Here is a 121,896-nt window from a genome sequence, read left to right on the forward strand (position 1 = left end):
TCGTATATGACTTAGCAGAATGGTCCTCTGTAAACAGTGAGGTGAGGAAAGCTAACAGTGACGAAAAGAAGTTTTAAGTCAAAAAGTTGTGTGATGAATATAGCAACATTTCTCTTGTAGAATCCAGTAAGGTAACAAGACAATATACACGGCAGAATATGTATCTGAATGTTTGTGGGAAAGAGGAGTGACTCTCTGAACAAATCTGTGAAGCTATAGATAACCTAGTCTACTCAAGGTTGGAACCAACGACTCCTTGTACTAAACACAGCCATCTACAGGTATTACCAGAGTAGTGAATCACACAGACTTAGGAAATGTGACTGCTACTAGAAAAGAAGAACCAACTTAAACAATATTAAAGCTTTCAAGGAAGAAATAGTATTAACAAAAATAAAAACGTAAAATCTCAAATAGTATATGTGAGTTAGATTTTAAAAGTAAAATAAACAATAAACAGCTTAATTGAATCATTCAGTCAACAGGAAAACATGTAGAGATACTTAGAATTTATATTGAACTTGATTGTAGTGTAATTTGTCTGAATGAGCACTGGCTTGAATTAGGTGAAACATGTATTATTTCCCTAAAAAGAAGAGAACAATTTCAAGGCTGGTTGCTCTGGATTTATTAAGGTAGGGTAAGATTTTGAAATATTAAATTTTTTGTTTTAGTTCTGTTAGTGCCTTTGACGTAGTTACTGTTATTTTAAAGTTATGGTTCAATTTTAGTTAGTATATATCAAACTCCCCAATCTGACAAACTTTTTTAATTATATTTTTATGATTTATTACTAGAAAGTTCATGCCTTAATATAACTTGAGAGGAGATTTTAGTATAAATATACATAAAAACTCCCAATAATCAAATTTTTTTAAATCTTTTGAGATCATATAATTTATATTGCTTAAAGAAAAGTCCTACTAGAAGATTAGCTTGTAGCGATAATAGTACACGTATACAATACAGTGTAACTAAGTGCCAAGTTTTTAGACCACACATCTCTGATCATGATGGCCTATTTTGTCAGATAATTAGGGAAAATGTAATAAGTAGTGAGAAAGAAATACCGTCTTATATTTAAAGGGATTTGTCTGTAGAGGCTATTATTAGTTTTAAAGCGTTAAGTAAGACCGACTGTAGCTGTATGCTTTCAGAAAATAATGTAGAACTGATGTTTTCTAAGGTATTAAGTTTTCTTAGAGATTCTTCTGAGAAATGTTGTCCTCTAAAACAAAAGAAGCAGAGAGATAGTAAACCAAAATAAACAAACAAATGGTGCAATGAAGAATTGGAAAATGTTAAAGAAAGAGTTACTGTGTGTTATAATAAGTATGTTCAACGTAGCGATGATCATAAATATAGGGGAAAACAATTAAAATAACTGTAACAAAAAAATTACAAATGTAAAATAATTCAGGCAAAACATTATTTAATAGTAAAATTATTGAAAATTATAAAAATAGATGCAAAGCAGATGGAAGGTTATTAGGGAAAAATCTGGAAAAAAGAGTAGAGGATTCAACTCGTCCTCAATTGAGTTGAATGAAAGCTGTTTAACAGCTAATGTACTTTGTTAATGTAACAGAAAAGTAATATAAATATAACTGAATTACATGGGAGCAATGCAAATGTAAATAGAGACATAAATGTAAATATCGCACAAATAAATGTGTTTTTTTTTCAACTATAATAGAACAGCTTCAGGAAAAGATTGTCTGTAGTTATAGCACAGTTAATAGTGACGATTATTACGGGTTGTCAAATAGAATAATCAAATAAATAATTTACTTAATAATGAAACCTTTAGTGTTCAAGAAGGATTTCATTGTTCATTGTTTTAAGGATTTCTCCAGATGCACTCCAGGGCGCTCCGACCCACCCAGATTTTTAAGAACATGGCGTAATCAACAGGAAGTATTATCGAAAAACGGGTTTTGTTTTTTTTTATATTCAGAGCAACTCGAAAAAAAGAAGTTATAATCTATACAGGTTATATGCAATTTATTTTATATTATAAGTATCTTGTGAATTGCTAAGTTTTCATTGTGGCTAAAGATAAACTAAACATTAAAGTGTTATTGTTACGAAGAGCCTAAATTGTAAATAATACAAAATGAGTAAATCACTGAGAACTTACAAGTAGTGTTAGTGAAAGTGGACATTTTTAGGAGGTCTGAATTGTATAATTTATTTATTTATGTGCCGCAACCAATTAATATGGATAAAAATTTGCTTATAAGAACAAAAATACTTTAATAATTATAATTCATCAGTTCAGACAGTCATAGAATCTGACAATGGCAGGCCTCAACTGAGTAGCATTTCTGAAACATTTGAGCAACAAAGGAGTACAAAAATAAAATTGCATCTGTCTAGTACCTCTAAAAAACAAATGGTAGATAGTCAAGTTGTCTTTCTTGATTTGAGTTTAAGTTGTGGCAATGGGCCCAAACAGCCCAGTAGTAACGATTCCACGACGAAACATTAGTTGGAAACAAAGATCGTGGTTCGAAAGGTGCTCTTGGATAGATTGTACAATTAAAAATGATTATGTGTTTTCTTTGTTTGTTGACATTTTACGGCACAGGACCAATTACTTGAAGACGTGTTACTTAAAACTGATTACAATTATTGGAAACATTTAGGAAGTATAGTAACAAGACATGAAAGTTCCAATGTCCACAAAGTATGTTTATCTAAATACCACGGGTGGAAGTCTTCCAAAACGAGTGGGTGTGGTGAGTACAAAAATTAACTATCGACTCACAAAAGAAATACAAAAACAAATAGAGACATCTTTAAGTCAGTTATTAGAAGCACTATATTTTGCGGAAGACAAAACATTGCTTTGCGCGGGCACCGCGAAACTGAGATAAAAGATGTGGCAGAAAATAGTGACTCTAGTGAGTCACACAGAGAAGCTGATTACGAAAGTAATATTACAACCAAAAGGTCTAACAAAGGAAGTAACAAACTAAACAAAGGCAATTTCAAAAAACTGCTAAGCCTAATCTGCATTGAAAATAAAACGTTAGACAAAAATATTAAAAGCTTGCCATAAATGCAACATATTCATCACATATGATATTATACTAGCTACTAGCAATGTAATTACTGATCTAATTATTTCTGAAACTAAAGCAGGTAGCAATGTTTACAGTATAATAATTGATGAGGCTCGTGATTTGGATCGCTGCGAACAGATGAGTGTCTGTTGCAGATATATTCACGATTCTAAAGTAAAAGAACGACTTCTTGGGTTTGTTCAAGTGCACGAACTAAATGCACAGTACTTGGCAAAATTAGAGGGCTTTTAATATATATGCAGCTTAACATTGAAAACTGTGCTAGCCAATCATAATGAACCAGTGTCATGTCTGGTGAATTTAATGGCATACAAGCTCTGACTCGATAGCTAACAAAAACCCATGCTCATACATCCAATGCCATGCCCACAGGCTGAACTTGGCCCTTGTAGATGTTGCTAAAAATTCGTTCGTACAATCTATGAAACGATTGGGCTCCTTGAAGCTGTTTTTTTTCAATCGTCATGTGTTTTACGGCAGGAAATATTGTATATCAAGATGAAGACAGCAACTGGTAATAAACACTTACAAGTACTCCAGAAATGTGACACAAGATGGGCTTTCAAATAAGAGAGTTAATTTTTTTAAACTGAATACACCTCTGATGTAAGTTCTTTACAAATACTGTGTAGCAAGCGACAAGGGAAGTGTTTTCTTCCTACCTATGTAGTACAATTTTTATTTTTACTTATGTTTTTTCATTGAATGTTTTTCTTTTGATCCAAATGGAACTACCGCATTGAGAATATGACGTGAAAATATTAATATGAATAATATAAAAGTAATGAACAAATCCTTGTTTTTCAAAAATGTTTTAAATTAACAGTTTTTCTAAAACATCGGGAAAAAAATTTGATCTCAGCAAGGCCTTAAAACTCAGTACTTTGAGTACAAAATTTGCAAATTTTTCAATACCCGAACCCATATATATATATATATATATATATATATATATATATATATATATATATATATATATATATATTGTTATACATATACTACACATGGGCCCACCTAAAATAAAATTCCTGGAGCCGCCCCTGTATTTAAGACAGAATTATTGTAATTGTATTTTAAAACAAGAGTTCTTTTACTGATCGTACCTTTTCCGTCAAACTTTATAGAGTACACTGCCAACATTAATAATCCGAACAAAACACCGACCTGATATTTCTAAAGGGTCGATACTGAAGAACATGCTTTTAAATATTTTCCTGTCTGATATACCATATCTTCAAACTACTCTCGCTTTCTATGCTGATGACACGGTAATCACAACTCAACACTATTACACATAAAGCAGGAACATTATTACAAACTGGTGTTACAACCGTGACAAATTGGTTTGACAGTTAGACATTCGCTCTAAAACCAACAAAATATGAGACTAAGATATTTTATTTAAGAACGTACGTTACGCCCACGGAAATTGTGACGATTTAATCTTATATCATGCTGATGATCGAGGCGTCAAGTATTGGTTTGTGCCTTGTTAAGAGATTAACATTGAACTTGCATAGTTTCCCGTTACTTAAAAGTAATTATACTTTAAATCCGGCCTGCAAACAAATGATCTATAAAACTATGTTTAAACTCCTAATTCACATTTTTTTTTAAATAATACTATTGAGAATTTGCAGGTAATTGCCCATGGTATATTTAAAATGTCTACCTCCATGAAGATTTTGAGCTTGATTCTATTGGGTATTGTATTGAGAGAATATGTAGGAAATGTTTGGTTAATTTATACCTTGTTCCCTGAACAGTTACATTTCATTTCATACCGAAGATTTAACTTTATGATGACGTCTGAAACCAAGGCTTCCTTAATAAATGCTAGACCTATTGGAGGATATATCTGAAGAATGGTCTATTTTACTTACATTTACAATGAAAGTATGGTGTTTACATCTTATACGTTATGGAGTGTCTTTGGAGCTTGTAGAGTATATATATATATATATATATATATATATATATATATATATATATATATATATATATATAATGTTGGGAGAGTTCAGAAAAATAAGTTAGGGGTAATTTAAGTTGCGTTGAACGACGGTTTACTGTTGGCTATTCTGGCCGGCAAGAAAAAAGAAATAGTAGATTAAGTGTGATAAGATAAGTGAGAGGACTTTCTTGACGTTGTCTTCTGCATTTAGGTAAAAGATTTGAAAGTAATGAAATTCTCAAGAAGCTTTAATTTAGCATGACGTTGACAGATAATAAGAAGCAATAAACATTATTGTAGACTAGGGCTAGAATTTTAACCTGGCATACGTGGAATCTGGTGGACCAGCTTAGTATAATCATCAGTCATGTTAGCAGTTGACTAGGACATAATCCCTAGTGCTTGCTGTATTGTGAAAATACTTGTCACTCTGTACAGACCAGCAATAAAGGTATTAACTAGATGTATTACTAGATAGTTATTGTACAGTTGTTTAACACGTCGAGTGTGACAGGAGACGGACATCCGAGTGCATTGCTGTGTTTCGAAAATGCTTATTAAGAATCTTTATTGTCGTCCAAAATTACGAAGTTTTAAGGTTATGTTATATGTATACACAGTTTAAAATTACTTATTAAAACAATACATGCTTGTCAGCTATGGTGAGAAGTAGTCTGTAATGACCAGCAATAAAGGTATTGGGTCCACTTTAATAAGAGGCCTACACTCCTTATTGGGTTGTTTTTATTGGACAATTCGATATGTACAAAACTTACACAATAAGTTTTAATAAAATACAGGAACAAGAAGAACCTCGTACATAACAATTTTTAAAACATAAAATTTAACACTAACTTACAAAACCAGTCTAGGTCATAGTAATGGCCACTTTTGTGAAATGGAGGAAGAATTCTCCTCTTGGGTTACCAGGAGCCAAACCCACATGTTGAACTAATCTCGTCACTTGTGACAAATATCTCACACATTTTTCTAATTCATTGCCATTTCCATAGTCTCAAAATATTAGTTACTTATTGCTGTTTATTGTTTACATTAAAATTAATATAACTAATAAGTTGACACCATATGCTAAGTTAAATAAATTGGTACTTTGGGATTATACCGACCACACCCACATGAAGAACACAAGGGTACGGTCCAATAAGCGGACCCGGTTTTTTATATCGAAATTGGCAAACGATATTACTTAATCATAACCATCGATATAATCAATCGATACTGATGAATTATTTTTAACAACTTAAATAATCTATATGAACAGCTGTAAACACTTTCAAATAATACAAGGTAATATTTTAAATTTCACGTAACATTGTGTATTGAAATGGCCGTCAATCTTAGGAAGCTTCACGAAATTGCTTTAAAAGACGATAAAATATGTTTTTTATGGCTTCAGGATGTTGGGTTAGTACCTAAGAATCCATTATGTGATATTTGTGGAAAGGTAACAAATGTAACTGTCAGAGGAGCTAACATGGTCGTCTTCAGATGCAAAAAAAGAAGGTAATGGTGGACACAACTTTAGTAAAAACGTTTTCGTTCTGTTTCATTTAGTTAAAGTTATGAGTTTCCCTGATTTTGGTTATGTTCATTTATTATTTGTTATCATTAAATTCACATTTTAATTTAAACACATGATTGTTATTACTTTTATATCGATTGATAGTCTATGATTCGATATGCGAATATTAGGTATCGATGATTATATTCTTCGATATAAAAAACCGGGTCCGCTTATTGGACCCTACCCGAACACAAAAATATAAATTTATAGAAACAAACATGATACAACGAAAAAACAACTCTTTAATTACAAACTTACAAGCATTTCCAGGTATTGTGATTGTTATTGTTGTCGCTGTTATCTTATCTTTCTCGAGAATCCCGATTACGGCAGGCCTCACGGCATCACATGATTATTTAAGTTTTTTGCACGGTACATAATTGCCTTTTCATTACAATTTAATTTATATTTCTGATCAGCCCCTCTAGAATTTGATATTTTACTGATAGGTACTATCTCGAGGGATGTTTTTCTTTCGTTGACATCAGCGCGGGGCGCGGGACAGCACCATAGGTGCTGCCGAAGCCCGCGCTGATGGCCAGAGTCACTCGCATTTTGGGTGGCGGAGTGTAATCAAGAAAAAAACAAGTTTTGAGTGTTTTTTCAATAAAGAGTTTAGTTTTTGTTTGGAATGTTTGTTTTTGTTGAATTTTTGTATTTGGAGAAATGTACGGGTAAAACACGGAAGTACAAAGCGACGTACCAGCTGAACGGGCGGTGAGACTGCAATCACGTTATCTACTAGACCGCTCGACTTTGACCTCTGTCTTAGGACGGGGAGGGGTTTGCGATAAGACAATTCCTGTTTTATATTGACGAAATATTGTTCTACGCTAATATAGTAATCAGTAGAAGCAAAATGTCAAATAACGATTCATGTCTGGATGTGGTCGGTATAATCCCAAACTACCTTGTATACTAATATAGAATTATTTCCTTGGATAAAAACATCGAACCATTCGATAAAAACAACCGAATAATGAGTGTAGGCCGCTTATTGAAGTCTACCCACTTGGTATTAACTAGTTCTATTATTAGATTCTTATTGTACAGTCCTTTAACATGTCGAGTGTGACAGGAGACAAACACACGAGTGCATTGCTGTGTTTCGAAAATGCTTATCAAGAATCTTTATTGTCGTCCAAAAATTACGAAGTTCTAAGGTCAAAAGGGTTTTGTTATACGTATACACAATCTAAAATGACTTATTAAAACAATACATGCTTGTCAGCTATGGTGAGAAGTACAAATTACAAAATTAATTAACATTGAAATATATCTTTAAAGTAAAATTGTTATACTAGACTGTAGCATTTCCTCCAAAAAAAGGCTTTTGTTTTAGCCATGTCATCATAATATTCTTGATTTTTATAGTTAGCATGTTAAAAATTTGCAGGCATTTTGTTAAACGGTTTATACCATTGAGTATGTATGCTAAGTTTTAGTTAGCTTAGTTTAAGGCAATAAGGACTCCATGTCTAGTGCCCTGATCATGATTAAAGCCTCTTAGGTTTAAACAATTTACTCAGTATAAACCAGTAGTGGTGTTATATGGTGTAAATATAACCTTTTATGACAGGTTAAGCTATAATATTCACTGTAACAAGATTAACCAGTGAGTCATAGTTTACTTTCAGTTGAGATCCCTAACGGATTTCATCAAACCTACTCTATTTTTTGGAGTGGCGAGAAGTATACAGCCTACTTTCTATTTATTACAATAGAATGTATTTCATATGATTCACGGGTGGTTCATGTCGCACTTGACTCATTTTACTAAGCCTATAGGCCTATAGTTATTTCTCATGTGTCTTGAGTTACCAGTGACTCATAATGATCACTTGACCGGGAATAAGCCGATAATTAAAGACACTGGGAATAAACCGGGAATGTCCTTGTAATGGGGAAAATCTTTAAAACAATTTTTCCACCTCTAAGAAATTACAAAAACAAGATATAATATAAACAACATTATTCGTGACACTATGAAATGAAATCAATGACGTGCAAGTCTGTAGGCAGTGGTTACTATAGGTTACTACAATATGTTTGATTGATGATGTGTTCACGAGCTCCACCTGATGCTGTTTAAGCCAAGATTACCTCCATTAGTGTAGTGAAGTTTAAAAACAAAGAAAATGAGCTTATGTTTTGATTTCATAGTCACACCCAAACCTCGATTGAACTAATGTTGTCACCAGACTGCAAATGTCCGGTCCGTCAAATTCACTGCACACGTCAGTCTTTGTTGTTATAGGTTCAGTGGTTGAATGGCTGCAACACCTGGTGGAAATCCGATCAGTTCTCTGATCAACTATTTGTCTAGTTGTCAATACATGTGGCAATTGTTTGAACAATTAAAACCGTGATCAGACCAAATAGTTTAAACTATCATTACGTGTATGATGAACCTTAGGTTGTGTTGTTTTATATTTCATGTCTCCGATCTAACTAACACGATCAGACTTGAATCACAGCCTTTCGTGTATTGATTTACTTTGTAATTGTGTAGTCGTGATTCTATTCTTATATTATCTTGAGGCAAACAAAATATTTAAGAACCACTAATTGATTGTGTAGTTTATGCTCATATTCTGTGAGCAACTAAGGAAGGTTCGGTGGTGTACTGTAATTTTCGTACCAGATAACTTTCTGATACATTCTTTACATATCGGTCGGAAGTGCAATATGTTCGGAGCCACGATACTTTCGCCGGTGTAACCAGGGCTTCAACTGACAATAAACACACAAAAATATAAGATTTATTACTGAATTTCTGGCTTTGGGAAAAGTGTGTGAATTATGATAAATTGTTATAATTTACTTTTGAATAATACTAGGGATTTTTTTAGTCAGATACTCGATAAAACGTCTCTTTTCACTTGATTTTGATGCCAAAATAAGCTTTAAATATTCTAGGAAAGAAATGATTTCATAATATTTACGACTTAGTGATGTGTCAGAATATTCCAGTCATAGACACAGCTGATTGGCAGTACACAAATTACCAATTGCTGATATGTGTTTTTAAATCGGAATCGTCCTGTTTACTCATAAAGTCTTCCACTAGTTCATTGTCGTCCTCCATATTGCCTAAATACAATAATAAACACACATGTACATTCACCTTACACCATACGCTACACACAATAAACAATGCAGCACATCCAGTGAAAGAAAATTGCGAATCACGAACAGATTGCGAATAACAATGTATGAAACAGGCACAATGTTCCACGGCAACTGCTAGGCTCACACTGAAGCAATGGCGACCAAAAGAGTAGATGTCTGCTATTGTTGTCATCCGCATGGCGCGCCAGTATTTCATAATAACAATTGTCAGCGAATGTGTTAACCTGTTGAGGAGTAGCTGAAAGTTGTTCCAAAAGAGTACAGACGGTTATAGCCGTTTGATCCCCAAAGAGGATTGACGGTTTGTGACCGTCCATGACGGGGTTGCTAAAACAATCAATATTGCAACTGTTTATGCACTCTAGTGGCGTTCTTACATACTATTTCGACTGAAATGTTTAAAGTAATTATTGCTGTACGGTGCTGGCTCCTAGTGACGGAATATATAATCACAGATTTGCCGCCAAATATTCTGTCATTTTCTCGCGCCACGTCCATTTATAGGCTATACATGGAATCAAAAAACCCAAATGCTAAGGTCCACATCATGGACTTCCGAATTAACGTTATCAGACACAGATACTGGAAGCACATATTGCACCAAGAGAAGAGGCCGCAGCTGTGACGCGTCCATTGGGCGGAGCCCAGCAGCCGCTACGCTTATCAGGTCGCCATTTCCCCCGCCCATTACCAGTAAGGGAAAATGGCCGAAGGAAGCTAAAACGCTGCATTGTGTGTTCAAATACAACACGAGGTGAGCGTAAAAGGAAAGAAACTGCTTATGAGTGCACAAAATGTGAAGTAGCACTTTGTATGTACCCGTGTTTTGAACACTATCATACATTTGTAAAATTCTTAAAAAAAAAACAAAATGTATGAATTTATCAAGTTGTAGATCCAAAAAATGCATTATTATGATATTTTGTAAGGTTTCAATATATTTTGAATGAAAACAAAAAAAAATTTTCTTTACTCCCTGGAGTTCATTAAGGATAATTTTGCTCACTCTAGTATACACTAGGTAGGATGACGGTTATAGCCGTCAGTACTCCCCAACAGGTTAATAAAAATATAAACTACTCTTTTAATTGAGAAAAAATAAATTGATTTCTCTTACATTTATTCCGATTCATAATCTTACTTAAACATTATGTACTAAAAATGTGTAAACATAAATGTTATTAATATTAAAATACTTGGGATGTAAGAAAGAAAGTAATGCATAGCCTACATGAATAATTAATCATCAACTTTTAGCCCCATTTTTTGTTTTTATAAATATTTGTTGTTTTAAAATTTACCTTATTACAGTTTTAGTAGTGGGATTACGATTAATAAGTACGACTGTGTTCTTTAATAAAAGTCTATTTAAAATCATCTGACTAATGTGTCATTTTTTTGATTAAATTTTTCAGCAAAGATGAGTTTTGCAGCTTTAGCCAGGGATATACCAGCTGCTGGCAGAGTGTATGTGAAAGGAGGTATGACTCAGGGCCATGTAGAGAAGTCCAAGGAAAATATCATTGTTGAAAAGTACAAACCGTCTGTGGGGAAAGGTTCAGAGTATGCTGCAAAATTCAAAGCTGAAGCTGATAAAGCTTACTTTGAGGTAATGATGCTTAAATTCATTGAATCAAATCTTATTTTTATACTAATTGTATTGGTACTAAATAACTAGTATTGTAGGAATACTTATCGGCTGAGAAATTCATAAAATTGTAAATGAATATTAGATGTAAATAGATTGTTGAAGGTCTGAAAAAGAATCAATAACAGTTCCAGTCTTGTACGACTAATAAGCAAAAATCTTATTTAGCTGACAAAATCTCTCTTGTTAACCTTTAAATAGTAATACTGAGACTTAATGTAGCATTGTGTTATGTGCCAACATTGATCCCATTTTCCTTGATTAATTTTGCCATCAAGATTATAACAAAATGCTCACCTTGTTGTATGTAGGTTTACTGGGTTCATTATCTAAGTTATATCTGATATTATTGCTCTTGCACTTTTGTCATTATTCAAGTGGAGTTGATTGAAAAAAGTTTTCCATTTGAAGGGTTACAGTGTAGCCATGCTGAAAGGATCCATAAGAACTCTTATAATGTGTTATTTATGTTGTAGATGTTGTAAAAAAGTTATATAAAAGGTTTTTTGCAGTTTTTTTATGAGTTTGCTATCTAATCTCTCCACTAATTTATGAGAGCTCGTTCGATTACCACAAAATTGTCTCTGTGCTTTTAGTAATAGCTGGTCCTGCGAGTGAGTGACAAGCACAGCTTGATGATACTATTTAATTTTACTGTCAAAAAGTTTTTGAAAATCTTTATCACCTTTTTTGAGAAAGCATTCAGTTTTTAAATTTTCATGTAGGCCTAGCCTTATTTAAAACTCAAAACACTAAGAAAACAGTATAAATCATCTTATATTGAAAGATCTAAAACAAATGAAAAGTCATGTGGAAAATGATTAATAATGAAAGAAGGGATAAACTCAGCTGGAATGCTTGAAAATAAAACATAAAGTCTACAACACTATCAGATACATTAGAACCAAACCACATACCCAAAATATCAAAACTAATTTTCTACAAAATAAATTAACAAAAAATTTAAAAAATGGACGCATTAAAACAGAAAATATCAACAGGTATGGATGAAGTCAATTCTAAATTGATCAGTGCAAACATGAAATCATCACTCCACTAAAAAGTATTGTAAGCAAATTGCTAATACAAGAAACTTTTCCCATCTGGCTGAAACTTTCAAAAATTTACAATAAATATAAAAATGAAGCACCTGATGAAGTGTCCAGTTATTGGTCTATCTCTTTCATTTCTACATGTTCCAAAATTCTAGAGCAAGTAGGATTAACCAGATTGCTGGACCACCTCAAACAGTTACCATCTTCTGACTCCAAGACAACATGGTTTTATAAAAGAAAGATCGACGACAACTTAAATAGTCCAACTAATTGAATCCATCATTGACTATCTGGAAGAAGGATACGAGGTTAGGATACCGGATTAGTATTGTTGTAGCCACACAAGGAGTGGAACAAGACTGAATATGGTATAGACAGTCACGTGACCCTCCCTCCACTCGCTGGTCAAGTTGAGTGTGGCTTCCACACTTATTCTGCCTTTAGCGCCTATTATAAGCAGTTAATGTTTTCAACTCAACAGGACCCTTTATGCAGAAAATAAACAGACTAACACGTTCTAGAGCTCCATTTACCTGACTTGGTTATCTTAACTGAGCATGGGCTGAAAGAGTCACAGCTATCAAGTACTAGACTTCCAGGCTTCAACTTAATAGGAGATTTCTGTCGTCAAAATTGCAGAAAAGGAGGAGTAGTAATTTTTGCTAGTGAAGGGCTGAGAAACGAAATATAAAATTTTACAACTGACCTTGCGAGTGAACTTACGTGTGAAACTCACGTAGTAAACATGAAGATTGGCAAAACGACAATCTACATAATTGGTGTCTACAGACCTGCCCTTGGGGGAAATCTTGACAATGCCCTTGAAATCCTGTCTAGCACATTAGACCTCATCCCTATCTGGAAGTGCCCCACAATTATCATGGGTGATATCAACGTTGATGGGCTAAATCATGACTACAAAAACAGAAAGCTAAAAGACATGTTGGCCAGTCATAACATCAACAGGATAGATCTTCCACCAACTAGAGTCACTCCACACACCAAATCATCAATTGACTTTGTTTGTTTGAACCTTGACGAGCGTAAAATTGACACTGACTTAATTGTCACTGGCCTATCAGACCACATAGCTCAGCTCTGTACTGTAATTACTACAAATAAAAAATTACCTCTGCTCATTTTATCTAATAGACACTTCTCAAGGGAAAACATGGATTATTTTAAATACCTAATTAATTTAGAGACATGGGAAAATGTCTACGATACCCCTTCCGCAGAAAAATCGTATGACCATTTTCATGAAATCCTTTTACAAATCCTCAATCTAACATGCCCTCATAAAAAATTCCGTCTAAAAAGAAACTCAAGATTTAAGGCAACCAATGAAGAATCTGAGAGATTAAGAAAATGCTTCCTCAGAGCTCTGGAAATGGAAAGGACAACTGGTTTTGAAGAACATAAAATAGAAACTGCTGCCAGAAAGAGGGACTATGACTTCTATCTGAAAAAATTAAGAAAACAGTCAACTTCAGATTTCATTGACAACTCAAACAACAAACAAAGGGCTATTTGGCAGGTCATTAACTATGAAAGATGCAAAGATATTAGAAAGGACGAATCACTAAAACTTGAAATTAATGGAAAACAAACTGACAATCCCAACAAAATAGCAGAGCATTTCAACCATTATTTTACAAAAATAGCTGACATAACTCTCTACAATGCTGGCCAAGCCATAAACAATCACTTACCATCATACAAAGACTATGGCGAAATACCTGACTTCATCCTTCATCCAACCACACCAGAAGAAGTATCCCACACACTCACATCTTTGAAATCAAAACCGTCAGCAGGAGTCGATGAACTCAACTCCACACTACTGAAACACTGCAAGGATGAAATAGCGAGTCCTTTATGTCACATAATCAACCTCTCGTTTTCACAAGGCATTTTTCCAACGAAACTCAAACTTGCAAAAGTTTTTCCTAAACACAAAAAAGGTAGTGTAACATCAGTGGAAAACTATAGACCAATATCAATTCTCCCAACATTATCCAAAGTAGTGGAAAAGATTGTACTAAGCCAACTTATAACACACCTGACTACTCACAACATCTTGACGACCCAGCAGCATGGCTTCCTCCGTGGTAAATCCACAACTACGGCAATAGTACAACTGTCAGAATTCATCATTGACCAACTTGAAGAAGGTGCGACTGTGACTGCCATGCTGTTGTATTTCAGTAAGGCCTTTGATTGATTGCCTAAACCACTCTCTACTTCTCCAAAAAGTAGAGAACATGGGCATTAGGGCAGCATCACAAAACTGGCTTGCTAGCTACCTGAAGGATCGACAACTAGTTGAAGTGACTTATACGACCAATAATAACACATCCCATAAAGCAAATTCGACCCTACTCCCAATCACTAGAGGTGTCCCTCAGGGATCGATATTGGGACCAGTGCTTTTTATTCTAATGACAAATGATCTTCCAAGCTATCTTCTTGACTGGGCCCAAGCAGTGCTTTATGCAGATGACACAGCCCTTCTTATTGCAAAAAAAGACTCAATATCCCTTGAACTGGACTCTTTTATAGCTCTAAATATGACAAAACAATATTGCCAACACAATAATCTTGTCCTTAATGAGAGCAAAACTCAGCAACTTATATGGAAAGGCCGAAGAACAAATGACTACTATGGTCTACCAGAAATAACTCAAGATAATGAAGCAAAGTATCTTGGTATTACAATAGATGACAAGCTATCTTGGAATCCACATATTGACAATCTCTGTAGTAAGCTTAACTCTAGTATTTATGCTCTTAAAAGAGTAAAAAGTTCTTGTAACCATGAAACTACAAGAACAGCTTACTTCTCTCTAGTTGAGTCCCATCTGAGGTATGGATTACTAGCATGGGGCAACTCCTCAGCAAGAAACAGGGACCGTGTTCTAGTTCTACAAAAAAAAGCTATCCGAATACTAGCAGGACTGACTTCTCTCGAGTCATGCCGTCAAGCTTTTGGAGAACTTAAAATCTTGACAGTGGTCTCACTATACATCTGCGAGGCCATCTGCTACACAATAACTCAGAAACCTGAACACCTAGGTAACAATCACAACTATAACACTAGAAACGCCTATGACTATGCCCTACCTACACATCACCTTACCCTGTTTGAAAAGAAACCTACCTACATGGGAAGCAAAGTTTTCAACCAACTCCCGGAAGAACTGAAGAGAAATAGAGAAGAAAAGAACTTCAAGAGATCACTCAAGACCTGGCTGCTACAGAAATCATTTTATACTCTAGAGGAATTTTTCAATGCATGACCTTTCTGACTACATCAAATATCCTATGTAACTTAACTACTTTATCTCATTGACTCTGTATCTTTTTGTAACCTTTTGATTGTATAATGTATGATTTTTTTGACGCCAAAACTGTCTCTTACAAAACTCAAACTATATGTTAATAAAGAATTTTTGATTTGATTTGATTTATGCAGTAAACATAATGGCAAAAATTAGCTGCACTGAAGAATTACATCGTGCAGTACTCTTTGAGATATGGCTTACTAGTCTGGGGTAGGATTATGATCTCAAATCTTTAAGGGGTGCTCGTTACAAAAGGGGGTTGTCTTAATACAAAAGAGGACAATTAGAGCTCTAAAAGGACTAGGTGAGGGGACAAAATGAGACTTTTTATAATGATTAAAAACTGTTCATGATTTTCTTTGCAAATAGGTTCATCTGACTAATTAATATAACTTTGATAATTTTTAACCCAGTCTATCTTTTTTGATTATTGGATTGAAATGTTATTAGAGAATGGTATTAATCCTCAATTTGAAATGGCCTATTTGAAGTCTTGATTAATTTCCTTTTAAAGAAATTAGGTTCTCAGTGTATTATATTGGTTTCACAGTTAATACAATGATCTTTGGATGTACAATCCCAACAAGGATGTGCAGTTTTTTACTCTTCTGTTAGGCCCTTTCTCGTGTTTTATGTTTTCTTTGATCCTATTATATAATGGTGACTTTCATTACCATTTTGTATTTCCATAAATACCATTAATAATTAAAGGAGGTATCCAAAACATCTTGTAGATAAACAAATTAATGCAATTAAATCAATTCCAATATCATTAATCGTACTGATCTAAATTTATTACGTTGTATTTTGCTGTCGTTCATAAGATCAATAAAATTCTGAAGGTGTCTTTTCTCATTTTCAAATCTTTGAGACTCGAAATTTATGTCCTAAACTTCCTTAAGTAATCTTAAAAAAAAAACTCCCAATTTACCTAAACATCTTTCTAGGCTGAAATTAAACTATGAAGGTAGTAAACAAGAAGAAATTACATAAAATGTAATGTGTGCAATCCCTGTAACAAGCCAAGATGCAGCATTTGTAAGTTGTGAATTAATTCTAAATCTTGTATAAGTAGTACAACAGAAAAGGAATACCCCATTACAGGTAAAATTGATTGCACACAAAAAAAAAACATAATCTATCAACTAAGCTGCAAATTCTGTTGCAAAGAGTATATTGGCAAACAATCATCAATCCATTAAGAATAAGAATGACAGATCATCGGTTTGATGTTGTTTATAAATTCTGAGAGGCCATTTGCACATACCATTCAACATAATCAAAATAACCTTGAAAATTGCTTCAATCTAAAAGGAATTTATTATATAGAGAAAAATCCAAATCTTGGTACTAATATGATTAATTTAAGAAATGTTAAAATCACACATTAGTTAATTTTTAAATCAAGGCAACCAGACATGTTAAACGTAAGATAATTCTCTTTCTCTATTTTAAATTTTATTTTATTTGTCTCAAACTTTACAAATATTATACACATTGGCTGATTGGGAACTTGTTGTTTATAGTATTTTTATGTTTATAATTATTGTTAGGTTGTATTATTAATGGTTTTAGTCCAGTTTAATCAGTTAAGGGTTCTGTGAACCCAAAAATTAAACAACATGTAAACTGATTTTCCTGTAAACCTCATTACAAGTGTGTGTGAGTGTGTGCACGTGCGCATGTGTGTGTTTATCTATTTTCAATAACAGTATTGCTATACCTTAAAAATGTTTTAAAAATTAGTCTCGATCTTCTTTAAAATGTACTTAAATGCGAATAATTTGTTTATTTTAAATGGTTTATGTACAGTCAATCACATCACTGAGCCACGATGTAAAGCGGATTGATGTAACTGAGGGCGAGAGCAGTGCCAGTCATATGTTTCAACCTGAGGAGCTGACGTCCATTGGCACTTTGCCAAATCTGCGAGAACTCAATAGAGAAGAGCTCACTCAGGTGTACCAACGTTACACATTCTCACCGTCCGAGCCTTCTGAGCAACTGCAGCCTATCCACAGAGAAAGAGAAAAGGTAGTTATAATCTCTAGGCTATGAGAAATTAATGTATTTCCACTGTGTAATTTAGTGGTGATAGTGGTAGTAGCGGTAATGGCAAGTGGTCTGCTTGCAAATATAGTCCTCTACAACGGTTAAAGAGTTTATAAATTAACAAACACCACAGTTGAAGAAAAATTATATAACACAATAAGATTCAAATTAAATGAGGGGGTCCTGGAAACGAAAGAGCTGATGCCTTGGCCAACCTGGGCTCAATGTCCAACATGAAAGGGCCTCAGGTGTTCTGTTATATTTTAAGCTGTGAATCCTTTAGGGCTATCTCGAAGTGGGTTCACACTGAACATGAGAGGAGTTGAAGACTGCATCTGGGTCTGAGGATGAGTGATACAGTGAGTGACATACACAATGTTGCAGACATCTTTAAGGAGCACTTTATCAATATCACTGACTAGATTTTAAGAATAAATAACTTCCAATCAAATAATACATCACAATTAAAATTTCCAAATAATACATTGTCACTTATCGCATTTTCACATAACATCTTCAGAGGAAGTCCTCAAGACCATTCAACAGTTAAAACCTTATAATTTAGCTGGAATTGATGAAATATCATCTAAAATACTCCCATAAATCATGCCACCTTTTAGCTGATATAATCACTAAATCACTGGCTCAAGGTATCTTTCCATCAAAGCTGAAAATATGTAAGGTTTACCCTCTCTATAAGCAAGGAAGCAGACATGGAAGTGCAAAACTTTAGAGCAATCTGTTTGGTAACCTCTAACTCCAAAATAATTGAGAATGTAGTACTTTCTAGGCTGCTACATAACCTTGCCAGTAATAATCTACTTCCAGAAAGACAGCATGGCTTCCTGACTGGAAGATCAACAATGACTGCTTTGACTTACTTGGTTGATTGGACAATTGACATTATTGATGCCGAAATAGAGTCACAAGTGTTTTTCTCGACCTAAGCAAATCTTTTAACTGCTTAGAACATAGATTATTTGTGACAAAACTGAGTTCTTTAGGGATAAAGAATGTAGCACTAAATTGGTTTGATAGTTATTTAAGTGAACGTCAAAATATTTCTGTATTAAATATCTAAATGGACTATCACAGGAAGAGAAATCAGCTTCACTGACAATAAGAAGAAGAGCTTCCAGGGATCAGTGATGGGCTCGGTGTTGTTGTTTACAGCATGTCTTTCACCTCAAATAGAACCACATAGCTATCCAATTGTGTACACTGATGATACAGTGCTGATGACTGCTAATAAGTCTTTTGAACAACTTGAAATCAACACATTCATCTCAGTCAGCATGTGTTCAGAATGACCTTGTATTCATGAAAATAAAACTAAATTTCTTGTGCTGGAAAGGCACAAGGTGGACTTCAGTAACCCTCCAAATATACAAGTGGTGAAGTGTACAAAACACCTTGGGAGTATTACTGGAAGATCACTTGTCATGGAATTTCCATGTTGACGAACTAAGTATTTAACTCAGCACAGCCATTTTTGCCTTAAAAAGAGAGAAGACCAGTAGCACTGACGAAGCAACTAAAACAACTTATGCTCTGTTTGAGTCATGTGTGAGATATGGGATAAACTGTGGGGGGGCTCATCATGTGACAACCTGCAACAGATTAAGATCCTTAAAAAAAGCTGTTAAGATTATGGCCAATTTGAAGCCACGTTACAGCTGTTGAGAGGCTATCAAGAATTTAACATCATGACATTGGCTTCTCTATACATCCTGAAAATGATTCTGCATGTTTCAAGACTTAGCTTGCAAAAAGATAAGGACATCTACGAATGAAACACCAGACAAGATAATGACTTCTACCTACAAACTCACAGGACAACTCTATTTGAGAAGAAGCCTGGATATGCTGGTGCAAGACTTCAATGCACTTCCTATAGAGCTAAAAATACAAAACTCCAAGAAGCTGAAAACATCTCTTCAACGCTGGTTCACATACAAATCCATCTACTGCATCAGCGAGTTCCTCGCCTGTGGAAGTGGTCAAGCGCACTATTAAATAAATTAAATTTACTTTCACTAAAATTTCGTAGGTTTTACAAACACTAACACTTTCACATACTTTTATAACACAGACATTCTTTTGACATTTGTTTTATTCTCCAAGAATATGTTCAATAAAGAATCTGAATCTGTACCTGTAAAGTTATCATCTTCACCATTGTGGATAACACAAGCGTGCAGTATCTGAGATTACTACATATGACACTACACCGCTCGATTGTCAGTCTTTCCGTGCTTGCAACAGTTGTCGGAATAAACAGTCAAAGAAATAAACAATTAAACTCAGATTTGGAAACCTGTAAATATTTGTCTTGTACATATTGTTAAGTTACTCTTATTTAAGGGACTTCGAATTAATTGTTTTTCAAAGTTGATAGTATACGCTAGCTTAAGGCCTTGAATTAAATAATGTATCCACTAATTCATTGCAGATAGCTTGGATGTCTTAAAACTAAATCGTTTGATTTTGTTTTAATTTCTGCTTTTGTCATGCATCTAAACACTAAAAGGATTGAGGATCTTAAGAATTTCCTCAAGTAATTGAAACTTCGGATTCAGACCCATTATTATCTAGTCTAAAATGTCGTAGAAACCATTTCTTTTAAATGTTTTTGCATAATCTTGTGTGTTTTTGTCAGGTACTGTCTTCATAACCCATTATTTTATGTTCATCCTCTTAAATTGTTCGGTTAGGACGTGATCCTTTCAGCCATTATCTTTTACTAAAACTGTAACTTTACATCACATTTCTTTTCATCCTTCATCCCTAATGCTCTGAAGTTCACTAACTAAACCCTTTAGGTTCCTACTACCATGTTAATAATCACACAATGATTCTGAATTACTTTGTTCACCAAGTCAATAGATTTTAAGACTTTAAACAAGATGGATGTTAAAACTGAAAATTCAAACACTGTTGTATATTTTATAATAGTAAAATGTAACGGTACTATATCACATGATGCTGATCTTTCCTTAAGTGTAACATCAATGTGGGGCCATCAAATAGGATTGTTGTGGGTGCTGCGGTGGAGCCCTGCCGACTATAGCACTGCAAATAACTATAATTGGTCATTTATAGACATTTATTCATACACCTTAGAACCTTCTTTATCAAGTAATATATTTATTCTTGCAAATTTTCACTTGATATTTTGGTATAATCTATATAGATTTCTCTTTACATGCTTAATTAGTTTATTTATAATGTATGCCAAAAAATAATTTTCTTGGTGATAAAAGTTTCTGGTGAAAATGAAGTTTGTAGTGATTTATACTTCATTAGGTTGGCTGTTAGCAAATGTGGATTTACCGTTCTCTTTGTCCCATCAGCTAATGTTACATGTGTGTACTGCCAGTCATTAGAATAATATTTGGGTTTAACTCTATTATAAATTGTCATTAGATTCTTGTAGAATATAACTCTTGTAGTTAGTTATCTACGCAAAAAATGGTCTATAAATACTTCAACACCACTTAAGGGATCTTTAGTTAAAGAGACTTTAAAATTTAGAACTATAAAAAGGTTACTGTCACTCACCTGGTCTTGTTGATTTGTTTGAGTACGTAGCGTAATAAACTTTGAAGATAGTGTAATTATTAATTGACCTAGTGGGATTCCACATAAGTTTAATTCTCTGTTAAAATTGGTGCAGTGTTCTTCTGTACCAAATTTATTGTATATATTTCTTTGAAAAAGATTAATTACATTTTTAAAACAATGATAAATATTTTTTATAGATACTGTCCATGATCGAACTGAACCAAGTTTGCATCATCAAGGGACCGACTGGTTGTGGTAAGAGCACTCAGATCCCACAGTTTATCCTGGACTCTCACGTAGAGCGCGGCAGTCACTGCAACATTATTGTGACACAGCCCCGGCGTATAGCAGCCATCGCCATTGCTCAACATGTCTGTGAGGAACGCAAGTGGGAGGTCGGCGGCTTGGTCGGATATCAGGTCATAGTTTGTTGTGGTATCACATTTAATAAATATTAGTGAATGTTAATTTATTAAATTCACTATATTGAATATTAATATATGAATTATATCATATATTGTTTATCGTGCATATATTTAAAGAACAATGAATTTATGAATAATTTTTGTATTGAATACAATTCAGTTCTACAAATTTTGGTACAAAAAGTAGCTTTCTATTTTTATTAGAGTTCTAGCTACATGGTTTTTTCACAAATCTCAGAAAAATGCTACATAATAATAATTGCAGCTCCAGGTCATATCCCCAAAATGCCAGTGTGTAATTTCGGGTCTTAGTATTTTTTTGGTCTTGGACCCAAAAGGGTTAATTTGGTTAAAATCAGTGCATTTTGTAGTCATCAATAAAACTTACACAGTCACGCACATGCATATACACACTTCAAAAATGTTTATTTGTAGCCCGGTAATATTGAGTACAAGAGTTTAAGAGTACTGGCTTTTAAAAACTGATTGGTGGTAAAATATTTAAAATTTTGCCTGCAGCAGATGTCTTAGTGTGCTTGCTGTCTTATGTGACCTAAAGTAGTTACATGGATTTAGTACTCAAAGAGTTAATTGTTTTGTTGTGACAACAGGTCGGATTGGATCGAACAGTCAGTGATGACACCCGCCTGCTGTACTGCACCACTGGTGTTCTTTTGGAAAAGATCATCAGTGCCAAACACCTAAATGATTACACTCATATCTTATTAGATGAAGTTCATGAGAGGGAAGAAGACATGGATTTTGCCCTATTGATCGTCAAGAGATTGCTGCGAATTAATTCACCAAATGTTAAGGTACGTTTATAGTAATGGTAATGGTTTAAACAAATATGATCTAAAGATTGACAAAGAAATATTGACAAAACCTTCTGACCTTTAAAATTGGGAAAATAAGAACTGTGGATTTTCAGTGTGCACAGGTTTTAATGTGTCAACTATACAGAAATTCTATGATAAAGACACCAAACTTATTGCGATAGTGTGTATGTCTTCAACCAATGGTGAACTCTGCTATATACCACTCCATACACAATATACACAAGAGCACACTATACTTCTACAAATACTACACAGAAAATAAATAATTAATACAGGCAAACTTCACATTTAACAAACAAACTACCTTTCCCCGATAAAACTCCCACTTCTGCTAGATCAACAGAAATTGACTTGAGACTTACAACTGCCAAAATAACTGGCATCAACAGAACCCTTTTACTGCTGGAACTTCCTTCCACAGCTAGCAAAACACATGTAACTAGCTAAATTTGTGTGACTAACATAATAGCTGTGACCAGCAAATCACCTGAGACAGGGACTGTGACTGTGACTGGTGACACGAAACATCATCCTGGCAAATCATCTGCCAGCGACCAAATATATGTAGCTGGTGGTAAAATAGCATACATAAACCAGATCAACACATCCATCAATAGACTTATGTAGTCTGTACTCACAGGAAAGTAGTCAAATTCAAAACATGTCTACCAATAATGTAATGTAAGTAAAACAAATAGACAGAAAAGAAACTAATTTGTTGAATTTTCTTGAAAATTTTCCATAATCATCATCAATTCATTAATACTTAATCTGAGAATGGTCGCAGCTATATTGTACCCGAAACTGGTGAATCAAGATGACCATAATATTAATAAATTTAAAACATTGCAAATTATTGTACTTATTTAATTATTAAATACATAGATATTTATTTATTTTGGTGCTATACAGTAGAATTAAACTCACTATGAATAAACATTTTATTTATTTACTGTTTATTTTGAGATATCGAAAATTATGTTACAAATCCTGGTGCATTATGTTATCTATTTTTCATATGTCTCTATGCAAATTCTGTTATAAAATACTTCAGTTGCAATTTTATGTTTTTTTTTTTTAGATATAAAGTACATTAATGATATGAAAAAACAAGCATTGGGGAATATATTTAGTTCAATATCACTATCTTAGAGAATTCATATCATACATTTTTCAGATATATTCGTAAGCACTTTTGTTTTGTTCTTGATCCATTTCATTTTGTTGATAAACTATACAATAACATTACACATAATATCAATTAAAAAACCATAAATTTTTTTAATCAAAATAGTTACTTGATATGTAACTTCCCAATGAAAACGGTCGCTGCGGGTCTGGGTGTTTTTTCCTGGAGAATAGCTCCGCTCAAACTATACAAAAACTATGCAAGGCTGTAGGGAGTGAAGAACGTATTAGGAAGACCATGACCGATCAATACTTAGTACTGTCAGGGCCAATTAAAAAAGACGTGTGCGGGTCACTATGCCTCACAGCGACTACAGCTGGGTTAATTTTATACATTTTTAAAACTAAGACTCATTGTTTCAGGTTGTCCTCATGTCTGCAACCATGGATGTATCACGTTTTGCTAAATACTTTGAAGTTATATTACGCAATGAGAGGCAGTTAGCACCATTCTATGAGATAAAACGTGAAAGTAAGTTCACAGTTCAAGTGAATTACCTCGATGCATTACGCAATTTGGGAGAGGTAAGATTGTGTTATTCAATATGTTAAAAAATTTAATTAATTAGCACTTCATATTTAACCTTTTATTGTCACAGTACATATTTTTAGTATAAGTTTTATATGTAACTAAAAAGGTTTGGTGGCAATTCATAATTACCATCACTTTTTAACCCTCAAGTGCTACTATCGCACTGTGCGATATGTTCGTTTTTATTAAATTGCCGTAAAATGGTTTATTTAATTATTCCGTAATTTTCATAGTACAACGTAGGAAATATTTCTCTATGCACTGGCTCTATTTTGTAAGCCTTTGAGTAAAATGAAAAATAACAGTCAGCTGATTTTGTCAGCTGTTGCCGTGCTGTACTTTGTTGTAGATTTCATCTAGGTTAGTTATCGTTCGGGCTGCGATGTATTGTTTTGATTTGTGTTATTATTCACTGTGCGATAGATTCTTGCTTCTTGTTTATGTATTTTCTATTTTATTATGAGTTGCTACAGTGCCTTAGAGCACTTCAGGAGGCCTGTAGGGGGAGGCAGAAGAAAGAGGGTAGCATAGCAATCAGAATCTGACTCTGATTAAGTTTCTTTAGCAAATGTAAAAAATGTATAAACATATACATTACATATGTTTATATACATATGTATATAAACAGAAGGACCATAATAAGATTTTTTTAACTATTCATAATTATTATAACAGACATTTAGCTTTTGTGAGGTTATATGTACATCCAAAACCAATATTGTTTGAGAAGTGTTTACTTTGAATATGTCCATTGTGCAAATTTTGGTGTGCGGAACATTTTTTTTAATTGTTTTATTTTGTGTGTGTAGTTTTTGTTCAAAATGCTTTGAAGTAACATTTTTCTTGTTCACAGTGAAATTTGAAACAATTTGTATTTTTTGAAATATTTATAACCATGTTTTAAAACGCATTTACAACCTCACAATTTAAAAAAAAAAACAAAAAGAAAAAAATTATCTACTATTCATCAAGACTTTTTTTAGAGAAAAGTGGTAATTGTTTTAAATTATCTTTATTTCCTAAAGCATGTTTTTCTGAAAAGAATTATATAATTATATATATATATATATATATATATATATATATATATATATATATATATATATATAAAACACATGATCTTTGAATCTATATTTGTATCTAAAAAGTGGCTTTTAAGAAACCATGTATTTTGCTTCAAAACAGCCCAGCACTTTAAAGTGATTTAATTACCACTTGGAGGTTTAAAATTTGTAATCCACTTATTTTAAAATTTAATCGACCACCAATTATACAGCAATGGGAAATCCTCTTTCATGTTTCATTGTAAACATTTTTATGAGTCATTTTGAAACTACGGCTAAAACTAAAATGAAATATTTCCCAAGAAAGTGGATTCAATATGTTGATGTCTTTGCAATATTTAATAAAAATGAAAAAATACAAGACTTTATCCTGACCCTAAATTTATATTACTCTTACCATTAAGTTTACATATGAAGTTGAGCAAAACAGTATTTTTAGATGTTTTAGTAATTAGAAACCAATCAAAATTTGAATTTGACATTTACAGGAAACCAACGCATATAAATAGATTTATTGTCAACGAATCTAGCCACCCACCTCAACAAAATGAGCTAGTTTTAATTTAATGATTTACAGACTTTTAAATACACTCTATATCAACAACTACAACAAAGAATTAAACTACATAAAAGATATTGCTATTTTTAACGGTTACTCCACACAACTTATTGACAACAAACTTCACAAATCAATCAAAAGAAAATCTAGAACATTACTACCCCTTCAAGATAACAAACAAGAATTCATTTGTATAACATACAGTTATATTTCAAATCAATTACAGAAAACCTTTAAAAAGCATACAAACAAATCTGTCACTTACAAAACAAACAACAAATCATCACAAATATTAGGAAATCCCAAGGACAAAAACATGTTCGAAAACAAATCAGGAATTTATGAAATTAAATGCAACGAATTTGATAAATTTGTATATTGGCCAAACAAAAAGAAATATCAAGACACGATTTAAAGAACACTTTGCACATATAAAATATAGAAGAAATGAAAAATCTGCTTTGCGAATCACTGTATTGAATCTGGACACATAATCTCTAATACAAATTTACGATTATTGAAAGAAGTTACTAACACAATACACTTATATGCTTGGGAAACATTTTACATTAACACAAATCAAGAAAAAATTATCAATAATGAAGACGGATCTATTCAAAATTCAATTCTACTCTCATCTCAATTTATAAGAAAATTAAAATGTAATTCTGTTTAAATATTTTATACTGACTAATCATATTTCCAAATCTTTTACCATATGTTAATATAATATCTATTATTTAAAAAAATTTAATGTATTTGTATTTGTTCATTTGTGAAGTGCCTGATGATGGAATCACTGATTCCGAAAGGCCTTGCGGAATAAAAAATAATATTGGAAAATGTTGTATTCATTTACTAGTAATAATAAATTAAACTTCTTTCCAATGATCCTAGATTTTTTTCTTTACTGATTTTTAGCAACATATATTGAATCTTACTATCAGTAACAAAATAATAAGATGTTGTCAATGTGATAGCGGTTGTGGTGGGAGGGGGGGGGGCAAGGCGGTGTGATGGGTGCGCGGTGGCAGGATATGGGCCCATGATAGGACCTAGCCAAATATCTTTTCCGGGGCTCACCAAAGCTTAGTACGGCCCTAACTCTGAGCACTGCTCACTGAGCAATTTCTCTGTTTGCTTTCCAATAAATGGTAAAGAGGGTCATTACCGAAACCTTCATGTTTTACTGAAGTGGGATCGCCGTGCCATTCTTCATTATTGCTTCTATAATATAAATTTTGAAAGCTAGTCTTGAAATGTCCATTTTTGGGCCTGTCTGTGTCCATTTTATAAAGAATATGAAACACTCCTTTTTCCAATAGCGCAGAGTATGCCTTTCATCCAAATAACATTAGAGCATTTGGTCTGCCAAATCTACTTATGAATGTAGTGGCTTATCATTTTAGGCCTACTGGTTATAAAGACTTTATTCCCCTTTTTTGATTCCAATTGATCAATAACCATTACTGTATGTTGAAAGAAGTAATACTTGTTTTCTTTTGTGAAGCTTTTTGCTGACTACCTAGAGTGAACAGCTGGTGACAGACTTGTGGTGATTTGAGTCATGTGACTTTTGTGAAACAGTGGTACTGACGAATAAATATTAAATATGTTAGTTTGATCTTTTGAGATGGCAAATCACGAAACAAGGCCTCGCTATTTGTTTAAATACCAAAAATATAGTGATACTACAAAACGTCCTCATACTAGGATGTCGGCGGTTCTCTACAACCTGCCGATCGGTCAAAGGGTTAAACTACTGAGGTAGTAGTAATATTTTTCTCTTATTATGTAATATTTTAAATTCAAACCTGTTGAAATAAAAAAAAAAACTGTTAATACAATAGAAACAAACTTTCAGTTACTCAGCAACTGCTAACGCTAAATACAATGTAAAAATATGTTTAAAATGTATACAAATAAAAGTAAGAGAAGTTCACTTGAGTATGATAGACCTCAAAACAAGTACTTAAACTTTGCAAAACTATTACAGAACTATAAAAATATATGGTTGTAAATAAAGAAATAAATAAATTAAGTATTTATTGTTATTACATAGTTAATACTAAGTGATTAAATAAATAATAGATCAAAGGCATTCTCATGGCAGCTGCAGTGGCAGATAAAATGAAAACTTTACTTATCTAATCTTGAAAATAGATAACATATTTGTACACTATCTCACCTAACCAAATAAAACAGTTAGATTAAGTTGTGAGATTTTAGGAAGGTTTAATCAAAACCATACATAACTTATTGGTTTTTTTCCACAGGTTTGTTTAAAATACTTCTTTTATGTTTACAGTTTCCTCGATCCAACAGAGATGAACCGAATATTTCTAAAGAGCTATACGAACTGATCCCATTCATGATTCAAGCTTTCAACAAAATTGATCAAGTTGAATATGAAAAGAAAAGGATCAATGATGAAAAAGGAGCAGTTCTAATTTTCTTGCCAGGCCTTTACCAGATCGAGACTTTGTTTGACCTGCTTGCGTGTGAAGATAAGAAAAATCCGTAAGTTGAGTTTCAACTCTGGACGTGGCGAAAGGTCCATGACAGGCCCTTAAGTGCTTTTCTAGTGGCATAAGGCCCATCACGGATCTTTCGTACAAGGGTTTTGTAAAATGCATTTTTAACTTAGTACATGTTATTATATATGACATGGAAAGATGCACTGATTAAAATGGTTCAGTATAATTTTTATAATCTCAGATTCGAGCTGTAAGGGTGAAGGGCGTTCTGCAAACTTAAGCTGAAAGTTGCTTGTGAGTGGAGACTTGTTATCAAAGGAAGAAAATGTCATTAACTATTAACAATTTTTATAATCTTAGATTCGAGCTGTAAGGTTAAGGACGTTCTGCAAACTTAAGGTCAAAGTCGCGTGTGAGTGGAGACTTGTCATCAAAGGAAGACAATGTCATTAACTATTAACAATTTTTATAATCTTAGATTTGAGCTGTAAGGGTAAAGGACGTTCTGCAAACTTAAGGTCAAAGTCGCGTGTGAGTGGAGACTTGTCATCAAAGGAAGACAATGTCATTAACTATTAACAATTTTTATTAGGGATGGATACTCTACACCGTGGCTCTTCACTTGATTCCAATACCAAGAGAACTTTTTAAATTAAGCCTGGATAGTACGATTTCACTTTTACAACTACTAAGGTGTAGAAGCTGAATCAAGAATCCAAGTAAGTCTACTTGTAGATGACAGTTGATCAGCAGTACACAAATTACTGATGGTTAGCTAACACATTTTTTTATATTAGGTATACACAATGTTGTTACATTAACCCTTTAAGGACCAACCGTCTGATTTATCGCTGGCGGCGTACTATGCGAAAAGGACCAGTCGTCTGATTTATCGCCGGCGGCGTACTATGCGAAAAGGACCAGCCGTCTGATTTATCGCTGGCGGACTTTTCATATTTTTTAAGAGATATTTTAATCTTCTATATGGAATAAATATACTATTTTTCTATTCCCTGTATGTTTCTTACTGTGATATCAAATTTTAAACGTCTTTGGAATCATCAGCTTGGTGAAAAAAAATATTTTACGGCCATGTTGCATCGTAATGTTGTCAGGGTACTTTGGGATTATACTGACCACATCCAGACATGAATCGTTATTTTACATTTGCTTCTAATGATTACTAGATTAGTATCAATATAAAACAGGAATTCTTATCGCAAACCCCTCCCCATCCTCAGACAGAGGTCAAAGTCGAACGGTCTAGTAGATAACGTGATTGCAGAGTCTCGCCGCCTGTTCAGCTGGTGTGTCGCTTCCGTGTTTTACCCCTACATTTCTACAAACACAAAAACTAAACTCTTTATTGAAAAAAAACACACAAAACTTGTTTTTATGTACCGTGCAAAAAACTTAAATAATCATGTGATGCCGCGCGGCCTGCCGTAATCGGGATTCTCGAGAAAGATAAGATAACAGCGACCACAATACCGATCACAATACCTGGAAATGCTTGTTGATTGGTGGAATGTTAGTTCTGTTACTCAACTACATCGTTTTATAACATTCTAAGTTCATTGAAAAAAGTTTTAGCATTGGGGGCATATAACGGAATCTGACCCCATTAACAATTAATTGATAATCGTTGTAAGTTTGTAATTTTGTAATTAAAGAGTTATCTTTTCGTTCTATCATGTTTGTTTCTATAAATGTATATTTTTGTGTTCTTCGTAATGGTGTGGTCGGTATAATCCCAAAGTACCGAATAATATCCTCAGTAGCCTGTAAGGTTTTGTATGTTAGGCTAATGCTGAAAAGTGTGTTTTAACCAGTGTTACAGAAAAATTTAATTCATTTACAAACTTTTGATTTTTTATTCCAGGGCTTTCAAATTTTGTACAGTTATAGAGAATTATATGTAGAACTAATAAATACCATTTCCCACACATCATTTATTCTTATTTTTGGTAGTTATTGAAGATCAAACTTAATTTTTTAAATTTTTTTTTCTTTTTTTTATTTGATAAACAGATAAATCAAATTGTTTTTTGCTATTTAATTACTTAAATTTATTTTTTCACAATGAACAATTTAATTATAAACGTTTTAAGCCTAAAAACAAATCTGTACAGTAATTAGTTCTGAAGATATGATATTTCTCTCAAACGCTTGAAAAATCGCACATTTTTAATATGCACAGTTTTTGGAGCATGGCCAGAAAAACGCAAAAATTTTCTTTGCACATGTCAAATTTTGGTCTGGTCCTAAAAGGGTTAAAAGACAGAGATAAAAACTAAGGAGCTTAAAATAGGTGTTAGCGATGAATCTTTACCAAGTTTCTTTCATATAGCTAAGAAAGAAATTTTCTAAGCCACCGCAGCTTCATGGCATTTCCTGCAAATTCAGCTGGTGCTTATGAACTGTCATTGTTACACTCGACAGGATTAAATATAGTATTTTAGTTTATATGGTTTGAAAATGAATTAGAAAATCTGAAATTATTTACTGGAAAAAACTGGGAAAAAAAACCGGAAATTTGAAAAATGGTTTTTATTGGCCACCCTGGAAACGCAATACAAGCACATGAAATAATACAAAACGGAGCTCTGTGACTCACTGCCTGGGTGGAGCAGCGTATCTAGCCGCAGTCTCAGAAGAGCCCCAGTCTACTCCATATCCAGACTGAGACGGTCAGTCACATAACGATTGACCAGCAAATCAACTGCTACATAGACAGCTTGTAGCGTTTTTAGTACTTTTCAAGTCTTTTTTTAACTCACTAATAATATATAACTTACCAAAATAATGTATTATTATGTATACTTTTTTTCATAAACTGATTGTTTTTGTTTTGAGGACTATGCATCAATATGAAGGCATTAAGATTGAGTTCTAGCAGTTTAATTCTCTGGATTATGTTGACAACCTATTGTTGAGTCAGTGTTACATCTTTAGAGATTAACAGGGATCAGGTGGAGGAGGTGGTGGCAATTGTGGATGTGGTCTCCTTTAATACTGCTAAGTACATAGTTTTGCCTCTTTCTTCTCCCAGTTGGCAAACATTCCCAAGTAATTCTAACTCCTACTTCCATCTTAGACCTGCCTCTGGGAAGAGTGTTATAGAAGTCAAGGTCGAGTTGAGATCAAACTATGTCAGCCAGAGCATGACTCATATCTGGTATCTGTATATCATCAATAACTGGTATTTGTCTTTGGTTGTAAACTGTTTTCTCTTCAAAATAAGGCAACATAATACTCGTGAGAACAAACCATTCGAGGTACCTTGGGTTAGTTTGGAAGCTGCAAAAAATGGATTCTCACACTTTAAGTATTAAAATTACTGTTTTGTAATACCATGCGTTGGCTTATGCTCAATTTAAAAGAGCTCTAAGAGGTTGCCAAATAAAATATGTTTGTTTACAATTAATACCTGACTTTTATATCATAATTATTATTATTATTATTATTAGTTTTTGAGTCAATTTCTTAAGCAACTGTGTGGTAAAATTTGCTCATGAAATAATAACATTGTTATTATAATTTTAATAAGTATAATGAAGGTTCTTTTAATGTCTCAGCAGCACATGATTTTGTGCTTATTTATTCTACCTTGTCTTTTTATAATTTTGCTTGATTAAAAGTATATATACTAATAATTTTATATAAAATTTGTTGGTGAAAGTGATTATATTTATGTTCTAGACAAGTTTTTAATCTGTGGCTTTGCCCCCTACACTCCTCGATCACAAAAGATGAACAAGAAAAAGTTCGGCAATATGCACCCCAAGGGAAGCGGAAGATTATACTGTCAACAAATATTGCAGAAAGTTCTATAACAATCCCAGATGTCAAATATGGTAAAAAAGTGTTCTTTGTTCCTTTTTGCAAAACATATTGCAAAATAAATTCTGTTCATTCAGTTCATAATTCTGTTGCAATATTTACATCATAAGGTACATTTTTATATGCTTTGTTTGCATACTTCTTTCACTAGAGTTTCTTTAGTTAGTTTGAATTTACTACTTGAATTAAAGAGTCCCTCTAAAAGTGAGTTAAAATAAAACAAGTCAAAGCATTAATTTAGTAATGTTATATTTTTGAATGTTAAACTTTTCTGATAATCTAATTGATTATCAGAAAAGTAATCATTATCATAATCTCTTACAGATGGCTGAATAGCAGGTTTTAATGTGTTTTATAAATTCAATTTTTATTAAACTGTTATATCAATAAATAGTTTTGAGAGTGAAAAGTGATCAATATATATTGGATAAGTATTAGTGATATTATAAAACATTAAATATCATGTTTATATAATGCTTATTGGATAAAACTTATTCTTAACACATTCGCTGTGAGAAAAAGAGAACCCAAAAAGAACGGAAAAATAAAAATTTATAAAAACTTACCATGTGGTTTCTGAAGATCAGAACATTGCCCCATTTTGAATTTGAAGTGGTTTTTCTATTTATACCGGATGTTTTGGTTTGTTAACCTCTGGAGTGTAACCCGCATAGTTTGACATTTCCCGTCATGCTCCACTACCTTGTCATAGTTTTGTTGCTTCTTATTAAAAACTGCCTTTTTCAATCTTCAACGTTTATTTTACACATTTATTACAAATACTACATATTAAACATTTATATTTACAACCTCCCTCTACCACCCATATCTCAGCAAAATTTACAAATTGTCATGGTATTGGAAACACTTCCCAACACACATACCAGGTTGGTCAGGGCAGGTATGACAGTAGTACAGTGTAATTATCCTTTTCCCATCTTTCCAGTATATGCGAATTTTCCTAAGTTGTCCTTATTAGCCGATTTCTGTTGTCTCGATCAGTGTTTTTCTTATCTTATGCGCAGATTGACGTAGTCTTTTATGTTCTGGAGATTCTACGAGTTCTACTTGCACCTGCACTAATGATCTAATGACTTCAAATCAAAAATCATATAATATCTTCTTCGGTCTGTACATGTTGTGTAAGCCATGGGCATTCAACAACATTTGTGTAATATGGATAACAATTGTTTTGGACCATCCCATCGACTTTCTGTCACAGAGGTAGTAACTGAGCATTTGATCAGCTCTATTAACTCCACTCATAAATGCATTATATTTTATAATGGAGAGAGGCTTTAGTTTTTTTTACCTGTCTTGTTCACGAAATATACCATCTTGTCTTCGTGCTCTGTAGAGATTTACGTCACATTCCGCTGGTCCTTCCATTTGCCAATCATAATGTTATTCCCATATCTGGCGATTGTTTCTCCAGTTCTTAGTGCTGCTGATTTTACGTCAGTTAGGACAAGTTTATAGTCTTGCCGCAAAGTTCCTGTGGAATAGTGTCCGAGGAGCCCAGAGGACAAATTATGGCTGCTATACAAATTGTCCATATAGACAGAGTTCCCGTTACCTAATTTCTCCTTCAACAAATGCATGACTACTTTTTCTGTATGTCCCTTCTCACCAACAATTTCATTATCAAAATCAGTAGAGACCAAAAATTTCAAAATTAGTCCTTGATGCTCAATCAATGTATAAAGTTTGACACCATATTTATGGCATTTACCTTTAATATGTTAGTGAAAAAACAACCTGCCACGTCACAGGACCATCGCTTCATCAGGAGATAATTCTTTTTGAGGGTAATACCTGATTCATTTTATTGTTAAAATAATTCACTACCCGTTTGTTGATTGAGTTCTCCCTTTGCCCCTTGTTTGACACTTTGCTACAGTGAAGACAACACAAAATGTTTAAAAACCTATTTCTTAACATACTTTTTCTGAAGAACTGTAGACCAAATAGTGGACCAAACTTGGATTCTGTTTAGGCGAATCGTGCCTATATGCAGTACTAAAGCAATAAAAACTTTGAGTTCTGCCACTGTCAAGTTTTCCACAAATAATAAATTGACTTGGGTGTCAGAGTAGGTTTGAAATAAACCTGAAGAGCATATTCATGTGTTTACTTACAAATTTCTCCAGGGAAAACAATGTCAACTGAAAGGTTAAACCAATCAATTGGTTTCCTCTCATCTGATATGGGCACTAATAATGTGTCAGTTCTCATGAACTCGATTGATCTCATGCCTGTTGTTGTTATGACCATTGAGGAGTAGTGTAATAAATGTGTGGATCTTCATCAGGTTCATTGATTTCTCCATATTCATCATCAGTGTCATCAGATTCACCATCCATAACCGGTTGAAGATCATTGTCTTCATTCAGATCAGTCTAAATGTTCAACATTATGCATTATTTCACCGGCGTGCAAACCAGATGGTCCAGGTAGGGCAGGGTCCATTGTGTTGTATTAAACTGGTCAATAAACACAAATACACTAAAATAAGGTACTATCACTTCTACAAAGCACAGTGTAAACACACAACAAAAATGGAACAACTATAGTAGCAGTCTAGCGGAGTTATTCGAAACTAAGGCCTACTACACCTGTTCTGTTAGTTCCCCTCCGTTCCCCCACCATGTAGCGCACCACTTGTCAGACCCAGTCTGATTATTGTGTACGGACCGTGAATAAGCCGGGAGAACTCAGGAAAATTTCAAAAATACTCTTCCCATCTCTAAGAACTTATAAATCAAGACATAATTTGACAGCTTCTTGAATCAAGAACTGATTAATCTCGAAACATTGTATTTTACACAATATGGTTCGTGAAATTGTGAATGAAGATCGACATATGTTCGTGAGCTACATCTTACACCGGGTGATCTAAGGTTACCTCTGCTAGTGTTGTGAGTTTTTCTTGGTTAGTTCTACTCCTGTGCTGCGGCAAGCCTTTGCCCCTTTCCCCCCAAAAATACGTAGTAATGCATTCAACAATTAAAATCGGGCCGACCAATCGTTTCGGACTATGGCACTAAACGAGTGGTACGCTTTAAGCGGTAAAGCGGCAGAACTGTAGTAACCGCGATACAAACAGGTTTTTCGTACTTTAGTATTATTCAGTCGTTGAAGTGGAATCTCCGGATGAAGTTTTCCAAATCTTATTCTTGAGTGAAAATAGTGTTTTGAAAAGACATGTGTTAGATAGATAGCACAGGCCTAAAATTTACAGTATTATAAACAGGCTTAAGAGTTCGGTTCGTTGAATAATATAATGTCTACGGTTTGATAAGATGTGTAGCCTGGTGTTTTGAGTACACCATAATGTCAGTTGGATTTTTGCAAAGTTTGATAAGATACGTTTTGGAGAAGAAAGTAGTGGGTTAGTTATAACTATTAATGTCGAGAAGGGAACGTTTGCGTCCTGTTGCACAGCAATGACAGAATGAGCTGAGGGGTGAGCGGCAGGAGAAACATCTAATGTCTTGAATTGGCAGCGGTTATGCGCCATAGTGTGGTATTGCCCTGCCGCTTACGTCTGCCATGACTAGTGTCGAGTGTTCCCTATATATACAACACAAACATTACACTTTACGTTGCTCATTGATCCAGTGCTCACAGTTTACCGCTCGTATCGCGGCTGAGGCCTCTGTTGGTCTATGAACGATTGCTCCTCACACATTCCGATTGTCATCAAATTACGTAGTTTAGAACAAAGAAAGTGATGTTATGTTTTGATATCACAGTCACATCTAAATCTCGTCCGAACTGCGTTTACACCAGCAAAAAATGGCACAACTGTGGTGTCCGACTGTAGGACACAAGAGATCTCGTGAGCGCTGCTACAGCCAGTGTCGGACAGTTGGTTACAAGAACTGGAGAACAATGAAAAGAGGTTTGGAGTGGCCACCCTGATGTTTCCAAAACAAAACCCTTACAAAATCATGTTTTACATTTAAAAGTTACCTGTAAACCCAAAAGTTCCCAAAAATTAATACTAACATAACCCTATATGAATACAGACTTTGAAAACTATGCGGGAACAATCCCAATTGACTTCGGTTCACCAAAATTGAAAAGTCTTAATTGAGTCATCAGAATGCATAGTTGAAATTTTATGTTAGTTTATTTTTTAACTATGGAATTCAATAAAGCTTATAATTTAAAGAATATAACTTTACATTTTTGTTTGGTTTTTAATGTGACAGGAAGTAAAGCAAGCACTAGATTTCATTGACAGGAAATAAGGTTAAATACTTGGTCAATAGTGTTTAGACCTGATCAACTTTATTACCAATGGTTGTACTATCACTAGACTACCAGTATAATCATGAAACTGATATAAGCGATTTCAAGCTTGATAAAATACTGAATTTACAACCCATTCTTCTCTGACAAATTAAAACTACTTTTTATCAGATAATTTTCTTCTTAACTTTAAATACAAAAATCAAAATTTGTAATAAAAGTGTACTTAAAGGATGGAAAAAAGGAAATAATCAGAAAGAAGGGAGTGAAGGGAGTGAGCAAGGGGAATGTTAATTTTTATATTATGTTCACTCTAAAATGAACATATAAAGAATATATTCGCTTTTGTAGTACATAAATGAAAAAAAATTAAAATTAAATATTGAGGGCTTTGATTTAAAAAAATATTGTATTATAATGGAAGATAAAATAATATGAAATAATTGAAACGAGAATAGCATAAAACATTGCGAGTTGCAAAGATTGCAGATGGACACAACCATCAGTTCTGGCCCTCATAATAGTTACTCAAAAATTTGTCATTTTTTAGAGGCATTAGATACAAATTAGATAACTCAGCTTTTTAAACAGTAGCAGCTTTTCAGAGCAGCCTACCTATAATAAATTGGAAAATCTTCAAAAAAATATTACAAACAGTAGAGAGGCATGTACTCTATCTGACTTGCACATGGCTGTCTTGTGCAGCTCTGCTGGGAATGACTGGTTGTTGAATGATACAATTAAATTATATTTTAATCTTATTAAAATATGTAAATTAGTCAACGTTACATGTTTGATAGATCCTGTAGTAAGTTCTGCAATCAAGAATTCAAACCATGTTGATTTTATTGTGAAATCTCTTGACTTAAGTAACAAACCTTATTTATTTATTCCAATAAGTAATATGGGTGCAGAATATAAAGTTAGTGGCTTGCATTGGAGTCTCTTATTTTATAAGCAAAGTGACTAAACATTTTATTATTTTGATTCTATTGATAAATATAACCTCACTTATGCAAGAATAATGTTCTCCAACTGGCTAATTACTTAAGATCTTCTAAACTCTTCAATTTGTTGCTGTCATTAACTGTCCACAACAGGAAAACAACATTGTGTTATATACTTAATAATGTTTATTGAACGGCTACTAAAGTGTATATCATCCAATAATGTAGTATAAAACTATTACATTGTCCATCCAGGACTACATGAGCAGTTTTTAAATTATGCATGCTGATGTGTTTCAGAAACGTGCAATATTGGCTTATTTTAACATACAGGGTGCGGCAAAATAAACTCCCTATTTTTAAATGCTAATAAAAGCCACATTTTTTTCCAAAAAACAACTTTACTCATTTTAACTTATTCTATGACATGGGAAGTTTTTCTACTTTCTTTTAAAAAGAATATCAGATAAGTAGTAGCCTTGGTTATCAATACACTGTTGCAAGTGAATTCTGAAACTGTCGTGGACTCTCTCGGGCATGGCTTGAGGTATGCGCAGAACTTCCTCCCGTATAGCTTGCTTCAGATCTTGCAGGTTTCTGGGGCGATGTTTGAACACCTCGGCCTTTAAGTAACCCCACAGAAAAATGTCAGATGGTGTTAAATCGGGTGATCGCGCTGGCCACACAATGTCCCCTTCCCGAGAAATCAATTGGCCAGGAAACATTTGCCTCAAAATGTTCATTGCTATTCGGGCAGTATGTGCTGTGGCACCGTCCTGCTGGAACCACACATTCACGAAAGCCCTCTGTTGTAGGGCAGGTTAAAAAAATTCTGCTAGCATGGTGGCATACCTGTTTGAATTCACAGTAACAACATTGCCATCCTCTTCAAACAGTCACACGTTTACTATGAAGAGGCCTCTCAGGGATTTCCTTCGGGTTGTTTTCACTCCAGTAGCGAAAATTCTGTTTATTCACACTTCCAGGCAGATGGAAATGCCTGGAAAGTTTTGTCACTGAAAAAATACAACAGCGGTGGGAGACTTTCCAAGATTATTTGACACGCTTCCATACGAATCTGCCAATCACGTTGATACAGCTCTTGAACAACAACCATCTTGTAAGGATGGAAATGAAGATCCATGTGTAGGATTCGATGAACACTACGGTCGGACATTCAAAGGGCGGCTTCATGTTAGCGAGCTGATCGTTGAGGAGACTGCAAAACTGATTGCCTAACCTCATTAATGTTTTCTGGTGTACGAGCACTACGAGGTCTTACACCTCGTTGTTTCACAACAGAACCAGTTTCTCTGAAGTTTTTCACCCACAGCACAATAGACTTGCGGTCCGGTACTGAATCACGAGGAGGAATTTGAAACCGCGTTCGGAATTCGCGTTGAGCCATGATAACTGATTCATTGCTACGTATGAACACTTCGATCACAAAAGCTCTCTATGCACTCGTCCACACCATGATGGCGACTGACGACTGGTGCTTACAGGCGGAGCGTCACTTAAACTTCCCCCTCTCCTGCGTCGATTGCGGCTATCTTCACCATTCTGAGTGCCTCCCTCTACTCACAATAAAGCAATGAAAATTGGGAGGTTATTTTGCCCGCACCCTGTATAATAATCAACATATAGAAATTGAAACTGACATTATTAAGGATTTGCTCTTTAAATATAATAAAATATTAAGCCAATGCTGTATACAGCAAAATGAAGAGCACGAGCTAAATCAGAGTTATAAAAATAAGCTGAAAACAAAGAAGTTATAAGACAATTCACTGACAAAATTTCTATCAAAGGATACAATAAAAGTCACTAAACAGTACAATTAATGTAAAATTACTGCCAGTAGTAGATTTGAGCCACTATACCCTCTTAACAATGATCCTCCCTCAGATGGTGAGTCAAATAAATCAAAAGGAACTTGAACATAATTTTAAATAAAAAATATTCAAGTGTTTGCAGATAGCTATGGGAAAAATCTATTTTACCATCTGACTGTGAATGCAACTTCGGGTGCAGCCATGGATTATATTGTCAGGAATGCAGAAGAGACTCTAGGGCACTTAAAAAGCATTGATGTAGCTATATTAATTGTTGGTGCAAACAACATTGAGGATATGATATAAAACAATGCAAATCCATCTGAATTGATTCCTAAAACTTTGCACCTACTGAGAAGAAATAGATCCAAACAAACTTCATAGATTCGTTTACCACTTAATCATCCAATAAATTCTGCAATTTTTAAAGTTAATTACTGTCTTGATGACCTTCTAACCTGTAAATAAAATTGGAAAACGTCTGTTATGTCATGAAACAAAAAAGGCAATGATAAATATTGCCAACAAGTGAAATATATGATATGACATTTGAAGAGTTAACTGAAGATTTTAGTAGTAAAGAATCAAAGCACTATACGTTCTCCAATGGGTTGTGTGAGGAACGGTGTTCTGCCTGAGCATTTTTCAGCTAACATAACAAACTTTCAGAGAAAAACAGGTGCTTCCGTTACCGTAGTCACCTACAAAGAAAATTCAAGAATGGACTCTTAAGAATTTCTGAATGGACTCTCACATTTTGACTTTCTGAGGCGATTGAAGCAAGTCATGTGGGGACAGAGTATTGAATCTTGTCATGACACAGCTATATCAGATCTTGGTCCTCTCATTCAGCTCATACCAAAACGGTCCAATCACAAGAAGAAACAACTTTGATTACTGATTCCTATTTCCATAAGCCCTCCATGATTAATGATGCTAACCCTGTGAAAGATCCTATAACAGTGAATAACTCCACTGTTTATGCTTTTGAGCGCCATCCAGCAAACAATCGTATCATGAGTGGAGATCAAGATGTGTCTGGTGTAAATGAATCTTACAAAGATCGGACACTTAGTGAAAGTGCAGTGTCACATGAAGTTAAGACAAACTTTTTTAAATATTGTGAGTAAGTTTTTAGTTTTAACTATGTTCAATCAACATAAAAAAATTTAAATAACAGTCCCAATAATTCTCTGAAATCAAGAATTTCTGAAAATAATAGTTGTCTTGACATAAATATAAATCATACGTGTAGTTACATTAAGCCTAAACAAACCAAACAGTCTAGTAATTTTAAAATCTTGCATCAAAATATTTAAGATGTGAAATCATGAGTAGAACCACTTGAAATTATCTCAGCAGAGATAAATCCCAATATATTAGTTCTCACAGAACATAATATGAACAGACTTAAACTAGCAAGGTTTAACTCAAATAATTATTATATTGTTTCAAATTATTCATGTACAACTGCTATAGGAAGGAGAGTATTAATTCTGACAAGAGAAGGTTTAAAAGGCAAAAACGTATATTCTGCACCAATAAACTAGCTTTGTGAAGATAAACAATTTGGATGTTGTGTTTCAAAATGTAAAATTGGTTGCAGAAATATTTTACTGGCAGGCATATACAGAACATCCAATTTCAATAATTAGGAGTTTTTAAAATAGACTAGGATGAAGATATCTAGGTGAAAATATCTTAACTCGTCATAGGATGCAACACTTAATAGATTTGGTAACAAGAGTTTCAGCAAATTCTGCATCGTGTTTGGACAACTATTTAAGCAAGCATATTGTAAATGTTTCTGGGATAATTACAGCATTGTCTGACCATGATGGTCAAATTTTTGAATTGGGTACGGAACACAACTTAAAAAAATAGTGGTTTGTCTTTCATTGGAAGGAAGTTCTCAACATAGTAGTATGATAATGTTTAGGAATTTATTGCAATGTTAGGATCGAAACTCTGTCTATGATGCCTCTGAAAACTATGAAAATTTTATTAATATTTTTATGTACTATTTTAATTTGGTATTTCCAAGTATTTCAAAAAGAAAAGAAACATATTTATTTATAGTTGGGTAACCAATGAACTAAAATCTGAGAAAAATCAAACTTTAAATTTAAGAAGATTGGCATAACAAACTCACCAAGATTATTGTAAGTAGGTACAGAATAAAAATAAACAATATAAAGGTTTGCTAATCAATGCGGAAAAAGAGTTCTTTCTAAATAAAATAAAAAATTCAACCATTGTATGTAAAACAACATGTGATATTATAAATAAGGAAACAGGAAAAAAGAAGGATAATATAGAAAATAACATATCTATTAATGTAGGTAATGGACAGATCTCCAACCAGACACGTCAGTAATGCTTTAATGATTACTTTGTGGGTGTTATTTATAACTTGCTTCAAGAACAATCTGAACAAAACGAAGTAATAATGCAAGGAGGCTGATTTACATGGTTGTGGCAAAATAACATTTAGGTACCCTCCAGTGACTAAAACAGAATTGTGTATGATTTCATAAAACTTATGATGTGCTAGAAAAAGCTTGCATCAGTGAGTATGGACTTTTTCACCCAGTCTATTTGTCTAATTGCTCTGGCACCTAAAGATTTTCCCCCCTCATACCATTAAATCGTTAGAAAAAGCCATTGATACTTTCATATTCTTCTCTCCAACTTTTTTAACTATCCCAGTAGGCTATTTGTTCCCCCTAACACGAAGTTTAGTTATCAGAAAATTTAAGGTATGTGTAGTTAACCCTCCGGCTGGCAACGTCGTAAATTACGACTCATTTTTCCCGCCGTGAACTGGCAGAGTCGTAATATACGACTCATTAAACATCGTCTACTAATTACGTCATAGTTCCGATAATTACCGCTCGAATCGCATAAAAGTTATATCACTTTAATCACAAGATCCCAAGCCTTCAAATAATGTATTCACTTTTATATATATATGAATATTTGTTATTTTACTGGCCGCTAAAAGCTCCCGACTACTTCCGCGTGACGTGACTCGGCAACTGTTAGTGCTTGTATATAGTCTTGTTTTTTTCAATTGTAATTTCATTTGTAAATAAAAGTGTTTATAACTATGTATTTTCTTTTTGTGCATATTTAAGTGAACATTATGCATATTTTAGATTTTTAAATAAAATTAATTTTGAGTTTTTTTTTAATAGCTTAATATAAAAAAGTGTTTTTTGAAAAAAAAGTTTTGAGTTCTGACCATCAAACATCCACCATTATTTAGGCAAGTCAAATTATAATTATGTCTATATTGTACAACATATTCTGCAGAGTAATTTGACGTATAAAGATTTTTTGTTTTCTCAAATAATTAATTGTACAGGATAAAAAATTAAAAACTCTGCACGAAGCTTCAAAACAGGGTGCCAGTCAAGGCTCAAATGCGCGCCAGCCGGAGGGTTAAACATTGACACCATATTATTTTGATATTGGTCTAATAGTAATGATTAGTTGCAACATTTACTAACTCTGGCTGATATTCAACAGCCAGTATATTGTCGGAATTTTCAAGTAGTGCATGGTGTTAATTGGAATTTGTGTTATGTAACAGTGATAGACTTCTGTCTAACCAAACACTTGGTGGCTGACCCCATCACGGGGTTCACCAGTCTCCAGCTGGCGTGGGCCTCGCACACCAACTGTATACAGCGAGAGGGTCGTGCTGGACGAGTACAGGACGGCCGAGTGTACAGACTTGTAGATAAAGATTTCTACCTGGTAAGTTGTTCTTATTGTTGTCACATTGTTTCTAGATGCTGTTACACGTGCTCCTAACTATAGGTTACATTAAGGTTACATTAAGTGTCATACATTATTGTGTGACACTTTTGGTTTATTTATCTTCAACGCGTACTTGGAACTGTGCTACTAGGCAACAGTTGCTCAATTTTTGCTATGTAATTTCACCCTTGGCGGAAAGTAAGTTCCTGGATATACATTACATATAAAATATTATATAAATGGGTAGTGTTATTATTTTCAACATTAAATTTATACAACTTAATTGTCATTGCAAATTTTGTCAATAAACATATTCTCATTCAATCAATCTCTTTTTTGCCAAGAACACACTACATGTACTGATTCCAAAAAGTCCACCCTATCAGACAAGTTTAAATTGATTTAAAATAATCATGATGCCATACTAAATGTTTTAAAATTTAACATGGATAAAATAATTTAATAGATCTAAAAATATAGGTGAATGTTACAAAAATAACAGTAAAATCTAATAGTAAACACAGATAAAAAAAGTTTAAGTGCAACATAACAAATAACTACGAACACAAAGTAAAAATAGTTTCACAGTTTTAATAAGCAAAATTAATGTAATACAAATCTTCAATTGCACATAAACCATGCTTATTATAAACTTACTTACTATTATGATCTTAAATTGTTTTAGAGGGAGATATTTAATTTTATAGGGCAGAAAGTGTAACAGCTTAGCACTAATCACATAGATGTTCTTAAAATGTTTTGCTCTAAAAGCTAAATTACAAATAATATTATTTCTTTTAAACGTCAAATAAAATTGTATTGTGCATACATTAACCCTATAAGTGGCGGTCATTTGTGGTCTCAGTGGCAGGCCGTTTTTGGGTAAATTGCCGTGATCGTTAAACTTATTTTTAGAAAATATTATCTAAGTGATAACCTAGCAACATTATATATTTTTGTTTTTCTTATGAACTATAGAATAAGAATAAATATAATATTTTGTGCCTTACCATTATTTTCAGATTAATATCATTGTAGATGTGTAAAAAAATTTTTTTTAGAAAAAATAATTTTTAAGTTCTACTGTCCGTCACTTTGAAACTACTGGAGCTACAAAATAATGTCAAATTCACAGAATATACACAATTTTATTCTAAACAAATTACTTCTTATACATTTTTTTTATTTACAAGAACAAAAAAGTTATATGGGAAAAATTAAATCTATGTATAAACTGGTTTTTTTACTCCCGAGTCACTAGAAGGGGCTTGTCTTTTCCTCCCAGTAGTGTAGGGCCTATAATAGTATAATAGTGGCTTAGTTTGTCATAGCACAGTATATTTCGTAAATATAAAACAGGGATTGTCTTATCGCAAACCCCTCCCCATCCTTAGACAGAGGTCAAAGTCGAGCGATCTAGTAGATAACGTGACTACAGATTCTCGCCGCCCGTTCAGCTTGTGCGCCGCATTCTTATACTTTTCGTGCCGAAGTGTCTGTCGCTTTGTTGTACTTCCGTGTTTTACTGTGTGTGTAATAGATTGGTGATGGATGACACTATGAGAATTTGGGATTTACCCATTCGTTTTTTACAAGACCATGACTAGTTGCCTACATCTAAAATATGCGTTGCGGTCGGCAGTTGCTGCTGAAGGCGGAAATCCACTAGACTCACTCATCCTTGATATTGCTGCTTTCTGGGCGTCACAGGAAACCCATTAACAATTAATAATCATTGTAAGTTTGTAATTGAAGAGTTGCTTTTTCGTTCTATAATGTTGTTTTTTATAAATTTATTTGTTTGTATTCCTCATACTGGTGTAATCGGTATAATCCCAAAGTACCCCAACATTTCCCATGACGAATGAATAACCTAAACATTTACCGGTAACTCGAACAACGCGATAAACAATAATATACTGACAATAACAGTACGCAAAGTCGCCAAACAAAACAGTGACGAGACGAGTAGACAGCTGTCTCTCGTCTGCCGCCTGGTCATACGAAAACCGTCGGAATCATTTAAGCCAGCAAACATTAGTAACATGAATACACACTATACTATATGATATGTATAGGAAATTTCATGGAGAATACGATAGTTCAAACTAGGCCTAAAAATAATGGACGGTTGCGGAGCAACGGCCTTAAATGTGAAGCGACGGCTGTGACGGCGCTTGCCACTTAGCGGCGGCGTGAATCATACGTCTCAGATGGCGCTTGCCACTTAGAGAGTTAAAAAATTATACAGTGTGAGTTAAAAGTATGGATACACTCTGTTTATAGTGTTTGATGGAGGGATGGAACTCAGGACACCTTTCTAGGAAATAGAAGTGAATTTTTTAGTCACTGTTACAACTTTTCCTATTTCCCAAAAATCTCATTTTGGGTGGTGGCTAAAAATTTTAAATGTAAAGATATTGAAGTGACACTCATTTGAAAGGTCTTGATAAAAGAAGAAGAACAGTGGAAACTAGAGCTTTCTATCTCAACCCAATAGTACAAAATGGCAGCTCATTGAAATTAATTAAAAATAAATTGAGGCAAAACATGAACATCCACATTCAGAAGGTAAATAACTTAAATAGACAACCAATATCCTTACAAACTCAAACCTATTTTACAGTTATTACCTGCTGCAGGGCAGGCTTCCCTTATCTTATCAGTTTTGAGGAAGTCCAGTATAATGTTCAGTTTCTGGTTGGAATTAACAAAGTTAAGACGTGTTTTTGTGATACTTTACGTTGAAGTGGAGTGTTTAAGTGAACAAGAGTGTATTTTGATCCTGATGATGGGAGGCTAAGGAGACCGAGTGAGATCTTATGATGAGATCAGGAATTTATTTAATGACACTTACTCCAATCGAAAGCCTGTATCTAAACCAGGAGTTCAAAGAGATGATCCAACATTTCGAGGAAACAAGCAGCATTAAAGACCGCCCCAAACTGTGACGACCGAAATCAGCTACAAATGAAGCATTGTCACTTGACGTTTTACAGTCTGTTGTAGAAACTCCTTATGCCTCAACAAGAAATGTTTCTCAATATTAGATATATCTCAAACATCAGTTTGTAAAGTTTTATATGACAGTGGTTATAAAGCATACAAACTTCTATTAGTTCATGAGCTAAGTGAGTACAATTTTGATCGTCAAGTACAATTGTGTGAAATAATGATGCAGAAAGTTGATGATAATATGATTAGATTAAACAACATTGCTTTCTCAGGTGAAGCAACTTTCATGTTAAACGGTAACATTAACAGACACAATCATCGTTATTGGGCTGATGTTAACCCTCATTGGATGAGAGTTATATGTGTATGATTGTGAATAAGTGTGTAAAAATACGTACATCAACAGTTAACCTGCCATACAATATCCTCAACATAAATACCTCTTTAGATTGTATAAACATGGTTTCCCCAATTTAGACCGATTTATGACTTAATACCAATAAATGTGACTGTGGAAAAATCATGTTTATATTTGAAAGAAAAATTAATATATTTCATTGACTTATAGTCCGTTTACTGATGCAAAAAAAACTCCACAAATGCATAATTTCTCCTTTTCCTCAAGCAATATTGCACCATTCTAGGTCATCCCAGATGGACTTGTGGAATTTCTCCCATGCAATGAGGAAACAAAACTCCAGAAAATTGTATGGGTTGCACAGTAGGACATCTTGAACGTAAGAATTGTGTCCATCATAACACAGTCTTGCCATATCTTTGCATTATGCATGCATAGTTAAAAATCTATTGTAAGCCATTGGGGTTAATTTTTTTTCAATTATGCATACAGAAATTTCTTATATTTAACCAGAGCCTTAAGCTCAGAGCGAAACCAGGGAGGGTAAGATGAGCCAATTCTTCTAAGTGGAGTGTTCTTGAGAATAGTCCCCCTAACTGAATTGACGAAGCAAGAAAACTTCATATTTACATCATTGTTTGAGAATTTTACTGAGAAGTTAGTTGCCACCAACTGACAAAAAAAAAAAAAAACTAATAGTGTTGGAATGCTTGAAATTTGGAATATGCCTAAGCGCAACAAGGAGAAGGGTATACCAGTTTCAATGGCAGGATTATGATAATGCTCTGAAATCCAGGGGGAGGAAATCCAGGAAACGAGTGTTGAGGATTTGGAAAAAACAGGATGTAGAATTACTCCACGAGAATTTCTGATGTTGGATTGAGATAACTCAAAAGTTCAATCAGCTAGGGGATGAGAGGCAAAATTGGTAATTGGTAATTTTGCTCGAAACATCCTCCCAATGGGCACATGGAAGATTAAAATCCTCAATAATAAGTATATCAGAGAAAGAATCAGATACTGTTACTTTCATGAGAATCAGCATAGAGGTGATAGGAATTTGGAGGAAAGTAGACTCCACAAAGTAACAATTTTAAATCAGGGTGAATTCGACAAGATATTAAAAGACATTTGATGTTATGTATTGAGTTTTGGATCTTAATTGCAGAGAATGTATTATTGACAGCAAGAGAATATCACTCCCATTAGGGGTAGCTGGTATCAGATGAGCCATCTTCTAGAAAAACCACAAAGCTATGAGCTCCCAACTCAGAATCACCAATGTCAGGGTGTTAGATTAGTCTTGGTGAATACAGCTGCATTATGTTCACACAACGTAAAAGCTAATTGGATTTCTTTAAGTTTAGTGCGAATTCCATTCACATTTTGATAGGACACTGAGAAATTGCAGGGTTTTAAACTAACTAGTTTTTTTGGTCCTTCTTTCTGATGGTATACCATACAAATATTTTATGGTGAGGTACTTCTCTCTCCTCCCCATCCTCTCAGCAAGTGATGCACTGCACGAAGGGCCTCAAGACGCTCACACCTACTAGCAGTTTTGTATTACATGCAGGTTTGGTTGTAATCAGTTAGAAATTATGTTTCTAAATATATTTATAATTTTGTTACTTAAGTTATTTTGTATAATTCTCAAAACTATAATTAGATTATTTTAAAACCATACACAATATCACAAAAATTTTAAGAACAACTGTGTAAATGACTTGTGAAATTTCTAAAACCCTTCTTCGTTGGAGTACTCCAAAAGTATGATACCTAATAGGTGAGAGATACTTTTAGCCTATTGAAACTTTGAACAGCCACTGCCAAATCGAGATGTACAAAATAGTTTTGTAATTTTAAAGATTGTGTAAGGTTTTTAAAAAGGTTTCATTGTTGGTCACTATGTTTAAATGGTTGAGATAAAAGTTTTTACACAAATGTGAATAGCCACTATCTTAAAAATCCATTATTCATTGATAAGGATTACAAATGTATTCAAGGCAAGTGCATAGTGTAAGTACTAAATCTGCACCAAATTTAGTGTCAGTTATGTAGAAATTTTTATAGTTATCATGTTTACTTGCTAATTTTACTTTTCAAAACCTTTTTCAACCACTATTTTGAAACCTTATGGAATGTCAATAATTTGTAAGAAATGTCTTTTTGAATTATATAAGCTATCCAAACAAAACAAGCAATAAAATATAAACAGAGTAACTTGCAATAAACTATATAAATAAACAAGCAATCAAATGTAAATTGAATATCAACCCATAAACAATTGTACAAGGTAAGTACAGAAAGTAAGTCCCTTTTGGGAATACAAGTAAAGTGTGTACACATACAGAAAAATTACTTATTGCACAAAATTCTACAACTCTTCAACTACTTTTCCAGATAACCGTCAAAATTTTGCAGGCATTTGTCATAGTGTGGCACAAGTTTTTATATACCTGCTTCATAAAAGTTTGCCGCCTGTGTCTTCAACCAGTTGGAAACATTTTGTCAGCTCTTCGTTATTGTTGAAGTGTTGACCGCCAAGGAACGAATTGAGATGTAAGAGCAGATGAAAGTCGCTAGGAGCGTGGTCAGGGCTGTACAGAGGATGGTCAAACACGTACCAACCAAATCCTTGTAGGAGGTGTTTCATCACATTTGCAGTGTGTGGTTGTGCGTTGTCATGAAGAAAAACAACACCTTTGGACAGCAAGTGTTGTGGGTACAATTCCCTAAGTGTTTCACAATAAACATCTGCTCTAATTGTTTGACCACATGGTAAGAAATCAATGAGTAAGATGCCTTTCCAGTCCCAGAACACTGTGCACATCAGTTTTCAAGGTGTCAAGATTTGTTTCACCCTAACCTTTGCTGGGGATGAAGTGTGCCTCCATTCCATTGATTGCCGCTTACTTTCAGAGGTGTTGTAAGAAACCCAAGTTTCATCTCCCGAGACTATCTGTGTCAGAAATTCTTCGCCACCTTCATCATAACGGGTCAAAAACTTAAGTGTACTACCCATCCGTTTTGTTTTGTGTTGCTCAGTAAGAATCTTTGGTACCCAACGTGAGCAAAATTACGAAATTTCAGTTTTCAGTGAATTAGTGATCATGAGATTTGAGGAAATTCCATAGAGAGAACACTAATTTTTGGTTTTCCTGGATCTTGTCATCACTGGCGTGAACCTGTTCTTTTGTAACCAAAGGTGAACGCCCACTTCGTTCTTCATCGTGCACTTCACTACGTCCTTCATTGAACTGTCGGACCCATCTTCTCACCATTGAATCACTCATCATATTTTGTCCGTAAACTTTGCAAATTTGCCAATAAATTTCAATTGTTTTCACTTTCCTAGCATTTAGAAAACGAGTCACAGATCTTATTTCACAAGCGGCAGGACTTTTAATCAACACCGACACTGTAAACTAGCACAACAAAGCGTACATGGCTGACAGTGATCTCACAATGGCGCACGTTTCTTCACCTTGATACAGAGCATTTACCGTGCATGTGCGGAACTGCGATCACAGCGCTGCAGCGGCGATAAATAGAAACGGAACTTACTTTCTGGATCTACTTCGTATATAAATATAACAGGAATCAACAATAAATAATGTATAATTTACCAGACACTCCAAATAAATATATAATAAATACTGTACGCAAATAAATTAAACTCTCAGGTAATATGCACTTCTGGTTTGAATCTTCACTGTGTGTGTGTGCGTGTGTGCATTTCAGATGTAATACTCATATTTTGTATTGTATTTTAGATGTAATTAGCTAAATAAAGCCTACACAACACCACATAATCTCTTTATGATTTTTCTGGTTTATTTCTAGTTTTCAATGGCAAAAGAGAGTGTTCCGGAAATGCAGAGGTGCCCTCTAGATATCATTGTCTTGAAGAGCAAAAGATTGGAGGAAAACATCTGTCCCTTAAACTTGATAGCTTGCGCTATGGACCCCCCAGACCTCAGCAACTATGAGAAAACAATCCTCAAATTAAAGGAGGTTGGTAAAATAAATTGAAAGTTCCTTTACTATAGGTTCTCACAATGTTATAAGGCCATAGGTAATAACAGGATTCAGATTATTTATTTTAATCCATGTACATTACAGTAGTCTTGTGTACTGTATAATATTTGTACAGTGCAACTGGAGAACATTTCTAAATTTCAAGTACTCAGTTTAGAATACAAATAATGTGAATTACACGAATTGTATGTTTGTATAGTTTACAAGTTGATCTACATATGACCAATATCACAGCTGCCTAAGAATGTGTCACACAACAAAATTTCTGGTTGAACTCTATAAATATTTCCTGCAGAATATTTTGAGCTCTTGTATAAGATCAGACCTTTACTAGAGAAATATAAGAGCAATTTAATTTCCTGTTACAAATTTTAAAAATACCAGGAAAACTATAAGGAAGTATTTTAAGGGAAATGGCTAAAACCCCGTAAAATGTTACGAGTAAGACCTATAGGATTTTAACAATGAATATTGCCATTTTTAAGCATCCTGTTTATGTGTAGCAACAACTGAAAAGTTTGAGGATAACTCATTAATAGGTGTTTCAACCTGCCAAGTAAAATTCATTTCAAGATGTCTATCCAAATATCAACATAGCATGACAAAACGGTCTTTCCATCCCAGCCACAAACTGCGCATTTGGGAACAGTTTTCAATGTTTCATGAGAGTGAAAAACTATTGTTTAATTTCTTTTCAATGTTAAATGAAAAGAAATGAAATAACTAGAAATTATAATAATATATATATATTTAATTAAATTTGTATAAATGGCAATAGCCGAATTTAATTTTTTCAATAAACACTGAATCACAAAAAGTACTTGCTCCGCCGGGACTCGAACCCGGATCTCTCACTTGCCGGGTGAATGTGCTACCATTACATGTTTATTGAAAAAATTATATATATATATATATATATATATATACAGGGTGACCATTATGTCTTAGGACGACTTTATAACTTTAAAACGACAAGAGATATCATAACCAAATTTTGTATACCGTTACTGGAAATTGTAAGCTACTTTTTTGTGTACATGGTGGTCGTATTTCACCTTTGGGGGACGGCCCGTCGGGGGTTATAAGAAAATCTTTAATGACAGCCTATGTTGAGTTGTACATCATTTTAAAGGTCTAGTTGAACTGAAAACAATGCCGCAAACCGGACTTCAAAAGGTTGATCCAGTCGGAAGAAATCGCTGTTCAAAGTTTAAAAAATGTTTAATACCATTATTACATAAGAAATATCTAATACTGTAGCTGTTAGAAGTTAAGGGGAATACTTAGTGAACTCATTTAAAAGTAGATGTTCAAAATGTTTCCTTTTGGCCGTCTGACAATGTGCTACGTTTAATCAGAAAAACCTGCTGCATTAAGAAGTACAATGAAAAGTGAAAGCAGTACCTCTAGGTCAAGGTTTCCCATCCACTGGACTTCCCCATAATGGCTGTTATCTGTCTATCAGTTCTCTTATCGGTTTCACTTAAGCTACAGTACTTTTTGCAGCCATATCCTGTTACTGCAAGTTATAAGTTTTAAGAGATGTTGCTTAGTGAGCGTGAAAGAATTACACTTTTAATGATACGCGACTGGGGTGATAATGTAAGACCTTTTGCAGAATTAACACATTTATTCAATGCTACTTTTCCTGATAGAGCTCCTATTTCTAAATCCACACCACAGTACACGGTTCTTCGCTTTGTAGACACTGGTAGTGTTAAGGATCGAGCCAGATCTGGACGACCAAGTACTGTGACAGACGAAGACGGCTCATTAGACAGTCTTTCATTGAAAATCTAACTAAGCGAAGGTGTTTTTGATCGCCGGATGGAATTCAGTGAAATTATGATGAATAAAATTGACCAAAACCCAATACTTTTAGACGGTATTGTATTGAGTCGACTTTTATGTTGCATGGCCATGTTAACAGGCATAACTGCCGGTATTGGGATAATGTTATAACCCACACTGGATGAGTGAGTGTCAAACACAAAATCCCCAAAAATTAAACGTATGGGCAGGTATCGTACGTAATTCAATTATAGGACCATTTTTCATCGATGGAAATTTAAATGCCAACAAGTATCATGATACGCTCCAAAATGAGATTGTTCCTGCTTAACAAGCTACTCTGGGCGCTGACTTCCAAACATGATTTTTTCAACAAGACGGAGCACCGCCACACTATGGTGTTCAGGTAAGGCAATACTTAGATTCCCACACCGGTGGATTGGAAGACGTGGTGCGATTGAGTGGCCGGCTCGTTCCCCTGACCTAACTCCGCTTGACTACTTCCTATTGGGCTACATTAAGGACAAAGTGTATCGAACTTAGCCTACAGATCTGAACGAACTCAGACATAGGATATCACATGAAGCTCAACCTATTCCACGAGAATACATACAAAATGCAGTAGCCGGCTTTTATAACCGGTTAGCACATTGTCAGACGGCCAAAAGGAAACATTTTGAACATCCACTTTTAAATGAGTTCACTAAGTATTCCCATTAACTTCTAACAGCTACAGTATTAGATATTTCTTATGTAATAATGGTATTAAACATTTTTTAAACTTTGAACAGCGATTTCTTCCGACTGGATCAACCTTTTGAAGTCCGGATTGCGGCATTGTTTTCAGTTCAACTAGACCTTTAAAATGATGTACAACTCAACATAGGCTGTCATTAAAGATTTTCTTATAACCCCCGACGGGCCGTCCCCCAAAGGTGAAATACGACCACCATGTACACAGAAAAGTAGCTTACAATTTCCAGTAACGGTATACAAAATTTGGTTATGACATCTCTTGTCGTTTAAAAGTTATAAAGTCGTCCTAAGACTTAATGGTCACCCTGTATATTATTTTTAGTAAATTACTGTACAATTAAAACAAAGTGTTTTTAAAACATTGGCACTATATTTCGGTGAAAACCATCTTCAGGTGCAAAAATTGTATAAAATATAAAAGAAAAAGAAAACAGTACAAACAAAAGTAAATAAACAGTGAATAAATAATAATAATAAATACAGATGACATGAACTAAACAATTGTTCCATATATTGATTTCAAATTTAGAGGTTTTTGGCTAAGTTATCTGATGTTGAGTCCATGTGGAATTTTGCTCTTTAAAACCAATTAAGTAATGTGCTTGTTCTAATGTTCTGAGGTAAATTGGGTTTGAATTTGTATGTACTTGCCGAATAGGTTTGACTGAATATGTATCTTCAAAAGTTTCATTGTGATTTATACCATGAGTCACGACAGTTTTCTTTAAATCTTGGTGTCTATAATCAAATCGGTGTCCTGTCATTCTTGTCCTCAAGGTATTTTTTGCTGAGCCAATATAATATATATAGAGTTTCGAGTTGCTGTGAATATAGTAGATTACAAGACAATGATAGTAGAGTTTCACAAAAAGGCTTAGTTTTCAACATCAACAAAAGTCTACTAATTTCTATTATAGTGAGCAACTTAAAATTTTAAATACAAACATGGCTTTAATTGATAAAAACTGATATATAACCAAAATTAAAACAAAACTTTGAAAATGCTGTCTGTGGCGTCTATTCCACTCCTGTTTCTAAAAAAATATGAAACCAAATGAACACATCCAAGAGGGCACTTGACCCATCCATAGTAAAATATTATTAGCCTATGTCAAAAAATCCAGCATGTTTGATGAAATGGTACAAAAACACCTTGGTGAAGATACATGTTTATGGGCTACCATTGTTTTCATTCTCTATTGCTTCCCCCTCCCCAACGTCTGTGTTTATGTGTAACTTGTGTATGTGCTGGAGGTGGGGGGAAGGACAGCAAATCCTAGTATGGCATGAAGCTAAATATGGCCCTGATCACAAATAATACAAAAATATGAAAATGGACTAAATAATTGAAAATTAAGAAAGAAAATGTTGTGTACGTGTTACGGGGAATCGGAATAAAAGACTGAATTAGTTTACATCATCGACTGTGCTCGGTTAAGGTTGGAGGGTAACTGAGAGAGAGACAAGGGCAGGACACTGGAAGTGGTAGTGGTGGTATGATCTGGTGGCGTGATGAGAACAGCCAATGGCATTTATTCAAACTGATCACCCCATATGACGTCACAGCATCATACGATCATACAGTTGGTCTTTGGCTGTGGCTTTAACTTGCCAGTAACAATTTATAATATGTATAATAATTATTATTATAATTATTATTGTAATTCAATACATTACAGAAAATATAACCACTTATATAAGCTTCACTTGAACTGAAATTTCAAACAAGCCTACACCATAATTCATAGTATTTTCTACTTTGAGAAACGACGAATTCTTGGAACTGTCTTTTGATAATAATTTAGGAAATGAACAAAAAACTTGACAAGATTCAACAGAGTGTGTCTCAAGAAATAACAACAAACTACACAATTGGGCAAAGGAAATACAAAAGGAAAAATGCTATGTTGTTACTTGGTTATAAACAAAGAAAGTCTCAAAAAAATCCTGAAATATTGTTATTAACTGCATATAAAGCTGGAGAACAACAAAAATCAAGGAAAAGAGGAAATAAAGTATACATTACTACCAAACATAAAATAATAAGAGAATACAATAACTTTATGGGCGATGTGGATTGTGGATGGCCATCACCAAATGTTACACCAATACATGGGTGACTGCAGGTCGGCAAAATTTTAGGAAAAGATTACTTTTAATTTGTTATCTAGGATGATTTTGAATTCATATATTTTGTACAAACAAAATACCACCAATCCTATTACTAAACTAAACTTTTTAGTGACTTTATTTAACAGTTTATCAGCTGAATGGTTTGATGTAAGAGAACAGAGACACCCCATTCCAGTTACCGATGTCAGTTATGATGAAAATCAAGGTGGAGGCGACGCTGGAAGAGTGCCCTCTTCTTTTTAAAAAACTTCCTAACTTAAAGGAAAGAAGTTGCTGTGAATATAGTGCAATCAGTACCAGAGTGGGTGGTAAGAGGAAGAAATTTGGCTACAGTTCTAATAAATGTAAAAAATGACTACACACAAAGTGTTTTCCTCTGCACAAGTGTTAGTATAAATACCATAATAACCTTTTTTTGTGACAGTCAGATATAGAAACATTTAATGAAATCGAAAATGGAGTTATTTGTATTTCTTTTATTATAATTTGAAATTTTACAACTTATTTTTATTTGTATACATTTCCATGTGTTTTTGCAATGTTGTGCCTGTAAAACTAAATGCGCATTTTTTAGTTATAAATTTATATCACAGTTATTTGTAGATAGATATACACAGCGAATGTATATACTTGGCCAATGTTTATGTGAAAATTTGGTGTAAAATTTGTATATGTACAACGATGAGATGCTTTTATTTTGGAATTGATTTTTTATTTTATGCACTCTATATAAAATGGAAACAGAAAATGTTTGGAAATTTTGTTGTAAGTAACAATTTTCTCATAAACATTTTTTGTGCATATTTATTATAATTCAAGGTAAGTGTATATTATAGTAGAGTTTTATAGAAGTTTATTAATAAAAGAATCATGGTAATCTATTGATAAATAAAAAATTGGTGTAATTTTTGCCAAAACACTACACTTTCAATAAATTATAGCCGGGCCTGGGTCAGATCCCCAGCGCTAGACACCGGGACTCAGGCAGATACCCATGCAAAACATTCTGGGATCAAAAAGGTTAACAAAACATGGATGGAATGTCGGGGCTGCAGGCCCAAATAAAACAAGCATCACAAAAATTGGAAAACCAATTGGAAAATTCCAAATGTAATGGGTTAAAGCTAGGGAACAAATGAAGAACAAGACTGAAACATTTGGATTCTAACCATATTATCTAGAATACTGAAAAATAAATAGAAACAAATGTGCTATAGTAAGTTTTTAGCATCATTGTCAGCGGCTCCAGCACTTATAACACTAGTGCAGACCATCGCTCACTGCTATGTTTGACATGAAAAGGGCTCAGGTTTGAAGAGCATTATTCCTTTGTCTAACATCAAAATCGGGCACTTAAGTTTGAATAAAGAAAAGCGCTTTTCTAATATCACTTTATAATATTCCTGAATTATTTCTAATGATACTATTCTCTCCGAATTATACAACCCTGAATATTCACAACTGTACATGAGAACACAATAACTAAATACAATTTTTCTGTTTAGGTTGGGGCACTGTTGACTACCTGCAAAGGAGTGAATACAACTACGGATGGAGACTTGACGTTCTTTGGTAAAGTGATGTCATCTCTCCCCTTGGACATCCACATCACCAAACTGATCTTGCTCGGACACATCTTTGATGTGCTAGAAGAAGCCATCATCATGGGTAAAGAATAGCTTAGCACAAACATATCAAATCAACCGTACATGGCGATGAACTCATACTTTTGTCTGTCATCAAAAGTTTGACTTTGGCAAATTATTGTCACATATTGTTCATTTAATTGCAGTACTCAAAACGTGGTGTTTAATTTTTTTAAACATAGAATTATGGTAAATTGAGAAGGGGTACTGGCTCAGATGATGCCAGAGAGTTGTAAAATGGGTTAACGCATTGTTGTAAATATAAATTAGTAGTACAGTACTAAAATGAGATCAAGTTAGCTTCAAAATAAATGTTGAAATTTTGGAGATATGCTTGGCTAAGAGATTAGTTTCAAGAACCTCTCATAATGCAAATATTATACTTTTTTAATGTGTGCAAAATTATTATTAATGAAAATGAGAAAATATTTATTATTTTTACAGAGGGAATTAATTCTCTTCTTTGTTAAGATTACATATGAAAATAGAGATACTTTGTATACAAAGAATACTAATTCAGTTTATTGATATTTCAACTAAATATATATATATAACTTCACAGTCCAAGTTAAATCAATTAATATACTAAAATTTGAATTACTTTTCTATTCAAGATTATTGAAGTATATACAAGTTTATTTGTACAACATCAAGGGCTATTTTAAATTGACAAAATTTCCAACAGATTAAAAAGAACATGCAGATTTTTCTAAAATTTTAAAAATTATAGAAAGAATTTTAACTCCCGTAGTGTTAAACGACAACATTTTGTCAATCAAACATTCCCTCACACAATCACTTCATATAATATACTCTGGAAAAGTATCGATTTGATTCATACACCATTGGATTTAAGAAGAAAAATGCTAACGAAAACTAAAGTTCTATTTGTCTTTATTATTATGGTTGTGACATAGCAAGTTGATTCTTTCAAACGTTAAAAGAAAATGTCGTCTGCTTGTTGTGAACACCATCTTGCCGGTATTGTTTACTTATACTTCTGTGCTAAGCAGTGTATAATTGTAAGTTTTAGTAGTTTTGCTCATGTTTTATTGTCATATTTTATAATAAAGAAATAACTTTTTACTGAAATCTGTTTGATAGATGACCGGCTCTGAGTAGTCTATTGTAAAATAAATTGGCTAAACTTCATTTCACTTACTAAATGTTATTTCCGGCACTCTTTTAGTTCTGAAGTAAGAATTTAGTCTTGGTAATTAGATAGTTTTCACAACCAAATATATACTGTAATTTCTTTGGTTATATATGATCATTGTTTGTCACGTATATACAGTTATTTTAGTAACCGTATATATACAATACATAAATGGTTATTTGTTTGAAGTTGTGGAATAAAAATTTATTCTTGGTAAAATTTCAGTAATAAGAAATATGTTTTTTCCAAAATATTGTGGATAAAAAAGAGGTTTATAATCGGCTAAGTGATGGATCGTACTCTAACCTCAAGTGATCTGAGGGAACTGGTGGAGCAGGTCTCAGAAAGTGAATCTAGAGATGGGTCAGATATAGACTATATCTTAGTGAAATCATATTATATTGATATAACTGTTTGTTTAACTTATTATTTATTCTAATTCAGCAATGTCAGGCTGATGTAAATAAAGATTAGCTAATTTAGTAACACTGCATTTGTTATTGTGGATTTGAATTTTTTTCTAACTGGTGTGTATTATATTTTTTGTGTAAATTTGTTATTATTCCATATATTTAGACATAGTTTTTGGTTTTCTAAATCTACATAACATTTTCTGTCAGTTATAAACCATAAACTTATAAATTTTTATATAATACTAACTTTGAAAATCATACTAAACTATGCTGTATAACAATTATTTGTTAAGTTTTTGAAAAATGAAAAAATTAAATTTTTTATACTTTTCAAAAAAATGAGCTATGGAATTTATTTTATTGCTGCTGTAGTATTTAGTTCATTTTATTATGAGTAAGAAAATATGCAATACAACATATATTCACGTACAATTGTATTAGCAAAACTTGAATTAATAAACTCGTATACACCCAATTTTAATAATTTATGTGCATAACTGCTTTTTGTTTTGTAGCTTTATTACGGTTTCATATAAGTGTACTAAGTTTGTTTATCTGAAACTTGATAAAAATGTTATACAGTATGACTAACTTACAATTACATTTAGCCCACAATAACTTGATTTAATTGGCATGGCCTCCTCCAAATTTTAGAAATGTTTTGCACAATTTGCATTTTATTACAAAAATTTGTTTATGGCCAACTTCAAATGCAAGTATAATTATATGTTTAATTCTGAATAAAACAATATATATAAAGGGTGATTTTTTATTGGTGTGGTTTTTAAGTTGGCACCACTATTAAACACAACAATAAAATTTGAATAAAACAGCTGATCTTTGTTTATTATCTTATATCATTTCGATATTTGTATTGTCTAGTACGTATTATTGTATAGTAACCATGAACAGACTTACAAAAGAAGAGCGTTTGCGAATAGTGCAAATTTATTTTGAAAACCGCAGTTCAGTTCGGGCAACTTACCGAGCTCTTCGTCTGATTTACGGACCTCATAATCGTCCATCAGAGTCAGGTATTCGAGCTTTGGTTAATCGTTTTCGTAATACCCACACTCTTGTTGACAAGCATCGGCAGAGACGCCGCACAGTAAGGACCGAAGAGGCTGTTGATGCTGTTGCTCATAGTGTTGAAGAGGATCCAAGTGTGTTGATTCGTGATCGTGCGCAGCAATTAGCGATGTGCTACTCAACTCTATGGAATATTTTACGGAAGGATCTACGCCTATATCCATACAAGATTCAGTTGGTGCAAGAACTGAAACGATTAGACTATCGCAAGCGTCTTGATTTCGTTGAATGGGCTCAACATAAGATAACACGTGACCCAGCTTTCGCAGGCAAGATTTTTTTCAGTGATGAGGCTCATTTCTGGTTATGCGGCTTTGTCAACAAACAGAATTGTCGGATTTGGAGTGATGAAAACCCAAAAGAATTTGTTAGTATGCCCCTTCATCCACAAAAACTTACCGTTTGGTGCGCCATTTGGGCAGGTGGTGTTATTGGCCCTTATTTTTTTAAAGACAATGCTGGCCAGACTGTTACGGTAAATGGTCAACGCTATCGGGCAATGTTACGGGACTTTTTCTTTCCTCAGCTAAACGAACTTGAAGTGGATTTAGAAAATGTCTGGTTCCAACAAGACGGCGCGACGTGCCACACGGCAAACGACACAATTGGCCTCTTGGCAGAAACATTTGGTTAACGTATCATCTCATTTAGAGGTAGTGTCAACTGGCCCCCACGGTCGTGTGATATCACGCCAACAGACTACTTTCTGTGTGGATATGTTAAGTCTCAAGTATACGCTGACAAGCCACAAACTTTAAATGACTTGGAAGCTAACATTCGTCGAGTTATTAGCGGAATTCAACCACAGCTGCTGGAAAGAGTATTCGAAAATTGGACTTCTCGATTGGGCTTTCTACGTAAACGAAATGGAGCCCATATGCCAGAAATCATTTTTAAATGTTAATGTCATGACACTGTAGTTCAAATAAATGCATTTTTATGTCAATGCAGGTTGTTTTTCATTTAGTTTTAAAAACCGCACCAATAAAAAAATCACCCTTTATATTATATTCCAAATTTAAATTTTTAATACATACAAAAAACCTAATGAAGCTCTAAAACAGCCTGACACCACAGGATGAAATGACCACCAGTTGTAGGGTTAAATATGAGGAACGTTTTTAAAGTAAGAGCCTTTTCTCTCTATAGAACAGTAGTTTGCATGATTGCTGCAATAAGTGTTTATGTTGTCTCCCAGCATTCATTGTGAACACACGTCAGTTGCAGTTCTGTAGCTTACCTAAAAGTGTTACTTGCGTTTTTGACATCTTTAAGATTATTGAATTTCACACTATCTGTGAAATTCAATCAGTGACATGTTTTTGGACCTCAAGAAACATGCAAAGTTTCTTTCTTCAGCTTCATTCATTCAAAAGGGATAGTCCCAAAACCTAGGCATGTCAGCCAAAACTTTGTCTTTTTGTATTCCCCATCGAGTAATAAGAGAAGTTCAGTATATTCCAGCATATACAAAAACCTTAACAAACTGCTGTAACTTAACATTTCCTCACTGTGCGGTATCACCTGTCCTTTGACTATCTGCTTAGCCATCTCCTACTGCTGCCCACACATCCTATACACAGGTTCTCTGTCGAAGATACCCATCCTGTGATGCTTTCTCAGATGACAGGGTCCTGTTATGCGTCGCAAAACTCCTCTCTCGAACTTTAATGTTTGTAGGACAACCTCTCTGGAAGGAGAGAGCAAAACAAGCTTCCTCATTCTAAGCTCAGGATGCAGTGACATACATTTTAAGAAGCAGAGCGTCAACCCATCCAAAGAAAATTTCATCCATTGGCTGCCAGAGTAATGGATGTGATACAAGTGTTTTCAAAAGCCCCCTAAATGACCAGGAGGAGCCAAGAGCCACCTGTTGTCAACCACGTTTTCAATTCTATTCACCAACTGATGTAGAGCAGATCACAGGATTTACCTGATGTGTAGGCATGCTGGTTTTCCTGCAAGGGGTGAGCCTTCAAGGCTCCCTCTCAGGTATGCCTAAGCAATATCTTCTCCAGAGATTTCAGGAGGAAGGACGACAGGGGAATTGGTCGAAATGAAATGAGATCCATGTATCTTGCCTTACCAAGCTTAGGAACAAACACCACTTTTCACAGTCTCCACAAAACAATTATATAAGTTTACAAAAATGTACAACAATGTATTTTTATCTTTATTATTTTCAATGTCAGTACAGGCACAATTCACTAGACAATAGTTCACCCAAGTCAGATAAAACTTATCCATATCTACTAAACTAATATTGTCTTCTGACTCACTACCCAGTACATTCCCAATCCCACTACTGTTCAAATTTACACCCATTGTGAAATGTATGATAAAGTATTCCCTCAACAATACAAATATTGACCCTATATAAACATAGGTCAATCTGCAATTGCAAGTAAAACCTTAGATAAACTTCGTTTTTCACATCAATAATTTATAAAACACTGTCACTACTCACACATTTATTTATAGACACTAAACAATTAAAAACCTCAAAGACACTGATATGATGTTATTATATCATATGACACTAGTATTGTCATATGATATAATAACAATTGAGAAATCACTATGGCAACCACACAATGCGTAGATCTTACCTACTAAGTGAGTCGTTGATTGTGCAACAAAAATAAAATAATCGTCTTGTCAATGATATTGCTTAGAGAAGTTCTTCTCTGTTTTGGTATGATTTTCACTACTTTCAGAAAACAATAGAGTACAAAAAATAATAACATTGAGTTAAACTCTTTTCTTGATAGAGTGCATTAGGTGTTTTGGAATTTTACAAAATAACCTTATCAAGCAACTACTGTATAAACATTTATTTGCTTACAGGCTATTGAAACAGATGTTTCTGAAAGGCAAGAATACACTTTCCAATAACGGCACTTACGATCGTGTAGAACGTAAACTCTCAACAGGGAATTTTAACAAACATATAGTAATTTTTGGTGTCCATCAAATACATGAACAAACCGCAATCGGAAATGTGAACGTCCACGTTTTAAATTTTCTAATGACAAATTAATGGAACTATAGAATGTTTTATGGTATAATATGAAACTTTGGATTTTTATCTTTAAATTTATGTATGTATTAGCTCAAACAAAGTAAAAATAGACTTGCTTTGAGAAAACATTGTTAATGTGTTGAAAATAGCTTAGTGCCTTCTGAAAATGTATGAGGGACATCCGGAAAAAGGTACCCGTTTGTGCAATAAAGGCACAGGGGTAAATATAAACATTGTTATTGAAAACAATATACTTTACACTACTTCTCCACATAATCTTAAAGGAATTAGCAAGCAAATTTAGGCATTTGTCATAACGTGTGATGAGTTTTTGTATTCCAGCATCATAGTCCAGTATTGAGATTGTAGTCATGCCTCATTTAACATGTTCAATGCGGATGCCACGTAAGTGCGTCATCTAGGTTCCTCGCCATATGCTGATGACGCGTAAGTGCGTCATCTAGGTTCCTCGCCATATGCTGATGACGCGTAAGTGTGGCATTGCACACACACCATTGTATGGTGAAATCTTCAGTGCTACGTTTAGTTTGATGAAAGTAATGGTTAATGTCAGTGTTGTATTGAGGTTATAGTATCAAAAATTGCCCTTCGTTTCTTATTTAGTTGTTTTTGTGGTTTTAAACATGAGTGATAAGAAACCATTAGATTTTCATAATCCTGATTGCCTAATTCTTAGTGAAATAGATAGGTATGCAAACTATGAATCAGATTTCGATGAGTACAGTAGTGGTGATTATAAACCTGTTGAGTCTAGTGATAGTGATATCAGTAAATGACCTGGATAATAACCTTAATAAGTAATTAAGTATAAGTAATGTCTTATCCTGCCTAGGTGAAAATGACTTAACCGGTCCTAGTGGACTTCAATCCGTGACAAAGTCCACACCTCCCCTATGCCCACCAAGTCCCCTACCCTCACCAACTCCCCTACCCCCACCAACTCAACTGGCAACACAACATGGGAAAAAACATATTGAGATGCATCTGAAGACCAAGATGACCGATTGAAAAAAGTTAAACCATGGCCATGGATTATTTTAACAACAAAATGTCTTGTATTTATCCCCCTTGCTAAGATTTATTTGTAGATGGATCCATGGTTTTATGGAGGGGTCGGTTAGTGTTCAAACAGTACATCAAAAACAAGATACATAAATATGGCATAAAGCTGTATGTTCTCTGTGAACCGAATGGCCTGGTGATAAAATTTGCCGTATATGCTGGTGCTATGGACATACTTTCTGGTGAAGGGCACTCAAAGAAAGTACTTTATTTGGTGGATGAATGAATTAACAAAGGTCACTCAATATATGTGGATAACTGTAAAAGTATCGAATTGACAAAAGCTCTTATTTAAAAGGGAATGTACATAACATGAACTCTTCGAGTAGACAGAGTTGATGTTCCGAAAGAAGTAGTAAAAAAAAAAACTGAAGACAAGTGAGACAGCAGCAAAGTATCACAATGGATTAATGGTAGAAAAATGAAAAGACAATAAGAATGTTTTGTACATTGGTAGCCAATTTGAAAATGTTATGGAAGAAGTGGCTAATAAGAGAGGAATTGAAATGGTTAAGCCTCTACCTGTAATTGAATTAACACTTCTATGGGTGGTATTGATAGGAAAGCCTAACTTATGAGCTATTATCCGTGTGAACAGAAAATAATTTGTTGTTATAAGAAGCTCCTAATACACCTTTTTGCAAATCAGCATACCTTTTTTAAATGCTTTTATATTGTACAACACGCATAATGGTGACAAGAAAATGACAATGTTAGATTTTAGAGTGGCTGTGACCAAAAGTCTTCTTTCACCTAAACCCAGCGATGAAAATAATGACAATGAAGTCGTGTAAGAAAAAAATATGAGGCATTTACCTACAAAACTAGCTTTACAACCGAATGGAAAGAGAGGTAGAAAACTATTTCAAGTTTGCTATAAACATGGTAAGAGGAAAGACACAAATTAATTCTGTGATTCTTATCCAGAAAAACCAGCTCTGTGCCTCGAAAGATGTTTTGAAGAATATCATAACAGATCAAAAACTTTTTGTGTAAATAGTGTATATATTTATAGAAAGAACATTGAAAATAATAATAATAATAATTTATTCCATCAATAATTTACAAAGTATAATTCACAATAACTTTTTCGGAATTTACTGGCCACTATTACCAGTTGTGTGGCCAGTGATATAATTTAATAATAATATTAATACACTTAATCTAGAGTCCAGCAACTTAAATAGTTATTTAAAATGAGCCTCAAATTGTAGTGTTTTCTTTTTAATTTATTTATTTTTTAATACTTCTGACGTGAACCAGAGCTGATAGGTTTCTATGAATATCCAAATATTATTGAATAACGCCGGCCAACAGTGATTTTATTTTTATTGGTTGTCCAACCTGTTCAGAGAGCAAAGTTCAGTTTTGCTCTCCGACAGAGGTTTGTCCAAATTGTGCCTGACTCAGTCATGCATTAGCCGGCATCATTCTGGATATTCAGTGACTCAATTCATCAGAAATAAATACTAAACTATCCATTTACAATTTACTATCCTATCCACATTGTGTTTTCCTATATTTTGTTAAAACTGTCACAAGTGGCTGTGTTGTGAAAATTAATAATTGTGATTGTGTGGTAATTAATACAAGTGATACAAGTATTGTGTTGTGTGTAACTAACCTCTATCTAGGTAAGCTAATCCAATTCTAACTTTTCCTTCCTTCTTGTTACTGAGTGCACTAACTTATTTTACTGTAGAACATATACAATATATATGATGGTATTCATTATATTAATAACTCAACACTGAACAACAGCAATTAAACTACAAGTAACACATCAATAATAATAATAAAATCTTAACAATAACAGTAACATTTTAGCAATAACAATAACATTTTAACAATAAACGTACCAAATCAACAATATATCACTCAACACATGTAACAAATAAATAATGAAATAACAAATATATAACTTTTCCTTCCTTCTTGTTACTGAGTGCATTAACTCATTTTACTGTAGATCATATACAATATATATATATATCGGTATTCATTACATTAATAACTCAACACAGAATAACAACAATTAAACTAATAGTAATACACCAATAACAATAATAAAATCTTAACGATAACAATAACATTTAAACAATAACCGTACCAAATCAACAATATATCATTTAACACATGTAACAAATAAATAATTAAATAACAAATATATAAATATAATAATATGTAAATATACAAATTCAATTTCATGTTAAACTAACTGAACTACATATTTTTTATCTGAGGACATAATTTAAAAACTTAACATCTTCCTGCAATAAAAGCCAATTGAACAATTTAGCACAATTTATTTTAAATGAATTACAAGTCCTAAAAGAAATTGGTATTTGATTAAAATATTTAGGACCAAGGTATTGGAAGGAATGCCTAAACATTTCTTTGTTCACTTTAGGAATTCTTATTGTACCATGTTGTACATTACGGGTAGAGTAAAATAAATTTTGGTTCCCATTATTCTCGCTTCTAATAAAGAAGGTTCTTAACACCTTGTATACAAACAGATGTTGAATCGGTAATATTTTTAAATCAACGTAAAGTGGAAATGAACTGTCAGTTTTTCGTTTATTTAAAATTATTCTAAGGAAGTAGTTTTGCGTAACTCTTATTTTTTTAATTAGATATTTAAACGTCCCACCCCAAACATTTATTCCATACTGCATCCGTGAATGGATTAGTGCATAATATAATGTTCTTAATAGTTCTTTATCACAACAGTTTTAAAAAAAATATAACTTTCTTATTGACATGCGTAATTTCTTATGAAGGTCGCTTATATGGTTTTCCCATGTTAACCTACTATCAAAGATTATACCTAAATATTTAATGTTATTGACCTTTTCTATATGTTGACAGTTGCAATCAATATAACTACAATTATAATCATGAAATTTTAAAGTGAACAGAATGTTGTAATCTGAAAGGCTAAAGTTAATATACTTTGTTTTGTCAACATTAACTATCATTCTGTTAGCTTCACACCAATTTTGTAATTTTGTGATATCATGAGGCATAATATCCCCCAAGCAATTTACATTAGAATGAGAGTAAAATAAAGCCAAATCATCAGAAAATGCAAATACTTTTCCTTTCAAATTAGTTTGTAATAAATCATTTATAAAAATTAAAAATAAAGTTGCAGTGATAACGGAACCCTGGGGCACTCCTGTCATAATTATTGAGGGAGTACTAAGGTGGTTACCTATTCTCACTTGTTGCTTTCTCCCAGTTAAGTAGCTATTGAACCAGTTTAAGGCGGAACCCCTGATACCGGCTGTCTCAAGTTTATTTAGGAGTATTTTGTGATTTACCAAGTCAAAAGCCTTTTTAAAGTCAACAAAAATACCAGTTGTCAATTTACTACTGTTTAAGCTACCGTATATCAAGTTAGTTACGTCAATGAGAGCATCCTCTGTTGATTTCCCCTTTGTAAACCCAAACTGGTCTGTACTGAAAAATCTTTTATTATTTAGAAAGGAGACTAGACGAATTATTACAATCTTTTCAGGGTCAATCCATTTCAAATCACCCAGGCCATGTTGCTGAATATTTTTAATTTGCCTAATTTTTTTATTATGAGTTCCCTATGAGTAGACAATCACAAAACACTATTTGAAAAAATTTTACAAGCCATAGTTTTTTCCTAGCAGCCGTTTTTAAAATGGTGGTTTTGCAGATTTTAGTAAAATACGCGGTTTGCAAAAAGTTTAATTGCCAAGCTATTTTAAAAAATATCAGAATAATCCAAAAACCAGTGTGTTCAGCATAAAATGAACTTCAATTTGACATTATAATAATGTTTCTTTTGTGCAAGAAAGTCAGTCAAACTTGTTCTGCAAAATCTCGGAAGAAAATCATCAATTGTTACTTTTTAAGACCATAAAAGTTTAAGAAGGAAAAGAGACTCACTACTAATATTTTATTTCTTTGTTGAAAACTAACATAACTACCTACTGAAAAAGTTTTAGCCCTGAGAATGCGCTCCTTTTTTTTCTAGAGCTTTTCAAAAATGGCCGAAAGCCTAATAATGTCAATTTTCTAGGGTTAATAACTAAAAAGGGACTGAATGGAAATAAATGATAATTTTACAGAATGTTCTTTATACAAATAGGAATATCTCATAAAAAAATTATGACTAAGACTTAACTACATTTAGAGATATACAGCATTGAATTTCAGTTAAAAGCGCTACCCTTTTTCTCGCTTGTACGATACCAAGTTAGCAAACAAGGGCTTGTTTAAATCATTATGTTAACAATAAACTTATATTTAGTGCTCAAAACATTATATTCCTTATTTAATTCAATTTATATTCTTTTTTTTATCCTACTTAGGATTTACAATAAAAATTATTTAAAACCAGAAAAATAATGGTATAAATAAACAATACTCATAACTACAAAATAGCACTTGCGCACTTTAGGAAAAATAATTTGCTTAGATCTATTATACTGTCAAAATGTATATGCATTTTAATTTATGTTCTAAAATATAATATTATTAAATACATTTTATAAAATACATGATGTAAAAATATATGTTAGTACCTGAGGAATATTGCATTGAGCGGCTACGTGCATCGTCAATGCTTCATGCGGCGCTAACGGATACTACTTTCCAGATGGCCCTCATAGTTAATGTGTTGATAATCACTTTAAGCCAGTTTAAGGGTTAAATGATCTTTGTCATCATTATGACCTTCAAGCACTCTGATCTGCAACCTGGTGATTCCTATGAAGGCTCTCCAGCCCCTTTGTTTTAGAACCTGTGCATCAATGGATAAGAGTCTGGCGATCCTCCTCCTTTTTGGTATCAATGTCTCCAGTCCTTGGTCAACAACCCAAGGCCCAATTTCTCGATCAGGCCTATGACATACTTAACACCTTTCTTAGCCATAAGCTTGTCAGTTCTAAGGAGGTCTTAGTACAATGCAGGAGATCTCTGTACTCTGCAACAATTATTGCCACCCCCTCTCCTCAGCTGACTTTCTACGTAGCCAATATCTAATTGATTTGTTGCCACAGGTTACAAGAGCGCCCTTCTCTGGATAAGTTTTCAGGATTTGAGACAGATTTTGAGTGACAGTACACACGTCCTTCATCAGCTTGACCTGCACAGATTCACATTGCTCCTCAGAGAACCTAGTATCAGGATAGGTCTCCGGAGCAATGACATCTTTCTAGCTTGTTATCTGATCCTTGAGAGAGATCCTGGCTTCACCAGACAATTCCCTTCCCTGTATCTGGTCATTGATCCCACCTGCTAGACCATCTCGTTTCCTACGAGGGAGCAGCATCAGGGGTCCACTCATTAGATCAAGTCCGCTTGGACAATGGTTTATCCTGACTGACATAGGAGGTCCTACCAGTAGCTAAGCACTACTGCTGTTGTAGCTCTTGAGGTTGTCAGAGTGCAAAAGCCCCATTGCAACATCAAGGCAAGGATACTGTTGGGGGCTTATTCAGCTTGCTGCGTCTTTTGTTTTTTATTGCTCAGTGGGGCTTGGTTATGGTTGAGCAATAGGCTTCTTTCTGCCTTGATTGTTGTATCTCATGGGATCTTTAGCTGTGACAGCATTTGTTTGGGCTTGACCTTGACAGGAGAAGATGTGTGATGCCATTCTATTGACAAGAATTCGTCAGGAATTCTATGGAAAGAGTGGTTATTGTGTTGCCTGTCTTCACGAATTTTCTTTGTAATTGCCATCACAAAGTCTTCTGAGACCATGGAAGGTTAAGTTAAATCTTCTTTTTTAAAGCCATCTTTGAACTACCTCACTTGTTTCTGAATTTTATCTTCATTCATTATGATATTTCTGTACACTTTACACAGCTGATGGTGAATGATAGCAGCCAACAGGTTTTTTACAGTCAAAATACTTATCACTGACCGAATTTCACAGGCAGCGGGCGATTCAATAATCTTAAACATGTTGAAATACGCACAGTGATGCTTATAGGTTTAGCTACAGAGCAGCAACTGACACTTGTGTATGCAACCTAATCCTATTTTACTAGACAATTACTATAGCTTTACTGTAGGGGAAAGCTAACTGATAGACCACCTCTGATCGTACAAAAGGCTTTTGGAGCCTATTTTGGCAAGGGTTTCTGCTGTTTTATTCCCAGAAATACATTTATGGTCCAGCACCCAGCCAAGGACAATTTTGTTTCTCTTTGCCAGTTCTAATAGTGCATTCCTGCATTCAAAAACATAAAACAAAAATAACACCCAATTACATCATGAGTTTCCACTTCAAACCCTTTTTAAACACCACATGACTGGGCTACAATTGGTGTCATCTCTCTGAACACTACTGAAATAGTTTAAAGTTTTATCTACACACAATTTTTGTCATTATTGTTTTATGAATGGAGAGTGTTGAGTTTACTTGCTTGTTAAGACAGGTGGTAGAATTAGGAAAATGGAACAAAATGCTGCAATTTTGTTTTAATTGCTATAATATTGTATCAGAAACATATACAATGATGCAGACAGTGTGTAACAATGAGTGTTTGAGGCATTTAAAGGTTTTTGAATAATCTTCTTGTTCTAAGGTAGTTGCGAGTCTGAGAGCAGGTCAACCGTCAATAAGGAATAGTCATATTCATAACAATAACATAGTCATTTATTTGACACAATAGAAGTTTACAATTTTCTGTACTCGTCATACTAACTTGAGATATTTGATCAAATTACAACATACTATTTTATGTTCTAGCATAGAAGAGAGATTACGAATTTTAAATATGAAACTTTTTGTAATAAATTAGTAATCTTGTAAATGTAAGGGTGCCACTTGATCAGAACAGCTCTCTACCACTGTCACGCTACCCAATGCCCCAAACAACCCTCAAAGCATGAAGCAGAAAAATTTTCTGAACATTGCTAGAGGTAGTGTACTTTCATGATATAATTCTATAATTTAGTCTAGATTCCACTAAGCCAATATAACCCAGCTTGAGCGTGTTCCGGTCTGCAAATGTAGAGAGACACCTCACGACATATATCACAGAATTAACCCTCTTCCGGTTGAATTATCATGATTGCAACTGGGCTAAATTGATTGGGCCACTCTGTTGCTCTCTTGTGTTTATTATTTTAACAACTATATTCAAACAAAACTGTTTCATATTATATGTCATTATACATTTTATTAAGTTCTCTACAATATGATGGTATTTGAAAAATAAACATGTAAAGTAAACAAAATATAAATGAAGATTTATTTGTGCAAGAAATGTTAGTTTGTATAGTTATATTAAAATAAGACTATTTGTCTTGAACAAAGAACTGAAAAAACAACATAACAATATGTCAGTAAAACACCAGCTGTGAGAAGTTACAAATAAGTCTAATAATTATGTAATATAGCAAAAGAAGTTGGAAGGAATTTTGATGAAAAATGGCTAAATTACTGTCAATGAAGAGATTAATAAAACGTTTCATATAATACTCCTAGATAGCATCAATAGGCACAAAACATGCAATGCAAAAAGAGAACATTATTTTCAATAGATATTTCTATTAGCAATTCCAAAAGTAGCCCCATCCGTCATACACAGCACAAAGTAGATAGCAATGATAAAGTAGTTTGTGGCAATCTGACTTTAACACCAGGCTCCCTGACGAGACAATTGGAGGCGAATGCCCGGGAGAGGATTAAGTTGCTTGCTGAGTTTTTAAATATGAGACTCCCATTTTAAATTTGAATAAAAATAAACATCTAGAAACTTATGTAGTGAAACATTGTTTAGTGTACATGGAAGGATTTATTGGATAACTGACAATAAGACATTTTATTTATCCTTCAGCGTGTTACATACATTGCAGTAGATACTGTCATTTAGTTTAAACAGTCATTCTCAATTTTTATCCTTAGGTTTATTCAAAGATGAGAAAGTAGATATAATACAAGTACTAATATTCAGATTAAATGTTGTACAACTTCTTACTAATTTATAGGCTACAACTTCATATCATATCTTTTATGGCTTTATAATATTTGTCTAATTTATAGAATGGATTTCTAGATAGCCAGTCATGTAACACTACTGAAAATGTTTTCTCTGTTAGATTTTGCCATGAAGCAGGTAGATTATTGTACATTTTTAAGCCTTGATAGTTATGGTAATTCATGGTTCTAGTTAACCTAAATCTTGATAATTCGAGCTTATTACTATTTCTGGTATCATGGTAATGTGTCATGTTTCTTAAAAGGTATTTTTTTTAAATATTTCTTAACTAAAAGTAAAACGTCAAATATACAAATTTACAATGGTTACAATACTGGTTTTTACAAAAAGTGGTCTACAATGAAATGAGTTAATGGCTTAGAGCCAGTTAATATTCTTACTGCTTTTTTCTGCAGGATTAAAATCTTCTCTATGCCTACCCCATTCCTCCATACCACTAAACCATACCTTATAATACTTTCAAAAAATGAGTAGTAGGCCATTTGTACATAACTGGTAGTTACATGATTCCTAAAATTAGCTAGTAAAAATATTACTCTAGACATTTTTTTACAATATACCAATATTTTCAGAAACTAATTGTGAAAAATATAAAAATGTGAGATATTACCTTGCTGTTGTTAAAGCTGTTTATTTGTAACTGTACCTGGTGTCAAACTGAACAATAAATTGTAAATTTCATTTAAAATTTCTTTAAAAAACTAATGAAATTTCTTAAAAAATCAGAGAGCACAACATGAACACAATCACCACCTGTAGTATGTCATTTCATTCTGAAGTCATTGTTATGAAGAATAGTTTGAAATTTTATTATATGTGTTTTTGACAAGTTTAAAAACAGTTTATTCGAAGAAAACCACATTAGGTTTATTGGTTGTATTGTAAAACAAATAATAACATGGTTTAAGGATTTATAAGACCTAATCGATAGAATGTGTAATTTTCAGGAAGTGCAATGTCTGTGAGGAACATATTCAGTGAACCATTCCGAAAAAGGTTGGAAGCATACAACAACAAGTTACTGTGGGCTGATGCATCAGAGAGTGATTCTATAGCTTACCTCAATGCTTATGTGGTAAGATTAAATTGTATACAGTTCTCCTCTGTTTCAAAAATATAATAATGTCAAATAATATGTATTCATTTTAACAATCTTACAGAGGATATATATATATATATATATATATATATATATATATATATATATATATATATGCAGCAGCAGCATGGTGAGAGTGCATTCTAGTTGTAAAATCAGGAATAAAGTGCCGGTACCAGCTGGCTGTACCACAAAACTGTTGAACGACCTTTTCAGTTTTAGGCACAGGGATGTTCACAATAGCCTCAACTTTTTTGGAATCCACACAAAGACCACATCTGTCCACAACATAGCCCTGGTACTTCAACTGCAAATGGCAAAAGCGACATTTTTCCTCATTGAGAGTGAGGTTGGCGTGGTGTAGCCTCTTCAATATCTCTCAAAAAACTTTTAATATCTGTTGAAACTCGAATGTTACAATGATAATATCATCCAAGTAAACAAAGATATATGGCTCCATGTCAGCACCAACTACCGCATATACAAATCGTTGCCAGGGTACCGGAGCATTGTGTCGGCCAAACGGCATTGTTTTAATCATCACGTTTCATAACTGCATTCACACACCTCATATCCACACGAAGATGTGTTGAACAATCAGGATTATCTACAAGCACAATAGGCGAGGGCCACCCACTTTTCGATGGTGTTACAACACCAAGAGACAACATCCTATCCAACTCAGCATGGACTAGTTTGAGACGTGTGAGAGACATTGCATAATATCTCTGTTGTATGGGTTGACTATCTCCTGTGTCCGTGGAATGTTCAACGAGAGTGAGACCAGAGGCTAAAATAAAAAAGTGTGTATAGCGATGTACAATCATTTAGTGAGGATTTCACAAATGCTGATTACATCTGCACCATAGCTGGAACCAATGATGTAGGGACTTCTACAGAGAATATTGTTGTCAATGAACTGAACATCTTAGCTAAGAAAATCAATCACAATAACATATTAGTTACAAAATTGCCAATGAATGATTGCCCATCTTTCTCAATTGAAATAATTAGTTTTAACCTAAATAATGTGATAAAGAAAATTAACGGAGATGCCAAATAATATCCTTTATACCAAGGTATATGTACACCAACCACAGATTGCATTTTAACCCTTATAACCCGAGCGGACAATATATTGACCGCCAAGTTACTCGCCAAACGTACGGGCGGACAATTTAGTGTCCGCTGATTTCATGTTTTGAAATAAAGTATATTGGCTCAAGAAATATATATTTAATTCTGTTTATAGTTTTTTGTAGTTTATTGGTGATTTAGTAATCAATATAAATCATCTATTTAAAAGTCTTTGACTTTTTTTATTCTAAATACTGAGTCGTCCACAGCTGATCAATGCGTCTTGGCAGTCGGCAGGCGATGCTGTTTTACTCTGCTTCAAACAACTGTGTTTGGTTATGTTTATGTTTTTGAGTTGAAACAATGTGTAAATAGATTTTGTGACTTAGTGATAGTGAAAAAAACTTCATTGGTTCAATGATTTGAACTCCTTTTGATACTATTGGTGAGTGATTTGTATTTGTTTTTATTTTTCCAAAAATTGGCACATAACAATTTTATTTTATTTTATTATAAAATTATTATTTGTTCCCCTAAGAGTATGAAATTTTGATATGTTATAGCTAATTAAATGCAGAACTGAAATATTTGGCTCTCCATACTAAAGTTTTTATTATTTCTTGTAGTTTTAAGGCTTAAAAGTTATTTTTTAACATTTTTAAAAGTTTATAAACATGAAAAACATATAATAGCTAATTATTAAATTGCTTTGATAAACTTTAAAATTCTTTATTTAGTTAGAAAATGTAATTCTGCAAACTTTGGTACCAGAAACATTACAATAGCCTGAGTATAAATCAGAAAATTAATTTGTTATAAAAAAACGTACAAAAACAAAGCAGTGAGCATGCAGCAGTTGTATGAGATTTTCATAAAATTGGCACGGCAGTTTTAAGAGAACATCGTTTTTTCTCCCGGGTTAAAATGGTTAATAAAATAGAAAATATATTCAATTTTCGAAAGGATCCAACAGCTAGTGAATGTGAAGGACATGGAACAAACATATTTAAACAGGTAAGCACCAGGAAACCTTAATGACTCAACAATGAACTCTCAATTGTTGAGGTTTTCAATCTCTAAAGCTTCATTCCACTATCCAAGTACAACAAGACTCACCTGCTAGCTCAGACTTGGACAGGACCCCTGTATAGCCTAATTATTAATTCCATCTCAGACCACAATATCTGCTCCTGACTGCTAGTCACCGTAATCTACCCTTACTTCAAGTAGCCCTAATGAACCTGGTGAAACTAGTTTTTTAAAGCTGAGGAAAAGATTGGTTTTAGATAGTTCAAAATGATGATCTCAAGCTACATTTTCCTAGTTCCGCGACTGGGCTTGCTCCGTGATACGTAATTAAGGCCAAGTGCACAGCGTGTTTAGTTGAAGCGCATTTAAATACTGCGCAGCGCAAATGTGTTTTCCTAGGATCTGTCATTTAACGCGTGACTTAAACTCTCTCCTCGTCCAGTTTCAACTTTTGAAGAAATGTACAGTTTTCATTGATATGGACCGGAATAGGAATGCTTTGGCAAAGTTATTGCTCTTCGCAGACGAAGAAATGGACGAGGATGTCGACATTGCTGTTACTCATTGTTGTAAAATGTTATACAATTCTATTTTTTCAGGTTTCTGGCTACGGGAGAATCATATCGATCATTTGCTTTCCAATATAGAATTTCTGCGTCTACAATATCAAATTTTGTCCCAGACGTTTTGACAGTGTTGTCAAGGACAAAATAGAACATGTGCATTTGCCACTACCATCGGAGATTGATTGGAAACAGAAAGCCGAAGAATTCTGGGTTAACTGAGATTTCCCAAATTGTATATCTGCAATAGACGGAAAACACGTGAGGACAGTTGCACCAGCTCATTCAGGATCCCTTTTCACAATTTTAAGAACTTTTTCTCCATTGTATTGTTTGCTATGTCTGACGCAAACTGCAAATTTGTACTGATCAATGTCGGAGCATACGGCAAAGAAGGAGATGCTGGAATCTTAAAAAGTCTAAAATGGGGAAATTGATTCAAGAAGGATCTATTTTCCCACCTCCTGAAAACGTATCTTCTTCTGAAATTAAGCTACCATTCGTTGCAGTAGGAGATGAAGCATTTAAACTGGGTAATCATGTCATGAAACCCTACACGCACAAACAAGCAATCGCAGATGTTCATAAACGACACTTTAACTACGCCACTTGTCGTGCTAGAAGAGTAACTGAAAATGCATTTGGTATTTTGTGTCACATTTTCAGAATTTTTTTCACACCATTAAACTTGAAACCAGAAACAGGCGACTTAGTCATATTCGTAAGTTGCTCTCTTCATAACTGGGTCAGGGATGACTTTATTGCACGCAACCCCAAAGGACTAGTGACTCATCCGCAGCACGAACTTCCTACACAAAACATGATCCCTTTGGCTTATGTCGGAGGCTATGCTAAAGCAGAAGGGTTTAAAGTAAGAAGCAGTTTTACTGATTACTTTAATGGAGCTTACTACTCAAATAAAATAAAAGCTCTGTATCAGAAAAAAACTTTGTAATGTGAGCAAACTTTGTAGCTTAGTAATGAAGGGAAGAGAGTTTATTTATTTTAATGTTCACTACCTCAGGTTTAAAAACGCCAAATTTAAAGATTTCTATTATCATCAGTAGAACTTGTACATTATCTCATCTGTTCACTGTAAGTATTAATTTGATTCATCTAAATTTGTTCAAGTTAACATGAAAGTGTATAATAATAATAATAATATACACACAGTCGTCAGCCCTCGGTGCGTGATTGACTGCTCTCAAGGCAGTGCTCTCAGTCACGCAGCCAAGGCCACGCAGCGCGGTTAAGGCTTAAGCACACAACGCGTAGCTAGGAAGACACCTCCATTGGTTTACAGAGAACCGGTGGTTTCTTCAGTTACGGAGCACGCAGCGCAAAAAGCCCAGTCGCGGAGCTAGGAAAACGTAGCTTCAATGTAAAGCCTTCTATACTGTACAACATACAAGGATTAACCAATAAATTTAATAATTTTGAGCTTTTATTTCAACTTGTGAATTAAATATGAAAATTATTTGTTTGAATGAACATAATATTAACAAAACTTACTGTTATCTTTTAAATAGATTACCTAACTTTACTCTTATAGGTGGATATTTTAGTCAGCTCACATGGAGGATCTGTGGATATTTTAGTCAACTCACATGGAGGATCTTCTGTTTTCCTTCACAGCGACTTAAGGCATGACCTAGCTACTCTAAATGAAGAATTAATTTTTTAGGGCTCTTTTATTGAAATAAAATCACTCAATTTTGTTGGCACTATACCGAATACCTGGCTACAAAGTTACAAAGTTGTTCATTAATAAATAAAAATATTATTTATAAAACTTAAAAGAAGAAATGTTACACAAGAAAGTAGTAATTGCCTCTGATTGAAACATTGATTTACTCAAGTCCAATAGTTTATCTAATAACTTTCAAAATATTGTTTAAAATATTTGCTTTTAAAATTAATAATAAATATTCTATGAGAATAATCCCTAATACTGGTAGCTGCATAGGCAATATACTAACTAGTGCAAATTTTGAACTCAATAAAATATATAGCATTGATCAATCTGTGTCAGATCATAATGCACTTTTTAATCCTTCAATGTGGGGATTTCCTGGAGCCCACCAACTGCCTGCTGCGGTAGTTTTTTGTGCTAATGATCATAGATTACTATATTTATTTATAATTACATTATGTACCTCCTGTATATATTGTAACAAATTTTATTTTATTAATTTATCTTACATCTAATAAAAACAGTTGTTTAGGTTACAATATTAATTAATGTTGAATATTATTCATATCAAGATGAAAAATTACCAGTCAAAAATTTGATTTGGTGTGATAGTTCTTGAAGCAGGTTCCCACACACATTGCAGCCTGGCAATCAGGGCACCAAAATCTTGTTTCTTTCCTTTTTCCTTGTTTGGAACATACCACACAAACTCTGTATGGCTTGGATTTCTTTTCTGTAGGAGGTATATTTTCGATGAAATGCCTCTCAACTAGGCGTTTTGGTTTAGGCTCAATGGAAGGGCGCCCATAGACTGGCCTCTTGACTTCTGAGCCATACTTTTCAATAAGACCCTTGATTAGTTCTAGTCTTACAGAAATATTTAGAAAAAATTTATATCCTGGTTGCCCAGTAAAAACTTCTCTTTCAGGAATGTAACCCTCCATGGTTTCCCAAATCATTGAGGGACCTTTTTTTGATTTTTTAGGCCTAGGAAGCAAGATTTCATTTCTGGTGTACTTCCCCCAACCAGCAACATTTGATCATCATTTAAATTATCTTCAATACAATCTAACTGTGTATAATCCAAATCTTCCACACCAGGGCTAAAATCTATCTCACTGCCACAGTCTGACAGTTGCTCATTTCGCCAGTTGGCTATTTGGTCACTGCCATTTGACATTGTGATATCTTTACGTTTTATAAACAATAAAGAAATGTCTAAAAGTTAGAAATTATAAAAACACTTACCCTAAATTGTTCAAATTATCCATAAAAACAACTAACTTTCACTGATAGGCCTAGGCCTACATCACTCACAAACACACATTCACTAAATTACTACCATTATTATTTGCACTTACTGAAGAATGTAATAGTATTATTTAGGCTCAAAATAATAACCATTACGTCTACTAACAACTATAAAAACAATATAAAACAATTAATATTATACAAGATCTAATAAAACACAGTGTAAACACAAGCCGGTCAGCAATAAACAACAGCAGACACGATGTATTGGAATATCGCAAGACAGCTGACTGAGTCATCTGTTTGGTTTAGGTTTAGAACAGCTGAATAAAAAAATAATATTCTGTGAATACGAAAATCAAGAATGGAATGTCCTCTTTCTACGGTCTGCACGAAAACGTGGACCACCGCAACGGGCTTCGTTAGTCAGCCGTGAATGTCACGTGGAACCACGTTGAAGGGTTAATGACTCTTCCTCTATAGACACAAAGTCAAAAAAGAAATAGAACATTAGAGATAACACTACTGATGTGTACTGAGGTTATTTTCAGTAGGTAGCATCTATTGGAAGAATGCAAACCAAGTTTCAGCCTGATCGGTCTATTTCTTAGTGTTTGAAATTCATTAGAATCGAGGAAGTCAAGGTATTTTTTTCAAAACTGCACGAAAAAGCATTACGTGTAATGTTATAGAACATTACTTTATGGAATTAGGAGACTAAATAGAAGCTTGATAAATATCATGGTGACTGTTCACCATCGATAAGAACAGTTTATAAATGGTTTCAACATTTTTGGACTAGCCATATGAGTACAAAAGACATTAAACGTTCTGGAAGCCTTGTTGAGGAAATCATTGACAAAATCCAATGATATAGTGATGGATGATGGAAGAGTGAAGGTGCATGAGATTGCTAGTGCTGTGGGCATCTCGAGTGAACTGGTACATAATATTTTGCACCAATATTTGGACATGAGAAAACTGTTTGCAAGGTGGATTCCGCAATTGCTTATGATTGATCAAAAACAAAATCGGTTAGCAGCAGTTCCAGCTCAAACCGGAGAACTTTATGCATTGTTTCGTCACTGTTGATGAAACGTGAATAACACCACTATACTCCTAGACCAAAGAGTAATCTACAAAATGGGTTGACAAGGGGAAATTTGGACCAGGCAAAAGACTGTTCCTTCAGCCGGGTAGGTTATGGCAACCGTCTTTAGGGATGCATAAGGAATAATCTTCATCAACTATCTAGAAAAGGGTAAAACCATTACTGGTGAGTATTATTCATTGTTATTGCATTGTTTGAAAACCGAGCTGCAACAAAAACGTCCATGACTGTCCCACAAAAAAGTTTTTTACCATCATGACAGTGCACCAGTTCATGCCTCAGCAGTTGCAGGCCCAAAACTATTGGAATTAGGGTTCCAAATCATTCTACATCCCCCTATTCTCCAAATTTGGCTATGTCGACTGTTTGACTGTTATTTGCTCCCTTATTTGAAGACATGGCTGATGGGGAAAACATTTCATTCTAACGAGGATATGATAGCAGAAAAAAATGGCTATTTTGCAGACATGGCCAAATTTGGAAGGGATCAACAAGCTAGAACAGTGTTGGACTTAGTGTATAAGCTTACTAGAAGACTACGTTAAAAAATAAAAAATGTGCTTACAAAAATTAAGCAGTTTTTATTTTTGCATTGGACATATCAATTAACCTTTGTATCTCATTTGAAGGTTCTGTTGATGAAAATAATTCATGTTCTCTGAAAATTTGTTGTTTCAGTATGTGTAAGATTTTTTGTAGAAAAAAAATACAACCCATATAAACAAACCCCCATATTTGTTTGTTGTTATTTTTTTGGGTACTTCCCTACTATACATCCAAAAAAGGTAGATTACAAAAAGGATAAGAATTTTAGCCGAACACAAGACACAATTTTATTTACTGGCAAAACCTAGTGCCAATGTTAGTTTTAAGTTATATGTAAAACAATATAACAAGGTATTTAGAGCAGTAATAAATAGAGGTAAGAGAATGGTCAATTACAATTTTTTACATAAATCTAATAATAAATCGAAAGTTACTTGGTAAATTATAAAATCAGAAGAGTAACTTGACATTACATTGAGTGTTAATAACGCAAAAATAACAAATCATATTGATATAGCCTACAGTTAAAAATATAATTTGTCAAAATAGTGCAATAACTAAATATTCCATCTCTAGATATTAATAAAAATAATGTGAACCAAAGAAGAGAATATAAAACTATTATAGATGAGTTTAAACTAATAAAAGTAAAAGAAGCAGAAAAACTAATATCAAATCTGAAAAATACAAAATCCAGTGGTTGGGATGAAATACCAATACATTTGTTGAAATTTTGATATAAAAGCCCATTATTGACCCATATCTTTAACCAAGCACTGCAGTATGGAACTTTCCCTACACTCCTAAAACTAGCAAAAGTCATCCATATTCTTAAAAAGGCTCCAAAAATGATATCTCTGATTATCATCCAATTTCTCTTTTAAGCAATATTCAAAAAATAATTGAGCAAACTGACTGAATGACTTATTGGAGACAAATAATCTCATCTGTAATGAGCAATTTGGTTTAGGAAAAATAGAAATAATAGAAATACAGAGTTAGCCCTCAAGTCATTTGGGAATGGTGTGTCTAGGACCTTGGACGGTTCACAGTTTTACAGCCGGTTTTTTTTGTGTGACCTGTCTAAGGCTTTTGATTTTGTTAATCACGGTCATTTGCTTAGTAAGATTTGTAGCATTGGAATAAGAAGGCATAATGTACTTAATATCTCGTAATTGTATTTGAGTGAAAGGAAACAGAGAACTATCATTTAAAAAAGGTTCAAACAGCTTTAAGTCTTCATGGTCTAATGTTTGTTTGAGTCCCACAAGGGTCAATCTTGGGACCAATTTTATTCTTAATCTATATAAACAATCTTCCTGAAGACTTACCCCTGAATTTTGCATATTTTGCTGATGATACGAGTGTCCACCTAAGTAATAAAACACTTACTGAATTAGAAAAGTCATTAGAATCAACATTATCAAGCTTTAAAGACATTTGAAACAAATGGACTTTTACTAAATCATTCTAAAACTACATTATACAGTTTCAATTTAGACAGAATCCAAATAAACAATTAGACAGTAATAAAAATAACCTCGTCTTATACTAATACATTTCTAGGAATATTAATTTCATTACATTTTTTAAGAACACAACCAATATTTGTCAAAAAAGTTAAATTTATTTAGACTTGCAGTGAGGATTTTGGTTGATATGGTTTCTCTTGAAAGTCGCAAAACTCTTTATTTTTACTGCATCAAATCTGTTTTAAAATATGGAGATCTTCAAACCATAAAGAAAACACCTTTAAAGGTTCAAAACATTTAATGAGAGCAATGATAAGGACAAATAAGACAGCTAGTTGTCGACCTTTATTCAAACAAACTAAAATTTTAACTTTGCCTTACCTTTATGTCTATGAAAATTGTATAGCTGTATACAGAGATCCCTTATAATTTGACAATTTTAATCAGAAACATTAGTACAACACTAGACATTAAACCATTTTTAATTATCTGATACATAATTTAACTCTTTTTTTTTTAAAGTCCACTTTATATAGGGTTATTGTTACACAAAAAAATTCCAGTAAATTTTGAATCGCTAAATTATATACAATGCTGTGTAAAATTTAAAGATTTTTTAATTGAAAAATGTTATTGTATTTTAGTAGAATATTTAAGTAATAAATTTTCTTTAATATAACTAAAGCTAGTTATTCTAGTTTTTGCGGATGTTGTTTTAAATTATAGTATTAGTATTTTATATTTTTACAATATTCAGTAAAGGTCTTCTATTCTATTTCAGTTCCTTAACTTAACTTATTGTTTTTTAGTATTTATTTCCTCTTCTAATATTTTACATTCAGTACTGTATTTACTCTAGATTTGATGGATCATCTTCTAGATACCGTGCATTCAATATTTTTGGTGAGTGTGTTATATTTTTTTAAGTCAACCACTCTCTTTTCTTCTTGAGAATGTTGGAGCACGATCAAATTGAGTATAACAATATGAGGTGTTGTACATTACCATGACTGGTCTTCGAAGCAAGTTAAGAATGAGTTTGTCAATTAACAATTTCAAGTAGTTGATTTCATTGTACATTTCATAGTTGAAGTTCATTTCATCATGATAATCTCCAGTTCTTTTTACCTGATTGGAAAATTAGCCCTGCTTTTGGTGGTATAAAACCATCTGTACTCCAATAGTGAAAAACAATTAAACGTTTTCTTTTGGAGATTGGCGCTTTGAGTCCCTCATTTGGGCTGTCACTTCATGAATTGGGTTAGTTTGTGAACTGTGAATATATGTCTCATCAGTATAGATAATAGGTCTTCCTTCTCTCCTGTATTCTTTTGTTTTGAAATATACTGCAACCGTAATAGACTGTCATGTTTCTCAGTAAGAATATTTCTATTGTCTTCCGCTTTCTTCCATCGGAAACATAGTCTTTTGACAATACGTTTTAGTGTAGGTTTGCTACACTTAAATTAAGTTAAGGATAGCAACTTTCTTATAACACTCAAAAATTATTATAAGAACATAAGTAAAGTGAATTGTAAAGTGGCAAAGATTTTTTCAAATAGGGTGGAAGGGAGGGAGAGATTTTCACTACTTTTTCCAACAAAGAATAAGACTTGTCGGTACTGTCCTTATAATTTGCTTAGTTTAATGCTAAAAACTTTTATAACAAATGAAAAAAAAACAATTTTTAAAGGACTTTAAAAAGGGTTCTATGAGTTTTCCCTGAAAAATGCATTGGTTGTTGTTTATTTGTACGTAGAAAATTTCCATTTTCGCATCTGAAAATACCAATCAACTTTCAACAAGCAGTAATTTAGTTTTTATTGGGTCTGCACATATTATAAATACACGTTTTCGTTTGTCTTTTTATAAGCTATAATTTTGCTCTCTACAGGTTTTTTGATTAAATGAATATTTTGAATATGTCTGAAAGCATAGTTTTTTTTGCCTGAAAACCGACAATTTCACTCACGAATAAGTCTAAAGGTATTGATTGACTTTCTGAAAAAACTTCATAGAACCAAAGTTGCTTAGAATTTGTCATTCACACTTATATTCAATGAAAAATTGTTTAACCCCTAGAAGGGTTGATATTCACCCCCAGGGAAAAACAACCCCTGGCACAGGGTAGACTTTGAAATAGAAGACAATTAGAACGTAAATTCAAAATTTTTATTAAATTCGGTGCTGTATGGGATAAGTACACATTTTACATAACATTTAAATAAAATACAAATAATTTAAATAATTAACATGTATTATAACTTACCTTGTTGGCAAAATTTTGTAATTAATTTATGTCTGATTAATGTATAATGTTTAAAAATCTACCAAATAATAAATATGTTTATTAACAAATCTTTTATAATAATACATGTAATTTAATAATACATCGTTAATACATATCATTCACGTTAATGTAGAAATGTTCGTAAATTCCAAAATGTTCTAAAGTTGACAGTAGACATTTCTTGCATATGTATAAAATTTCAAGAATGTTTTCAATATTTGTATATATGTGGCAAGTATTATGTAAATGATAGCATATTTTGAATTGAAGGATCTGCAGGTTTGTCCAAATCTTTTCTATTTATAAATGTTATAAGGTATATATGCAGGTTAATTGGAAATGCAGAATATAATTTGAAACTCAACAATCGGTTCTTATCTAGTGTATGCTTTAATCTACATAAAATCATAAACTATCAAAACAATCAAAAGTGTCATCTTGTTCACCTATCTAATCCATGCTAATTTTCTTAAGTCCTTGAGATCAGCTGAATCCACCAAGGTAGACTAACAAATGTTGTAATAAAGATGGGCCCGATAATTGAATACTCTGTTGCCAGGTATGGCGACATCTAACAGGTCTTGGGAGGTTCAACCGATCCAAGATGTCAGAGGATGCGTGGGCACGCAGGTACATGCTACAGATCAAACACCTACGAGAGGTTGCCAAGCAAGAGGATGACATCAAGAAGCGACTCAAGTACTTCAACATTGGGAATGTGAGAGTCAAAGGCCTGTGGAAGACAACAGAGAAACCTCTCATTTTAAAGGTATTAGTATAGACCTTTTTTAATTTCTATAAATGTGCGACTGTCATATTTTTATTATCAAGCTTTATTGTATATATCGTAAGGGTTAAAAAATAGATGGTAAATAATTTTATTTAATGATTGCTAATTTGAATTCTATTTTTTTATTGTTAGTGGGTGAAAATCACACATATCATTTTATTCCTCAAGAATTAATTTATGTAGAATTTAAATTATCGGCAGAACGACCACTAGCGTGGGTAAAAACCGGTACTGAGCTGAACCGGAAGATCGTGGAGTGTACTCAGTGTGATCAGCAGAGTTCAGGGTTAAGCATAGCATACACATTAAGTAAGATTGTACTTTTAGAAGGAAGTCAACCAATGAGAGACAAAAGAAGTTTTAGAGAGTACAGAGGGCTCAAAGTTTGTGCTTGGTGTTCAGATTATTACATGGACTTAAATTTTTATACTAGTCTTATAAAAAATCACTTATATTGCCCCTATAATAGTCCTCCAGAAAATTTAGTAAACCCCTATTTCATTGCTGAAGCTAAAATCCAGACAGGAACCTTTTTTTCTGCTTGTAAATTTACTCATGAATCATATCACAGATTTATGTTTATATGATTATTTTTCTTTATTTTCTAAAGAATTAGCTCAACAAGATTTATGCTGTTCGTTGTAAATGTTCCTGCAATTGGGTCAGTGAATACCTATTCTACTTGAGCTTTTATATTTAACTGGTGAACATGTATGATATATAAACACACTGATACAGATTGTGCTAGCGGGAGCATTCTACCCACACTACTTCTCACGCAGTGCTCAGAACCCCAGTGCAGAGACTGATGCGGTTAGAACACTGTCTGGCCACAGTCCCTACAACAGCGTTTATCTCCAGAACATGCCACATCCTGCACCCCTGTACCTGGATCAGGTGAAGGACTGTCTAAGGAAAAATGGTGTCTCGGACATTATGCAATTGTACAGCGATGACTCCAGGTAATTAATATTTAATTGAAAAAGGTTCAGAATTATTTGTTGACAAATAGTTTTAAGAGTTGTTATATTAGCACACAGTGATTATTATCTGGCTTAAAGTTATGGTGGCTACAACAAGATAATCTGCATCCTAATGAATATGGTTTTGAGTTACGAGGGCTGTTTTTTAAGTAAGGGCCGTTCTCCCGTACACGGTAGTAGTTCGCGTTCCTGCCGTAACGAGCGTGCGCCCGGCATTCCTAGCGAACAACTTCATGTCAGTTGCAGCTCTGTAGCTAACTTGTATGCATTACTGTGGATCTTTAAAATGTTTAAGATTATCGAATCACCCGCCGCGTGTGAAATTCGGTCAGTGATACGATTTTTGACTGCAAGAAACATGTCGGCTGCTGACATTCACCGTCAGCTTTGTGAGGTGTATGGTGCCAAGGCAATGAGTGAAGGTAAAGTGCGGAAATGGGTCTGAGAATTTAAAGATGGCCGCGAAAATGTCCACGATGAAGATCGCTCAGGCCGGCCATCTGTGATCACGGGAGATTTGGTTACTGCAGTTGACGCAAAAATTCATGAGGACTGACCGTTCACAATAACCACTCTCTCTATGGAATTTCCTCAAGTGTCCAGTTCAGTACTGTACAAAATTGTGTCAGAAAACCTAAACTTTAAAAAATTGTGCTCAAAATGGGTACCCAAACTCCTCACTGAGGATCACAAAAAAAAAGATTAAGCAGTTCTTTGACTTTCTTGACCCGCTACGACGAGGAAGGAGACGACATGTTGAGTCGAATTGTCACAGGAGATGAAACATGGGTATCCCGTATCACTCCCTAATCAAAGCAACAGTCCATGGAATGGCGGCACACAACATCTCCAGTCAAAGTCAAAGCCAAGCAAACGCTGTTGCGGCGCAAAGTTATGGCAACTGTGTTCTGGGACAGGCGCGGTGTTTTGCTAGTGGACTTTATGCCGCGAGAAATGACGATTAACTCAGAAGCCTACTGCGCAGCCCTGGCCAGTCTCCGACGCGCCATTCAGAACAAAAGACGCGGCATGCTGACAAAGGGAATTCTGCTCCTCCACGACAATGCAAGGCCTCACACCGCTGCTCGGACACAGGAAATGATCGACTCTTTTGGCTGGGAAGTTTTGAATCATCCGCCGTACAGCCCCAACCTTGCTCTGAGCGATTTCCACCTTTTTCGGTACTTGAAAAATCATCTTGGCGGGAAGCGCTACAATGACGACGAAGAAGTGAAGACGGCCGTGAACTCCTGGTTGTCAGAGCAGGCGGCAAATTTCTATGATAAGTGCCTTAACAAACAAGGCAACTATGTGGAAAAAAAAGTATGTAGATTCTGAAAATAAATGTATTTTGAAAAAAATAATTGTTGTTTATTAAAAAAAAAAAAATGGCCCTTACTTAAAAAACAGCCCTTGTAAAAACAAGGATTTCTATTGTAAGATCTGGAAAAAGTACCATATAGTTTTAGGAGTTTTCATATATTGTTATGATTTGCTTTTCTCTTGGTACAAACTTATGTTTCCTAGTAAGTTTTATATTTTGTCTCTAATAAATATGCAAAAACATTAAGAAAACAGTAAATAAACAGACTGAATAGTACCAAGTAAAGAATAAACTCATAGTCCATGCAGTTATGAAAAATAAAAATTCAGTAAACATTTTGGGTTGCAAAGTTCACTGGTGCAGATATCACAGATAATCTACAAAATGCCAATAGTGGCAAAAATATGGTTACACATCGATTTAATTCAGTTAATATTACAGTAGAAAAACACAATCCGTACAATTTATTAAAATAATATATGAAATATGTATTTACGCTTCAATAAACTATACCTTTGTTATGTATATAACAGAATAGGACTTCTTGTATAGGTTTTCATAAAAAAATCAAATATTCTTTTGTTTTTTCTTATTTGTACACTTCTTCTTTGTCTTTGACTAAAGTTTTAGCAAAAAACTTTGTCACAAAGCAATATATCATCTTGTTTCCTGAAATATTGAATAAATCTGCCAATGTGGTCCATTGCTGCATCATGGTTTACTTGCTTTTGCACCTGATCTTCCTCTTCCTCCAAAAAGCCAATGACCCTGAATTATTCACTCTAACAAGTGTGCTCCTTATAAATAATCTCACTGCACTGATTCAGTACTGTACTGTACAACATTGTTGTTAATTCTTTTATTATTTCTCTGATTACTTTTAATAAGTTAAAGTGGTTATAAAACATGCGTAGCTATAATATTTCTAAGGTATAAGAAAGGGTAAATTCAATGCAAATGTTGAGTTCAGCACCATTTCACCTTCTGCTTAGTACAGCGTCTCAAATCTGACGCTGTCACAGACTTGACTCCTGGAATCTGAAACCCATATTCAGCCGTAGAGATCCAAAACAGTTGACGACGAAGCTCCAACATCAGAGATACCTAGACTATTAATTAAGTGTTATCTAGATGACGATGTGTTCTCATTGTCTTATCAGGTGGATTACAACTTTAGCACCGCAGCCATGCTAAATCTATGAAAATAGGTTCCAGTTTTTGTGTATGTTGCAAGTTTTTTTTTGCAATAAAATGTAGTTTTAGTTACAGTTTCTATAATTTATAAATGTTATATTTTACTCTATGTTGTCATGAGATGAATGAGAACAGGGAAACATGTTTACACAAATTTTAACTTTTGACCACTTTTTAGCAGTAAAAAGAGCTAGTAAGAAATTTCCAAGTAACCAAAATGTGTAAAATATTATGCAATAAAGAATATGTGCTTATTTTATCAGTAGAAATAAAATTGGCATTTCTTCAATACTTCAAACAGTACTTTTAACAGTAGACTAAGTATTATTTTGTATACCTTAGAGTAAGTGTAAAATTAAAAAAAGTTATATTGTGAAAAAAATACCCTGTTAGAAAATAACAAGAACAATACACATATAAAACCATAGCTATAAAGATATAATTGTTTAAAGGAAAAAAATAGAAAAATATTGTAGAAACACAACTTTTATAGTGAAAACCCTGAAAATATGCCACAATTTAGGGCCTATACTACATTTTTAGATTTTATTTGAAAATATATTTCAGATAGGAAAGTAATTAGGTAATGTAAAAAAGTTGAAAAACAAAATACAACTACGCTTCCGCACAACATAAAACTTTCTTGAAGCTCATCTATATGCGCTTTACACCCTGACAGAGTTTAACATGATCCCAAAGTTCGGCGGAATATCCAAGTTTTTTACATATAACATAGCTAGGAAAGGTTGATTTAATGCGATTGTTAGGTTCAGTTCCATTTCACCTTCTGCGTAATGCAACATCTGATATCTGATGTCAAAAACATGTGGTGCACTCACTTGTGCACCTGATGAGAATACCTCTCCATCTGCAATCTTAGTAGTGATTCAAAATTTATTGTGAATTATTAAAACAGTATTTGCCACAACCAAGCTAAATGACAGAGAACACGATAATCTGAAGCCAAATACTAGACACTAAATTATTGTACTTGATATAACTGTTTACTTTAATTATTAATGAGATGGGCATTTATCTAACAAATATAGTTAACAATGTATCCATTGTTCCTTGCACAAATTGTACGTGCACAAATTCTAGAAATTTAAGAGAAAGACAGGTGATTGGTTTCCAACTAATTAAGAAGTATCCATCTGAATCTACAAAGTGGGCCATAAGTCAGTTGTCAAAAAAGCATTTGGTGCAATAATTCCACACGCCTGTCCGGATCATCTTCATTTAGGCCTTGGAGTAAAGTAGGCCTATATGGTCTCAAATGCAGCTGTTTCTGTATCCTTCGTAGGCTTGTTCTTGCTATTCCATACTTATTTGATGCTTTTCTTTGCGATTTCGTCGGTGATTGCACAAAACATTGCGCGACAACATTCAGATTCTCTTCTGTAGTAACAGACCTTGGCCTACCTGAACGAGGAAGCTCCGCTACCGACCCAGTCTCTTCAAACCTTAAATTTAATTTGCGAATACCTTGTCGAGATGGAGGCTGGATATTTGGTAAACGTTCCACAAACATCACTATAATTATGATCATGTTTCCACCATGTTTGCAAAACAAACACACGCTGTTCTGTTGTTAATTTCCTATTCTTACTTTCTCAGATATCGACAATAAACAAACATAACCTCAAACTGCTAGTGTTTGACTTAGTCAAGTTCACAACTACTACGCTAGGAAAAACAAAGTCTAAGGATTGCTAGTGACAACTGACTTATGGCCCACCCTGTATATTGATTTATACAGATAGTGCTTTATTACTCTGAATTATTATTGAAATGATATAATTTTAAACCATAATTTATTTTTTAAAATTTAAAGATTAGTATTTCAAACACATAAATTTAAAACTTGATTGATAAGTATACAATTGCAGTATCACTGTCCAGAATGTAATGGAATGTATCTCCAGAAATTTTAGTAGACACAAAAACAAGAAACATAGCTCATATGAATATATTTATAATTTTGCTTAGTGCCTGTTTGTTGTATGTTGTTTTTTATATCTTGAAAGGTCTAAATAAGCAGATGTTTAAAGTTTTGAGAAGTATACAATTGCAGAAATAGGTGAATATGATAACTAATGTAACTTCTGATTCTATCTAAACCTGGTATAGTGATAATACTTATAATAGGTAAGTTCTTAACAAAGTCTCAACCAATGAAAAGTTTCAATATGGTACCATTCACATTTATGCAAAATTGTTGTCTTGAACATTTTACTAAATTGCATGGCATGTTTATTTTTACTTCAAGCAAAACGGATAAGACTTTTAGAATTAGTGTGACATTTACAACAATATTTGTATTTACTTGGTATTTTTATATCTTGCAAGACTCCAAATTAGTTTACAATACAAAGTTTTTTAAATGATTGATAATATAAAATCATTATAAGTAAATATATTTGCAAAGTTAATTTCTACATTTTTAGAAACAACTTTATTTTATTATAACTATATTTGTCTTGTAAGGTTTTAAGAGTATATTAACATTCCAACCTTGAAAGTTGTCATACCATTAATATTGTACAAACTAATCTTATAAACTAGTATTGCATCTTCAGTTTGATATTGCATTGAAGAATCTACCTTTCTTCTAATAAAGCTGGAAGGAATGGTTTGGTTGGAGATAGCACCATTTGTGAAATAGTTTTCTAAAATTATCTATACTAGTCACTTCCAGAAACCTTCATATAATATTTTAATATTTATAAATAATGTAACGAAACAAAAGCTACTCTTTTCACTACTTCATTAAACAATAATTAATCTTCTTAAATTTAAGTCTTGAATTTATATTTTATTAATTTCGTTGGTGAAAAAATCAGTTATTTACAATTTCATTCATCTCATAGGTTTATACTCTTATAAACATTGTTTTAAATAATCCTTGTAGGTCTTACAGTATGTGAAGGAATGCCTACTTAACTGGTTTGAATGCACTGTTTACTTTTGATGTACCATACAAACCCTTCACAGTCTCAATTGTTGGTAGGAAAATGATTTCATTTGGATACAGTTTGATTATTACATTGCATAATTAGTTTGCTGTTATGTTTCAGGAAAGTGATTGTACAGTTCCACCAAGGGGACTCCCCAAAAGAAGAGACAGTTGGAGATACATGTTTACACTTGAACATTCCTGGAGAGATAGTGATGCCTGTTTATAGAGCTGTCAAGCTGCGACAGTTAAATATTCCGATTATAGTCAACACATACTCGTAAGCAAAAATACTCATTTTGTATATACTTGGTTTTAAAACAATTTAAATGTCAAGTTAATTTGTTTATGTCAGTGCAGCTCTTGAAGATTATGAACACAAGTTCTAAATCCACTGTTTTAACTCCCATACAAATAAAAACAACCTAATAATTTTTCTGATGGTCATACTTCTTGTATTAACCTGTTTTGTAAAGAAAGGTCCTGTATAGTCACAGCCTCTGCAATGAAATCCTCTTGTGAAGTTTACTCTTGATTCAGGCGAATTACCCATAATAGGTTGATTAGTAGTTTTGCTTAAGTGACAATATCTTGAATATTTTCAAAGTACATCACAAATCATGTTTAGTATATATGACAATATAACAATCAGCCAATAATTTTGTTGTAATGTGTTCTTTATGAATGTTTTTCCTATTTGAAATTAAACCTCATGTATGTGTTTTATAAGAGAGCGAACAAATTGGTGCTTTGTGGGTAAAATAATTTGATGCACTAGATTGTATGGTTGATGTGAGTTTTGAGTACACCCACCAACTCGGAGAATTTCTGCATCACCAAAAGAAAAGAAAGTTAAACGTTTACTAATTCCCCCTCACGCAACCATGTAATTTCAAACAACTGGTGTCTTCTGCAAAAACAATGTGCTGTATTTGATTATATATAGACAGTTGGGCACTTTCTAACTCAGCTGGTGTGAGAGGACTGAACAATTTGGATTCTTCTAGATTGTTTATGAAACATTGACAATTAACTTTGATTCTGATGGATAGATTTGATGTACAAACCATATTTTAAATATCACTAACTTTGGTTGTCTTGTGTAAGTAATGAATATTTGACTGAATGTTGTTCTGGTATCTTGTTAGTAGTATCTGGGTTATGTTGGTTCGGCATTCAGAACAGCCTTTTTCTGTTGAATTAAAATTTTCTCTAGGCCTGTACTGTTTTCTCACACTATCAGTCCATACCTCACAATGCTTTCAAAAAATGAGAAGTAGGTCATTCTTAAATACTTAAAACTAACCTGTTTCTTTTAAAATTTACAATTAAATAGATAACCCATTTTCAAGAGCTAAGAGTAACTCTTGTACTATAATATCTTTGGCCTGAATCGTAGATCTGCTAGAGCGGTACAACCACTAAGTAAACTTAAAGATTCAAAAAATTACAATTGCGTTTTCAGAATTCTTTCATAGATCTTTGCAATGACAGGTATACAAGGAATCAGTCAATAGCTATTGGGTAAATCCAGGTTTCTCTTTTTATATATATATAGATACCACTCTGGGGCATTTTAAGCATGACAGAAAAATACCCTGTAAAATACATTGATTTAAAGAATATGCAAGTGGCTCTAAAATCTAAACAGCAACACTTTTTAGCAGCTCAGTAATGAACCCATACACATCTTTTGTAGATGAGCTTTTAAGTGACATAATTATTTTCAACACTTCATGGGGTGATACAAAAGAAAAAATCCCAAGAAACTGATTGCACAATGTTAGCCTTCTTCAGATACTCGACTGCTGTACTGGTTGAGGCATTGACATTTCTGCATATTTCTTCCACTGATGAGATGAAAAAATGGTTGAAGACATCAGGGTGTATGCTTGGTTGAGTTCCTGAACCAGCTGGTGATTCTTTCCCTGCTGCTCTTTTAATAACAGTCCAAGCTGCTCTACATTTATTAGAGGAATTTTTAATCATTTCTCATTTCTCTGTCTCTTAGCTTACCTTAACCTATGTAATATCATAGATGTTTTTGTAATGACAACAATCTATCACTATTCTTAGTATATATTATATCTTTACAAATTAGAATATTCTTTTTCATTTGTGCAAGCCTAGGAGTGTACCAATGTAGAGTATCCAACTACTTTTTGGCATTGGCCTTCTTTCTAGCTTCACTGGCTATTTTTATTGGAAAACAATACTTAGACAGGTTCAATAAAGGGTTAAAAATTCCATATAAAAGCAGACTGATAACTTTTGTAAATATTTATTCAGTTTTCAGTTGCTAACTTTTTTTATACGCCTTGTATGGGTATAGATTGTCATGATATATTTCAAAATGTAAGACATCATGATCAGATAGATCTGGCTTAAAAACACACCTGTAATCAGCATATAGATTAGTCATTATGTTGTCCAAATAAGATTCACCATGAGTCAGTTTATTGTTCGGACAAAATACACCAAATTGTTTATGAGTGTGTAGAAAAAGTCTAACTCTTCTTTTCCTCATTATCACAACAAATTCACTGTTAATATCCCCACAAATAACAATTTTAAACTTTAGTGTTATTAAATACTCCCAACAGCTCTTCTAAAGACTGCAGAAATATTTCAGAACCACTATTGGGTGGTCTATACAAAGAAATAATAATAACAACTTTGGAGTCTGTGAGTTCAACATCAGTAATTTCAAACTGGAATTCAATACAAAATTTACTCAGATCTATTCATCTAATCACTATATGGTGTGCACCCCCATGAGTATGTTTACTGCGACTGAAAATGTTGCCTATTGTAAGTCCATCTGAAATGCAAAAACCTATTTCATGGAACTAAGCCAGTGTTCAGCAATGGTGATAACTGAGTAATTGTTGTTATTCTGTAGTATTTCCAATTATTCTATTTTACTTTTCAACTTTTTTATATTAATAAATAGTAGATTAAGGCATAACCTATCTTAGCAAGCCTCTTACATTTTATATCATTTGAGGTTAGATTAGAGTTCACTATATCACTTGAAGATTTGCTTTGGTTCTGGAGTTTAAATCACCATCTAACTTCCTTGGCATTTTAACAAATCTTACCACATAAGCATTCTCTAGCCAGGAATCCAGAGAATAAATTTCACTGCAAAAGTTGGAAAAGAAGAATAACTTAAATTAAGTTTTTCTACTGTATAGTTTCCCTTTTTTTCTTCATTGAGAAAGTCTTGTACATCCTCAAACTTGGTATTTACACTGGACCTTGAAACAAATAAAAACTTCTTTGATCATTTATACGTAGGTTATGGTAACCAGTTGATTTTCTGGTGATAAATTTACTAAATTCACATCTTGGCATCTTACGAGTTTCATTTCCCTCCAGAAACAGTACCTGCAGAACCGGTACCTGGGCTCGTCAATGCATGAACAATTCTTTCTAAACGATGAACTAACTTCTCAGTGATTTGTTCCTGAAAACATATACATACAGCCTGAGTCAATTGCTGTCTTAAGTCAACTTTATTGAGAGATTCTCTATGTGAAATTAAATTTCCACTGTCCCTTTGATTGGTTACAGATAATAACTTTCAGTTTATCAGCATGTGTGGCCTTATTGCAATCATGTCAGTAGTTCACTGATGGCATCAGCTTGATTATTCAGAGCCGATTTCAAAATCTCGTTCTCCTTCATTAATCATTGTAACCAGTAACCATTGATCTGTTTGATTCTTACTTAATTCCAGAATTTGGTCAACAATTATTTTTAATTTATCTTTGAGTTTGAGATTATCAACTCCAATATACCCATACTTTGAACATCTACACTTTGAGCAATAGGATCTTGCAGATTAGAAACCTTGCACTTTCTACAGAGCTGTATTACTTTGTTTCCTAGAGTTAAAAAACACTTGTATTCTTCTATTAATCTCCACGCAGTCACTATGGTACCAAAATTTACATTTTCTCCGGTATAAAACCACACTGTTATTTTTCCACACTTCCCACGTCTAACCACTTTGCTAGTGCCCGCCATTTATTCAATTGCTAGTGCTTCACCTTGTTCGTACAACACAATTGTGCACCAAAAGCAACTTCTGCTATCAGTGATCAAAACTACTATATTTAATACTTTTTCATAACGTTATTAATATATGATCTTTGTTACTATGTATGTGTATTCAATATGGGTTGAGTAATTTGGTCTCCGTCTAAGTTTACATTTATGTAATTATGAGGATGCTATTTTCACAAACACTACTCATAATAAATGTCACAGAATATTCCAGAATTATCCTTTTAAAAAAAAATTAATGGATAAATGTTCAGTTTTTTAGTAAAAAATTAAATATTTATGTATGACCAACACATGCACAATTTCTCAACCTCTTTTTTACATCCAGATTTAGAATTTCCTATCGATAGTTTTAGTGTCTCATAATATTAACTATAATTAAATGACTAAAACTACTTGTCACTTTTGAAAAGAATTGTTCACAGAAATCCTGAATGAATATATATAATTTTTACTTATGATGAGGCTATTACAATCCTTTATGGGGGAGTCAAAAATATTTTAAGTATTTAAAATGTTCAAATGCAATATTTCCTTGTAGAGCAAGCCAGGTGAGAGAAGAACTGAGGAAGTTGAGTTTGCGGTCAAGAAGCTCCATGTTGACACTTGCTTCCACACCTGAGTACAAATCTCCAATTAAACTGACACAACAGATAATTGAGATTGAAATAACCCATGTGAGTAACATATTTTTAGTAATAAACAACAAAGTGATCAAGTTGGCTGGAACTGCTTTACACTTTCTCAAACGTTTTGACACAGTCCAGACTAAAACATGAATTTGTTTGTTATTAAAACTTCAAGGAGATGATTTCTAAAGTCTGCTTGTTATTCTAATTAATACAATTTGTAAGTTTAGGGATGTTTTAAGTAATTCGTGTTTCATCTAAATCAAGTCTTCTACATGAAATGAAAATAAAAGATTATTTCGTTTGGTCCATGTTTTAGTGATTTGCTACTAAAACTTATCAGTTACCAGGTATTAATTGTCCAGGTAGTACAGTCTGTGCCAGGAGTAAGTTGTTTACTACCATCATATTGCTAAGTTGCAAGGACAATTCTAAAGACGTCTGAATTTTAGCGAAGTTTTAACAAATTCATTCTAAGTGTTATAGAAGAAACTAAAATAAAATTATATTTCAAGCTTTAAATATTTATTACTTTTAATACACAATATATAATTGTTTATTATGAATCATAATTATAATAAGTCCTTAATTATAAAAATAATTAGTGAATAAAATATTTATGTAAGAGAGTTTTAATTCAATAAGTCAACAACTCAATGTAAATATTCAGCTAATTTACTTTTGTCTGTACTGTTTATCTTATAATACTAAAAAATTGCATTGTTATTTTATTACTGTACTTTACTATTAAATAAAATTTTAAGTTCTTAGTAATGCATGATTTACAAAAAAAAAGAACGTGTTGGGGGTTTACAGCAGAATGTTTGTTTAGAATGAGATACAATTTTTGAGAAATCTGTTTTTTCGTATTAAAGCAAAATATTATTTTTAATTTTCTTAAAAATGAAACTGCAATACAATATTTTTTTGTTTTATTTATCAACAGATAATTTAACAATTTGTTAATATGAAATATATTTGCACCAGTTATTTGTATGAGTAGTTTAAACAAATATTTAAAAGGCAGATGGAAAGAAAAGTTTAAAAATTAATAGAAATATCAATATGATGAGAGTGTATGGGAATCAAAGAAAGCCTAATAGAGGTTTTTATAATTTTTCCTGTTGTAAAATAATAACATTGATGCTGTTTACGGAGTGATATAGACCTCACAAAGGAAAAGAGCCAAAGGGTAGAAAAATGTTTATTACTAAATAAAGGTTTGAATAGAATATATCAATATTTAATTAGTTAGGCGTTTAACAAATATTAAAATTGCAAAATTATAACTATTTGAAAAAGTGCCATGGCAATGTTTATTGCTACAAACTGAGGGTTTTTAACACATGTTTTAACCTGTTTAAGTAAGTGTTAATTTGTCATCTAAGAGTGATCTAGAGAGAGATTAGTGTTTCGAATTAACACAATGTAGATGGGTTTATATGAATGGGTAGTTAATAGAAGATTTATTTCTAGGTACTCAATCAAATGGCAATTTGCACGCAATAGCTTCATTTTACTAAATTTGAATACACCAAATAATGTTACTTCATACTTCTTAAGTGCATTATAAGTGTTTTTATTATATTGTCTTTTTCTATAGGTGGAAACCGCTGGCCACTTCTATGGACACATTTTACCAAGGGACGATAGACTCATCAACATTCATCAGTTGATGAACCAGAAAAACAGGCTTCGCCGAGTGACTGGAGAAGTTCTTGAGGACTTGATCTATGCTGCTCCATACAGAGATGGGGATGATGAGTTCATGTACTATCGGGCCAAAGTCAAGCGGAAGTTTTCAACAGCTGACAAGCAATTTGTGACGGTAATTTTAATTGACTTAACTTGCAGGGAAAGTGTTTTGATACTTTTAACCTCCTTTTATCGTATCCTTTTAAATAATATTTTATTTTTAATTTCTGCTATATGATGGATAAATGCACATGACAACACCATCACGGAACAAATAAAATTATCTTCAACATAATTTAATATTCACATTGTTTAAATATTGTTCTGCAAATAAAGGGTTTGAAATGATTTATCGAGTTATAATATGTTCAGTTTAATATTATTTCCTTCCCTTTTTTGCTATGTTTTGTTTGTGTAATTATTTTGTGTTCAAGTGTTATGTAGTATTAATTCTAAGGTTTCATATATCATTATTAATTTTATTGGATTCGCCAGAAAACTAGCTTGCAATTAAATATTTGATGAGTTTGGTTATCTATTCTATGCATGGCGACAGTTGTCACTTCATTGGTTCCATGATCCATATTAGCTCAATTAAAGTTGCCTTTCGAGACATGGTATATATATTCTTTCTCTGAACACAATGAATATGGCAGTCAATATCTCAATTTAATATGTTTTTACTTACTCCTGTGGCCACTCGAAATCCAGTTGGGCTTTGGCCTCACCAACAATGTGCCTCTATGCTTTGGCTTATTCCAAGATCATTATCTATCTTCCTTAGGTCTACTCTTGTCCGATGTTTGCATCTCATTTTTGGTTTTTCTCTTGGTCCTCCTCTTAATCTAATTCCTTGTTCTTACTTCCCTCACTCTTAGAATGAGAGATTCCTCCTGCCTTCTATTGACATGGTGTAGCCATTTTATGTAATCTTCCATTCTTCTTTCTCTTGATAGGGTCCCACAATTATGATTCATACATTAAAACAGGCTGGACCATTATTTTATGCAATCCTATCTTGGTTCTATTGGTTGACAGCTTACTTTTAATTAGCTTTATCAGGCTCTCCAGGAACTTCTGTCTGCTTCAGTTATCCTGAGCTGTAATTTAGTATCTTCTGTGTTGTTATTCTTGAAGGTAGTCCCAATCTATTTAAAATTATTCACTTTCAGAAACATAATTTAAGAATCCAGTTTTGCTGGATTCTCTTCAGATCTTCTACTTATATGTTGGGATTTCTCTTCATTGACCATACCTTGGCCTTTGCTGCGCCTGTTAAAAACCTCTGTTAGTTTCATGAGATCCTCCTTCTTTCTGCCAAAATTACAACATTATCTGTAAATCCCAGCATATTTATTTCACTGTAATGGTCAGACCTTGTGATACATTCTTTGTTTGTTGTTTTCAATGCATGTTTAATATAAAAATTAAACTGGATATAGATAATAGACAATAGACAAAACATCTTTATTACATGATCATAGAGAACAGTAATTGAGTCATTACATTTTTGTTTACATAACAAATAAAATTAATAGCAAATAATATATTACATAAATAGGTCAGAGTTTAAAAATTCGTCTTCGTTGTAGAAGGGTCTCTCTTGGAGCCATTCATTCAGGGCTTTCTTGAAGTGTTTAGGCTGTTGCTGTTTGATATTATCTGGAAGTTTATTGAAGTATAGGGCTCCTTTGTAAGATGGTTTTTTTTCCAAAGGGCTCAGGTGATGTGTTGGTAAGCTGAAGTTTGAGGCATTTCTTGTATTGTAGTTGTGAATATCGTTATGTCTTTGTTGTCCTGAGTTAACTGCTTGTAGGATGACATCTTGAATAAGAGATACTATTGTGAGAATTTTAAGTTGCCTGAATGACTCCATGCAGCTTTCTCAGAATTGCAGACCTGCCAGACTCCTGATAGCTCTCTTCTGATGCTTGAGAACTCTCCCAAGGTTAGTTGCAGTTGTACTTCCTCACACTGCTAGTCCATACCTCAGATGTGATTCAATCAGAGCGAAATAAGCAGTTTTAGCTACCTCTATGTTACTCATGTGTCTTATTCTACGTATTACGTAGATGCCTAAGCAAAGTTTTTTGCAAAGTTGGTCAACATGAGGCTTCCAGTTTAGATTTGAATCAACGATGACGCTAAGGTACTTAGTGTGGTTTTTGGCTTCCAAGCCAGGTAGTGCTGTCAGGTCTGCATTTCTGTGTTTTGTTGTGAAATTAATCTGGACAGTTTTATTTTCATTTACGACTAAGTCGTTGGTTTGGCAGTATTGTTTAGTTTTGTTCAAAGTATTCCTTGTGCATATGTTGAGGTGGTCTATTGATTTGTTTGCTGCAGTGAGGACGGTGTCATCAGCATACATAACTCTTTGGTTGTTGTTTGTAAGCAACAAGAATAGCACTGGGCCTAGTACTGATCCTTGCGGTACTCCCCTTTGCACACTAGTGAGTTGTGACTGGGCCTTTTGCATGGTGTTTTCCCTGGTGCATTGGATTTCTACTATTTGTTTTCTGTCATTCAGATAGCTCCAGAACCAACTTACTGCTGTTCCTTCTATGTCTAGGGTTCTTAGTTTTTCAAGTAAGTGACAATGGTTTTGGCAGTCAAACGCTTTGCTGAAGTCAAGGAACAAGCTGGTTACTGTGCAGCCTTCTTTTAGCTGATCGATAATGTGCTCAAAAAGCTGTATGAGGGCGTTAGTTTTAGATCTGCCTCTTAGAAAACCATGTTGTTGGCTTGTTAAAAGGTTGTTATGCTGAAGATCCTGCAGGAGGCCTTCCAGCACAATCTTTTCAATAATTTTGGAAAAGGTTGATATTAGTGAGATAGTTCGATAACTGCTGGTGTCGGTTATTGGCCCATTCTTATATTTAGGGTAAATTCTTGCAGTTTTAAGTTGGTCTGGAAAGATTCCTTCTTGAAGTGATTTATTTATAATGTCAGTAAGAGGAGCGGATAGTTCTTTTATGGAGGATTTAGTCAGCTTTGCTGATTTTTCATCAATACCAAATGAAGTTTTTGGCTTAAGAGTGTCTATGGCCTTCTCTACTTCTGTGGGAGTTACATGTTGAAAATAAAATTTATTAATATTAACCTGCTTTAGGTTTTGGTAAGTGAGAGGTTGAGGGTTAATTTGGTTTTTTTAAGTGTTTTCTGAGCCACAGTAGCAAAAAAGTTGTTAAAACAGTTTGCTACTTCTGTAGGTTCCTTAATAATACTTCCAGTAATTTGAAGATGAAATTGATTGTCTGCTTAGGGGTAGCCTTTCTTTCATTGTTTATCACTTGCCAGAGGACTTTGGACTTGTTATCTGCTCTATTAATATAGGCTGCTGTAGTTTCTCTTTGGAGTGCTTTCAGCTTCTGGTCATATATCTTTTTTCTATGTTTTGTTTCTTCTTTATCTTCGGCTCGTCCTGAGCACTGCTCTTTTTTAGAGCTTGGAGGTATAGATCTTTTAGCCTTGTGCATTCTCCATCCCATGGCTTAGGTTTTTTGTGCTGTTTGTTTCTTTATGTAATTAAAGGACAGTTTTTGTTTAGAAGTTTTTGTATTATTTTTTGGAAGTTGTTGTATGCTACATTTGTGTCAGTTTCTGGCTGAATGGAGCTCCAATTTTGTTTTTATAAGTCAGATTTAAAGTTATTTATTGACCTTTGGCTGAAATTTCTCCTTTGTACTTTTGTATTGCAAGTGCGATTTTTCAACAGTTTGATTGTAGCTAATTGACCTGTGTGGTCTGATAGGCCCGTGAGAATGACTGATATCTGCACAGCCTCAGGGTCTAGGTTTTTGCATATCCAGTCAATTGACTTAGCTGTTTCAGAGGTGATTCTTGTCGGAGGAAGAAGCAGCCTTGTGATGCCAAATGAAATCAGCAGTTCTTCTAGTTTGCTGTTTTCATTATTTTCAATAAGGTTGTCAACGTCTATGTTCCCTATTATTGCTATTTGTTTGTTTGTGCCAGTAACTTTCTCCAGCTCCCTCATTAGAATGTCTATGGCTTCATATAGATTTGCTCCTGGTGGCCTTTACACTCCTAGTAGGTGTACAGTTTCTTTTTTAAGTGTGATTTGGAAGAGGGCAGTTCCACAGACCAGTTCAGGTTCTTCTCCACTTGTACTTAAATGTTTTACAGTGTTCAAGGCCTTTTTTAATATATCCTGCTACTCCTCCTTTTATGTAATTTCTTCTTGAAAATCCTCCAGCCAGCGAGTAGCCATCGATTTTTGTACTTTTTAAATATGGGAGAGCCTGTCTTCTAGCTGTGCTCTAGTGGTGATTTCAAATGTGTCTGTATATTCCTTTTCTGCTGTAACCTTTCCTTTTGAGTTTTCCATCCACATACTTATTAAGTCAATTAGCTTTCCTGGTATCTCATTTTTCTTCATAAGCTTCCAGATATTTGTATATCCGGAAAAATGTCCTGATCTATTGTATGCTTTTTTGAAATCAACATATAATATACATAGGCATCTTTGCCATATTCCCAATACTTTGAGACTAGTTCCTTCATTGTAAACATGTGGCCAGTAGTTGATTTCCCTATAAGTCTACTTGATTTTTTTTATTATTTTCACCCTTTTTAATTGGTTAAACACTAATTTTTATAATATTTTGTAAGTTGAGTTCAATAAGGAAATCTCTTTAAGGAGGTTATCTCCTTTCTTGTGTGATGGTAATATGATTGCTTCTGAGCATTCTTGAGGTATATTTCTATTTACAGTATTTTCAAAATTGGCTTGAGGAGGTAATGGGTTAATTTCTCACAGACAGCAGCTATCAGCTATATTAGTTAAGCTTTCATTTATGTTTAATTAAATAGTATATGATATGATGTTAATGTATATTCTGCCAAAAGAATATACATTAACACACCAAAGACCGATATTGTCACTTAAATCTAAGCATTCCCACAAAATATTAATATCTTAAGGTTAATGAGTAACTTAAATGATAGATTTATTTTCCTGTGGAGAACGATGGTTGGAGTGCGTGGGAACTCCTTAATTTTAAAGACTTAAGCAAGCCTAAACATGAAAAGCCTTTACTTGCTTACTTTACCTAGAACTAGTAATGTGGCGAAGGTAAATATCAAATTCTCAAAAAAGATTAGAATTTAAAAATCATTAGACAAGATTTGAAATAAATCTACCGAGATTTGCCACATCACTAATAATTATGGACAGAAGTCATGTTCATGTCCCACCACTTCCAGTTCAGAAACATGAAATCTTCCTTTTGCCAAACTAGTAAACCAATGAGTCATTTCAACCATTGAATGTAATGATCAAGTGATATTGGCAAAGAGTCACAAAGGGAAACTGAAGTGTCCTCAGGTAGGTTCTTTGTTGTATAAGTGTTATGATTCAAGGCAGTACATAATGCTGGTACTGTAGATGGAAAAAATTGGGAGTATGCAAAAAGTAAGGAAATATTGTGATTTGTCAAGCAATATTAGACTATGTTTATAATAATGCATTGCTGCATGTTTTTTGTGGACGACAGTTGATCAATAATACTCAAATTTTGATCGTTGAAACATTGTTTTTTAAGTACTTTGTGTATAAAAAATGTAGATACACAACCAAATTTGTCATACAATTACCTTAAATTTTCTCTTCATAACTTCGGTATTAATTTTATTTACTCTCATGAATTTGCAGGTGGTTTTTATTGACTACGGCAATAATTTGGATCTCCCTGCTTCCGAACTGAGAGAGTTGGACAGTGAAGAGGCACAACAAGAGTTAGAGAAATGTCCACCTTTTGCACTTCACTGCACGTTGGCTGAGGTCAGTCATTTAATGTATTAATTACTAATTGATGTACTGTTTAATTTTTCAACTATTCAATGTCTCTTATCCTGATTTGGGTGTTAAATATTTTCGAAACCTTTATTGCTCAATTTCCATCCTGTCTGTCATTAGATCATGCATGGAATCCCCAGAGGTCTCAGGATCAGGCCTTGTGTGCTCCAGCCAGTCTTGATTATTTAGATTCAATTTTGGAACTAAAAATTATTCAATTCAAAAATAAACCAATTATGTGTGCCAATTATTAAAATATGGTATTCACCTCCCATAGTTACATATACTCAATATAGCCATCTACCCATCTCAAGACCCCGAGTTCCCCTAAATAAAAAATAATGTGGTACATCTTAATTAATGCTAGTTGCAAGAAAATATAGTCATATATATATATATATATTTATCTACGATACTTAAATTTAGAAGTGCTCTTGGCACTAGAATTCACTCGATTGGTCTACGTCGGAACTCTGCAGGAACGTCACAGGAGAGGTAAGCTTATCAGCTGTTGGGGGCAATTGGACCACCACATCGGCCTACCACACTCTTTTCTTCCAGTACCAGTTAGTTGTGGTGGGAACTTTTTTAATTCTGGACCAACCGCTAACCCCTGCGGCAACAAGTCAAATTTTAAAAAAATAAAAGGAATAGGATTGGACAAGAGACTGGCCAGTTAGTAAGTTACAGAACTTTGTATTCAGACTAAATGTTGCTTTCCCTAATTGTTTTATATCTACTTTAAGTGACAAGTATCCCAATCCGGTTCTGGACGGTATGACCACTGTGCGGTCATGGTTCCCAGCGCAACGCGGCTTGGGTTTTGGGGAGTCCATAGATTCCCCAGAAGACCCATACCCATTTGCTCAGTCTGGGCCTATTGTCACTTATAGTGGTATCCAAGCTCAGGCATTTGTCCAATACTCACACATCAGTTTCAAACGGAATTAATATATAATTTAGGCGACTTGCCATCAACAGTAAGACAATAAATGATTTCCCATGTAGTATACCATGCAAATCAGTATTATATGCAGATGATACTACTTTAGTTTGGAATGAAAAATAAATAGAAACATTGCAAGTAGATCAAAATGTATCAATGAGTATTGCAGAGAGGTGGTTCAAAACAAATGATTTAAATATCAATAACAAATTACAGAAGCAATCGAGACAGTGTCTATTAAACTACTTGGCCTATTTGACAGAAATTTGAAATTGGATATACATATACAATATCTTTGTACAAAGCTTATCTAGAATCAATTATTTATATTATACTAAAAATATTTAAACTGAGTGTTAGTAGTGATATATTGGTTAATGTGTAGTATGCTGTTTTTACTCCCAGATTGTATATGGTACTATTGTATGGGGAAATAGTACTTATATGGAATAAATTAGTTGGTGAAAATTTGCTATATGAATTATAAAAAGACTAGACAATGATGAATCTTGTTTTCAAAGAATTAAAAATAATGATACTTTAATCCAAGACACCCCTGGATTGGTTAAGGGTTGGACAATGCCCAGACCCCCATTGTTCTGGCCTCCAAGTTTGATAAGAGGTGCAGCCCAGGTTTTTTAGTACACCATAATGTCACTTGGATTTGTATAGAGTTTAATAAGATACCTTTTGGAGCAGAAAGTAGTGGGTTAGTTACAACAAGTAACGTCGAGAAGGGGGTGTTTGTGTCCTGTTGCACAGCAATGACAGACTGAGCTGGGGGTTGAGTGGCAGGAGAAACATTTAATGTTTAGAATTGGCGGCGGATAAGTGCCATTGTGTGGTACTTGCCCTACTGCTCACGTCTGCCAATGCTAGTGTCGAGTGTTCCCCATATGTACAACACAAACATTAAACTTTAAGTCCCTGTCCAACCTAGCGCTTACCGCTCGTATCGCGGCCAAGGCCTCGGTTGGTCTATGAACGATTGCTCCTCACACAATTCAATTCAATTCAAAAAACTTTATTCAACAAAAAATTTGTTAAACATTTTATCATTACACACATTCACGATTGTCATCAAATTACATAGTTTAAAACAAAGGAAGTGATATTATGTTTTGATATCACGGTCATATCCAAATCTCGACTGAACTGCATTTACACCGGCATAAAATGGCGCAAGTTTTGTGTCCAACTAAACATCGCTAGTCTAAACGGGTGCAAGAGTGTCAGCTATTTAAATTTCAATTATAAACATTGCCGAGACATCACTGTTGTGTGTGAACAGACTTCGTCTTGACTCCCGGAACGACCAGCGATACAATTGTAGCAAGTACTAGTGACAGTTCTTGTGAGTAAAATTGCTTATATTTTCACAGTTGTGCAAATTCTCTCGCAACTTTACTTTCCAGTGTATACGCAACTTAATGTTGTTGCCAGTCTATAGATGGCCAGCCGATTGATCAGCCATGCTCATCAGTTTTTGTCGTTAGAGCAGCATTGATTGGACGACGGCTGGAAATCTCGTCAGTTCTCTGGTCAACTATTTACCAGAATGATTTCTACGCACACGTGACGTGACGATCATTCGGACACTTCGAACTGTTCAAACAAAATAGTCCAACGTGCATGAGGATCTTTATGTCTTGTTGTTTCGGAGTTTGCACTGTCTATTCATGGACAAAAATGATCGGCAGTACTCAAATTATCGATTGGTGAAACATGTTTTTAGTTCTTTTTGTATAAAACTATAATTAGAAATATATAGCAACAGAATAAAGTAATTTATAAGAATATTATGATTGAAGTTAGTTTTTTCTGTGTTTATATTTTTTAACGCTAGCAATTACCTATTGCAAGCAAAGCTATATAAAACTGAATTAAAACTTCGCTAAAAACTTCTTTGTACCACTTCCTGTTACTGTTTCAGACACAGATTCAAAGTGAAAACTAAAGTGTAATTATATCTTTTAATTGAACTATATTTCTTCAAGTATTATTTACTACAAACCTGAAATCTCTATGTATTAAATTTGTTTTTGATGTTGAATATTAAATATCTGTTCCAAACAACCTTTAACTAAAATTAAAGTTTAAAACTTTACTTGAACAAATCATGCTACAACTTGTACCATCTTGCATTGTCGCATTAATAAACAGTACGCTCTGATTCCTTCTTAAATATTTTGTATCAACATAATACAATATTCCCTGTAAAAGAGAGCTTAACATTAGTTGACAACAAATTTCCCATATCAACATTGTAACTTAAATATAAAATTTATACTTATACAAAAACTCTCAAAGAATGGATTTGGAAAAAGAAAGAATGGGTGCACCACTAAAATAATCTACTGAACACTGAAAATGGAATCCTGAGATTCATGAGTTGGAGATTATATACCAACCCCTTCCTAACCAAAACTACCTGATCACCGACACCCTTGACTGGCCTCAGACTATCCAATCACAAGGCTAGAGAAATTAATTGTTAACTGTTCTACCCCTATTGTAACCAGTTATAAAAGTCGACTTCCAGATAAACCGCTGTTTTTATGTACCAATCCTACCTTCCAGACCCTTTCTTGAGAAATTAATTTTTATTTTAGCATGTTTATTCTCCCATAATTATTAATTAATTAAATTGTAATTTGCCAATGTAGCAAATGCTGCTCAGAGAATCCTGCAGGGATTGTTTAGGAGAACTTGATTTGCTAACCTTTCTGGCCCTCCACATATATGAGACTATCCTGTACTGTCATTACAAATGTAAGAGACAAGGGCAGGGGTGTTGTTAAGTATAACACCATAGAGCGGGATGCGTTTAGATTCATATAGGCTTTAGGCTAACGGAGCTCTGCCATCTGAGGTTAAGGCCAAAATGTTCAAGCTGCCTTTAAAATTGCGTGTTGGAAAAAGGAAATCACTGTTTAAGAGGAAGCTAAGGCACCTTCTGGTGCAAGGAGCTTACTACTCTGTTGGTGAGTTTGTGGATCATGATTATTAATCAGTTTGGTTGGGTTGGAGGTGCCGTTGTATTTAGAAATTTAGCTTTCTATCTTGAAAACTATTTACATTCTTTGTTAACAACTATAAGTATTATACAATTTTTTGACTAACCTTTTCAATATGTTATAAGAGTACTATTGTACAAAAGTAATGTGACGTTTAGGTGTGCCCCAGCATATGGAGTGATCAGGTGGGTCAATGGTCTGATGCAGCCAACGATTATGTGACTCGCACAATTCTAAACAAGGCTTGGGCTGCTGAGGTAATGTTCTTAACATTTCATGTAATGACCTTCATTTTATAGTTAATTTTTGTTTTAACAAAATATGAACTGTTTCTAAATAGTTTATATTAAATAAATAAGGTATTTTCTTGTTGTAGAAGGGTTGTTATTTATACAGTTACAGAGTGTTAGAAAAGTATGGATTAAACTTTGGAAATATATGGATTATAATGAGAAAAGATGATCATCTACAACCATGGTCCACCTCATTTCAAATAGCTTTTGTTTGTGATTGTAACTTAGTCATTCATAACAATTTTTTTATGTTACAATGTTGCCATTTTGTGTACTTGATTGAGTAAGATAACATTCCAAAAAATGTTATAACATTTTGAATTGGTGCCTTTTTGAGTTAATATATTAATAAGTTTGACGTCAGATTTCACAAAACTGGTACATCAGATAAAATCTAGTAATACAATAGAAGGACCTAGTTCTGTAAAGAGAAAAGTTATGTACAAAATGATTTTAAAATAAAATTTTGCTGTTTGAATAATTAAAATGTTATGTAAATGTGCTAAAAATTGGCTAAACAAAATTTATTGGTTTTCTCAAATTTTTTAAATCTTAACCCAACAATAAGCTATCAATCTTTATTTTTTGTTTTATGATACATTTTACCAATGGCGTAGTGTAGTAAGTACGAAGTTTACGCAAAATGACTTAGTCAAGCAACATCGAGCATGGCTGCTGCTTGAATAGGTGACTGCTGAGCATTTCTTGCAAGCAGTCCACCTGTTCGGCGGCCATTGGTGATGGTTTGAATGTCACTTTTAAGCCGTTGGTTCCAATGTTAAGTGTCAAGAGAGGGCTTCTTAGCCCTAACTTCACTTGGTGAAATAAAACATTTATTTTGACATTCTATGTTGCAGTTAAATTTCCTTCAATTTTTGATACAATCTAGGTATCAATAACTTGAATATGGACACAAAATGACATTGCTAACTTTCTATTGTGAGTTAACTTACCAAGTTTTAAATAAAATACACAAGTCAGTCAATTATTAAACAGAGCGAGATATGATATGTGAATAGTGAATTATTGTTTATTTAAATCTATTTAATATCTTCAAAGCTATTGGCATAAACATGGCAAACATTCAACACTATAGCTAAAATAGTAATAACTAATATTTCTAGTGTTTAATAATAATCTAATCACACTTTTGTCCCACCATGCATAGACATTACTCTTTGTGCTTCTCTCCAAAGATCAATATTCCCAAAATTATTCAAGAGTAAAATAATATGAGGCTCTGTAAAAATAAAATTTGTGTAACAAGTGGTTTTTTTCCTCACTTCATAAAATGTAGTTGATGTATTTCATGTTATATTATTGACACTAAGATCCATGTGCTTACTTTCATATATGTGTATTTTTTGTTTTAATATTGTACATTAATTCAATTTTCTTTTTGAATAAAAGAAATTACTTCGTCATATTATACTAATTTAATATTTTTATTTTTTTTTACTCTATTCTTCAAACAAATTATAACTTTTTGCAGGTATATTCATGTATTTGTGGAGTGGCATCAATACACTTGTTTTTGAGGGATAATTCCAAGCCATCAGACAGTGCACCTTGCACATTGAATAAAGTACTCGTCCAGAAGGGATTTGCAAGGAATAAAGAGGAAGACTACTTTTCAAAGGTAATTTAGTTTTTCACAGTGTTGCAACAGTTATCAGATATTTCGTTAGTTCGCTAACACTTTAAGGAGTTTATCATAGCATAACAGCTATGGCACTCAAAGGATTAAAAGTCAGTGACAAGATTTCATTTCACTGCAATTTTTGTTGTAGAGCCCATCCTAGTTCACCAGAACTTTTATTTTTAACTCTTTAGTCTTTTTTACAACTATTTATCATTATTCATGTTTTTGACAAAAACTGTTTCACAAAGATATACCATCATTCGTGTTTTTGCCGAAAAGTGTCTCACAATGATATATCGTTGCACAATAAATGTCCGGTAACATTATGTTTTATCCAATTAGATTATTTTTATACCAATTTGTAGAGAATTAAATTCTCCACATACAAACATTTTTGTTTAATACTTGACTAGGTATATATGACTTTATATTAATTGATGAAAAATTGCCTCAAATTCATGTATGTTACAATTTATTTGTTTTTGTATAACTTGGATATATTTTATATGAATTATTTTTACATTTTTCAAGATCCATTCATAATTATATTGCTTTTAAGATATGTACTATCACAATAAATAAAAAAATGTATATATAACACTTAACTTAAAATGTGTTTTTATTTTTTCAACATTTTTATTTATTATATTGGCATGAAGTACTTTTTTTAAATGCAAGTTTATGGGCTAAAATACAAAACTAATTTTGAGCAAATATCATGATTTGTTTTAAAGTAACAAATTTTTAAGCAAGACTGCAAAAAGGTCATTTTGAGCTGAATAGTTTTGGTTACGACCCATGCTAAAATGCGGAATAGTTTCAGGAAAAGGTTTTAAAAATTAGTGAACCGCCATAGGTTTAAACACTCGTATGAAACATAACTTAATGAACGAAAATGTGAATTTATCACATTGCAAGATACCTCGAGAAATATTTCATCTGTAGTCTTAAGTTTTTGCCTGAAACATAATTTCTACATTGATAATAATGAGTTCTTGATGGTTCATTCCCAACCATATAATTGGGCTGAGCGTCATTAAAACCTATCACTCAGTAAGCTGACACAATTCCTACAAATTTGGAATTTAGGTCATACATATTACCCATAATGTAAACAAAAATAACATACATACATCCATATAATTATTGAATGAGCTCTAGTGAATCTTATTACTCGAGGGGCTGGAAAACTTCATATATACCTGTTTGTGAGTCTGTCCGCACAATATCTCGAGAATAACTCAACTGTAGACTTGAAATTTATCATAAAGCTTCTTTTCTATGCAGGCAACATCAAATTAGATTATGTTTCATACCATTTCATGAGATTTTCTGAGCCTATATATTTACTTTGTTCTTATGAGTAACTGTGATCACAACAAGAAAATTGTAAAATAAATTAATTTTAAACAAACTGAGAATAATTATGAAGTTTTAACATGACATAGTAATGCCTGTTGCCTAACTGTAGAAAGATTTCATCTGTAGGCTTTAAAATGAAATAGATTTATTGGCTTAATTTCTAAATAGAGAAACATTATTTCTGTCTGTGCATGTCCATTCATTCGATTTGGTTGAGCATTTCTGAATCCTACCGCTCAGTTGGCTAGCACAATTTCAGCTGGGGATTTAAAAATTTCCTTTGTGTTTAATTGCATGTCTGTCTTGTCTGCAGGACATCTATGAGCTATAGTCAGTGGTCTATTATATTACACACGGTGTGGCTTATTCCTACCTTGTCTGTGTTGTATTAGTACGATTCCATGGAAAAAAGTCATTCTGTTTTAGAAATTGTTATCTTAACAAATGAGGTATCCTGACCTGACTAGAACATACTGTATAAGGTGCCACCATGCTTTGGGTCTAGTATTATGCATAGGAGCTTAAAATTTTCTGGAATTTCTGGTATTTATTTTCTTTTATTGTAAGCATAGATTGATTCTTATTTGAGAGAAGTTATTGATAGGATGAACCATTAAAACAATGTTCACCTGTAGAAAATTGAATTAAAATTCACACAAGAAGAGTTCCTGACTCCGTTATCTCATTAGGATAGATAATTGGAGAAAGTAGAAGATAGTGTACTGCTCTCCTATATCTTGTAATAATACCATTTTAATGAAATCCAAGAGAGGATATCTTAGAGTGGAAAATGTGCTGTACAATGTACACTGTAATACATTTCTTTAGTTCAGAAATGCATATATGTACTTTTAAAAACAAATTTATTAACATCCATTTGATAAATATTTTAATGAAAAGAATTTAAAAATAAGTTCATTAAATGTTTTCTAGTAAAAGCCTGCATTTTGCCACTATAAATACAAGGTTGGAGAACACTGCAACTGTTTGAGGAGTAAAGTTTCCAATGGATTAGTAGTACTTTCATTCGTCATTGACATATCTTAATGCTATTGGACAAATGGAATTGAAGTACCAAAAAGAAATAGTTTTGTATATTTTAGTTGCACATTGTAATCAATTTTGAAGCGGAATAAATTGTTGTGTTTATTGTTAGCTAAATCATGCAAAGAGGGTGGAAGTCCAGCAGAGCGAACAGTACAACGTTGAAGCTAGTGCGGATTATGAAGACGGAATGGTCAAGACCTTTGAAAAAGACCTCATGTCTCTTCCTACCACCAGTGGCCTTTCTCGGGTGAGTCATCAAAGTGTTACAACAGGATTTTTAGTAGTCATCTGAATCTAGGAAAATCTTTCTTTGGACAACAAAGTTTGTTTCTCTTACCTATTTTTTGCTCACTTTGTGGTTTGCATATCCGAAGTATTGAGGAATAATTGTCTTTTAGATTGTTTTTACATATAAACAATATTAACACTACTATCATTGTCTTTTCGTTGTGCACATTCTTAACAGAAATCCCAGAGCTTAGTTTATAGTAAATTTTGGTGCTCAGGTATATAATTATTAAATTTCCCTGAGGCCCCTTCTATATAGAATTTTATAAAGGTTCTTTAGATTACCAATAAAGCTGTAGGATGCAGGAGCTTTGCTAAGTTGAGTTGTCTGCTCACCTGTCTCATCTGTAAGTTAGACAAAAAAATAAAAGGAACCAGAATTGTTAAGTATCTGCATCCTTCCTATATGCCTTTCTTTCTTTATTGAAATGAACATATTTAACTAATGTTTAACACTAGATGGATGATTGTTGAGTCAGTTGAGGTGTCATGTGCAGGTGACCCTGAAGGGTCCCAACTCACCTTTAGAGATGAAGCTGTACAGTATGACTAGATGCAGCTCCCAGAAAGAAGTAAAGGTTGAGTGGAACTCTGTCAACTCAGTGCTTCTCGATGCAGACCCTACGGATCCCCATGACAGGTATTTTTGTTAGGTGGGCAAGTCAGTTACTTTAATTAATGTCCTATAGCTGCCCAACAATATTTACATGGTTTTTTTGTTATGACAAAGGATTTCAGAGGACAGCATGCCTATTATGAATACTTGACTTAGTTGCCTCCAACAAATGTACAACCACTTAACGTTTGAAACCAAAATAAAATTAGGAATTTTCAAAAAAGTACTGAATTAGTTTACATCCTATCATAGCAATAGACAATAAGCAATAAGTGAAAAAACAGTTTCGTTCACAGAAAATGTCAATGGTAGCATTATGTAAGATAGGTCGTCTTAGCCCAGCAAACAACAAAGTACAAAGTTGCCTAAGGATCAAAATTGGGAACTCTACTTTTTATTTGCTTCCTTGGAGAGATAACAAAAATATTAATATGAGTAAAATGTGTGTACTACGTGTATGTATGCACTAACGTGTTAGTAACAGGCAATTCACAGGAAGAGATTGAGATTTCTTCTTTTATGGAGCTAACAGCCATTGAAGAGTGTCATTGAAGAAATCATAATTTGTTATTGAATAAAAATAAGTTTAATTTCATAAAGTTCTCTACATAAAAAAATCAGCACAAAAAGGAACCATCACTTATATTGTCCATAATACAAAAAACTGTATAAACTGTTAGGTTTAATCATAGATAAATACCTTTCTTGAAATAAACATATTGACAGTATATTAAATAACATTTTATCAGGAATATATATCTTACAGCACATGTCAAAGTTGTGTGATGAAAATGTTAATTTGCCTTGAATAGACAGCAGGCATGTATTTATACACAAATATAAATTTAGAAAATACTAACTGAAAGCAAATAATTTCTTTTGAACTAATATAATTTGCTTATTAGCTAATCTCTCTAGGTTTTTGAAGTGTTTTTCAAATGTTTTAGCATGTAATTTGTGTACTGCTGTTGAGCTGTCGTCCTCAAATAAGTGTGCTTTAGATGCTTGAGCATAAGCATAAAATATGAGAATTTCAAGTGGAATATTGTTTATATTGTTGTTTTCGATTTATTACCTCCAATTTTTCTGTATACTGCTACTAGCCAAACAATGACAATGGTAATACAATAAAGGGCACTTGTGTTTTTCTCGTAGCCACTATCGATCTATGAGCACAACCACAGACAATATGCAAGACTACTTTCTTCCCGATTCATTATTTATTAGTTAGACATAAGAAAAATTTCACTTATTGCTATGTTGCTGGGCTGGATGTGAGGGAACATGAACATGATTTGTGTCCAGTAATTAATGACATGGAAAATCCCTATCAATCAAGTTTTCATCCTATTTTTAAAGATGATATGGATTTGAGATTTCCTTTTGGCATATGGCTACCCTCCAGCACCTCCCGAGCACTAAAGAGTCTTTAAAATGCCTAAAACAGTGATCTGAGGGGCAAAACAATAAAAATCCCGAGTAAGTTAAGTTTAATTACATATGAAGATTACCGCTTATAGTGTCGGGTCGGCATGGGCTGTATGGGCGGAAAAACGTTAAACATGATTTCACTGTATTTAGTTACTATTCCGAGTTATTTACACAGAAGTCTGTATCTAATTCAGAATCGATACTTGATTTTGGTATCGGTATCAAAGTTGGATTAGGTTGTATCAGTCAATCTCCAATAAAACATGTGATTCAATATTTTTGTAAATTAAGCTGTATTTTTATTTATTTTTAACGAATAACACAGCAATTGATACTGAATTTGGAATTGCAACCATAACTTGAATATCAGGACCTAATCTGTTTTAATTATATGGTTTTGACAAGCAATAGTTAGTAAATATAATATAGAATATGACTTTATGTGAAATCGAACAAACACCAGCTGAAAAATGTAGAAGATAGTATTAAAAAAAAACAATGGCTAACTGTATACTTCTCATCTGTATTTTCTTGCCTACAGGCTTTTGGTAGCAGGGTCTGTTACACAGTCGGCGGATGGTCGAAAGCTCACTCTGAATCACACCACAGTTCTGCCGAATCTGAATGGCCTTGCTGCACTCATCTGCCTCATCTTTGCTCCAACTATCGAACTCAGGTATGTCCAAAATATTACTTACTAATTGTAGAAAATTATGTTGAGTTATTCAGTGAGCTTAAAACACTGAAATAACATTTTCAGTAGAATTAAACTTGTGCCAATAAGTTGTTTTTTTTTTTTTTTTACACAAAGAAAGTGGCCATCGACTTCAAAGTTCAAATAAAAAACAACTTTTAGAGAATGAAAGTGTCCCAAGATAGTTTTTTTCCCATAAAATATTTAATACTTTCGATGTTGATGTTCAGGTAACTAGACATTTTAAAAGCTAGCATAAAAAAATATCATTCAGTTTGCTGTACTTTTAAAAAAGTATGGCCTAAAAATAGAAAATAGTACATTTACATTGTTTTGCATAAAAAATTAACATTCTTTCTTTTTAAAAAATTGTATAATGCATAAAGATGTAATTTTCAATTATTACCAGTATTGAAAGATAATGATCAAAAAGACTATTTTTTTAACTATGTGAAGAAGTAAAAGTGACCTTTTTGAAAAATACACTTTGATTTTTTTGTTAGAAATCATTTACTTAAAATTGGTAGACATGTACATTTTGTATGATAGTTTATGTGAATGATTTTTGTATTACTTCTCTTAGTGTCATTCTTGAAATGTAAAAAAAAAGATTATTAAGAACAGATTTTAATTTTAGACTCTTCAGTTGTAGAGTTTTGATAATTGTATTATAATATAAATCTTTTGAACAAAATTAGTGAAGAATTATCAAATTTGGCCAATAAATGTCAAAGTTTTATTTTAAAAGTAATCTTACGTAAATAGTTGAAAACGACATAAGACTGAAAAAGGTAATAGTTTTGCCTTCTTTTAGAGTAATGGTTAAAAGACTTCCACGGGGACCAGATATACTTCAATTTAACATTTTATATCTGGGCATCATGTGTCCATCTAGATAGTGTTAATTATATACTAACACGAGCGCAGCATTTTCTTAAATTCACATAGATTATGGCAGACACCTTTAGGAAGGATTGATTATTATAGGAAGGATGTTTAGAATGCAGTAACGATTCTGGAGCTAGTAACTTTCAAGGGTGAAAAGATTTTTTTTTAATTTGTTATGTACTATGGACATTGTGGTTCTAGAACTAAATAGAGAATTACATCACTGCTTCTGCACATATTGAAGATCATACAATTATGTTAAAATACCCATGGGAGCATAACTCTGGATGGACATATATACAAATTATCTAGAACATTTCTGAACTGTTTACTGTTTGAAAGTTGTAAGTAAATAATATATTGTAATAATGTTTAATTTTAAATCTCTGTGTTCAAATACTCAATTCAGTCTCTTAAGTCTTTCACAGACAACCGGAGTCATTTTGTTCTTGACAACTAAAGAATCTGTATAGTCAGTTCAAGCAGTTTAATGAGATTGGTACTGGTTATCAGAGGGTTACACAAAATTCACATAAATGTCTTGCTTTGTTAGGAAGAATAAATGTTTTTCATTTTAGATTGGATTATATCATGACAGACTTGAAATTTTATTACATCAGTAGTGATCATTTTATTTAGCCAATTTACAATAATTCTATTCTAACAATCCATGATGTTGATAGGACGGATGAGAGCTTGTCACAGTACACTGGTGCACTCTGTGGACTGGGCAAGCTGAGCAGTGGTCTACCCTTGTACAAAGAAAACGATATGGAAATTATTTTTGACGTTGAGTTTACAAATGAAGATCTACTGAATGTAAGTAGAGAATAGATATACTACTTCCATTAGTTTGTGATTTAAGGATTGGATTCCTGAGAAGGTAGACTAAAATTTGTATATATTGTATCATTCATTATTGTGTCATGTTTTCAGTATTTTGTGCAAGAACTTTTTTTTATTTGTTTTATAATCAGTTTATATTTTCAATTTTCATATTCATACTGATGTAATGAACATTAATTTCTAGTGGGTCAGTGTTACCTTAGTAATTATAATTATATAACTTAACATTTCATGGCGACTGTTGGTAGGTGAACAAGCTGCGCTACTGGTTGAACGAGAGGTTTTGCAGTGATGATACTGAGGATATGCCAGATTCTCACATTATTAAAATACAGAACCACATCAGGGAGTTCATCATCAGGTGAGTGTTAAGTCCTACCACCGGTGTAAATATACTAGATTTAAGGTTTGTTTGGAATTCATGTTCTTCATCTTCACCATCACTATCAGTATCACTATCTTAATCATTACCAGCTGGTACAGGACTTATGGTCTGTTATATGTACCTCCCTCCTCATGTTATCTGTCTCTTCAAATCAGTGAACATTATTTGTATGCAGTTCTACTTTTTTTAATGTTAAATGTGAAAATATTGGTGTCAACTACTATTATTACTGGAAAAATTAGGTCACAGTCTAATCCAACCTACCTTGTGCTGTCAATTTCTATTCTTTCACTGCTTTGAATATGACCCTTTCCATATTTATACAATATAATTCAAATAGTATTAAATTGGTTAGATCTGAGGTCTTGGAGCAGGATCTCAGAATCAAATTGACCCTATATTTGTTAATTTCAGGGTATAAAAAGTTGATAAATACAAATAAAATAGGCCTTGAGGTGGATCTTGAAACTCACATTAAAAATAAAACATTTAGTAGGCTCAATCTCTCATTAGAAGCACTAGTTTAGCTCTTCTTACACACAGATTGTTTACACATACATTTTTAAGTAGGGTCTCAGGTCCTATACGCCGCAATACATCCGTCAACACACCGATTTATTCTCATGGACATCCTAGGAGATTCATGTAATTTAACAAATATATACATGGACATTTTCATAACTGTAGTTAATTACACAATACATTTTCAGATAAGTAGACAAAGCTCTGATTAAACATTTTTCACAGAACTTCTTATAATGTACATCCTATGAATTTGTGAACTTTTATAAAGATTGGTATGACCATTTTATGAAACACAGTTATTCAAATCTAGTTTATATATTGATTGAATGTGCTGAGTTGTGAGCTAAAACTACTCTCATTAATTCATAAAGCCATTTTATACACAATCTTTGTGGATTAATTTAAAGCTGGAAACATGCCCTACCAAACATTGCATGGTATAAAGGTCAGAACATGTAGGATTAGGGTAACATTACATTCACTGGGTAGTTTTATGCTGTTGTAATTACAAAGGTCATTACAAGCTGTGTATATTACAGTTTGGTGAAAACCAGATCTCAGCGCAACAGTATCAGAGTATACCCCAATCTCCAGCCTCACATGTGGGGAAAATTGAAGCTAGATCATGTTTTCCACCCATTACCTGAAGCGGACGAAGCTGACTTGGCCAAATTTATCTACAAACTACATGAGGGGGTAGACATTAATCCCAAAAATGGTTGTTCAGAAATTGAACGGTTTATACACCTTTTGGAAAAACTTGAGGAAACCTTGAATAGGTAAGTTCACTGTTTCTTTCAGTATTATCCTGTAACATTGAGTACTTATTATTGAAAATCTGAGACATTGTCTCGTGCACCCTATTACTCTTAACTAATTGAAGTAGTAGTTATTTAATCTTCTACTGGTTTGTTGACTACAATTAATATTTGTGAAAACATAAGAGTTTTGTTACATTGTTTGTAATAACTTTTTTGTTTATTATAGAGTCATAACATTTAAAACATCGTATAAAATTCATGTTCCTCTATATTGTTGTACAATTTTTAGATAAAGACATATGAAAAAATAATGGGAAACCAAAATATTTGACTCAGTAGTCAGTACTTTGTTTGTCTTTAGACCAGTTGGCAATTGATATCATCAGAAATACAGGCATAATACAAGTGACAAGCATATTTCCTTAAGCAGTATCCAAAATGAGGTCAACTAAGTTTAAATTACAATTTAAAATTCAATTGAGTGAGATCGTAACATTTAAATTTCACAGAAGAATAAGTTAGATAAAGCAATAAGCAAATAAATAATAAAATAGTTATAAATATTAACAGCAGGTATTAAAAATCAACAATAACAAGAATAGACTTAGTAAAATAATAACAGAATATAGGATGTTCAATAACAGGACTCTGGATAAAAGATTAAAACACACAATATATACTAGGACTAGTCAGGTACTCATCAAGCAAATGAAAAGGGGTTTTCACTATCCAATTAAAGATCACAACTTTAAATCTATTGAAATTAACATTATGAGCATCTTTACCAAGTTTATTAAAAAGAGTAACAGATAGTGGAAAAAGTTATATTTCGTTATACTGTCTCACATAATCATTATTGATCAAATTTATGTTCCTTATTAGATATGAATGAACATCTCCTGTTGGAACAAGGTTATCAGATACAAGTTTAGCTTTTACTTTCAGTATGCAAGTGTATATATACATATTTATAAAAGTGAGAATGTTTTCTTTGATAAACAAAGGCCTACAAACAAACATTCGATTCGGCATCGTTAAGTACTCTAATTTGTTTTCTTTTAGATTATGAGAATTCTGATAACATCTGATCCATTTCCCCAAAGATGCAACCCATACAGCACAGTGTTGTTAAAAAAGCAAAATAAGCATTCTTTAACTAGGGTTTAGACAAAACATACTTCAACTGCCGTAACAAATATAATTCTGTAGACAGTTTTCCACAAACCAAATTTATATCATTAGACCAAGAAAGCTTTATTCAATTATTATACCAAGGAGTAAAACATGAGATATTTATTCATCAGACATGAAATAATTGTGCAAAGTGAACAAAATCTTTTAAGTTTTACTGACATTTAATGCCAGTTGATTTGACTGAAACTAGTTTTCTGCATCACTATAAGCTACATCCATACATTTATTTAACCATAAGAAATCTTTATAAGAACTAAAAAAAGTAGTATGATCAACAAACATAATTAAATCCGTCTTAATGCTAACAGGAAGATCATTCATAATGACCACAAACAAAAAGGACCAAGAACCAACCTCTGCGGAACTCTAAACTCAACCGACTGTTGAGTTGAAAGACAGCTTCCAACCTTCTGCCCGTGGTCGGTTAAGAAAGATCTAAACAGAGACAATTCAAGATCAGAAATTCCATAATGAGATAATTTTGAGATCAAGATATCACAAGGGACACAGTCAAAGGTCTAAGTGAGATCAAAAAGGGTTGCCAAGGTGGAGGCTTTGGCTTCAAAACAATCAACAACAGACCTCACCAAGACCTCAACAGCATCTACAGTGCTTTTACCTACTCAAACCCCAAACTGACAATTTGAAAAAAGGTTCAAGGATTCAAAGGGAGCACTAACCTGTTTGTTCATGACACATTCCAGAATTTTGGAAAAAAAATAGAAACCACAGAGATCGGCCTATAAGATCCAGGTGAATTCCTTGGCCTCCTCTTATAAACAGATCAGGCATTCATTGATACATCATATAAGTGGAAGAAGAATAGAGAAAATAGTCTTCTTCAATATGTCACTTAACACTCCATATACCGGGTGAGGCAGACCACCAGTGCAGTATGTATAGCGGGAGAAGGGTTTGGTGTACTGACATAAAACAAAGTGCTTTCCTGATAAAATGCCTTTGGGGAGTCATGTTCATCAAATTCTATGTACAGAGTATTCCAAAATTAAGAGTCGAATGTTTGAATCTAAAAATTTTAAATTTAAGCATAGGGCAAACCAAACATAATTTTAAAGGTCTTGCTTGTTAAAACGAACTCATTGGAAAAAACAGAATTCACTGATCTTAATCGTTTAAAAATGGCGGCTGTTGTTTTTTACTGTTGTAATTTACTGAACACACTGTACTTTTTAATCAGTTTGAGTTTTGTTTATTCTGACCCCGATTTCTTGCTCACAAGAAACTCAGCTTTCTTCTGATCAACTACATGACTACTTTTAAGAGTATTATGGTGTTGACCCCAACTTAAATTTTGAAAAATTCAAATTTATATAAATCAAACATTTAAAACTGCAACATGCATAATGTTGTATATAATTTTAAAGGTCTCATTAAGATGAGCAAAGTTTATATTTTAACTTTTTTGTATCTAATAGTTTTCTAATAATAGGCAGAAATCTGTTTTTATGTAATTTTTACAAGGTATTTTAGTGACACTTTTAGTATCTTTTTATGAATAAAAATTATATTATTAAATTAAATTATGTATAGTTTCCTAAAAATACACAGAAATATGTTCAAATTTAGTTTTAATTTTAATTTTTAAATAATTTTAAAATATTATAATAAATTTTAAGTTTGTACATTTTTTACTGGAGTTATCTATTTGTTTAGTAGTTTTATTTTGTTGAAGTAAAATGTAAAAAGGGCCTTGAGGCCTAATTTTGCCTCTGTACTCATGTACAAATCAAAAAATTATTAAAAGTAAAAAATATTAAGAGTAAAAACTATGGTACTTAGAATATTTCAACAGCTTAAAGAATGAGTTAATTGTGTTACAGTGGTTTGAGGCCTCGCCAGATATATTGTGACCTCTGTGATGCTCACTTTGAGTTTCTTAACCAGCTGCAGCAACACATGGATACCACCTACCATCAGCGTCTGGTGCAATGGCTTCAGTCCCGTGCCAATGTCCTAGGGCTCACATTTAAGAAAGGATTAAATCTTAAATAATATGCTCAATATTAAACAACCATAAATTTCATCTTTATTTTTCTTCAAGTTTGATTTAGGTCTCTTTCATTAGTATTTAGTTGTGAAGTAAATGAAAATATTGAGATCTGTTTTATTTTTCTCAATTTTCACTTTTGATCAATAAGTTTTTTAGGATAAGACATGATTAAATTTTAATAAATGTAATATTTAAATAAAAGAAGAGAACTGTTTAGGAATTTAGATTGTTTATTTCAATTTAAATACATTGTAATAAAACTGTGATTATTTGTATATTAAAATAACATCTATTATAACTGTAAACTTCATTGTGAGTATTTGTATACTAAAATAACATGTATTATAACTATAAACTTAGTTGTTACATGGCCTTGTAAAATATACACTTAACACAATTGTTTTTTATTGTAAAGTTTTTTATTTTGTCATCAGTCACAATAAACTGATTGTGATGTTTTTAAACTTGTATTTTTATTCCACAAACATGCTATTACTATTAATAATTACACTGAGTAAATCATACAGAAATGAGTATTTACTTCTAATTTGCATTTATCTTTATTTTTATAGACATCTTTGAGTTTTGGTTATGAATGCATTCTTTTTATAGTATGGTGATCAAAATAGTTAATGAATCTTCTTCTCAACAGAAGCAATGAACTGGTCTGATCAGCCTGTCAGATGATAACAGACAAGTCATTCATTCATTGTGTCAGGTGTACGCTAGACGTTGGTCGTCATGTGATAGCTGCCATATTGGATGGATTAAATT

The 121,896-nt window shown here is 33.3% G+C and overlaps 1 protein-coding gene across 2 annotated transcripts; it reads left to right on the forward strand.

The window, feature by feature from the left end:
- The first annotated feature begins 5,167 nt into the window (after window positions 1–5,167).
- On the forward strand, window positions 5,168–121,586 carry LOC124372256 (probable ATP-dependent RNA helicase spindle-E). Of its 2 annotated transcripts, none has more exons than XM_046830640.1 (27): window positions 5,168–5,254; window positions 11,176–11,369; window positions 17,620–17,841; window positions 21,621–21,842; window positions 22,460–22,663; window positions 24,239–24,400; window positions 28,339–28,550; window positions 32,210–32,364; window positions 42,985–43,151; window positions 50,314–50,484; window positions 56,694–56,856; window positions 72,536–72,663; window positions 84,279–84,488; window positions 85,248–85,471; window positions 91,088–91,246; window positions 95,579–95,714; window positions 97,270–97,494; window positions 103,033–103,161; window positions 107,298–107,396; window positions 108,925–109,071; window positions 111,593–111,730; window positions 112,269–112,411; window positions 114,360–114,494; window positions 116,084–116,219; window positions 116,495–116,607; window positions 117,696–117,935; window positions 120,953–121,586. In XM_046830640.1, the coding sequence occupies exons 2-27, from the start codon at window positions 11,181–11,183 to the stop codon at window positions 121,122–121,124; spliced, it is 4,401 nt and encodes a 1,466-aa protein (XP_046686596.1). In that variant the 5' UTR covers window positions 5,168–5,254; window positions 11,176–11,180; the 3' UTR covers window positions 121,125–121,586. The 2 variants fall into 2 exon arrangements, with proteins under 2 accessions (XP_046686596.1, XP_046686589.1); XM_046830633.1 differs by having other exon boundaries at window positions 5,200–5,494.
- The last annotated feature ends 310 nt before the right edge of the window (window positions 121,587–121,896 follow it).

Source organism: Homalodisca vitripennis, chromosome 1 (genome assembly GCF_021130785.1).
Source record: "Homalodisca vitripennis isolate AUS2020 chromosome 1, UT_GWSS_2.1, whole genome shotgun sequence".
In the NCBI taxonomy this organism is placed as follows: Eukaryota; Metazoa; Arthropoda; class Insecta; order Hemiptera; family Cicadellidae; genus Homalodisca; species Homalodisca vitripennis.

Bases quoted from the DNA above. Each gene is read 5' to 3' on its own strand.
- LOC124372256 (XM_046830640.1), top strand. From the start codon at position 11,181: ATGAGTTTTGCAGCTTTAGCCAGGGATATACCAGCTGCTGGCAGAGTG. The intron at 11,370-17,619 runs GTAATGATGCTT...GTTTATGTACAG, and splicing joins CTGATAAAGCTTACTTTGAG to TCAATCACATCACTGAGCCA. The intron at 43,152-50,313 runs GTAAGTTGTTCT...GTTTATTTCTAG, and splicing joins TAGATAAAGATTTCTACCTG to TTTTCAATGGCAAAAGAGAG.